We start from the raw sequence: 144,179 nt of genomic DNA, 5'->3' as shown, positions 1-144,179 counted from the left end.
AAATGAAAAGGCAGAGTCCGTGGCATCTGAGGTTTATGAAGGTTTTATTCCTTAAAAAGGAATTGGTTCGAACCAGGTAGCATGATCCATCACCACGAGGGTTCAGGATGGGAATTGCAATGGACATGTACAATGATTTATTAACAGGATATCAGATATATAGTCAATGCATACAGTAGTATTGAATGCAGAAGGCGTAACAGCTGAGAGAAACGAGATAAGAACAGGAGTACGTAACAGAAGGCGTGCACAAGGGCGTACACGGAGGTGTGTGCTAGAAACGTCACATAGAGGTGTCATAAGTAGGTGGATCCCTAGAAGGATCCTGCAGAGTCAGCAAAAACATGTGGCAGAGATGCGCGCGCAGCAGCATGACGTGTGATTGACGTGTAACTGGAGGGTGAAGGGGACTTGACATTTAGCCCTACATGTGGAGACAGAAGTCTGGGGTGTCAGAACAACCTAATCCCAAATCATATCTAATATCTTGTGTTTGAGGAACTGTATTATCTAGAAGGAAAGGTCTCTCGGGCAGAGGCTATTCTATACTGACTACTAATGCGTGCATATGCGACTGCGTGTCTACGTGTGAAGCAAGGGGGCCATGGGCCTACCATGGTAACGGAAGCTATGAATTACTTGCATGGAGACAGAGAGGCCGGGCCCTTTGCTCTGCAACTGGGAAGGATGTTTACCTATACTACTAGACAGGAATGTATTTTTGAGGAGCGGAGCAGATAACTTGAAGGCTGAATACAGTCTTGGCAGGCAAGCAGGCCGAGCCAGGCACCGCTAGCCACGCAGGGAGTAAGTAAAAGGTCATGGACACAGATGCAGGTCCAGGCTGCAGCTTCCAGCAGCGGAAGGCAGGAAAAGGCTTGAATGGCAGGAATTCAAGGCCCAGACTCGCCAGGGCCAGAAAAACGTGAAAGTGCACCATGTAAAGACGTTGGCAAGGCACACTTAGGAACTGAATATCCAACCCATTCATGGTGGATCTGAAAGAGGACATGTTAACGTTGGACGCAAATGTATTTGCGTCTTCATAGCTGGTTGTGGAGGGAACTTACATGTACTAGAAGCACGTACATGGAGCCGTTGGGGTCTACGATAGGGGACACAATTGACCATAAAAATTCATATTACCTCATTCCCTCCTTGTCCCCTACGGACCCTTCATGATATATCAATCCTCATTAATCTATCAATCTGTTCATGTAACATCATTTGCTCTTCTTTCTTCTTACGGCGTTTTGAATGAGGACTTGAATGAGGAATACATGATGTGACGCACAAGCCGCAAATTGCTGGCCCACATTGCAGACATAGGCAACAACTGAATACTATAAGAAGGGCTATACCTAGGAAGGATAGGAATTTCCATCCCCAGGCTGACAACGTGGTCCAGAACCAACCGGACCAAGTCCAGGTGCCTGGATTCTGATGTATCAGACTTGCAATCTTGTGAAGACGGGTAATGGCTTTATATACTGATGGCGCGTTTTCTGGAATGAAAACACAGCAGCTCGATCCGATGACTCTACAAGCTCCGCCCCTATCGGCCAGGATGACGTCAAGGACGAGACGATTTTGAAGAACAACAATCCGCATAGCAGACTGCTCCTCTGTTAAGTTACCTAGGGCGGAAGTAGTTTCATTCACTACTGCTTCAAGGGTTCTAGTTAATTTTCGTATCAGCTTACTATTAAAGACAGCACCTAAGTAGGGAAAGAAACCTTTATTGAAATCTGTGTATTGCTCCCATGCCGTTTCAGTGTAGTCGACAATCGGGAGATCTCTCTGCGGTCTATTGTGTACTAGATGGGTATCCTTATGATAATCAGGAGGGGCTAGGAAAACGGGTGGCAGAAGGAATGCAATGTAACAGGTGCCGTCCCAATCTAGAGGTAAGCGTATATATGCGGTATGACCACAAATGAAGTAGGAATGACGTGAAGCTTTGAAGGTTGACTTGCCCTTATCACAGAATTCGATCACAGTAGTACATTTACTATGACCCAGGTGTACTGAACCATTCTTTCTGACACATAATTCACCTTTGACTGGTAGCACGGACATGGCGGGCAATACTGGTTCTGTTTCGGATTCAACACTCAGAATCATGAGGTTAAGTGTAAAGTTACCTAATCCATATACTTCATTTTCTAGATCAGTACCTGTCCTTTTGGGAAGACCCTCCTTGTCAGGGAAACATACTTTATGCAAAACAGTGTTCAGGTTTCCCCATACCCAGTTGCCCTGGTAAACTACAGAATCTGAATTTAAGGAATTAATCAAACTAAACCATGCACCACAGGATCCATTGTGTGTGAACAGGTACGGAAAAAGGGGCAGAACTCCCTTGTATTTCTGATAGGGAGGGAGTCGGCCACATATCCAACAATTTGTAGCGTTGCTGGTCTGATGGGAATGGTGTAACATACTAATGAATGTGTTGTTGCGCAGCGCAAGTCTGTAAGACAATTCATGCGGGGGCAGTTCACTGAAAGAATGCTCGGCAGTAACATTGAAGGGAGACTGTGCACGCTTGAAAATAGGGTAATACACATGTAGCAGCACACTTGCAGCAATAATCATAAGGCTCAGAAAAAACATAATCAATAGTGTCACAATGCAGTGGCTGCGAAGAGATTTACAATATTCACGTTTCTTGAGCTGTTTCTGTCTATCTCTCTCTCTGTTGGGGTCTAGGGGATACATGTCAGAAAACACGTCTAACCGATTCACCTAGGGGAGGACTTAAACAATTAAACTGTCTGACTTGCTAGACCTCAATTTTTCTTTATACTCCTGCTGTGGAGTTTTCTCTATCAGGGGGAGTTTAGAGTCACTGGAATCTGGACAGTCCTTAGAGGGGGAGGGTGAGTCAGTCTCTGGCAGCAATGCATGAAATTTCTTCACGTGACTCGAATGAAGCCATCCCTTGCGGCCCTCCACCTTTACAGCGGTCCTTGTTGTAAGAAGTACCAACTTCGGCGCCTGCCAGCGGGGCTCCAGCGGACTTTTCCTGTCGAAGTTCCTCACGAGGACGATATCTCCCGGAACAACGTTGTGCGGTTTCACCTCGGTGTTGTCGGGAAAGGCTGCAGCGACCTGTGAACGACATGATTGTAGTGCAGACATCAAGGAGGCAAGGTAATCTGTCAACATATTACAATCGACATCGGTGATTTTGCGAGGCAGCGGCGTCCTGAGGTTCCGTGACGGTTCCGTGACGACTTGAACCCGTGTTTTCAAGTTTGTCGGAAATACATAAAATTAGTATCAGCGAACCGCAAATGATCCATTTAGTATATCCTAGTGTTTTCGCTACGCTACGAGCAAGAGCACTCCTTCCACTGACACATTTCTGATATACACACGGCATCCATCTTAGATCAGGGCCGCCATTTTGTGGTTCCTTGCCCTCACATATGCAATAGCCTCTGATCATTTCATTCACTTCACTTTGATTAAGGACACGTAGCCTTAGCCGGAGATTCACCTCTTACATGACACGTGCACCTTAAACCAGATCACGCTGAAGCTGCATGACTCGACAAAGGCTGCCTCCTCTGCCCGAGGCCAGCCCACCTGAACTGGTTTTCCTGTCCATTGTACCTGATCATGATTAGGCGGCCGAAGCCGGTAGCCTTGCCCATTTACAACCCACAAACATCTCTTATCCCGTTTTCTATCTTCTGCACCTGGCTCTGCTCCTTTTCCTTCTGGGCCTTTATTAGGGGGAGGTAACGAACTTTACGATGAGGCGGTCCGGGTCTTGAATGCAATATTGACAAGGGATTGTGATGGACTGGTGGGAACCCCTCTTCGTGATGTTTGGTATCAGATATTATCGACAGTTCCTGTGTAACGCCAAATATTTATTGTTTAGAGACACAAAGGTTTGGGAATGTACCGACATGTGAAATATTTGCCTAGAGCACAATTTTTGGTATATAAGGAGCAACCCACTTTGTACAAATCGAACAGTCTCCTAGATTCTGCCCGTGTGTAGATTCTGTGACTTCTGTGTCCCTGCAGTAATAAACCTTTGGTCTTTGACGCCACCATCGAGAAGCCCGTGTTTCTGTTCATTTGTGCACCAAGGCAGGTGGGACTCCGGGGTCTTTGGGTGTTGTACCCTGACACCTCTGGACGGAACCAAAAAAGTCCAGAACTCCAATTGGCGCCCAACGTGGGGCGACGTCATTCGGTACCGGTCCAAAAGCCTGAAGAGTTCGAGAAGCTTCGTGTGAAGATTCCTGAGGGAGGCGCCCCACTTCATCGATCCCGGCATATCGCAAAAGTGGCCCTGAAGTTCTCTTCCACGAGGGTTCCCGTTCAGGACGGCTGCAGTGGGCCGTTGCCTTGACCGTCGCCCTGTCTTGGACCCGAAGTGGTGCAGTCCTTAGTACGGCGAAACGTGACGGGTTTCTCCTTGGTGACGTCTTCAGTGCCTCAGTTAAGTATTTAGTGATAGCTAGCTGGTTACTTTTGTGAGGATTGTTAAAAATCCTTGATCGGTTCTTGGTTTGGTTTGGTTTTGTAAGATTATCACTAGTTGTTCTGGTTACGATAATCTATTTGGTTCAGTTTTGGGTATCGATACATCAGTTCGTTTTGGTAGGCCTAAGTTCTTGGTTCAAGTGCACAATTTGTTTCGTGTTTTGTTTGTTTTGTGTTCCGGACTGAGAATGGTAAGTCGGAAAATGTTGTCTTGTTTTAGTTGCAACAGTGACTCACAATTAGAGGATTCCTGTCTGGTTCCTCCGATTGGGACTCCCCTATATGACCTATATTGTAAGTATGGTGTGGGTCCTATAACTTATAATGAGATATGGGTCCGTTATTGTAAGAAGGATGGTGTCCTTAGTTGGCCACTGCATGGTAGTTTTGAACAAGAGATTCTCGACAATTTAGAAGCGAAATTGTTTAGGAAGAAAGCCCGGCCGGCAATGTTTGACTCTTTTCGTTATTGGCGGAAAGAATCCAAACAGAGAGAAATGAAAAGGTTGAAAAAAGAGCAAAAAGAACTAGAAGAGTTAACTCTAGAGCAAGCGACTAAGCAGTTGCAGGCTAACGAGTGTGAGAAAGCCATAGATGTAGCCATTAGAGAGCGTAACTTAGCGATTGACAAGTGCTATCCTGCCTTGCCATCGAAAATGGCTAAGATACTGGAGGACTCCGAAAACGATCCTCTGCTATCTTATCTGTTACGGTCGCCTCCACCGTATGCACAAGGTGCTGCGGCTCCACTCATCCCGAATGTTCAATTGCCGGTTGCTGGACAACCTGGTGTTCTTGTTCCTCAGAATCAAGTTCCTATACCTCCTGTGGTGAATGTAAATGTTCCTACAGCTCCTCCTCTTCCTGCACTGCCCGCTCCTATACCTACCACTGTACCTATTGGTCCTCAAACTATTTTCCTCGATACTCCTACTGTTTCGTCATCTATTCCTACCTCTACTGCGTTCTCTATGTCTGCGAGTGTACTAACTCCACTTTCTGTTCGTCGAAGAATTACTGATTCTGTTACTAATATGCTGTCTCCTATATATAAAACCTTGATTAAGACTCCTACTCCTGACTCTGTTCAGAGACGGAGTCAGCTTCCAAGTACTGAGGAACGGGGAGTTTTAGACTCCACGGCTCTCAGATGGATTACAAAAGTTAGAAGATATAGTACGAAAGATGTGTTAGAGACATTTATGCAATGGGGAGAGCCAACACAGCGATACGTCTTCGACGAGATGTGCTCGTTGTTGCGTGAGGAAATAGAAGAAGACGATGTCGAATCAGATTTGGAAGATTTAATTAAGATTCAAAAAGAGTTTGCTGCTGGAATGATAGTGGGCGATAATATAAAGGAAGCGATGGAACTCATTTTGAGTTTTAGGAATGATCCATCTCTTCGTTCGCCGAGAGATTTAGAGAAAGGTAGAATGAAGCCAAGTCGCCAATATCCTATGAGGGAAGTTCCTCCAATTTGGCGCGAAGCAGTACAACGTGATGATAATGCGGGTATTGCAGCTGCTCCAGCACAGTTCCAAAGAGTATGGATACATATTCCGTGGAAGCGAGCAGAAGTGTTAGCAGTGAAACAGGCCTTGCCAGATCCACGTAAGAATCCAGCCGGATATTACAAGGAATTGACACAGACAGTTGAGGCTTGTATAATGAACTTAGCCGACATTGATATGTTGTTTGGTAATGTAGTTCCACAACCAGTGTGGGCTAAAATTCGTAGAGAGGATCATCAGGCTGCTTTAGGTGGTGATTGGGCAGCTATCACTGCAGCAGATGCTCAACAAATAGGTGGTGCGAAACCCGAACCCCTAATTGCTAATCTTCCTGGTAGAATAATAGATTTAATGAAGACTCTGATGCCAGCATTGCGTGTTAATTGGGATAAATTATCCGCATGCAAGCAGAAGAAAGACGAAAGTGTCTCCGACTTCTTCACGAGGTTCGAAGAGACTTTTGTAGACCATAGTGGTCAGGATATGAGCACTGAAGGAGGACAGAGATTGTTTGTCGATAAATTTGTGCATAATTTGTTACCCGAATTATGCAATAAATTGAAAGACTCAGAAAGTGCGTGGGCTGTATCTACGACAGCGCAAATACTTGCGACTGCACAGTACTATGAAAATAGGGATAAAGAGGAAAAGGAGAAATCAGAGAAGAAAACGAAAGATTTAAAGACTAAAGTTCTTTTACAGCAGGCGTATCCGCCTCGCACGAATCAGACTAATATGCAACAGAATTCGTATCAAAAGACAGATTATAATTCGACCAGGCCTCAATACCAGTGGAATCAGTGTGCGTACTGTAAGAAAGAGGGTCACTATAAAAATGAATGTCCGATCTTAGCGCAAAATAATGCAGCAGCAGCTCAGAGAGGTCGTGGTGGTTTTGCACAGAATTCTAGAGGTCGAGGACGAGGTGCTATGCCTCCGCAAACGAATGATCGTCCCTCCAATCACTTTGATCAACGAAATGGACAATCTGTTCAGCAAAATAGATCTCAGCAATATCTTGTTGAGGATTATTGTGAAGTTGAAGAGGGATTTCAACAAAATGGGTACTAGGACAGCCATAGACAGAGAGAGGGAGTAGTATCAGTTCCAGTGGATCAGAGTGGGCCTTATGTCGCAGTAGCAACATCAGGTGTAGTCGAACCGTTTCTGTTGGATACTGGTGCCGCAAAAAGTTCTATCATGCATGCGAAACTCCCTGGCGCACCTTTGTCTGGCTCAACAAATGTTTCCGTAGGTTTTTCAGGCGCCCCTGTGTACAACCCGATATCTGGTCCTTTGTCTATTTCTGTTGGACCGTGTCAATTGAAAGCACCCTTAATTTTGACGACAGGTTGTAATGAAAATCTGCTTGGTTTAGATTTGTTAAAACGACTATATGCGACATTGTACTGTTCTCCGGAAGGAGTACAGCTTACTTTGGGTAAAAGACTCACCTCTCCGATGTACTTGTCAATGGACAAACTCCCGCCGGAGCTACGTTCACTCCCTGATTCTCTTTGGGCGACTGGTCCCAACGATGTAGGTCTCCTAGAAATTCCACCGTATGTAGTAACTTTGAAAGCGAATGTAAAATTTCCAAGAATTCCTCAATATAAAATCTCAAGTGAAGGAGAACGTGCACTTTTACTGATTGTGCAAGACTTGATTAAGAAGGGTGTAGTTGAAGAAACTAGAGGAAATGTCTGTAACAGTCCTGTATTACCGATTCTGAAGCGAACTGACCCTACAAAACCTCCAGTCTATAGGTTTGTCATAGACCTTAGAGAAGTTAATAAGATTGTAATTCCGCAGTTTCCTGTAGTGCCAGACATTACTGCTTTGTTAACATTGATTCCTGCTACAGCTACATGGTTCTCAGTCATCGACTTGAAGAATGCCTTTTTCAGCATTCCGATAGCCGAGGAAAGCAGAGATATTTTTGGCTTCTGTTTAGGAGGTCGCAGTTTCAGATTTAAACGCGCTCCACAAGGCTACTGTGAAAGTCCATCTATTTACAGTCAAGCTTTAAAAAGCCAGTTAGATTCTTTTGTCCTTCCTCCAGGTTCTGCCCTAGTACAATACGTAGATGATCTTTTGGTGGCTGCTGATGACAAGGAAACTTGCAAAGCAGCTACAATTTCACTATTGCATCATTTGTCTAATTTGAATCATAAGGTGTCACCTTCCAAAATGCAATATTGCTGCCAAGAAGTAACCTACTTAGGTCATCTCTTGTCAAAGGAGGGAAGGAAGTTGACCCCAGAAAGAATAAAAGCAATTACGCAGATGAGTGTTCCACGCACACAGAGGGAAGTACGTGCCTTTCTAGGTATTACCTCTTACTGTAGGCAATGGATCCCAAATTTTTCACTTTTAGCAAAACCGTTGGTAGCTTTGACTGGGAAAAATGTTCCGAGTCCGGTGCCATGGTCTGATGAATGTCAAGAGAGTTTTGCTGAATTACGAAAAGCTTTGTGTTCAGCTCCTGTATTGGGCACACCTGATTACAGTAAGCCATTCACGCTCTACGTTCACGAAAGAGAAGGTTGCGCGTTGAGTGTCTTGACACAGAAGTTTGGTGATAAACAACGCCCTTGTGCGTATTTCTCATCAACATTAGATCCGGTAGCTAGAGCATTGCCTAGTTGTTTGAGGGCTACAGCGGCAGCTGCAGCTTCCATTCGACAATCTGCTGGTTTGGTGATGAACAATATGCTAGTGGTCATGGTTCCTCATGCAGTGGACACACTCATGAACCGAACGAAGACACAACACCTTACTAGTGCGAGATTATCTGGTTACGAGCTGACGTTATTAGCGAGTCATATTCAGATCAAAAGATGCAATGTATTGAACCCAGCAACATTGTTGCCGACTGATCAAGAGTCGAGTGATTCTGAGCCACATGACTGTTATTTCAAAACGGAGGAAGAGACAAAAGGTCGTATCGACTTGAGAGATACTCCTCTATCCGACCCAGATGGTACGCTGTATGTGGACGGGTCATGTTTTAAATTGGAGAATGGTGATGTGACTGCTGCCTACGCGGTAACGACTTTGAAGACGATTGTGGAGACTGCAAGAGTGAGTCAGAATTCTGCCCAAGCTGCAGAGTTAATAGCTCTTACGAGAGCGTGTGTTTTAGCTGAGGGAAAGAGAGTGAATATGTTTACAGATAGTCAGTACGCATTTGGCGTGGCCCATAGTTTTGGCCGGTTGTGGAGAGAAAGGGGTTTCATTACGTCCCATGGGACTAAGATTCAACATGGTCAGCTAGTTAATGACTTGTTAGAATCTCTAACCTTACCGACTGAAGTTGCGATTGTGAAGTGCAGTGCTCATAAAGCAATCACGGATGATGTTGGTCGGGGAAATGCCTTTGCTGATGAAACCGCTAAACAGACAGCTAGAGACATGATGAGTAGAATGTATGTTGCTACGTCTGCAAGATGGATTGCTGAGTCTGGAATGTGTGAGGACACAATGGAAAGTGTGAAAGAGATTCAGAAAGAAGCGACTGAGGAAGAGAAACGCGTATGGAGAGAAAGTACGGGCAAATTGGACTCGAATGGATGTTGGATCGATTTGACAGAACAGCAGCGTTGGATGTTGCCTGATGCGTATGTGCTTGCAGTAGTGACGATGGCGCATGGAGTGGCGCACATAAGTTCTAAAGGGATATGTAAGATGTTAGCTCCGGTTTGGAAGAATGAGGGAATCAGTAAGTGTGCAGAGAGAGTGGTGAAAAATTGTATGGTGTGCTTGATGCATAATCCTGGCAAGGGAACTCCAACTCCAGCTGGTCATTTTGCTCCTCCTTCCTGTCCCTTTGAAGTAATACAGTTAGACTTCATTCACATGGAACGCTGCAACAATTTAAAATACGTCCTGGTGGTGGTTTGTGCTTTTTCCAGGTGGATAGAAGCATACCCACTAAAGGACAACACTGCTTTATCAACTGCCAAAATTCTTCTCAAAGAATTTTTCCCTAGGTTTGGAATGCCACGGATTGTATGGTCAGATAACGGAAGTGAGTTTATAGGGAAAGTTATGCGGAGTGTGTGTGCTGGTCTAGGATTGAAACAAAAATTTCATAGTGCGAACCATCCCCAGTCTGCTGGTTTAGTCGAGGGTTACAATGGCACCCTCAAGCTCAAAATAGCCAAAATTCAAGCATCCACAGGTTTGGCTTGGCCAGACGCACTTCCTTTGGCCTTGTTATCAACGAGAGCAACAGTGCATTCTAGAATAGGGCTTTCTCCATATGAGATTGTATTTGGCCGCCCGGCAAATGTCTGGGGTGTGCCAAGGCCTAAACAATTCTGCTCCATTGAATATCCTATGTTGATAGACTATCTTTACGACTTGACTGCTAAATTAAGTCTTATTCATCAACAGGTCTTTGATGCTTTGCCAAAACCTCCGGAGAGTCCAGGGCATCAGCTGAAACCCGGCGACCACGTGGTGGTCAGAAATTTTGCGAGGACAAAGAATCTTCAGCCTCGCTACATCGGCCCCTTCCAAATCCTGCTGGCGACGAGGACAGCTGTACGTGTTGCTGGTCGCAAGCACTGGATCCACGCTTCTCACGTAAAGCGTGTTCCACTGCCGCTGCCCTACGACGACTGGGTGAAGAAGGGAATTGGTGCCTCCGAATCTGAAATAACTCCAAAATTTGTCCCTTTCAGCGATGCCGATTTGATTTCTGACACTTTGAAACGTGACTATCCTCTTGAAAAGACTGCTTTGAACATTGAAAATTTGTCTCCAGCATCAGAAGAAACTTTGCCATCTGCGAACGTAAACTCTGCAACAGCTGCTAGTGATACACTATTTTCCGATCAAACAGTACCAGCGAAGAAAAGATACAACCTTAGAAGCCATAAAAAGGACTAATAAAGCAGGCAACTGCATACTGTGATTTTGATATATATATATATATTTTGAACTTTTGCCTTCAGCCAGGAAGTTTGTTATTGTTTATTGTTTTTAAAATTGCCTTGCCGTCTGGGTAGCCGTAGGGTCGTGGCTGTGTGCCTAGTTTGAATTTGCAGGGGTCTGACACAAGGTCGATCTTTCTGTTAGTACTGGGAACTCCCAGGGCTGACAGAGGCATTTTCATCTACGTACACATCATCAGTGGTCGCGAGCGGATTGTAGAAGATGGAGCTTCCTGCGCTGCAACGAAAGAATGTGATTTACGTTCGCAGAAACAGACTAAATAGAATTCTTCACAGCAAATGTTTCTTGATGCAATGTGCCATTACATTTTTGATTGTTTTAGCAACATTGGTGGGTGGAATTGTCTTTAGCATAAATTTGATTTTTGTGCCAGTATCTACAGTACCTCCCCTTGATCCTGCTATTTCTACTGTTTCTTCTATACACTCTTTTCACTCGTTTCCGGAACATGAGCAAGCTCGACGCTCAGAATTCATTAATAATACTTTTGTACAGCTCTTGCACCAACACCAACTGGTAGTTAACACGACAGACTGTTGGGTGTGTGGCTTGATACCCCACACTATGGATAAAGGTATTCCCTATCTGGTTTTGCCTTTCAGCTACAATGGATCATTTCAGGCCCTTCAAACCATCTTTGCTTATGCTCTTGAGACCTATCCTCCACGTCCACCACGTTCCACTAAATATAACTCTGCCAACAAAGCTTTAGTCCAGGGAATTATTGACATGGTCAAAGACGTCAATAATACTCCATCATACCCTAGAGACGAATTGCGAGTATATTTAAGTTGGAATACTTCAGAGTATCGCCTTAGTTTAGGAGAAAGCAAGCGTAAAAGCTCAACTCCAATCTGGGTCGTACCTCACCGAGGTCAGGTCTGTTTGCAAGGTAATGGGAGAAATCCGAGAGCTCAGCTAGGGAGGAGTGAGTGCGTAGAGACTTATGTGTTTCCGGCTAACTCTTCCCCTGCCTTTCTTACTGCTAGGGGTACCTATTTCATTTGTCGAGACAGAGCTTATACATGGTTGCCTGCCGACTTCTCAGGATCATGTTATATTGCTCGATTGTTGCCTCCGACATACACTGCTTCACCTGATTACCACAGAACAAGAGTAGCGAGAGGTGTCTTCAGCAAGGAAGATACAGCTGGTCAGGAAGCTGGAGACTTCTTCAAAGGCTTCCTTCCGTTCTGGGGGCCTATGGCCAATAGTAGAAACATACGTCAGCTAACACGGGTAGTTGAATCTACTATTACCGAAACTGCTGGTGCCCTTAGCAATCTGACAGCTGAGCTTCAGGCGGATAGGCTCATGACATTGCAGAACCGTATGGTTCTAGATGTTATACTTGCAGATCGAGGTGGGGTATGCAGAATGATCCAATCGAGCTGCTGTGTCTTTATTCCTAATAATGCTCCAACAGTTTACGAGGCGATCTCTAAGTTGCACAAGATTTCGGACTCCATACATGTAGATGAGGGAAACTGGTCCTTTATGGAGTGGGTTTGGACTCTGATCTCAGCGTGGGGATGGAAGGTTCTAATGGTCATTGGTGTCATCTTAATATTACTATTCTCATGTTGTCTGATTATCCAGTGTGGTCCTGCTCTGTGTAGTCTTTGTGCTACAACCTGTTTTAGGAAACCACCTGCATTTGGAGAAAAGACACGAGAAAGGATGATGATACAACAGCATGTCACTGACCTGATGAGCATAGAACTAGATTCAGACATAGATTGAGTAATTGCCTATGTAAGGGCAAAAGGAGGGTCTGAGGTTCCGTGACGGTTCCGTGACGACTTGAACCCGTGTTTTCAAGTTTGTCGGAAATACATAAAATTAGTATCAGCGAACCGCAAATGATCCATTTAGTATATCCTAGTGTTTTCGCTACGCTACGAGCAAGAGCACTCCTTCCACTGACACATTTCTGATATACACACGGCATCCATCTTAGATCAGGGCCGCCATTTTGTGGTTCCTTGCCCTCACATATGCAATAGCCTCTGATCATTTCATTCACTTCACTTTGATTAAGGACACGTAGCCTTAGCCGGAGATTCACCTCTTACATGACACGTGCACCTTAAACCAGATCACGCTGAAGCTGCATGACTCGACAAAGGCTGCCTCCTCTGCCCGAGGCCAGCCCACCTGAACTGGTTTTCCTGTCCATTGTACCTGATCATGATTAGGCGGCCGAAGCCGGTAGCCTTGCCCATTTACAACCCACAAACATCTCTTATCCCGTTTTCTATCTTCTGCACCTGGCTCTGCTCCTTTTCCTTCTGGGCCTTTATTAGGGGGAGGTAACGAACTTTACGATGAGGCGGTCCGGGTCTTGAATGCAATATTGACAAGGGATTGTGATGGACTGGTGGGAACCCCTCTTCGTGATGTTTGGTATCAGATATTATCGACAGTTCCTGTGTAACGCCAAATATTTATTGTTTAGAGACACAAAGGTTTGGGAATGTACCGACATGTGAAATATTTGCCTAGAGCACAATTTTTGGTATATAAGGAGCAACCCACTTTGTACAAATCGAACAGTCTCCTAGATTCTGCCCGTGTGTAGATTCTGTGACTTCTGTGTCCCTGCAGTAATAAACCTTTGGTCTTTGACGCCACCATCGAGAAGCCCGTGTTTCTGTTCATTTGTGCACCAAGGCAGGTGGGACTCCGGGGTCTTTGGGTGTTGTACCCTGACACCTCTGGACGGAACCAAAAAAGTCCAGAACTCCAGTCCCCCACATATTCGGTGGCCTACCAAAGACCACCTCGTACGGGGATAGCCCTGTTCTGGAATGTGCGACCATCCTCATGTAAAAAAGAGCAACTGGCAAAGCTACTATCCAGTCGACACCTTTCTCTCTACAGATTTTAGCAAGACACATTTTCAGAGTCTGATTATGTCTCTCTACGAGACCTGCTGCTTCGGGATGTCGGACACAGTGGAACTTCCACTGATAGCCTAGCAGGAGTGATACCTGCTTCATAAGCTCGGACGAGAATGGCTGACCGTTATCGGAGTATACGATGCGGGGCAAACCATATCTGGGGAAGAATTCACGAACCAGCTGCTTGGCAGTGGTCGGAGCAGTGTAATCTGGGACTGGATATGCTTCTGTCCAACGGGAAAGTGCACATACGACTACGAGGACATATTTGAATCCTCGACAACGTTCCATCTGGATATAATCCATCTGGAGGACTTCAAAAGGGTGATCGGGAGGATGAAATCCACCTTGCTCTACGGGAATGCTTTTACCTGGGTTGAACTGACAACAAATCATGCAAGTACGCACTTTCTGTTTGGCTGCTGCTCATAAATGTTTGTTGAACCAGAGGTGTTGAATACTGTCTAACATGGCCTTTTCACCTAAATGTGCTGGACTGTGTACTGTGTTAATGATAACTTGAACCATAGAGTCGGGGAGAAACCATGTAGATTTTCCCTTCGTCATCCATCCCTGTTCTGTCTGGATCCCTCCTAGTTCCGTCCATTTCTTGATTTCGTCTGGTGTAGCATGTGTCTGTATGTCAATTACATCTAGGGCGGGATCCTTAACTGTCATGCAATGTGTCGGTGTCGTGACTATTGTCTTTGTTGGGTCAGTGGTGTGAATCTGATTCTGAGCTGTATGTTTTGCAGTTAGGTCTGCCAGGTCATTACCCTGGGAAATGGTATCTGTAACCTTTGTCTGTGCCTTGCACTTCATGATGGATATTGCTGTAGGCAGATGTATTGCATCTAACAGAGTTTGAATGAGAGGACCGTGCTGAATTTTGGCACCGTGAGAAGTCAAAAAACCTCTCTCTCGCCAGAGGACACCGAAGTCGTGTACGACTCCGAATGCATAACGGGAATCTGTGTATATGTTAACTCGCTTGCTCTTGGCTTGAATACAGGCTTGTGTCAGAGCGATGAGCTCTGCTGCTTGGGCTGACAGGGTGTCAATACAATTCGTTTCAATGACTTCAGTTTCTGTTGTGACTGCGTAGGCGGCCACTAATTCTCCTGTACTTGTTCTCATGCATGAACCATCCACATAAAGTGTCAGGTCTGGGTCTGGTAATGCGGTGTCTGTTAAGTCTTGTCTGGGTTTCGTCGTGATGGTAATAACTTCAATACAATCATGTGCCAATGGGTCTGTTTCAGTTAATGGCAAAAGTGTAGCAGGGTTCAATGTATTACAACGTCTAATTTCTATGTGTGGCTGAAACAATGTCAATTCATAACCTGTCAGTCGTGCTATAGTCAAGTGTTGGGTCTGTGTTCCGTTTAAAAGAACTTCCACGGAGTGTGGAACCTGTACTGTCAATTGATGTCCTAACACTATGGAATCACTTTGTCTAATTGCTAGAGCTGTTGCTGCAACTGATTTCAAGCACGCAGGCAAAGCCTGGGCTACTGGATCCAATGTACTAGAAAAGTAAGCACACGGTTTGTGTGAACCTGCTTGATCCTGCGTGAGTACCGACAATGCAGTACCTTCACGTTCTGTGACAAAAAGTGTAAAAGGCTTACTGTAACATGGTGTCGCTAAAACTGGTGCTTGACATAAGGCTTTCTTTAAGTCGTCAAAAGCTTGTGTATGTTCCTGAGTCCAAGGGAGGACAGTCGAAGACGCTGCCTCCTGTGTTGTCAACTGTATGAGTGGCTTTGCTAGAAATGCATACTGAGGGATCCATTGTCTGCAGTAAGAAGTGAGGCCTATAAAAGCTCGCACCTCCTTTTGTGTCCTGGGTGGTAACATGTTTGCAATTAACTGGATGCGGTCAGGTGTTAGCTGTCTCCCCCATTTGGACAGCAAGTGCCCAAGGTACACCACTTGCTGAACACAGAATTGCAACTTCGAAGGGGACACCTTGTGCCCCTTGTCAGCCAGGAAATGTAAAACCGTCAGTGATGCTAGTTCACAGTCAGGTTCGCTTCGGGCGGTGATCAATAGATCATCGACATACTGGAGCAGGGCAGTGTTGTCAGGCATGTGAATACTGTCGAGTTGTCTTTTCAGTGCTTGGCTATAGATGCTGGGGCTTTCTGTGAATCCTTGAGGTGCGCGTGCAAATTTGAAGCTTCGTCCATTTAAACAGAATCCGAAAAGGTATTGGCTTTCCGGGTCAATTGGGACACTAAAGAAGGCGTTCTTCAGATCAATTACGGTAAAGAACGTTGCCTCGGAATCAATAGCTGTCAATAGAGATGAGATATCTGGGACCACAGGGTACTGTGGTACAATGCATTTATTCAATTCGCGCAAATCGATAACTAATCGATAGACTGGGGGTGCATTGGGATCAGTGCGTTTAAGAATTGGAATGATAGGAGAATTACATAAATTCGAGTTTGTTTCTATAACCACTCCTTGTGCAATGAGCTCGTCAATGATTTTCAGCAAAGCCACTACAGCATCTGGGGGTAACTTGTATTGTCGAATTCGTGGTAAAACAACTCCTAGTTTAAGTGTGACTCGATATGGTGTAATGTGCATACAACCTACATCAGTGGGGCCTTGTGCCCATAAGTGTGCAGGTACATTCTGTAATCGGGGATCAATATCTCTCAACACATAGTGACCTTTAAAGTCACGTAGAAACAATCTTACTCCTTCCGGAGAACAGCAAATAACAGCTCCTAGAGCTTTCAGGGTCTTGATACCTAGCAAGTTTTCTGGACATGACTTTGTGAGCAACAAATCTGTAGTACGTGTTAATGGACCAACAGCAAGGGGAAGTGGTTGCGATACTTCATTAATAATAGGCTTGCCTGAAAAACCAAGGGAAACATTCTGTGAGCCTGAGAGGGGTGCCCCTGGGACCTCGTCATGACTTATCGTTGTTCGGCTTGCCCCTGTATCAATTAAAAACTTTCTGTCTTTCCCTAATACTTGACTGTGTACATAAGGACCCTCTTGATCTACAGGAACCTCAATAAGAGGCAAGCCAACTTCCCTCTCTAGGCTGTTTCATGTGTATCGCTGATAATCGGGATAATCAGTCTGGGCATACTGGTACATCTGCTGAGATGCATGCTGTGTTGCGGCAATCGGTTGTGACTGTGGTACCGCTACTGTCTGTACTGTCTGTTGTGAGGCTTGCATAGGCTGGATATTCTGTGGTACTTGTTGTTGGACCTGGTCCTGTCTAGGAGGACACGGTCTCTCTTTAGTTTTACCAGTAAGTATATTATGTTTCAAAACTGCACAATCGTTTATATAGTGACCTGGCTGTTTACAGTAGTTGCATGTCCCTTTAACAGGAGCTGCTGAATTATTAGACTGTGTCGTGCCCTTTTTCTGACCGTCAGCTGGAACTGACTGAGCAACTAACATTTTCATTTTCGTGTCTTTCATGCGTCTCTGTTCGTGTTCTTGTTCTTCTCTAATTCTATTCTGGTGGTACTGTAACATTTGTAACATTTGTGAAGGCGTATTTGCTTGCCATGTGCTCTCGACTTTCTGTACACGATTCTTAACTTGGGGCAGGGAATTCTCGACGAACTTGGTTACAAAAAGATGTGGATATGACTCACTACTTGCTTTCAGGCCACTATTAATACCAAAGCATTTCTCAAATCGGGAATAAAAATCACTAGTATCTTCATCGGGTTTCTGTTTACAGGCTGAGATTGCATCCCAGTCCTCCTTTTTAGTAGCTAATAAACGTGGCAATACTTGCACTAACAATCCTGGTAATGCTTTAGATTTGTCCCCAAGCCCTGTTCCTGGGGTTTGAAGATTTTCTTCATTTTCTAATGCAGTCCAATCAATCTTTTGTTCTCCCACCTCCCAATCTTTTTCTTTGAGTTTCTCGTAAATACCGGCAGGCATTAATACTTTCAATATTTTCATGATGTCAGGATAGGTGTAATCCCCCATGAGTAACATGTCTTTGATTTCACGGTGGAAACCTGCAGGGTCTTTATCGTGACTGGGCACTAATTTCTTCATCTCTAATAGTTCCATTTTAGTTATGGGCGTGTACACAAACACGCGTCTAAAGGTATTATCATCATTCTGGACTGGATGCACTTCTCGCAAGGGGTTCTGTCTGTCTATGTAATACATTTTTCTTTCTACGGATGGAGCTGGAACAAACTGTGTATTCAGAAAGGTATTATACCTGTGTCGATGTTCTAGAATTACTTTAATTAAGTCGGTACCTAGACCTCTCCATTGTGGCGAGAGTAGCTCTATTAAAATATCAGGTAAGGGACCTGGATCAGAATGTTGGCCTTTGAATAATGTAATGAGATGCTGAATCATATATATTCCAGCTAATTTCTGTTCGTCAGGGGAAAGGTTTAAAAAGGTCTGCGCTAAACCGTCATCACTATATTTATCAGGATTGTCAGCCCATTGTACTGCTGACCTGGCCAATTCTTGTTCATCCATGGTATTGAGTACATGGTACCCTATTTGTTCTTGAAGTATTCTATCAGTAGCCTGAAATAGATGTTCAGGGGTCTTTGGATTTGACATGGCAGCTTGAAAAATTCTTTTACTTTCTGGGCGTATCGGTCGCATTGAATTATTAAAAGGTCTTCCCTTACCTACATATGCTATCATTTCTCTAGCCGGTAATTGTCCTGTTGTCGTTTCTGGTTGTTCCTCCTCCTCCGAGGATTCATTCTTATCTGTCTCTATTTCTGGTTCAAGCTGTCTTCTCTTGTGTATTTTTAATACTGCTTTTCGGATCCTTCGGTACATGTTTTCTATACAATTCTGTTTATCATGTTTTCCGTCTGCTATATTCTGACCCCATTTATTAAGTGCTCTCATTTCTTCCTGGTCTACACCAGGCCTGTCTTGGTCTCTTATTAGACAGTTTATGAAAAACCGTAATATCATGCCTTGAGTGTCGACTTTTTGGTAAGCCATGGCCTCGCCAATACTTTCAGAGCCTTCCCCCGTTTGAACAAAATGATATATTCTGTCTAGATGATCAACCATTCCTGGTAGTAACAATAAAAAGTTTGCGACTCGTCGTAACCGTACTGATGCAAGCATCATTCTGTCGTCTTTACCGGGTACTGGATCATATCTACAGTCTGTAAGAGGCTCTTTAAGTATGTCGTAATTAGCTGTTTGAGGTGTACGTTGTTGCGCTAAATCCCTATAAGTCAATCGGTGTGCTTGTGGTGGCGTTTGAAAACCTCCTGTCGCACCTCCCGAGGTGCCAGGTCCAAAAGGATTTTGTGGATGCATGATAGGAAGAATAGGTGCAGGAAGAGTTGGGAGTACAGGTGCAGGATGTGGAACGGGAGGAGGATGTGGAACGGGAGGAGGAGTCTGTTGTTGCGGAAGTAGGTTATTATTTCGGGGTGGGGTGCCGTCATCGGGTGGTACATGGACACGTCTATTTGCATATGCGGGAGCTACATCGTCTAAATAGGAAGAAAGGAATATGTCTTTTGTGGTCTTGTGATGTACTTTAGTCGGGAGCAATGGAGGGGGCAGATCCTTCGGTATTTCCGGAGTGGCTTTAGGTAAACCCTCGGCCAGCAGAGGATACATACCATTCATAAGAGTGTTTCGTTGTCGGTCTACTTGTTCTGATTTTACTCGTATCCCCTCCTCAACTAATACGTTTTCTTGGGCTTTGTCTGAATCCTCTCTATGTTTTTCTGCTTTTCTGAGTGCTTTCTCTGTGCGCCTGTGCGATTCTTTACGCCATAGTTCAATGGCGTCCTTCTGTGACTGTCTGGCTTTCTTTTTCCATAATGCTTCTTCTATTCTCATGATGCAATCGGCATCCCATGTCCCTGTAGCGGGCCATCTCTGACTCTCTGCTAAATCTTTGGTATAGTCTACCCACAAATCGAGATATAATATGGCATCTAGGCCATGTTTGTGGTACATAAAGTGCCCTGGAGTGTCCCTAGGAGGAACAGGCACTGCTTCTTCCAGAATCCCTTTTCTAGTTCCTATCTGTTTCAGTTTGGAAAACAGCGGCATGTTTCAGCCGTACTACGTGAGACTTGATACTTACTTGAATTTGGACACCACTAATACAGTAAACACAATAATGTAGACCGAACAATCACTCATACCACGACATTTAAAACATACTAAAACATTTCAGAACGAACAATAATGATCAGAATAAAACTAGCTAATTGCATACTGGATATACTGCTAAACAGTACAGATACACCGCTAAACAGTGCAGACCGGGTCTGTGTACCCAAACCCGTCTTGACCGGCACAAATTAATGCGCTTGTCTAGATGCGTCCCCAGCAACGGTACTCACCGGGAAGCACGGAACAGAAGGCCTCGGAAACTCGATACTGGACTGGACCGGACTCGACTCGACTCGTGACGTAAGCACTTCGGAACTTCGGAACTGGTGGGCCTCCGGATACCTCGGACTTTGCTCTCTCAGCTAGGCTCTGGTCGGGATCCTCGGCACTCCTCACCGCCTCGTCTGGGTGTCGATCGCAGCCTCAGTCACCTCCGTTGGCCTGAGGGAGATACAGGAAATCCTGCGGGTACGCGTAGTTGTCCGTCAGCGCTGTGGCAGGGGACCGGGCCTGCAACGCACCGCCGGCGCGTGGGGTGGGGGAGGGGTCCCTGTTCGGGCGCCAATTATGTGGTAAATTTTAATTACCTATACGGAATTTATGCGGTAAAGTTCAATAAGAATAACTCAGTCAAAATGAAAAGGCAGAGTCCGTGGCATCTGAGGTTTATGAAGGTTTTATTCCTTAAAAAGGAATTGGTTCGAACCAGGTAGCATGATCCATCACCACGAGGGTTCAGGATGGGAATTGCAATGGACATGTACAATGATTTATTAACAGGATATCATATATATAGTCAATGCATACAGTAGTATTGAATGCAGAAGGCGTAACAGCTGAGAGAAACGAGATAAGAACAGGAGTACGTAACAGAAGGCGTGCACAAGGGCGTACACGGAGGTGTGTGCTAGAAACGTCACATAGAGGTGTCATAAGTAGGTGGATCCCTAGAAGGATCCTGCAGAGTCAGCAAAAACATGTGGCAGAGATGAGCGCGCAGCAGCATGACGTGTGATTGACGTGTAACTGGAGGGTGAAGGGGACTTGACATTTAGCCCTACATGTGGAGACAGAAGTCTGGGGTGTCAGAACAACCTAATCCCAAATCATATCTAATATCTTGTGTTTGAGGAACTGTATTATCTAGAAGGAAAGGTCTCTCGGGCAGAGGCTATTCTATACTGACTACTAATGCGTGCATATGCGACTGCGTGTCTACGTGTGAAGCAAGGGGGCCATGGGCCTACCATGGTAACGGAAGCTATGAATTACTTGCATGGAGACAGAAAGGCCGGGCCCTTTGCTCTGCAACTGGGAAGGATGTTTACCTATAATACTAGACAGGAATGTATTTTTGAGGAGCGGAGCAGATAACTTGAAGGCTAAATACAGTCTTGGCAGGCGAGCAGGCCGAGCCAGGCACCGCTAGCCACGCAGGGAGTAAGTAAAAGGTCATGGACACAGATGCAGGTCCAGGCTGCAGCTTCCAGCAGCGGAAGGCAGGAAAAGGCTTGAATGGCAGGAATTCAAGGCCCAGACTCGCCAGGGGCAGAAAAACGTGAAAGTGCACCATGTAAAGACGTTGGCAAGGCACACTTAGGAACTGAATATCCGACCCATTCATGGTGGATCTGAAAGAGGACATGTTAACGTTGGACGCAAATGTATTTGCGTCTTCATAGCTGGTTGTGGAGGGAACTTACATGTACTAGAAGCACGTACATGGAGCCGTTGGGGTCTACGATAGGGGACACAATTGACCATAAAAATTCATATTACCTCAGTTTGTTTGACACTTAAATGTTCCTTATAAACTGCCCGGTGGGAGTTGTATTACGAAGTTTCGCCTTCGCCGATGGTGTGATTTACCTACTTATTATTTTGGGAGAGTAACCGCTTAACTGTGGCGGCAATTCCACCGCCGTGCAGCAGTTTAATGGAGAGGGCAGGGCCGCGTCGGCCAATGGATGTGTGCAGCACTACAGAGGTAGTGCTTGCGGCGGCTGTTGGCCGACGCACGCATAGAAGGAGTTAAATGGGAATTGTCTCTGAAAGTTGTAGTTGTCAGACTGTGAGTGGACAGGAGGTTGGGGCTTTAGATTGCAACGTATTTTTTGCTGTAAGTAGTTTACAGCAGACACACACAATCTAATCCGTTCATACAGAAAACAGGGCAGACTAGTCAGAAAGCACATGACTCACTCCTCCCTTGGACATGGCTGCTGTGGCGGGTAAAAATTCAGGACTGTTATCCTGGAACATCCGTGGTATAAACAATCTGTGTAAAGGAAAGGTGGTAATGACAGATATAGACCAAAATGGAATAGATGGTGCTTTTCTACAAGAAGAGCACCTTCTGCCTGGAGGGAAAGCCATGTTCGCCACCAAATGGGCATCAATTAATTTGCTATGAACAAAATACACACAGACCCTTATAGGTATTACATTCTGACTGAGGGTGTGCTTGAAAGCCAGAAGATAGTCTTTCTTATCACACCTGAATTATCCAGTCCAACTCATGATCCCTACAGTCCTTTGACGCTGCCGCAGTAACATGAGGGGAAGATTTCAATCTAGCCTCATCTTCGAAAAAGACTGCACAGGGCCTGACTCACTGGAATACCTCATTCCATTAGAACATTGGTAGAAACTATGGACTTAAATATCCTGACGGACGACTGGAGACTTAGACATTCCACTGCACATGAATATACATTTCATTCAGCCCCTCATGGAAGTCAGTAAATGCATTGACTATTGGCTTGTCACTTGATCCATCACTGCATGGATCAAAGATGTTGCACATCAGTTGCGTACATTGTCTGACCATTCCCCTGTGAAACTGGTTCTCAAGATACCTGATTTCGAGTTTCAGCCATCCCCGGGTGTTTCCTGAATGGGACAATCATGGACGAGCTCAATCAGGAAGAGTTCCATGTGGCAAAAGAATAATATTTCAGAGTTAAGGAGGGGACTGTGGTTACTCACTTCACACTCTGGGAGGCCTTTAACGTCTATATTAGAGGTGTCACTATATCTAAACATTTGGGAGTGCCTATATTGCTAAACTTAAACAAGACCTATTGTGGTGTGGCACAACCGCTGCTAACCTCCCTTCTACTGCACACCTACATGAACGACATTGTTTGCTCATGAGATATGTAGTGGGTGACAGGCCATGTAGAACACTAGCTCAACTATTGCAGGGCTTCTTGCTTAGGCCGCACATAACTCATATATGCAATGAGTCTGGAGATACAATATTCTCCATAGAAGAAATGTAAACCAAATTTACCATATTCTACAGCAATCTAGACAGGATCCAATTGGTTGAATATTCTGCGGCTATTCGAAAATACCATGCAATGATTTGGCGGAAACAGGTGCATCAACAATTCCTAAGTGCCCCCATCACTGTGAATGAAATACTGACAACTATTGAGTCCCTGCTTTGCCTTAAGGCACCTGGTCCGGATTGGCTGACTAAGGAATTTTACAAGGCATTCAAGCATATTCTATCTCCCGACCTGCTAGAGGTTTATGCTGAAGCAGTAAAGTTGGAACCCCCTCCCTCCGTAAGGCAGTATTCACACTGTTGCATAAACCTGGTAAAGATCCTGCATATTGAACCTCATACAAGCCGCTGTCATTAATGAATCTTGATAATAAAATCTTACCAAAAGTACTTGCAGCGCAACTCCCCTTGCTAATGGGACTTCTCTTCTCATCCATTCACTCTGGTTTTGTTACCCAGAGGTCAATATCTAACAAGTTGCTCCCTGTTTTTGCTGTACTTGATGAGGTCACCCTACAGATTCCTGCAGCAGCAATCATTTGAGACGTGGAAAAGGTATTTAATTTGTTGGAGTGGCCATTCATGTTCCAGGTGCTAATGAAGATGGGCGTCCCAATGGACTTTATCAATCAATCAGCATTTGTAGAGCACTGCATTATAACCCATAGGGGTATCTGGGCGCTCGGGTCCGAGTTCTCTGAAAAAGCCAGGTCTTGAGGAAACGCAGGACAAGGGAAGAAACAAGCAGAACAAGGCAAATAAGGGGCAGACAACTGCTCAGAAAAGGCAAAAAAGGAAGAAACATTCAGAGGAGGCACAAACAGAGGGCAGCAGGTAGACAAGCAGCAGAGGGTAGCAGAGTGCAGGCAAGCTGGAAAGGAGAACGGTCTCAGGGGTAGCTGGCACTAAGACCTTATTGCACTTATTAAGTTATAGTACATACATCTGACTGCCTGTATACTGGTTAATGGCTCTCAGACTGACTCTGTACCAATATATAGAGGTACCAGGCAGGTGTGTCCCCTAATGCCTTTGTTGTTTATGCTGGTTATAGATACTCTGGCCGGCCTGCTGCAGGAACTGCCCTCTGATAGGGGCCTGGTCTATTGTGCAGAGTCCCTCCTCTTGTCCATGTATGCAAACTTTTTTTAGTTGTTCGTTCGTGACCCTGCATCCAATCTTTCAGCCATTATCCGTGAGATTACATAGTTTGCCCAGCCATTAACTGGGTGAAATCTGATATTTTCCCACTTACTGACTGCACCTTACAGGTTCTTCTTGAATACTCAATTCAATGGGTAGCGCGACAATCAAATGTTTAGGGGTAATACTAAATCGAGACAAACAGGTGATCATACAACACAATTATGGTCCTGCCCTGGAATGCCTTGAGTCGCAGGTGGAGCTCCCAAGGTCAAGCTTCCTTTAGCCATGGCCGGCAGAGTTGGCATTCTTAAGATGGTGATCCTCCCCCGTCTTCTCTATTTCTTTGTCAACATCTCCATCTCACTCCTCCGCTGCACTCTAACAAAATTGAACTGAACTTGGTTTTCATGCCTGAGTTTCTGAGATTTTGAAGGGTGAATCTGTGGAAGTAAATAAAGTGATAGATCAGGTGGAAGGTTATACATCTTTTAATTGTATTCTTAGCGAAGGTAACATCTATCTTTTCGTTTGCTTGTTGGGACAGAGACGGCCTGATAGAAATCCATCGAAGAAAAAAGATCTTTAGCTTTCCTGAAGTAAAGTGGTATTAGTTCATGATTCGGCATGGAGATTGAAATGCATCTGAGGAATAATTAAGATTTGATGTGGATTTTCATTTTTAATGTAGGGCTCCTTTTGTGTGATACTACTCTGTTGACAGATACAGAATTATTTTTTAGGTTTATGGTGTTGCTCTTGTACAATATACATGCAAATTGTTTAGTGTCCATCTTGAATTTGTCTGCCCTGCCCTTCCTCGTCATCAAAAGAACACTATACAGATCAGCAAAAAAAAGCCAAATCAAGCATATTTTAGATGAGTGTTGAAGCCCATTCTTTTTTCGTAATGCTTGTCTTTTCATTTGTAGCAATATGTTTAATTGGAAATGCTCCTTATTTGATGGATTCATTTAGTCCGTAAATGTCACCCATCATGAGCAAAACCGCTGCAGATTAATATTGGCCTTATTAAGCCTTGCCATCAGGGAGAGAAAATGAATTTGTGATGAGACATAATCACATTCACTAGAGATTTGGCAATGTTAATTAATTAAAAGACTTCTCACTGCGTGAAAAAAAGGAAGAAGTCAAGTCGTAGCTAATTAACTGCAGTGCATTGTGTACAGACATGTATATCCAATACCATGCTCCAGTAACATTTAAGGAGCAAAGCAACATCTTGAAACCTGGATGCAGTCTTTTGTAAAGCTGAGAATTTGTGTGAATTATGTTTTGTATTTGCATGCAGAAAGTTTGCTTGCAGCAATTTCAAGATACTCATTACAATACATGCACATGACTATCTCCCCTGGAACGACTACATATTTTATTTTGTAAACAAGTTAACTGTCTTTGGTTTTCATAATTCCACAATTAAACCGTAACATTTGAAATTAAAAATAATTCGCCAGTTATAACTTAAGTAACTAAAACTCATGCCCCCCCCCTGCCATATACTGAGATGTCATCATTGATGTCATTTGAGCTGTCATCTGTTCATGAATGAGTCCCTGATTCTGAATTTCCTCTTCCCCAGGGACTCTGGCTGGTCATCCTGGCTGTTGGGGCGTGGGGGGTTGTTGACCTGTGCTGCTCCATCAAGTATTCCATTGTTTTTTTTTGTCTTTCATTAGAGGTGAATTTATTGGCTATTTGTGCCTCTAGAGTCTGAAAAGTGACGTTGGGCTGTCTAAAGTGAATTTATTGCCATCAATTGGCCTTTTGGCACTTTTCTCTCGCTAACGTCAAATTTTTTATCGCCTTGCCACTGGTGTTAGCTGCAGTTTTTGCAGTGGCTAGCTGACACTAGTGTCATGTAGTGATGTATCGTAAATAGTGCAATCGTTTTCGGCAATAGACAGCATTAAGAAAACTGCTGCTAACTAACGCAAAAACCTGTTAGAGGCAATTCTTGTAAATATAACCCTAAATGCCATTTTAATTTGGAGCTCCCCATAGCACCACCCTGGATACTACTATCCCACAATATAGATGGGTGGTACACTTTTCTAAGGTACATGAGTGTAGTACCGTACCAGACAACTATCCTGACATCACAGTAGCCAACTATGAATGGGGCACCCTGGAGTTGGCATCAATTACCCTATGGGAGGATAGATCTGCAATAGAAGAGAGGGCAAGGAACAAGGCCTCAGATCCGGATGGGGTGCCAATTGATCTTTTCATTGATAATGATGATCTATGGGCACCTCTAATTGTCAGTGTTTTAAGGAGCTCACTTACTGAAGGTCCACCAAAGTCATGGTCAACCTCTCTTATTGCTTTTATTTTTAAGAAGAAGACAGAGCAGATCCCCATTTTTATCAACCCATCTCCCTAATTTACTCAACTGCTTAAATACTTGGCAGGATCGTTTTGGACCGGCTAATACTCTGGATTGGGGGTAAGAGTATTTTCTCTGCAGTTCAGTATGGGTTCAGGGAGGGTCTTGGAACTGTTGATCAATGCCTGAACCTACATTTAATCATTAGTAAATATACGTTTTCAAAGTAGTGTTGCTTGTACTTAGCGGTCATGAACCTCAGCACAGTTTTTTTATTGAATTAATGGAGGGAAGCTTTGAGGGAAAATTATGGACAAGGGAATGGAGGCTCCACTGGTTTATTTTGTCGCCCAATTACATGAAGAATTCTTGGGTGTATTAGGTATGGACCTAATGGTGTATGTACACCCCCAATCAAGATTAAACATGGGGTGAGACAGGGGTGTGTAATGGACCCCTTTCTTTTCTGTTTATATATTAATGATCTTGACACATGTTTGACAATATTGGAGGCAGAGCAGCCCAGGGTGAGATCTAGAATAATTCTAGCATTGATGTATGAGCATGATTGTGTCCTTGTCTCGAGAACTGGTGTGGGTCTCTAGATGTTGCTGAATACATTTGTTTCACTTATGAGCAATCTAGGCTCAATGGCCAAAATCACTAAGTCACACACCATGGTCTGCCCAGGTAGGATCTAGAAGAATTCCTGCATTGATATATGAGGATGATTGTGTCCCAGTCTCGAGAACTGGTGTGGGTCTCCAGAGGTTGCTCAAAACATTTATTTCACTTATGAGCAATCTAGGCTTAATGGCCAAAATCGCTAAGTGACACACAATAGTCTGTGGTCACGCTCCTAACAATTTGAAATCTCGTTCTATTAATGGCAAAAAGTTCTTTCTGTTCCCAGCTTTGCATATATGGAGGTACCTTTTGACAGAAAAAGTCATGGGGTTCATGAAGATCAGGAAAACTCAATTTGAAAAAATGACAGAAGCAACCTGAAGCTTTGAGGAAAGTTAGGCTTTGAGTCCCTGGACGTGACAGTTGCCATTTATAAAGCATGATGTTTTTCTGTTGTGTCCTATAGAGCAGTAATATGGGGGTACTGCAATACTTCACACCTGTAGACCAGTGAGAATGTGTTTTTGAGGAGATCGTTATCTGTCCCTACCAATGTACCCACCGATGCCTGCCATTCTGAGCTGGGCCTATCATATTTTGAGTGCAGCATTAAAGTAGCACCACTTATGTTGTGGCACTCTATCTGATCCAAACATGAAACCCTCCTAAATAGAGAGATAATCACGGATTGTTTATGAGTATACCGGGGTTGAGGTAAAATAAAGAACAACTTACTGTGCTTGGGAGGCCTCAATGTTTTTATGGTGCACGTGATATCATTGCCTTACCTAAAAGGTATTTAAATGCGGAATTTCTCGGTAAGTGGAGACAGAGAAGGAAACTACAAGAGCTCATCAAAAAGAGTGTGACTGCCTAATATTTGTTAGTGACCACAGACCTTATGGAGGCCTACTTTTAATATTTACCTCATCATCGGAGATTTAACCTGCTTAGGTTCAGATTCAATATAGATCATCTTTAGGGGCCCGATGTAGGAGCCTTAATACCGGTCGGAAACGGCTGATTTCGGCCGTTTCCGACCGGTAAATGGCCATTTGGTATGTAGGTGCCCGTTTCCAAGGGCATATGTAGGTAACTGCACATTTACCGAATCGGTAAAATTACCTAATCGGTAAAATACTGATTTGGTAATTCTACTGATTCGGTAAATTCCTAATGTAGGTGGGACTCTTCTGAGTCCCACAGGTGTTACCGACTCGGTATTTTACCATAAAATACAACTTCATGGTAAAATACCGATTCCGGTGTGCATGCACATGTGTGCATGCACACCTATGCCATGTGGCAGGCAGACCTGCCCCTAGGGCATGTATGCCTGCCACATGGCACCCAAGCCTGTATTGGGGGTGCTAGAGGGTGTCAAAGTGACACCCCCTGCACCCTTGCAGAAATCGGTAAATACCGATTCGGTAATGCCCTTTGATTCCTATGGGCTTCAAGGTCCATAGGAATCAATGGGGGATACCGATTCGGTATTTACAGAATCGGTAAATACCGAATCTTACAGATTCGGTATTTACCGATTCTGAAATACCCACATCTCCCCCCCTCCAATTTACCACTTCTCAAATACCGAATCGGTATGATTCGGTATTTAAGAAGTGGTAAATTGGAGTTTACCTACATCGGGCCCTAAGTCTCTTATCCAATACATTCCTATTACGAATCAGGTTTTGAGCCATGCCTGTGAGACTCTCTAATGAGATTAATCTATGCCACAATTCTTAGGGGGTTCCCCATCTTCCTAGAGCTGACATTTTCTGATTTCCTGTTCTTTGGGATTTTTGTTAGGTTTCAAAGGGCCATGTTGTTTTGGGAATAATTGGAACAGCAATAGTGATGTTTGGGTGAATGTGGCATTCAAAAGCTCTAGGAGTATTTTGGGGTGTGGGAGTGTTTTTCAGTATTTTCAGGATTCGGGTAGGTGGGAGGGTTTTTGTATACAGATGTATGTAGGTGCAGTGAAGAGTTTAGAGCAGGGGTCGCCAAAAAAGGATGTATTGAGAGCTACTCATGTTCAATGATACGCATTGAGAGCTACCAATACTATTAGTGTAGTATAATCTCAATTTGTTTATATGTGTAATAATTCTACCAAGCAAAAGCTTTCTAATGTAATATGCTGGTCTACACACAGGTGAGCTACTCAGAGGTAGCTGGAGAGCAACAGTAGCTTCGAGCTACTGGTTGGAGCCCCCTGGTTTAGAGGTAAGGGTTGATGTAGGGTCAATGTACAGTTTAAGGGTATGGGAGGATTTCGGTGCAGGGGATACTTTGAAGGTATGGGTGGATATAGATACAGGGGGTTTAGGCTATAGGAGGATATATTAGCATGGGTTGGTTTGGGGGATGAGTGGATGTAGGTACAGAAAGGATTTGATCATATCAGAGATGGGATACTTTCTGGATTTTTGAGAATGTGGAGGTTGGAGTGTATGAGAGCTTCTGTGAGTATGGGAGGATTTAGGGGCTTTAGGTGTAGATGGGATAGGTAGGTGGAATGTAGATTGGAGAAGTAGGAATTTTGTGAGAAGAAGACAATGGGGGAAATGCAGAATAGGTTCACAGGTTAAGTTGTGGGCTTCTTTGGGAATATTGGAAGGGGTAAATGTGGTACAAGGAGTAATAGGAGCAGCTGTGGAGGCAGCATTGGTGCCAGAGCAGGCTCTTGGAATAAATAAACCTCTCTCCGTCTCGCTCTCAGGCAGACAGAACAGAATGCATGCACTTTTGTCACATATTAACTGACGCCTTGGATGACATTCAGCAATTCAGACTGCCCTACAGAAAAGTACTTTAACGTATCAAGGGCCCCTTCTAAGGCCAGTTCTTGGTTGATGAGGACAGGGTGATAGATACCCAGGCAAACGGAGACACCGGCCTACTTCTGGACTGGGTATTGCTGCTACCTTCCTGAAGTACATATCAGAAGTTGCTGATGGAAGGTGTGGTGGTGGCAGAAACAGGAACAGATTGAACATACTGTGTTGTTCTTGCCTCCACCACATGGGTCTGGCCCAAGTCAGAGGCATCTGAGTCTCTTGATGTTGTGGCTTTCTCATTAGGCCCCTCACTCTTAGTGCCACTGGGTCCTTCAGTGTAAGTAGCACCCAGCAGCTCTCGTGTTGCTCCCAGAAGCATGGCCAATGTCTCCTTTGCTAGCTCGAGAAGAAGCTGAAATTCCCCATGTGCACATAGTGCTAGAGTACCGAGGACAAGGGAAAAATGTAGATATATCAGGCATTCAATCCTCTTTTTTGTTTAGAAACAACAATTCTATTTAAAGGCCACATAAATAAACATTATTAGGGTCCTGAATATGATTCACAAGGGTATTCTGCTACCTACATTATAACTCTTTTTAATGCTACTGCACATATATCATTTTTGAGAGGCTATAAGTGACATTTGTGACAGAGTAACCCAGCAAAACTACATTAAGGATGCATTTACCTTTTGACGTTTTTTAACTAGTACACTTCTTTACCCCATGTAACCTGGAGCAAAGTAGATGTGGTCCTCCTTAAATATGGTTGTGTTGGCTTATTTATGATTGACACATTTGAATTGCTGATACGTCACTAGTATATGGTTCTGAAACTGCAGCTTAAGCATGCAAGTTTAAAGTCACTTGTGGATTGCAGCACCTATTGTGAAATTGTCAAAAATTGGATTACACTTTATAGTAGAGGACCACCATCTCAAGAAAGACTACCATAACATCTCTGGACTGGGAAGCTGATAATAGTGTACTGATGATCGGCTGATGGACCTTACTCTGTCATGATGGACCGAGTTCTTTAGCACCAAATTTAAATATAACTGAGTTCCTCCTTGATGAAAGATCAGCTGCCCATTCTCCAAACTCTAAATCAGTTGTAGCTTCCCTCAACAAATAAAAATAAGTTAAATTGATGTTTACCAAAACATTTTTTTTCTTTCATAAACAGTGCTTAAACAATTATAATGCTGCTTTCAAAATATTAATCAGCACCCCTAACTAGCTCACCCTTGCAAACTGATCCATGAAGTAAGAATCTGTCAATGAATAATCCCTAGTCTAAGAATATAAACATTGTAAGTGCAGTACCCTGTCAGCAAAAAGGTAAATATAGTGTCCTGCATTGCACTTATGTTTCCATGTTCTTATTAAACCTACCCCATAGTGTCATGAACAACAAATAAAGTGCATTTTAGAATACATTTATATATGCCTACAATCAGTGGTCGAAGTAGGGAAAAAAGAGTAGGGGAACTGTGGGTGGAGAATCAGGGGGCGGGAATAACCGAAGATTGGATCAGTGGGCGGAGTCAGGGGTGTGGCTAGAAATAGCAAAACATTCCAATTTTTAGGACGTTTAGCATTTCACTGACCAGTTACAGCTTATAACGTTATTTAATTCAAACAATGGATAAACATATTTATTTTAGGTTTAATTCAGGAAAAAGCAAACACTCATAGAGAATGCAGGTGTATGTAAAACGTGCAACATATGCAAATTGGTCTTGATCCTGCGCTCAATGGGAGCAGTCCAGCCCAAACTGCCAGGCCAGGTCCTCCCTGGACTGGAAACAAGCCTCTTAGGACTGGTTTTGGGCTTTCAGCCCTCATCAGCCAGGATAGCTTGATTCCAGTGGCATGGAGAGCACGAGACCCACGTCTGGGCATACCCATCTCACTTGGGGTGGCAAAAGCAAAAAGAACAACTGATAGACATAATGCAGAACAGCAATGATTCGTCTGAGCAAGAGAGGTCCTAAGGTTTTCCAGGACCCCCTGTAAGATTCCAATGGCCATGTCTCAGAGGACATGCGTGTAGCGATCTTATTAAAAAACAACATTGACTGATATCAATGCCTGGCTAGCAGAAGATAACATATGCGCAAGTTTTATGACATGTGCACTCACAGAGGCTTACACTGTAGCCCCTTCGATGTACACTGGTTTTCTTGGCACACTCACATTGGCTTGTTCTGGAGCATCTTAGATTTCCCAAACTTCCCAGCACACTCACAGGGGCTTGGGCTGGAGTACCTCTGGTGTACACGAGTCTTATGGCACACTCACATAGACTTGCAACGCAGCACTTCGGATTTACACAAATCTTATGGCATACTAGTGCTAAATTTGAGCCGGTGGGGAGCACCTGCACTTATTTTTGGGCACCAAGAGCAAGAGACTGAAAAACGAACAAATCATAAAGACAGAGTAAGAGAATGACGAAAAACCCACCATAAAGGGAGAAAGCAGGATTGTGTAAGGATGAGATAAAGGGACAGTTAGTGTCTGGCAGCAGAATAAAGAGGCCTGAGGCTGTTTCAAGACCACCCTTCCTTGTCATTCAGTACGCTGATATTTAATTGCACCGGCCATGGGGTTCAGAGCAAAGTTTTGGGCATGAGCACTTATTCTATTACAAATTAAGCACTGTGGCACACCCGGGGGCTTGAACTGGAGCTTTTAGAAATGACATAGAAGTTATGGCACACTCGCAGAGACTTGCAACAGAGCACCTCAAATGTACAGGCATTCCATGGAGAACTCACCAAGGTTTGCACTGATAAAACTCTTATTTACATGGTATTATGGCATGCTCTTGCCGACTTGCACTGTGGCGACTCAGATTTACACAGATCTCATAGCACAAACACTTATATTGGAGCATCCCAAATTTTCACGGATCGTAAGGCAGACTCACAGAGATTTACACTGGGGCATCTCTAGACTGCAGTGACTCTGTGGCAGACCCACAGAGATTTAATCCGGAGCATCCCCAGATTGCACAGATCGTATGGCCAACTCACAATTTACTATGGAGCATCCCCAGTTTCCACAGATCGTATGGCCGACTCACAGAGATTTACTATGGAGCATCCCCAGTTTGCACGGATCGTATGGCAGACTCATAGAGATTTACTATGCAGCATCCCCAGTTTTCACAGATCGTATGGCAGACTCATAGAGATTTACTATGGAGCATCCCCAGTTTGCACAGATCATATGGCAGACTCATAGAGATTTACTATGGAGCATTCCCAGTTTGCACGGATCGTATGGCAGACTCATAGAGATTTACTATGGAGCATCCTCAGTTTGCACAGATCGTATGGCAGACTCACAGAGATTCACTATGGAGCATCCCCAGTTTGCACGGATCGTATGGCAGACTCATTGAGATTTACTATGGAGCATCCCCAGTTTGCACAGATCGTATGGCAGACTCACAGAGATTTACTATGGATCATCCCCAGTTTGCATGGATCGTATGGCAGATTCATAGAGATTTAGTATGGAGCATCCCCAGTTTGCATAGATCATATGGCACACTCACAGAGATTTACACTGGGGCATCTCTAGATTGCACGGACCCTATGGCCCACTGACAGAGCCGTGCACTGTCTGCAGCACTTCATATTTACACAACTCTAATGGAGAACTCACCAGACTTGCACCTCTGAAACTCGGCTTTACACAGCTCTTATGGCACACTCACACTCGGGCATCCACTGGCACTACTCCAGAGATATCTATTGTCTCGTGGGTGCAACAATTATATGACTATGGTAAAAGCAAGCTGAGCACCTTCTTAAAGTTCGAGAATAATTTATCACAAAAGTGAACTCTATTTAAAAAATGTTGCAGTGAGAAAACAATGGGATCCCGATAAAACTCAACAAAGAGCTCAGAAGCCCTAGAGGGTAGTCCCCTCCGATAACTTCTGTGCGAAGTCCAGAGGTGCACCCCTGTATCACACTCTCTGTTACTGTGTTTGCGCAGGACTTTAACTTCAGGTTTAGACATTTGAAGTGGGATAAAACATAAAGGAGAGCTGGATTACTGTTGCGGCTGTCGATCACTTTTGGGCATTTTCACCAATGCAATTACCACCAGCAAAATTCTGGGGTAGTGGTTGACGATTGTATGCACTTTTCACCAAAGGGAGCTCAATTGGCTCACAGTGAGAGAAAGTGAAGATGTTGATACTTCTCCAAGCCATAAAGCAGCTAAAAACTATTCGGTTCCAAGAGCAGCGCTGTACGAGTACAAGTTCCTTCCACCCTTCATTATTCATTTATTGATAAGAGGGATGCGAGACGGCTGGGGGCGGAGACACACATACATAGGTCGAGTTAAATGAAGATTAAGAGGTAGCCATAGAGAAGGGCAGTGCGAGAGAGAAGCAGAAGAGAGGGAGAAAGAGAAAAGAAAAGAGAGAGGGAATAACAGGAGTTCTAAAGCTACAGGGACCAAACGGGGGACAGCGCTATGGGATAATAAAGAAACTCAAACAGAACAACAGAGATAATTAAACAATGAAAGAAAGAGACGTGGAGAGGGAAGAAGGAGACGGAGAGAGCGACCGATGGAACGAAAAAGACAAAGTCCGAAAAACGATTCAAGAAATAGGGTTTAGTTGTCTATAAACAGGGACACTTGCAATTATGTGGCTAAAGAAGACCAAACTTGGCCACCTGGCGGCATATTCTATGTCAGTATTATTTACAGCATTATCCTTTTCAAGGCAGTAATACTATGTGAGCAAAGGGTGCGCTTTATTTGTAGCAGCTCAGCACTTGTATGGAGGGATTCACAGTTGAAAGGTGAGCAGTCAACCCTACCAAGTGTTTTCATCCTTTTGAGGTAGAAACATTTTTCTTTGAAAAGTCTAATTATGCAGCATATTGTGCGTCATGTGACAAGTAGGGGGAAAAGATAATTAAGTGGAAAACACCATGCTCATGGAATCACTCATTCTAGTGGCCTTTGGTAAAAGAGACAGAGGCAGCAGCTAAAATTGCCCAATAATTGCAGAGACAGACAGGAAGTCTGCGAGAGGGAGCGTGACAGAGAGGACGAATAGCATCTTCTATAGACAGAGTGACAGACAGAGAGAGCGCAAAGGGGGAAGATGGCTTAAGCAGAAGATAATATAAACAGAGACAAGCTGACCTAGAGAGAGCTTCCGGGTCCCCGGACTGCGCCAGGGCCGGGTGGGCACAGAGCAGTCCAAGCGCCTGAACACACAGAGCCAGCCACCAACACATCTGACCACTACTCCAGCCTCCTAGGCTTGCAGACTCACCTGACCTGAGGGCTGGGCCTGGCCAGCAGCTAAGCTTCAGAGGTCGGTAGGCGCGAGCGGCTGGACCGGCAGGCAGCAGAAGCAGAAGGCAGGAGCAGGGCAGGGCAGGGCAAGGGGCGGGGGGGAGCACCCAGATACCAGAGACACCTCATACAGATCTCGCTGGCATATGCTAAAGGCAGGCAGTGGGCGGGCGCATTGTCATTGCAAAAGAGGTAATCAGCCTCAATCGGAATGACAATGGGCCTGCCTGCAGTCTGTGCTAGCTCAGGGAGGGCCTGCTGCAGGGTCTGGAGTTCACCAGAGAAGTGCGAGCAGCCCCTGGAAGCTGAAAAGTAGGACTATTCTTGCCGTCCCGGGATGCTTTTTTAAAAGAAAGAAGTAGGGGAACGGACTGAAATAATTTTTAGAAGTAGGGGCACGCCGTGCCCTTCCGTCCCCGCCCACTTCTACCGCTGCCTAGAATGCTGCTTTACATAAAAAATTGGATTGACAATAACCACTTTGTTGCAAGAAAACACATTCGAAAAATTAACACATTGTCTGTTCCCCAACAAAAACACATATTTCTCAAACATTTTCAGACATATCTTTGGCTTTTCATGATTCCATAGTTAAAAGACAAAACTGAATATGATGCTTAAATGCTCCAAGCTTGTGTTCAAAGTACTAAAATCAGTAGATCATGACATTTTAAAATAATACATTAAAATAAATTTGTGTTTAATATGGTTCTATAGAGCCATCTTGGGGTTCTGGTGACCTTTATAGAGACTTTGTCTTTGGCCTCATAATTTATAGTGTCACCAAACCCTTCCACCCAATGGCACTCCCCTCAGGACACATAAATGTTGTTTAGATATGTAGTTTATTATCACAAGGAAGATCTCATTCAACTATCTCCCAATTTCCTTTGAGCAAATGTCAACCCTTCAACTGTTTTGAAAGAGCCCTCTGTGATATAGGGCCATGACATATACGTGTCCCATCATGACTAAGTGGCTCAGGTACCACATGCCTCCCTTCCTCAAATGAACATAGCAGAGAAGCTATTTACATGGAATAAAATTATGTTAAAAACTAAAAGACAAAAGGCCTCATCGAGCATGGTCAAACATAATCTTCCAAATATCCAGGCTACTAAACAATTCTTTCAGATTTCCTTGTCATTGACTTTTCTTCATTTTCCATTGAATTATTACCACCCACCTCCATTTTGCCAGAAACATCATTTTTTAACTGCACAATCCTGTTAAAATTAAAAATGTGATGGTCTTGGGTCTTGATAGCATTGTTGAATTTCTTAATGACACGTATTGGCGCATTGAAAATGTTCCCTTCACCATTCCTTGCAGGACGTTTTATCACCACCAAATCCCGTACTGCAACCTCTGTCTTCTTTACAGCTTTCCTCTCATCAAAAAATTTTTCCTTTTCGGCTTCTCTATCCTGCCAGATGTCCTCTGGAATACCTTTCCCTAGGTCAACCTCATATCTGTTGACCCAAGGAGTTTCTACAGAGAGGTTGAGAAGCTTTCCCTGAAACAGTTCAAATGGAGCTTTTCCTGTTGTACTATGTGGTGTAACTCTATACATTTTCATTTTCTTTTGCACTTCTTTTAACCATTTTTATGAATTAGATTAAGTTAACCCAATAATTTCTTCGAGGATTTAATTCAACGTCTCAACCATACCATTCCTCTATGGGTAGTAAAGTGCACATTTCCTGTGTCATATACTTCTTTTCTCCAGTAATTGTTCAATTTCCTTAGAAAATAATTGAACCACATTGTCTGTGAGCATAGTTTTTGGATATCCTTCACTTGCCATAAGATCTTTGAAGAAGAATTGGTGCATTGCTGGGTCCAACGGGAGTACTGAAGGTATATGGGTAGGTAAAAATAAATGCAGAGAAAGCAGCCATTTGATTAGCCACCCAGGAAACAATACCCACAAAAAACAGCCCATATCCTTCAGAAACAGACTTATATGATTTTTTCTGACCACTATTACTGGAATGCTGTTTATTAGAGGCAGTTTCTGTAAATGCAATTCATGCTCATTTTGGTCTCAGACAAAAGTGCTTCTGCTGCACCACAGCAACTAAAACCTGAGAAAGTAGCAGTATGGCAGTTTTTGAAATTCCAGTTGCCAAAAAGAAAAATATAGGAGCGCAAGAGATTATGTGCACTTTGTACAACCAGGTGCTGCTTAGAGAAAAAGCTGGACAATATTCCAATGGAATCAGTGGGATCTGGAACCTGTGGGATTTGCATAGCTGATGCTGAGAAGCAGGTAACATGGCGGCGACAAGCTAGACGCTAGCTGCCACGGGCGCCATTACGGGGAGGTATTGTCGGGAGAGTGGCAGATTCGCGGCAGCACGGAAGCCGAAATTGGGCACAAATCAGGCAGAAAAAAATGAGTTTGCACTTACGGGGCTCCTGGCACCCGGGATGATCCCAGAAAGCAGCATTTCTCTGCTGGGAGGAGACCAGAGGCTGATGCTTGGGTCCCAAGGGACGTGCTGGAGCGAGGCAGCGAGGAAATCTTCAGAGAGTCCGGCAGGCTCGGATTAGAGCTGGAGGCAGTGTCAGAATAAGTCTTGCTACAGAATGTCGAGGAGGTGGGGGACGAGGAGAGGGGCCTGAGCATAGTGTCAAAACAGCAGAAGCAGCTGAAGTGTGGAGAGTTGAGTGGGAGGGGGGCGGCATCTGCATATGGGGACAGGAAACAACAAGGAAGGTTAGGCTCCCTCCAGGTACACATTGAGGACCACGAACATCGGAGGTAAGGCAAATCTCCTTCATATTTCAATCAATCAATCAATCAATCAAAGCATTTATATAGCGCACTACTCACCCAGAGGGTCTCAAGGCGCATTGCCAGAATTGCCACATGGAGTTAAAACCACCATTAAAGCAAAGCGGGGGCGACAAGGAGGGAGTTCCAAAGGTAGGGGGTTAGCAAAAAGACTCCAGTTGGACAAACTAACGAGTGGAAAGGCACAAAAAAATCTAGCGCTTTACCCTCTAGCGTTAAAATTACTCCCTCACTTAAATCCTTCTTCAGGGTGCTTCCAAGTATGCAGAAAAATGGTGAAGGGAGTTCAAGCCCCAGTTCAGAGGAACATACCTTAGATGTACCTCAGATAGGCCTGGGAGTAGGGGTAATGTATCAGATACAACCATCAATGTGGAAAAGAGTGCAAATAATACAGGTGGCTTGGTGGTATTGAGCATGTCAAGGGATGAGACTGGGGCACCCCAGGGAATCAGCATAACATTCCTCTTGAGTAACAGGTTTGCAGTACTGGCATCACCTGAAGACCAGGACGTTCTGCTCCCAGAAGTAAACAGGGACAGACAAAGTGCCTTGGATATGGGAATGCTTGAAGCAAGCAAAGATGTAAAAATCTCTCTGGCAGGCATATTATTGGATCTGATGAGCGATATATAAAAGCGAGTTGAGGTCTCAGGGGAAAATCAACTGGGTATACAAGCTTCATGTTCTGAGCTAATGCAGAAGCTGGATGAAGTAACCCTTGGTACTAAGAAGATGTAGGAAGAATTAGGCACCGTGAAACAGAATGCTGAGAAGAATGCATCTGAGATTTCCAAACTCGGAAGGCAAAATCAAGTCATAAAAGAAGATTTGGAGAGAGTGGAGAACCATTCACGCAGAAAAAACCTTCATGAAACCGAGGAAGGATCGGATATGAAGACCTTTATAATTTTGCTGTTATGGAAAATGATCCTGAAAGATAAGGATAAGATAAATCTCGAGCATGAAATCCAGAGGGCGCATAGAGAACCGTTCCGGCGCAATTTGCAAGGAACTAAACCTAGGAAGATCTTGGTAAACTTCCTCTCCTATATCATCAAGGAAGAGATAGAGTATAGCGCTAAAAAATGGTCCCTATTCGGTAAATGGATATTCTTTGCTTGTTAGGTCAGATGTGTGTAAGGCTACAGAACAGAGACAGACGCAGTGGGAGTTAGGCACCAAGATGGGAGCAAAAGTTCAGCTAAATTTCCCCGCAATGCTGCGTATCAGGTGGAAAATTAAAATGTATAACTTTCGGACAGTTGAAGATGTGGCATTATTAATTGACAGAATCAGAAAGGGAAATACTGCAAAATGACCGATAGGGCTATAGGATAGATGGCTGTCTCTAGACTTTGAAAGTTTGAATGTATTAGCGAATTCCTGCAATGGTACGCCCATAAAAAGATAGGGAGGGTTCCCCAGGATAGGTGTAGGAGGGTGGGGTGGGAAGGTGGTGGGGTAGCACAGGTGGGATAAAAAAAAGTCCTCAGAACCTTTTATGCAGGAGAATTTCAATAACATTTTAAAGAAGCAAGGAACAGAACATCTTGGGAAGCTTTATGGTTAACATTCTGAGTATCAAAATTATTACATGGAATGTGAATAGTCTTAGGTCTAAACCCAGACAGAAGAAAGTGATAGAATATTTAAAAAATAGACGAGCACAAATTATGATTTTACAGGAGACTTGCTTATTAGGTAATGAAAGTAAGGAGCTTTTTGGTGTGGGTGGGTCCAAAATTTCATCGCTTCAGATCAACCACAATGCTGCAAGGGATTGGCAATCCTAGTTAGGAGTGGATGTGGGATAGAATTTAAGGAGTCGAGTACGGACAGCTTGGGAAGATGGTCTCTAGCTCGTTTTAAGTGGGTGGATAGGGATTTCGTATGTGTGGGGTTTTACGGGCCCAATGAGGATGATCCACAGAACATTGTAGATTTAGAACTGAGGCTGACGGGACTTCCGGCTCCTGCAATTGTGGGTGGGGATCTTAATGTATTGATGGATCCTGTATTGGACCTCTCAATAAGAAGACACGGTCTGCCACCGCAACCTAGTACGGCGCCTCAGCAACGTCGGAATCCAGGACAAGGCGCTGGAATGGATCATCTCCTTCCTCGACGGGAGAACACAGAGAGTCCGCCTACCACCGTACAAGTCAGGGGCCACCGAAGTCATCTGCGGCGTCCCCCAAGGATCATCTCTGAGCCCCACCCTCTTCAACGTCTACATGAGCCCCCTCGCGGCCATCGTACGCAAACACAACCTCAGCATAATCTCCTACGCCGACGACACCCAGCTGATCCTCTCCCTGACCAACGACCCGCCGCCGCCAGAGCCAACCTGCACGAAGGGATGAAAGAGGTAGCCGAGTGGATGACGACCAGCCGCCTGAAACTGAACTCGGACAAGACGGAGGTCCTCATCCTGGGCTCCTCTCCCTCCGCCTGGGACGACTCCTGGTGGCCTCCCGCCCTGGGCACCGCACCCAAACCGACAGACCATGCACGCAACCTGGGCTTCATCCTGGACTCCTCCCTCTCCATGACCAGGCAAGTCAACAACGTCTCCTCGGCATGCTGCAACATCCTACGCATGCTACGGAAGATCTTCTGGTGGATCCCCACCGAGACCAGGAAGACCGTCACCCAGGCCCTCGTCACCAGCCGACTGGACTACGGCAACGCCCTCTACGCCGGTACCACCGCCAAGCTCCAGAAGAGACTCCAGCGGATCCAGAACGCCTCAGCCAGACTCATCCTCGACATCCCACGAACCAGCCACATCTCCGGACATCTGAGAGACCTTCACTGGCTCCCCGTCAACAAAAGAATCACCTTCCGCCTCCTCACCCACGCACACAAAGCCCTACACGACCAAGGCCCGAGCTACCTCAACAGCCGAGTCAACTTCTACGCTCCCAAACGCCACCTCCGATCAGCCAACCACGCCCTCGCCGCCGTCCCCCGCATCCGAAGAGCGACTACAGGAGGAAGGTCCTTCTCCTACCTGGCCGCCAAGACCTGGAACTCCCTCCCGACCGACCTGCGCCTGACCCAAGACCACCTCTCCTTCAGGAAGAAGCTGAAGACCTGGCTGTTCGAGCAGTAGCGGCTCCCCCCCCCAGCGCCTTGAGACCCTACGGGTATGTAGCGCGCTTTATAAGTGTCACTGATTGATTGATTGAAGTCCATATGTCCCTAGAACGAGGAACGCCCTGAAAATTATGATACAGGATCTTGATCTATTGATTGTGTGGAGATATCTGAAGGGGAGTATGAGGGGGTACACATATCACAGTAAAAAGCACTATCACTTTTCAAGATTAGATTATTTTTTTGTTGATAGATGTTTTGCAACGAACATTAAAAACATTGAACACCTCCCAGCTCACATTTTAGATCATTCAGCTGTAATAGTAACCTTACAAGCCCCTGGAGCCACCTAAGAGATGGAAGCTAAAGCATACCCTGCTTTTAGAAGAGGGGGTGGAAACAGCTTTGAAAAAAGCAGCAATAAAGTATTTTGTCAACAACAAAGATATTTCTTCCCCAGGAATTGTATGGGATGCCTTTAAGCCATATATGCGGGGGATCCTAAAAAGTCTCACCTGTCCCAAAAAATCGAGACGACTGGGAAGAACTATCGAATTTGGAAAAGGAGGTTGTGATTTTAGAGGAGGTTTTGCACACTGTAAGCATGGGATAGGAAATGGAGAAGACTGAAAGGAGGCTAGAAGAGGTCCAACTAGAATATAATATCAGGCTGGAATGAAAGTGTAAGGCAAGATGGCAAGCAGTGAATATGAAGTAATTTGAATATGGCGAGAAAGCTGGGGCCTTGCGAGCTTGGAAAGCCAGGGATGAAAGATCAAGAAATTATATAAACGAGTTGTGAAGTGATTCAGGGGTTAAGCTGGACAGCTGGGAAACTATGTAGGAACATATAGTAGATCTGTGTTCACAGCTTTATAGGGAATATATCATTCCTGATTCTCCAAAGCTAAGAAGCTGGCTTAGCTCGCTTGGCCTTCCGTGAATGAATGAAGAAGGGAAGGAAATGATGGAAGCCCCATTTACGCAAGAAGAGATCAGGGAAGCAATTAAAAGATCTAAAATGGGAAGGAGGAAGGGCTTGACGCTGTTCCATCAGAATTATATTAAATGGTAATAGAAGAAATATTACCTGTTTGGGAAAGTCTGTTTAATATGATTTACAGGGGGAAGGCGCATGTCCCAGAATCTTGGAGGGAGGTCTCTTTAGTCCTGATCTTAAAACCTGCTAAGGATCCGGAAAGACGGATTCGTATCGCCGATATCCCTGCTGAATGCGGATTATAAGATCTTTGTCAGCATTTCAGCAGGGAAGCTTTCTAGAGTTATATCTTAGCTGATATATGAAGACCAAAAGGGGTTTATCCCTGGGAGACAAATGCATGAATTGACCCAGCAATTCATAGGATGTTCAGATATAGCTACAGCGTGGGCGGCTCCTTTGGTGGTGGTCACATTGGACGCCGTCAAGGCTTTTGACCGAGTCTGCTGGGAATATTTATGGACAGTATTGGAGATTATGAGATTTGGGCCCTCTTTTTAAACTACACCAAAAGCCTTAGTTATATCATCGTTCCAGAGCTAGGATTTTTATTAATGTTGCTCTTACTAAGAGTTTTATGATCTTCAGAGGGACGAAACAGGGTTTCCCCATCTCTCCTTTGCTGTTTAATATACGTATTGAGCCATTCGCCCAGGCACTCTGTCAAGATGACCAAGTTGTGGCTTTCCATGTGGCAGCATTTGGAAAGAAAATCGATTTGTATGCGGACGACCTAATTGTTTATACAGCAGACCCTGCTATCACAATCCCAAGAGTAGAACGATTAGCAGAAGAATACGTGGCCTATTCAGGATACCTAGTAAATAAGGAAAAAAACAGGATTATGTGCTGGAATATTCCAGATTGGAGGGGGAGTGTCCAAAGAGAGATTTGGTATTTGGGAATAAGTATTGTCAATACATTGCAGGATATACCCCAACATAATCTTGAGAGGGCTGCTAAGGATATTTAGAAAGTATTAACCAGGTGGAATAATCTCCCACTAACGTTATATGAAAGGGTTAATCTTATAAAAATTGTGTTATTGCCGAAGCTTACATTTCTTTTTATTTTATACCTCTTACCTTCCAGAGAGCCCTGATAGATAAACTACAGGGCAAACTAGGCAGTTCAGTGTGGATTGATAGGGGAGCATGTATGTCTTGGAAGAAATTGCGGTACATATTGGCAGATGGCGGGCTAGCATAACCAGACCTAAGGTTATATTGCATGGCATTCCAGTTTAAGAATTGTAGAGTGTTACTATGTACACTGGGGCACAGGGTGTTGGGTGGGTTGGTAGAGGAGGTGGTTAAAGAGTGGAGTGCGAAAGGGTTTTTGTATAAATTCAGGGCAAAGAATTGTTTTTTAAAAGTATAACTGAAGACGCTAAAGGCAGCACTAATTCTGTGGGTTAGAATAAGGAACATACTAGGAATTGGATACTATTCAGGGGGGGGCGCCAATATGGGATTCACCAGGCAAGGTCAATTAAGTATTCCACTTAGGAGGACAGGAATAGAGTTTTGGGGGGATCTTATGATGATGAAAAAGGTGGTGCCATGGGAAATATTGTGGGCAAAGACAGGGGGATCCCTCCTAAGGTTTAAGTATCTGCAGTTATTGTTCTGGGGGAGGCTAATAGGAACATGACTGAAGGATATTGGGAGTTTGAAAAAAAACTACAGAATGAAACCCCAATCAAGAATGAAGTAAATGACTGGTATCAAACAATGGTGTCTTTTGAAGAGAATAAAATCAAAGCATCCTATGAGATCTGGGGTGGCACGATCCAGTTGTCGGAGCCACAGAAACTGTGGCAACTTTCCTTTAAGTTGCTTTATAAAGTAGTTAAACCATCACACTTAAAAAGGGATCTTTTTTGTTTACGGTTAACTGGCTCTATTGAACACCATATAAATTAGCAAAGTTTGTAACAGCCGTTGCCCCAAGGTGTCATAGATATAGTGCGCTAAGTGCTGATAACAGACATATGTTTTTTGAATGCCCTCTGTTAAAGGATTACTGGTCCACGGTGGAAAAGGCTATAAATGGTATTCTATGTGCCAACATAAAAATAAGCTTACCATTAATGATGTCGAGAGTAGAAGATGAACCGATTTCGCCCCTGCTCTTTAAACTGGTTCTCCTTGCTAGACGAGAAATTTGTAAAAAATGGATAGAAGCTGTTCCACCCCTCAGGAGAGACTGGTTCCAGGCGGTAAAAAGCCTTTGTAAAAAGGATACAGGCTTAGAGACTAATACGAATTCTAAGGTCTGGGAGGGTTTTCAGATTTAGAATGACATAATAAGAACTTAAGAATTTAACCGTATTAGTCCTATGATTACACCTGCGTGGAATGTGCAACCAGGATCCTGGATAGGCTCGTGCGCAGGACTATTGAGATATAGCAAAAAGCTTGGGGCGGTACAGAATGGCTGGCAGGCTGTAATTTGCATACAATGGTAGTATAAGGACAAAATATTTTTTTTAACTCATGCTGAGAAGCAGAGGACTCATGCAGCTGAAGAACAACAAACTATGCTACAGAAAGTGTTGTGTCAAGAATGAGGGGAAAGTGATAAGAAGATGCAGCATTTTGCAGTGCACTGTATACACTGCCTCAAAGTAGTGGGCTTTGGGTAAATGTATGAAAAATGTACTTTCAAAGGGCATGGAAGACCATCTCTACTCAAAACAAAAAGAGCTAAAAAAACTTTGGGGCCGATTATGATCGCGGATAATCCGCATCCTTCGGGCCGGCGGAAGCCATAGGCCGGCCCGAGGATGCGGATTAACCGCTGCGGACTGGAAAAAGACCCCCGTCAGATTAAGATGGCTGAGGAATATTTTTTCCGTCCGCAGCTTTTCCGCCGCGGTCGCCTTCTGACCGCGGCGGAAAAGCTCTAACATGGCTGGCGGTGTCTATCAGACACCGCCAGGCATATTAGGATGGCGGCGGTCCTATGCCTTTCCACGGCGGCATTTCCGCCGTGGAAAGGCATACAGTCATTAATTTGGGGGCCCATTGCGGGCCCCCAGGAATGTAGGGGGTAGGGGTTGCACATGGGGATACCTATGGTAGCCCCCTGCCTTTGCGTGAAGCGGCAGGCACCACGCGGTGCCTGCAGCTTCGTGCATGCAAATGTAAACATGCACTTTTTAACCTTGCAGCGGGTGCTGCTTGAAGCAGCATCTGCCGCAATGTTAAATGTAGGGGATGTGACCGCCAGGGTGGCGGTCACATCCTAATTTGCATGGAGGGACCGCCACTGCCCATGCAGACGGTCCCTCTTCCTTGGGGGTGGCGGACAGACGCAAGTCCGTCCGCCATCCTAATGACCCCCTAAGTTAGGAATAATGTTTTGAAGGGCTGTCTGTGCCCTGAGTGGGGTTGTCCAAAGGTCCTGGCTCCCAGGTCCCCCACAAACCAGGCCCTGCATTCAACCCACATGCACAGAGAGGGGTTGAATGAAGGACCTGGTGACCAAACCACTGCGGGTTCACATGGCTGACCTTTGACAGTATTGTATAAAGGGAGTGATTGTTAAGTAAGGTAGCCAGACCTACTGATTTTGACAAAAGGCTAGAACACCAAAATATAAAACATGCCCCTATTGGCTTTATGAAGGAATTAGCATATCAATTTATATAAAGCTGAACTATCGGCTTTGTAAAAAAATCAACAATAATAACAATCAAATGTATATTTCATTAATTCACACAGTACAATGTTTCATAAAAGTGATTATGATCACATGTCTGTAAGTCTTTTTTAAGTCGAGCTTCAGCGCATGCACTGTCAGGATGACCTGTAGTGGGGAAATTGACTTGAAAAGGACTTATGTCCTGCCTGCTGCCTTCCCATTGGTTCAATCCATCAGTCGCTCTTCTTTGCTGCCTGCTAAATGGTTCAAGCAGCAATACCTCACTTCTGTTTTTCTAAGAGTAGCACCATCGACCAACTACAGTTACCTTCCACTTTCATTCTTCCTCTCTTGTTCCGGAGTACTCTTTTACCTGTTTCTGGAGCATCCTGACCTCAGCTGTAGCCACTTTGCTTGTCGCCCGTCATGTAACGTAAGTTAAATCTTTTTTTTCCATATTTTACTACAGCAGGCAGGACGACGTGTGCAGCCAGGCCAATGGTGGCTGCTCGTTCTAAGATTGGTGCATTAATTGCTCTAAATGGGCCGACTAGGAAACTACTTAATAATGTTAAAGACTGTTTGGAAACGATTCAACTGAATAACTTAAGCTAAGGTAAAAGGGTGCACGCAGAGTTATGCACTGATATTCAGTGTTAAAATACCACACTGGTTGCAGCAAGTTTCAGGATTTGGGAAACAGACAATGCTCTAGTTATATTTATTGTCCCGCCTCCTCCATGTGCAGAGCAACTGTGCGATAAGCGCCACTTTCCCTTGGTGCAATGGGGTTACCGTTTCACGTAATGTGATGGGACAGGCACGGTCAGCTCTGCCTGGGGCTGGATTCGCAGTGCCCAGAGGTCGGCATTTGGCAGTTGCTACCTCAAGGTGAGACTTGTTTTAAAATGTAATTGATTTCACATCTACATTTTTCATTAATAACAACGGCTATGTGATGTCACTTCCTATCCTGTCAACAAATAGGAGAATCTCTTATCACTCATAAGATTTTTTTTTTTAAAGAGCGCTGCTTCATTCCAGGCACCCTTAACTTAGAGTTTACCCACTAGCCCATATTATATCTAAAAAGTGTGGTTTAAGATTCCACGACATTCGTTCGAATGACGTAAGACTGTGTGCCCATCAGATGTCCTTGCCACTATTAGCAGGTGTTCAGCTAACTTACTAGCAGACTAAACTTGTTCTGGGGTTATCATGTGTGCTTATTAACTAAAACATCCTAGCTACAGGCTCGTCCTACTGGGTGGGAATGGCGTGGCAATACCTTCTGTATCTGTAAACATAGCTCTTGCATCTTAATGCAGGTGCCTAATTTCTTCACATGCTCATTATTTGTCGCAATTTCAGTTTTTCACCATCGCGTTTGTCGTATACAAACAAAAAATTGAGATTGAAAAATGCAACACAAATTGAATGAAAACACATGGCATGTCGAATTTTCTAGGGCATTTTCCTGCGTTGACGCAAATCTTCAGTGAGGACTGTCAGTGGTAATTAGCTTGTAATTTACCCAGTTTACTTTGCTAAGAGCAGAACATACAAACATCGTTCTCTCTCTTGAGTGTTATTTCTTTGTGGATTGACCCTGTCATCAAAACAGTCTCTTATTTTATCCCTGAGCACTGCCTAACATTCGTGTTTGTTGTATCAAACTTTCTCACTCATCTAAACAAGAGAGTAAATTGGTATCCGTTAAAGTGTAGTCAGACTCCGAGCTGATAAATTGGTGAGTGTACCTGATTCTGAGATTTTCAAAATAATGTTTTGCTCACAAAACTGTTTGGTGGTCAATTTTTCATTTTCAATTTGCAAAACACTTTGCTTGCATGCAGTTACTTATGGACGTGAAGACACTTTGTGTAGGTGACCTCATCAGAAAAGTGTTGTAAATAAAGACTCTTGAAGCGGTAGAAGGTAAGAACTTGCCTTTAATCTGTCACCCAACTCTCCAGACTGTCAGGTGATTTCCAACATTCCAAAGCTGCCTCCAAGGGAACGTACCAACAGGTGGGAGTCCGGAGGGGTGGGCGGAATGTGGCAGTAATGATAACATAAAAACATACCTAGATTGCAACACATCTCCCTTTGAAACAGAAGAGAAATAGGAAGGATGGGAGAGAAAAGGAAACAAGGGAGGTAAAAAAAGGAAGCGAGGGTCTGGTAATAGTGCATGCAAACCCTGGGAATAACACAAGGATGTAAACCCTTCACAAGAAATACACCAGCTCCAGGAATGCTAGGAGCGAAAAACTCCAAGGACTAGAGGGAAAATAAGAGCAAGGGGTGTAACTGGCATCAGCACCAACACTTTATAATATAGGGGTCATAGTAACACCTGCACCCCACTGATGAGATTATGCGGAGAAAAACACAAGCTCATCTTGCGGTTCCCTAGAACTCATAGTTTTCATTTGGAAACCTCTTCGCCGTGTACCACCTTTACCTGATTCATCTCCCCTTCCTTGCAAACTCTAGCAAAATGGCCACTTCTGTTGCACTTAATGCATGTTGAATTACGTGCAGTACAATGTACACTGTTGGCTAGATGATTGCAGCTCCCACATCTGAAGCATTTCAACCCCTCTGTGATGCTTATGGGTTTCTCACCTTTAACATCCTTGGACGTGATCTTGTACACTTCTCCCTCTCTACTATCCTCCAGAACCCATCCTTTGATTTTGTTTACACTACTAATGAGTTCTTTAGGTTGGTCCATTTCCAGAATACACTTTGCGGTGTATTCGATGGATTGGCCCATGGTGACGGCTTCCCTCAAAGAGGGATTCTTTGCAAGTAACTTTTCTTTTATTCTAGGGTTGTGTGTACACCTCACCAGCTGATCCCTAATGAGGGAGTTGTTCAACTCCCCAAATTCGCACAGCTGGGTGAGACCTCGGAGTGTGGCTATATAATTGGTGATAGACTCATTCTTTGCCTGAACTCGCAAAAAAAACTTGTGTCGCTCAAGAACAACATTAACTTTGTCCCCGAAGTGGGTTTCTAGTTTTAGCATGGTCATTTTAAGCACATCTAGTCTAACTCATCATCTTCCAATGCTGGGTCTGGAAGGGTGTCATAAATTGTCTTCCCTGCACTCCTAGATTATGGAGCAACACATGTTGCTTCCGTACAGCTGAAAATTTCTCTCCCCTGATGGCTATGAGGTATGAATTAAATAAATTGATCCAGTCCTTCCAGTGTATATCTGGATCGCCGATGTCATTTAAGAAAGATGGGGGTGGGTTCATGGATGATGCCGCCATGGGAAAGGGATTACAGATAACAGCACAAATACACAAAAGCAAGGGGCTGAGAAGATATGCGATTACTATGGCTCTAATACAGCTACTCTTGCAACTGATAATAAGCCTACCCGTACCTGCAATGGTGTACGATGGCACACATAACTGTCAAATACTGTAGATAGAAAAGTACACTCAATGCAGCGTGAACCCACATTGCTGGCTGGTGGGTGTCACGGTTGTGAGGCCAGGCCATATATAAAAAAAACCACAAAAATAGGGACTGTAATATACCCCCGATGCACCTAATAGAACAATTACTATGTTTTACTGTCAGGGTACTTAAGTGCTGTCTTGAGCTTTTCACACTGTACACTTCCCTGCTGGCTGGTACATAATACTGAATTACTCGAATTTGTAATGAGGTACAAACGGACAGATACCATACTGTTTGGCATGATTACCCACAATAGGAAAAACAAAGGGCGGAGAGGAGGAAGAACAAGCTTCAACCAAGGGAACGAAATGAATAAGAATCTATGTGTGAGTGAAGAGAACAAATGGTTATTCCTGGATCGGATAATAGCAGGGAGGAAAAGGAAGGCGTCAAGAGTCATAAACCCCCCGAATAGAGCACAGATTCTAGCCGCATTTGCAAATTGCGGCAGCCTGAGAGGAATCGGCACAAAAGACCTTCAGCAGGTTGGATTTGAAGAAAATAAACAGGGAAAGGAAATAACAAAAATCACCCTATATTCCGACCTGGTAAAAAGGGCAATCCTGAATGCCTCAAATGAAATTATGCAACAGGGAATAAGGATTATCCCCGAGTGTGAGACAAAATCCGCGAAAGAATATAACTTCTTAAAACATCATGCGGGGCTCCAGAAGAGACAAGTGACCATTTATAAAAAACCAACAGGCGATCGAAGCGCGCTGAATATTGTAATCAATAACTCAGGCAATGACTCTTCATGGGGTAACTGGTCGTTATACAACACCCCCGAGGGGGAAAGCATTGAAAGAAATACCATGGATACAGAGGATGAAGGCGGTATGAGCGACGTCGAATAGGATGGAGGGGGTTCGCAAGAACTAGGTCTCTTATCTTGGAATGTAAATGGGCTAGGCAATGATCAAAAATGGGAATATATAAAGGAAACTATAATTAAGGTAGACATTGCCTGCCTACAAGAGACCTGGTTATGCGATGATACCCCAACTTTGGTTGGTTATGCCCAGATTAACCACCCCGCCATAAAGAAAAACCGCGGGAGGCCGTCTGGGGGCCTGCTGACATTGGTATCAACAAAAGTATTGAGGGAAATAAAACTGTTGAAAACAAATTGTAAATGGGTCCAAGCAAGTAGGATTGAACTTATGACGGTGGATCAAAGTTACAAAATGTTGATTTTAGTAAACGTATACATGCAGTGGGAAAATGGGGAGGAGTATGTAAGGGAAATGAGATTTTTTAAAAAGGATATAGATAGTATTTTAGAAAATTATCCAGCAGATACAGTAATGATTCTGGGGGACTTCAACCACAAACTGAACCCAAAAAAGGTTGACATTTGGAATAGGGAACAGTTAGAGGCATGCGGTATAAACCCAGCAAGGTTTCCATCTGGGGAATTAGCGAGACAAGACCACGACTTAATAAATAGCCTAGGAGGCAGGGGGTTCCACTGTGTAAACGGAAGAACTGAGTCTGATACACCAGCGGGAAAAACATTTATTCCAGGGCAACAGAAGTGCCCAATTGATTATATTTTTCTACAGGCTTGGAACTTCCACCAGATTAGGCATTTCAAGGTAGAACAGAAAGAGGTGAGTGACCACAAAACCCTATACTTAGTAATAGCGGGGGGCAAGAAATTACAGCGAGAAACAGTGTCCACCCAGGTGGTTGAGTATCATAAACGAGTGACTACACGCTTAACAGAGGAATTCGTAGAAAAATTGAAGGCCATGCAAATAAAAATGGCCCCCGAAAACTATGAGAATAAAAAACTGGTATGGTTTATGGTAAAACTAGAAGAATTAGTTCAATGCCTGGAGATAAAATTAAAAGGGGACAAGCCGATAAGGGCAAAACAATCAAATCGTGGTAAAAGGTTCTCTGTGGAGTGCCAAAATAAAAAAAGGGAGATAAGAGCCGAACAAAGGAAACAAAAAAAGAAGTTTACACAAGAGAGATATGAGTACCTAACTAAGCTGAAAAAAGAATTCAAGCAAATGGCTCTGGAAGCAAAATGGTCACACAAAGAAGAATGCTGGCAAGAACTCTTAATTGCCATAGAGAATAAAAATCTAAGGCAATTCTGGCAGCTAGTAAAGGCAGCAGCTGGATCATCAGAGGGCGAATTAAGCTGTGTGGTGAGCGAGGCAGCATGGGATTCCTATATAAGAGAATTGTACGGGGCGAGGGGTCCTAGAGAGGAGATGAAGGCCAAAACCTGGCAAGGAATCTCAGAAGATTTTCTAGCTAACTTTAATGAAGAACAAGTCGAGTATATAATAAAAGATCTAAAGTTAACCCGGGCTGCAGGCCCAGACAATTTACCTGCAATAATCCTGAAGACTGAGGTCAAATGGTGGGCAAGATTCCTCGCAAAGATGTTCCAGGTAGTGCTAAAAGAAGGAGTAATTCCCCCAACCTGGAAAGGGGCCATAATCAGGCCGATCCATAAAAAGGGGAGCAAAGATGCACCAGGAAATTATCGGCTGATTAATCTCCTAGACATTGGAGAAAAAGTATTCGCTAAGATTGTCCTAAAACAACTGATTATGTGGGTTGAGGCGTACCAAATAATCCCCATAGAACAGGGCGGTTTTAGACCGGGCCACTCGACAATAGACCACGGGTTTGCCCTATGGGCGATGGCGAGGAAGTCGACGGAACAAAATGGCAAGTTATGCTGTTGTTTCGTCGACTTTAAAGCAGCCTTTGACTCTGTGGATCGAGTTAGCCTATGGGATACATTAAAGAGGCTAAACATCCCAAAAGACCTTCTCACTATAATCATAGAACTCCATAGGGAAAATTGGGGGCAAGTAATTAAAGACACTGGGGGCTCCCTAACTCCCAAAATACCCATAGCCAACGGACTAAGACAGGGCTGTGTGCTGGCCCCCCAATTATTTTCGATTTTCCTGTCGGACCTTCCGGCACACCTTGAGGTGGAGGGTAGTGCCAGCCCCAAAATGGACGGAAACAAGATACCCTGCCTATTGTACGCGGATGACCTGGTGATAGTAGACCAGACCGAGAGAGGCCTCCAAAGGAAGCTAAATGCTTTCAATACCTACTGTGCCAACAAATTCTTAACCATCAATCTGGACAAAACAAAAACCCTATGCTTTGGGAAAAAGCCAAACAGATTTAGTTGGTTCATAGGGAACCTTAAACTTGAGACAGTAGATGAGTACCGATATTTGGGTATCTGGTTCGACAGGGCCTTGAACTGGTCTACACACATGGAAACGCAAAAAGCAAAGGCACTTTCCTCCATATGCGGCCTAAAAAGGTTCAATAAGGACTATGGCGAGAAATCACACCGACCATTACTCAGAGCCTTTGACGCAATGATCCCCCCGCAAGTTTTATATGGCGCAGAGATCCTTTATTTGAGCGGTAAGGGATCTTGGGACACGACGGAGGGTAACTGCATAAAAAGGCTCCTATCTCTTCCTCAATCTGCAATGATACAAGCCATCAGAACTGAATTAGGTACAAAGTCTTGGGTAACTTTAACCCAGTTGGCTGTGATCAGATTTTGGAAGAGACTAGACGACCCCGAAAGTAAAAAAGTAGCATATTGGTGTCGTAAAGAAATTCAGAAAAGCGAGTTAAAATGGGCAAAGTCCAGTAGGGAAAAATTGAAGGGAACCTGCAACGCACTAGAGATCGATCTAGATTTGAGCTCATATCAAATACCTATCTCCAAAGGCGATTTGAAGCAAAGGGGGAAAGAGATCTCGAAATTAACTGATATGGGTTACCTAACGAAGAAAAAATCGGTGGCACACATGCTAAATGCTTGGCCCCAGGAAAACTGGTTCCCATATCTCGATAGATTACCCAATCGTGGACTCAGGCAACAGATACTGAGGCTTCGAATAGGTATCAACCCATGGGTAACAAACAGAGACCTCAATATAAGAATGCTAGATGAGGAAGGTCACTGTAGGTGCTATTTGGGAACCAAGGGGGACCTGATGCATTTCCTGCTAGACTGTGCGGTACTCTTAGAACATAGGAAAAGGTGGCTGCGCCCAGTATTCCTAAAATATGAGGTAAAAACAAGGGTTCAGGCGGCCAGACTCCTTTCTGAAATCCCATACTTGGATATTGTAATAGCCCTCGGGAAGTTCTTAAAGGAGGCCCTGGGTGCGCTGAGGGCCAAAGAATAACCTGCATTACTGTATTTTTATCTTAGCAGAAGAGACTCTAGGAGGGATAAGAAAGTGTATAGGTTTTAACATTTGTATATAAATTATGTAGTTTTAATAATGGTGTGTATGTTATTTTAATGGACACGTTTTTAAAAATAAGTGTACAATTTTATGTCGCATACTCGAATCGGCGTTACTCACTGTACTGTTTAAAGACTAAGGTCATAATAAACATATTTTTTTTTGATTACCCACTTCACAAAGGACTGCAGAATGCACTTAAAATGCACTTAATGTCACGCACCGCACGGTACACTTTGGAATGTACCTGAACTACCTGACTATCACAACTCATCAATAAGGTACATTTGTCACAATTGCACAGTATAACGTCAAGACTGATTCGCAAAGTACCAAAAAATTAAAAAAAACACCCCTCCAAGGTAGTAAAATGTAGGCAGGAAAAAACACCCTTGGAAATACTGCCTAAAATGTACTTTAGAGGGCTCACTGATAATATATAGTTGTGTACTGATGGCACGAAACTGGGAGAACTTATGATTTTCACAAGCTTACACCTGACACAGGGAGGAAAAAAACACCAAGGAATGGATGAGGAAAAACAAATCAGGAATCAGCAGAGATTGTTACACACATTTCAAATAGCACAATTGTCAAATTGAGATCATTACTCAATGTAGATGGGCACATGTAAATGGGCAGATGAGAAGATAAGTACAAAGTTTTTGTGAAGAACTGCCCTTGGCAAGGTACTGGAAAGTACAGTTGATAGTATGATTCTACTTATAAATATAATTTGGCCGTAACGATAGAAGTCACAGTGGATAGATACCACCCTGCAAAGAAAGTCTTGCCTGAAGGTGTAGAGGCTTTTGAAGTATGTTCTCTTGAAATGGACGCACACGGTGTGGCCGAACAGAGGAAGATGGCTGGATGGAAGGCAGGACCGGTGCAGAGGCGGGAGACTGGCTACGTGTGCCCAGAATGACGAGCACAGCCGTGCTGGTAGGAACACTCGAGGATTGACGTGAAGCAGACGATGGCCGGAAGACAGGACCGGTGCTGAGGCGGCTGAGGCGCCGGGAAACATACGAGATGTGCCCTGAGGAAAATGGCGCGCAGATGCTGACAGGAACACTCGCGAACAAAGAGCTGCCCCCTAGAGGATTTGGTGGGTGCAGCCGGTGCACTTTGAAACTGTCGAGAGGCACACTGAGCAAGAGGCACACTAGGGGAAACTGATAGCAGTGCTTCGATGACAAGAACTTTGACACTCAGCTGGTGCACTAGGGAACTGACGGAGGCGGTCTGAGGGAACTAGCTTGCGGCGCTGTCTTGACGGGTTTTTTGGCTCTATTTTGGAGTGATAAAGACTTTAAACTTGCTCACATCCATTATATGTATTCTTAGCTTGTGTTGGCTCTTTTAAGCACTTTCTTCCAGACCTAGAAGAGGATAGCTGCTTTATATGATGATAGATCCCTTACTCTAATCCATCTATTGCCTATTGGCTTTGCCTTTCATTATTTTGCCTATAGTAGAGGGTGGATCCTGTGGTCCTGACTTTATATTACACATTGGTATGGTTTATGTAGGTACTCTGACAGAGCTAGGGGTTATTTCATCCTTCTCAGGCCTACAAGGCCCAGAACTAGAGAGACTCCATTTTGCTTTCTATCCCTGCAGAGCTGAGATGCTTGAAGGGGAAAGGTAATGTTTATAGTTAAGGCTGTTGTGTGCTAGGGGAAAACCAGCCAGGACTGGTTCTTATCGGAAGAATGTGTTTGTCTCTTGGGCCCAGACGTAACATGCAGATGGCCACTGCGGTTGCGCAAAGAGCTCTGGAGCTAGCACAGGAATTCGGTGGGAGGCAGCCCTCTGTTGGAAATTTCCATGAGGGGAGAGGAATCCATATCAGCGAAGTGCAGAAGAGGAGGGGTGGTCAGTTTGGTTCTTGAAGAGTGGAGAGTAGGATGTCTGCTGGAGCTGCAGAGTGCAGTGCAGTTCTATTGGTTTTCTGGAATGGAGAAAGAAGGCAGATGATTGCTGAAGCTGAAGAGAGCAGTAACTATCAGCTGGGACTGCCAGTTTGTCAGAATGCATTAAAGCAGATGGAGGAGTTGAGGCTGTCAGCTGGAGCAGTTGAGCCAGAGGCGTGAAGCTATGGTGACGGAGGGAGAGACAGAGAGCCCTCATCCCACCAGAGACAGAGAGAAATCTTCCTTCTAATAGGTGAGGTAGTCTAAACTAGTCCGCTTTACACTTACACCTTAATCTTGTCTTTATTCCCTAGGCTATTGTATGTCTAATCCTTTCCTTTCAGCGGTGTGTTAACCCCTTCCGTGCGGCCGCGATTTTCCCCGTGTGCGGCCGCCGGCAGAACACGGGCGGGCCATGACGAACCCCAGCCGTCATCAGCACACGAGCACTGTAGTGCATGACGGCTGGGGTTCGTCACCAGCATGGAAGGGGTTAAAGTTCCTGTTAGTTATAGAGACCCCGCAGATCTGTGTATGTGTATTCTATTATTCTACTGTCATTGTAATAAAGATACCCCAGTTCTTAGTGAACTAGTGTGCATGTGTTGTTCTTATGATAGAGAGCGTTTTTACTCCTGCATACAGTGTGTGTCTATTCTTCTTAAAGCACAGGTAACCTTTTCTTCTAGTCAGGTGTTACAGCCAGAACAGATGCTGCCCTGATCCGGTAAGTAGCCACTGAATAATTAGGGAGAGAGAGGAGCCCTTGAGCTAGGGAATTATTGACACTAAGTGATTCGGCCATCCCATAATAATATTGTAGTAGCGAACCCTTAGTGAATAGTGAGAGAGACTTCCCAACATAGAGAGAGAGCTGAAGGTATTCATAGGAAAGTGGTCGTCATTGGTAAATGGCGTTAGTGAGAGCACTGATTGTGGTCAGTGTGTAGATCCGCCGGATTGTGGATCATGTTGTAAGTGAGCGAGCACCGGGAGGATATGGTGTGTAGGTCCGCCGGATTGTGGACCATGTTGTAAGTGAGCGAGCACCAGGAGGATACGGTGTGTAGGTCCGCCGGATTGTGGACCGGATAAACAGAGAGCACTGGGGCTGCAGCCCAGTGTGTAGGCACGCCGGATTGCGTGTCGAGTGAGCACTGAGGAAGATCAGTGTGTAATGGTAGATAATCAGAACTGCCCCAGGGTAGATTAGTCTGGATCCATGTGGTCGTGAGACTATGAGGTATGAGTGTGGTGTAGGGCATGGATGTCCTTAGTAATCAGTGAGTATTCCTAGTAATCCCTATAGATTTAGTGGTGTTTCTGATGATATGAGCTTGTATATTGTGAGTTCCCCATCCTCAGGTAGGTACCCAGGTGCCTGGATAGATGGGTCCTGAGGAGGAAGGTGGTTACGTTTTGGCCAGGTTGGTGTTGCTCAGTGAGCTGGTTCTATCTGGTCTGAGAATCTGGTCATTACAGGTGCTCCAATGACAAAGAACCTCCAACACTTGATAGCAGCGCCCAGGAGTTGCCCCCTGAAGGAATCGACACTCTTCACTTAAACTCAGGGAGAACCATACGAGGCACACTAATGCGAAATGGCAGCTGCGCTGCAATCACAAGAATCTTGACACGCAGCTGGTGCACTTGTGAACCGACGAGAGGCGTGCTGAGGGTAACTGTTTTGCAACGCTTCTATGACAATATCCTCTGACACTGGACAGCAGCGCCCAGTGATGAGATGACGAGCAGCGCTCAGGGGCAAGGATTATAACAACCAGTGCTGGCCGCCGCTGACAAGCGTTACTTCACGGCACTACACCCAGGTCGTCACCCCTCATAAGCCTCAGGGTCCGGCACATGCAAGGAGTTACTCACGCTTCCTTTGGCTCTTGAGAGTTGAAGGTGGTATCCCACGTTTCCACCTGGATCCTCACCATAAGCTTGAAATTGTAATTTTATCACTGAAGTACTGGTCACCAGGGACTATATGGCTGAGATACCCGCCACCCCCTCTCAACACAATCCCCAAAGGAGGGAAACCGGAAACAGTTCTTGAAGTTTTTGGAAGAGGGAGGGAGTGACCCTCCCCGGCCGTATTTATTAAAACAAAATTAAACGTTAAACAGTTTCATATTAATGTACAATTTCATACCACATTGCGATGTTTGGCTAACCTTAACAGATTCTCTAATACAGAGGTTCTCCTAGCCGAACTAACAACTTACAAAACATTTTCTTGAAATAATGAAATTGTACATCCTAACGTTTAAGGGCCAACGGCAAGGTCGTAACCGGTGTCAAGATCCCTAACCAGAAATACCCCCCCCACTTGGGAGGGGCGACAGCACTGAGGCGTACCCCAAGTGCAACTACCAATTTCCCTTGACTTGACGGGGGCCCCAATAAACTCGACGCCACTTAAAGGTCGTTCGAGGACTCGTGTGAGTATCTAGAAGGTAGCGTAGACCTCCCCCCAAACCCCACACAACTTACCACATCTGCCGTCGCAGACGTCACTGGCCCCGGGAAATTCCCCAGGAGGGGGCTGTAACCCCTCCTACACAGGAAGGGGCCTTGACCGCCTTTCCTTTCCTTCCGGCGGCCTCTCCTTAGACAGGACCGCCTCCCCGTTGAGGGGCCAAAGGCCACCTCTCCCGAGCGCTCCCATCCGTGTTGGGTGACGCCCACTCATAGGGATCTTCCAATTACTGCTCACCGATCATGACCTTACCGCCCGACCAAAATAAATACGACAATGCTAACTAAACCAACAATACATTGGCCACTATGACCAGAATAAGCATGCTTATAAACGGACACTAAAAACCGAATATCTTTAATCACAAAACATACATAAAATCGACCAACTTTATTACACACTCAATATCAACATGATAATTCCACAACCTGTAAACGAAAAATAGGATTATTGATCTATTTTAAAACAACTGGCTGTCCTCAGGGGCTGGTGGGTGGGTCAAAATTGGCTCTTCGTTCCGTCTCGAGCTCACGTGCAGCGAGGAGGTGCAGCTTCAGAGCACAGGAACAAGAGGATGTCTTCCGGTCTTGCGTCCCTTTTTATCCGTCTTCAGGGCGGGCGTAAACCCGCCCCTGCCTGCCCCGAGGGCGTGGCCAGCCGCGTCAGTGTCTAGGCCAGCCCACTCTAGGGCGGGAACGAGCGCGCCCCGGCTACGCCGCTTCGGGCATACCAGCCGAGACGCGCCTCCCGCCCAAAAATGGCTTCCCGGGGGGATCGAGGTACTCTGCCATACGTTCGGGGGGACCGAGTGGTCGCCCCTTTCCATATGGCTGAGATACCCGCCACCCCCTCTCAACACAATCCCCAAAGGAGGGAAACCGGAAACAGTTCTTGAAGTTTTTGGAAGAGGGAGGGAGTGACCCTCCCCGGCCGTATTTATTAAAACAAAATTAAACGTTAAACAGTTTCATATTAATGTACAATTTCATACCACATTGCGATGTTTGGCTAACCTTAACAGATTCTCTAATACAGAGGTTCTCCTAGCCGAACTAACAACTTACAAAACATTTTCTTGAAATAATGAAATTGTACATCCTAACGTTTAAGGGCCAACGGCAAGGTCGTAACCGGTGTCAAGATCCCTAACCAGAAATACCCCCCCCACTTGGGAGGGGCGACAGCACTGAGGCGTACCCCAAGTGCAACTACCAATTTCCCTTGACTTGACGGGGGCCCCAATAAACTCGATGCCACTTAAAGGTCGTTCGAGGACTCGTGTGAGTATCTAGAAGGTAGCGTAGACCTCCCCCCAAACCCCACACAACTTACCACATCTGCCGTCGCAGACGTCACTGGCCCCGGGAAATTCCCCAGGAGGGGGCTGTAACCCCTCCTACACAGGAAGGGGCCTTGACCGCCTTTCCTTTCCTTCCGGCGGCCTCTCCTTAGACAGGACCGCCTCCCCGTTGAGGGGCCAAAGGCCACCTCTCCCGAGCGCTCCCATCCGTGTTGGGTGACGCCCACTCATAGGGATCTTCCAATTACTGCTCACCGATCATGACCTTACCGCCACAGGTCCGGATAGTTGACCGGCTATCCGGACCCCCCACAAAGCTCCTACCTAAAGGTCATGCTTTAACGTTTTTAACCATGCTAAGAAGTCTCCTATGAGTAACTCATTCCCCACTCGAGACAAATGCACACCATCCCCCGAATACATACTGTCATCATTAATACAGCCATGCGAAATAGAATGCAATGTCCCGGAACGGAACAACCTATTCACCTTGTTATTAAGCTTTCTAACAGACTGATTCAAAGCAGGAATAGAAATAGCCCCCCGCCACACCTTTCGTGGGATCATATGGGACCACGCAATTGTGCACCCCGGAACTCTCCTCGCCAACCAACTTACAGTGGAAAGCATTGCCTCCAGGAGAAGTCGTCTACCGGTGGAGACCAAATCATTGCCCCCTAAATGCACTATGACTATAGACGGCGGTGACCTCGTCCGCCCTAACAAATCCTCAAAATATGCTTGAAACTGGTCAATACAGAGACCGCCTCTTCCGTAGAAGGACACCCTGTACCCGTATTCCCCAGCTACGTGAATCATGTCACCTGCTTTGAATACGTCCGCGGCACGCCTCACGTATGAGTGGCCCACGACCCACACCTCCTTTTTCACAGCCGGTGATGTCTGACCGCTGGCCCGGTGTTGGGTCGACTGCATAGTCCGCCCCGCCTCGTAGGCTTGCGCAACTGAAAACCAAACAAAAAACAAGAGGCGTGAGTACGTCATTACAGCTTTACAACATGTGCAACCGCACATACCTCTTATAACAATTGGAGGACCAACGCCCCACTCGTTTCACTTGTTCAACATTAAGACCCCTGGCTGTAGCTTCCGTAGCAGCCCCTATCCGAAAGGAATGGGTCCCAAACTCGCCCGGGTTCAAGCCCGCAGCGGCAATTGACATCGCAAGCACCCGCTGAAACTGAAACTTCGTCAGTGGGGTGGCGTCCTCGTGTCTCAACAAGGTCCCCCCCCATAATGCCACCCTTCGTGCTAGGTAATCTTCTAAACACTTTACCGGGCATATGGAGGACCCGGGAATCCTGCGTATGATTATGCAGTCACCCATCCCGTCTTGATCGGTCTTGGACCTGACAAAGGAGACCGTCATTGCCTCTCCTCTGATCTGAACGTGTTCTTGGCACAAACCCCCTGCCACATCCTGTTTGTTCCTTGCCACCAGTTCGCTTACTCGCATCGCCCCGTGAAATGCTAGCGTAAAAGCGGCTCGGAACAACACCGCCTCAAACTGAGATGAACATGTGGCAGGGAGTGTAGCCAACAACTGGGCCAACCTATCCAAACCTATCGGGCGCCTCTCATCTACTCTGCGACCCTCAAGGCGTTGCCACCCACGCAGCGCTTTCTGTACAACGAAAGACGCTGTCGGGTCCTGGATACTATGAGCCCTGGCAACAAAGGAAATAGCAGCACGATGCCTCTGAGCCGTAGCCACAGATTTCCCAACCCTACGTAAGGACATCAGGAAATTCACTACCCATTCCTCGTGGCCCCAAAGCCTCTCTCTATCAGTCCCCAAAAAGGCTAAATAGGACCTAAACGCCCCTTCGTATGCTTTCCTCGTCCGTGGTGCTAGACTCTCTCCCACGAGGTGACGAAGTTCGGGGCACCGAGAGACCAGAGAGCTTCGGGGAAGGGTGCCGGCTCTGGGTCCGCTGAGGGAAGGAAACCCGAGAAAGCCTGCATATGAAAACGAGACAGTGCATCAGCCGCCTGATTCAGTACCCCTGGGACATGTTTTGCTCTGAACAGCACATTCAGTTGCATACACAGTAAAACAATTTCTTTGAGCAGTCTTAAAATCAGTTTACATCGTGCTGCCTGACTATTGATGCACTCGACCACAGTCATATTGTCAGACCAAAATATCACAGAGTGATCTTTGAACCCTTCTGGCCAGGTTCTCAGGGCAACCAAAATTGGAAAAAGTTCCAGGAAAGCAATATTACTTGTCAGACCATTGTCATGCCACCATGTCGGCCACCTTTGTGCCGACCATTTTGTGCCGAAGATGGCACCAAAACCTATGCTACCTGCAGAATCTGTCCATAGCCCCAGCTCCTCAGAGGATACGGCTGGTTTGTTCCATATGACTCGACCATTAAAGTCCGCCAGAAATGCTAACCAAATACGCACGTCCTGGCGGACCTCAGCCGATAGTCTCGTACGATGATGGCCCTCCTTTAGGCCGACCATAGCTTGGGCAATTGAACGAGAAAAGGGGCGGGCCATCGGTATAACTCTAAGGGCAAAATTCAACTGTCCCACCAACTGCTGTAACTGATGCAGCGTAACTTTAGATGCATTTAGACACACTTGCAGGGCTGCCCTGAACTTCCACACTTTGCCAGGTGGCAAACGAAAACAACCTTCTCTGGAGTCTAACTCGATCCCCAGAAACTCGAGGCAAGTCGCAGGACCCACCGTCTTACCTGGTGCCAATGGCACACCAAACTGTTTCATTAATACACAAAATTCGGCCAAGGCCCGTCCACATTCGAGATCCCCGGCTGCCCCAAGGAACAGAAAATCATCAAGGTAATGCATTACATGTTGGAAACCCGTCTTCTTTGTGAAGACCCATTGCAGAAAACTACTGAATTTCTCGAAATAAGCACAAGATATAGAGCACCCCATCGGTATACACTTATCCATGTAATAATAACCCTGAAAGATAAAACCTAGGAGACGCTGATCGTCCGGGTGTACCGGGAGCAACCGGAACGCTGACTCGATATCTGACTTCGCCATCAGCGCCCCGGGCCCCAGGCGATTCAAAATGGCTACGGCCTCATCGAAGGATGCGTACCGCACCGAACACACTTCTGGGTCTATTGCATCATTTACAGAAAGACCACGTGGAGCTGACAAATTATGAATCAATCGAAACTCACCTGGGTCCTTCTTGGGGACCACCCCTAAAGGAGAACAGACAAAATTCTGTACCGGGGGTACACTAAACGGGCCGGCGACACGACCTCGGATAACCTCTTTCCGGATCTTATCCTGCACTACAGTCGTATGCTGCAGGACGGAAAGTTGATTTTTGCACGTCCCGACACCCTGAAAGTCCCCTACCGGGATGCGGAAACCATATGAAAAACCGTTTCGCAGCACCCCAGCAGAAGTACGATCTGGGTATTCACTGAGCCAGGGAATCATCGCCAAGGTATCAATCGGGGTTGGTAAAGGCGCCCCTCGGACTATATTAGACCTGTTTGGCGCCTCCTCTCCCCCCATTCTCACCCGTTTTGGCTCTGCACGAGGACTCAGGATGGGACGACCCGCAACCACTACATTCGTGCTTGAACTTACACGATCCCTGGGGCCTAGTACATTTACCTTTGTTGAAATTGAAGCAGAAACCCCTTTTCCCTGTATTGCTGGCAGGTCTCGAGTAATCGTCGGTACTTGTACCTGACCGAAAGGGCGTCCCCGCATATTGGCGGGAGGACTCGCCAACATTGCTCCCCACCAACGGCATTTTCAACATTCCCGACTCTTTCATTTTATCCCATGTCAAAGAATCATAACAGTCCCAGGTTAAACTTTTGTTATGCTCCTTCGCCTTCCTGAAGAGATTATCATAACAGAACCAATGGTTACCCTGGTGAGACGTCGAGTACCCCATGATTCGCGACTGATAGATCGGTAACTCGGAAAGCAATTCGGGCCTACGTTCCCCTAGGATCGACGTAAAAATCCCCCATGCATTGCCCCAATTGCCAATATTCTCATTCACTTTAAAGGCGGCCATTTTTGCGCGCCAAACACTCGGATGCATTAGATCCTTCTGACCCTTAACATGCTCCACCTCATAATGATCAACAAGCAAGGAGAAAATGTTCACATACTCCCCCGCCCAAATCTTTTCCTTTATTGCCAAAGGAACATGTTGCCCCAATTTTTCTCTACGAGAGGGTGCTGACTCATCCCTCGCGATCGGCAATGGCCGCTTACCTGCACCGGACGCTGCTTCTGCGGTCGCAACCGCCACTTGCGGCTTGTCTATCACTGCAGCCGGCGCGGGCACCTTGGCTGCATCTCGTTTCTCGCGCAACTGTTTCATCAGTGCTTGTGCCTCGGCAGCCGTGGCGCCCTCGCTACTGTCGCCCAACCACGCTGCTAGCTGTGCCGCCAGCTCGGGGGGCATATCCTCAGTGGATGTCGGGGTGACCACGACGGGAATCGGATTCCCCTCCACCGGTACCGGGGTTGGCGCCTCGAGCGGGGTACAGGGAACCGGGACGTCTCCCCCGGCTGGTCCCCTTCTTGGCCTCTTGGCTTTCCCTCCAGGAGCTGCTCCAGCCGATGGATGCCCCGACCCCCCCTCCCCGTCTCGCTCCGCCACCCGCTTCTTCAGTTCGGACATCTCCTTCATGAGGACCCGAACCATCTGTTCAGTCGTCATTCTCTTCGCGCCTTTCTTGGGCATCTTTCCAACCAAGTATCTGGAAGACAAAAAGAAAGATCAAAACGCTCAAAATTGGCTCTTCGTTCCATCTCGAGCTCACGTGCAGCGAGGAGGTGCAGCTTCAGAGCACAGGAACAAGAGGATGTCTTCCGGTCTTGCGTCCCTTTTTATCCGTCTTCAGGGCGGGCGTAAACCCGCCCCTGCCTGCCCCGAGGGCGTGGCCAGCCGCGTCAGTGTCTAGGCCAGCCCACTCTAGGGCGGGAACGAGCGCGCCCCGGCTACGCCGCTTCGGGCATACCAGCCGAGACGCGCCTCCCGCCCAAAAATGGCTTCCCGGCGGGATCGAGGTACTCTGCCATACGTTCGGGGGGACCGAGTGGTCGCCCCTTTCCATAATTCCAATTCACCAGGAACTTGAAGCAAATAGAGGGAGTACTGAAAGGGGAGGTGACAACGTGGCCCCCTTCACCAATTCCGTTTCCCTCATCTCTAGTGTTGTAAATAAAGACTCTTGAAGTGGTAGAAGGTAAGAACTTGCCTTTAATCTTTCACCCAACTCTCCAGACTGTCAGGTGAATTCCAACATTCCAAAGCTGCCTCCAAGGGAACGTACCAACAGGTGGGAGTCCGGAGGGGTGGGCGGAATGTGCCACTAATGATAACATAAAAACATACCTAGATTGCACTAGGTCTCACATTTGTGAGAGTTTAAGCTATTAGTATTAGAATTGACATTGCATTTTATTTATGTTTTAAAAGCAAATTTACAATGCTATTAGCTTAAACTTGCGTAAATGCGAGATCTAATGCATTGCAGAATGCTTGTTTTTACCAGTTTTCAAGCTACACAGTGCAACAATAAAAACAACCACAAGGGGGTTCTGCACTGTATCTAAAGAACATGGAGCTCCAGCTAGGAGTGCTCTAAAAACAAATGGTAAGCTCTCTTGGGTTAATGGATTTATTAACCCAGGAGACTTACTGTTTTTATTTTTGAAGTTAGCGTGTGGTTGCTACACTCCCTGAATCCTCCCACAAAATTAAAGAAAATGATTGGTGGTGCCCCTGCTAGTTCTGAGACAGCACCAGACTCCCACAAATATCTTTTAAAAGCCCTGGCAAGGCATTATGGGGTGCTACTTGCCAGAGCAGTGAATGATAAATGAGCGGCTCCTAATAATCAAACTTTTTTGATTTTTTGTTTTGGGGGTCCCCGTATGCAACAGGGACACTAACATCTTTAATTGTACTTGGGGTCACTGCATAAGCTCCACACTATCCAGCCAGCTCCTGAGCTAGCATTTTTTTTAGTAAGTGGGTAACCAGGTGAATCATACTGGGTACTGGCAGGAGCTAACACCATTCCTTTGCTCCCGTTTAAGTAGGAGCAGAACTTTCCTACTGCCTCTGGGCGGTAGCAAAGTTCTGTTTTCTGCCTGGAAGATGGTAGCCAGGGTATGTCTACACTCTCCCAGGCGGAAAACAGCACTTGAGGTTTGGGGCTCATAGTTGGTTGGGAGAAGAGACATTTTGCATGTGGTATATGATAAATAAAGAGTAAAGTGGTGTTATGGTTAGCTTTGATTGTAAATTATTAACACATGTTTCAAGGAAAACTTGGAAATTCACCTAAACAACACAGTTAAAGAGAAGTTATGGGTACAAATTAGTTGATAACTCACACAATAGCTACGCAAAAATTAACTCCCACTCCAAATGCAATGCTGTTGATGTCATATTTATATCACTACATAAAGGCACCTGAATGCAAAATGTAACTAAAGGGCAGCACATAATCAACTAGATTAATAGTCACCTCTTTTAAAATAGGAAGCGTAATGCAATATGTAATTTTATCTGTATGATGATTTACCACATTTGTAATTGCAACTGTTTCAGTAATGGTGGTCATGAGCAATTCGTTTAATGTGCAAGTTATTGTTTTAATGGATTACGTGCAAGTTATAAACTGTGCTTCTGACCATAACTTTTAAATTTCAAGGATTTTTTATTTATTTTTGTTCTAATCATAACTGCACTGTTTTGTTGCGTGAATGTATACAGCATAATTGTTAATAAAGAGGATCTTTTGCGTAGTGTATCCCCAGATTTTTGCCATGACTGTTTTTACTGGCTGTAGAACTCTTTGCACTTTACCCCAGTTTATCAGTTGCAAATCCCATGTGCTCCCCTTCCCAACATAATGAAATTGGTATACCACTGATGGGAATATTTACTTGACCTATAAGTCCCTATTATGCTGTACAGAATGCAAACAGGGATGTAGGCTTTCCATTTGTATCCTGGCTGTGCAGGGTTTAATTTGCAAAATTGCACCTGTCAAAATAAACCCTTTTGACAGGTCAAACCCTTAATTTTAACTATTAATAAGTCACTTCTAAGTATTCCTTATTTCCCCTAAGGCAGTGAATATGGTGCTTAAAAGTAGGACATGTAAAGGTTTAATGTTACACATGTCCTTACAGTGAAAAAGCATTAAAATCCATTTTCACTGTAGCAAGGCTGGCTGTTTCATAGGTAAGAATTGGTATTCAATAATAATGTAATAGTGCTGTCTCCAACTAGGAAACAGCTGAAAATATCATTTGTGACTGTTTGGGATATTTATTAAAAGCCCGATCCACTGGTGAAGTCAAATTATTAATGAATATTTTGTAAAAGGTACTTTTAGAAAGCCATTTTTCCCTCTCTAGGCCTCAGGAAGCCCATTTCCATGAGCACAAACTGTCACATGGCAGTTGAATATCCCCATTGATGAGGTGCGAAAACTATTTTCAGAGCAGGATGAAGGCCGTGGGTGTGAGGAGGTGTGAGTGTTTACTCTGGTTCAGTGACCATCAGGAACTTGATTAACTTCAAATTATAATTATAATCTAGTCTTTTCCTACCCCAGGGCTGTGCTTTCCTTTTTTCCACTAGTCAGGCTGGTACCAATCCCAGGGGCAAAGGCGCTGCCCCCAGACCTATCGTAGATTGGCTACAGATAAGGGGTTGCTCATTTTCCTGCCTGCAACTCTGGGGTGGGCACAGGAGCTCTGTGCAGGCCAAGAGAAGTTCTGTCATCTTGGTTTTAGGTAGAGAGAGTACTTTGGAATTGTTTTGAGTAGGATCACAAGCAATGCGGAAAAAGTGGGTAAGTTTAACCCTTGGAGCTTTTACACCATTGTTTAGGAAGTTGCCAGGAGTTTCCTCAGCCACAAACTGGTGGCAGGTATAAATGTGGCATCCCAAGTACATTCCTCAAAACACTCTTTGGACCTGTGGGAAAAAAGAGGACTGGAACTGTTCTCTGTGACATGAGAAGAGCCTAGAAGACTGGACCTCTTCTGTCTTTAGCTCACGACAATGAAGTGGAATCCAAGGGTCACAAAGCTGAATGCCTTCTCAAGCTACAGGGACACAGCAATTTACGAGAGGCCTTTTTCGACACCTTGTCAGCAGTCCAGTTCCAGCTGGACATACCCTGGACTATGCCTATGGCCTCTCCTGAAGTGGGTCTTGGCCCACAAGTGCTGTCCCAAAGTTCCAAGACTCTTGGCAGGTGTCAAAGTGAACTCCTCCTCTCAACTCCTGAAACTTAGGACATCAAAACATTTTTATTTCAAGAACTTCAGGAGGACGGGGACCAACCTGTGAAGATGATCTGACAAAGAGGCATTGCAGCTGGGCCAAGGATGTGGGTTGCTCCCACTTACAGCTTTTACACAGCAGCAAATCTGAACCAGATGGACCTCAGCAGAGAAGGTATCTGGACTCCTGGAGTACTCTTCACCTGCAGCCTTGCCCCCATGGAAGGCAGAAATCATCAAAACCTTCTGGTTGGTAAGGGGCCTTTATTGCAAGCAGAATTTTAGTTTCTCCCGCTTGTTGCTCTCCTATCCAAAGGCAACTGCTTTACCAGGACCTCAACCAGGAACCATCCAACAAGAGCGAGCCCTCTTTGGCAATAGCCGGTAGCCTTGGCAACCTGTGCTCCATTGCGGTCAGGCTTCAGAATTAGTTTGGTATTTTTCTTGTGTTGTGTTTTGATTTTATTACTGTTTTGGTACTGCACACAAACATTACACATTGCCTGGAAGATACGCCTGTCTGCTCTGTGTGAGTAGTTACCAAGGGGTTGAGCTCAGGATAATTTAATGACTTTATTGATTCTCCCTGAAAAGTATTGTGGTTATTACTTGAGGTGGGTAGTGAAATCCCTCAACTAATACCCCAATTCTTTACAATAACATGATTTTAAGTAATAGCATAAATAACGTATTAGGCAAATGATTACCATTGCAGATAGTGGGTAGGTAAGAGCTATACAAGAGAGGTGTATTCTTTTGTGGGTCATGCTGTCCCTTTCCTCCCTCAACAATGTTAATAAATCACATATTGCACTCAGTTGATCTGAATGTCTGTCTGTGACATGTCGTTTTATCATGTGCAGTAGTTTTAAGCAACAGTGTTTCACCATAACCAGAATACATGGGTTAAATGTGTGCAGGGCAATTACATCAAAATACATGGCCTTTGGAATATGGCTAGAGGTTCTTCTTTCCATAATATGCCATAATATGATTCCTGAATGGAGTCTATGAGGTGACATACAACATTTTCTCAAGTCGGTTAAGCTCTTCTGTGGTAATAATTCATTTTGCACTGTATTAATGCACCCCTGCATTTATTACTGCACATGTTCAAAATAACATGTATTATGCACCAAGGTTACCAAAATTGCACGGAAATTGCACCTATCTTGTGGCGCATTCTCTGCCAGTATTAACATTGCAATTAGGGACATTGGGCCCGATGTAGGTGGCCCAATACCGATCGGTAACGGCCGAAAATACCGATTTTCGGCCCTTACCGATCGGTATCCAGCCATCGGGATGTAGGACGCAGAAATCCGTCCGATTCGGTATTTAGACCGAATCGGTATAGGTACCGAATCGGTAATAAACCGATTTGGAAATACACCGAATCGGTAAAAGAACAAATCGCTAACATACCGAATCAGTAAATATACCGAATCGGACCATGTACCGAATCGGTAGATATACCGAATCGGTAAATAGTCCGATTCGGACTATCTACCGAATCGGTAGAGTTACCGATTCGGTAAATTACCGAATCGGACAGGCCAAAACTCTGATAGAGATGTAGGGAAGCACAGAAATACCGATTTTGCCTCAAAGAGGAGGTGGGAATGGCAAAGAGAGGAACAGGTCTACAGACAGAGGATCACCCTGTTCATGCTCACAGAGGCAGAGATCCTACAGAGGTACAGGCTGGACTCAGACACCATTCTGGAGCTCATCAGGGACCTTAAACCACTGTTGGACCACCCCACCCCAAGGGCATACGCCATCCCAACGCACGTGCAGGTGCTATGCAGCCTACACCTGCTTGCGTCTGACAGCTATCAAAGTGGAGTCGCTGCAGTAGGAGGGGTCACCCAGAGCAGCCTGTCAAGGTTTTTCAACAAATTCCTTGACGCCATGATACAGAGGATGGACCAATACATTTCTTTCCCTGCAACCCATGCGGAACTGGTACAAACAAAAGCAGACTTTTACCAGATGGCACGATTCCCCCACATCATCGGCTGCATTGATGGCACGCACATTCCGATTTGCCCCCCTGCTGACACAGATACATATACCTATGTACCGCAATAGGAAGTCTACGCACACCATCAATGTGCAGGTGATCTGCAATGCTAAGTACACCATCACAGACCTGGTAGCAAAATTCCCAGGGAGTACCCGCGACTCGTACATTTTCCAAACCAGCGGCATCTATGCACCGCTGACGGCTGGGGAATTTGGTGAAGGATACCTCCTAGGTGAGACACATCATCAGACCCCCATAACAAAAAGTAGCACTGTAAAGTACATGTATGCATATGAGTAATGTTACCCCTTTTCCTTCTAGGCGACAGTGCATATGCCCTACGCTCATTCATACTCACCCCCTACCTCAACCCCTCTACACCCAGCCAAAGGAGGTATAACCGGGCCCACAAAAGCACAAGGAATGTAGTAGAACCGACCTTTGGCATCTGGAAAAGCAGGTTCAGATGCTTGCACAAGAGTGGAGGTGCAAGGCAGTATACCCCCATCACCTGCTGCAAGATCATAGCTGCGGTGACAAAGCTGAATGCCTGCTCTAGCTATAGGGACACAGCAATTTACGAGAGGCCTTTTTCTGCACCTTCCCAGCTGTCCAGTTCCATCTGGACATACCTTTAAAGGTGGGATTTAAGTGGTTGAATATGCATCAATGAGAGTGGAAGTTGTGAGAGGCCGTAGCCAGAATGGTGTTCATTTCACACTTGTACTTTGGCTTAAATTAGAACCTTTATATGACTAAAGTACAGCACAAGTGATGTCATTCATCATGGAGTTTATGTTGCCTGTATGAAAATGTTCCCCTTCTCTCTTCTGTGGATGCACTCAACCAATGAAATCCCATGCACCCGCCGTCGAGAAACACTGCAAGCTCGCAAGCCGTTCAATATGGTATTGTAATGTGAAGTGTTACGCAGCGGGCGAGTGTGAGGTGTTCAGAACCCAAAGAGAAAGAAAATATGTCAGCCTCTCTACAGCTGCCACTTAGGTTTGGAAAAATAAAGCAACATCACTTTCTCCGAAACTGAAAAGAATTGACAAAAGTAGGAGTGGAAACACGGTGAAGGTAATTACGTTGTGATTATCCATAATGCTGCAGACTTCTGCAGTTCTTGTCTTTTTACCTTTTTCGGATTTCTTTACAACATGATACATTTTGAGTTTTAGAAACAGAGGTTTTCGGAATACCTTCCAGTTTTGGAGCAAATACACAAGTAAATATAGGTTTTATAGATCCTAAAAGAGTAAGCTGTACAGAACACATCTAAGGATAGAAAAGGTAATTGCTCTCCCTGTTGAAACAGGTGTGTATTTTCTATCTGTGTCATATTATTGCCTTTGATTGGTGTGTAGAATTCCATGCTCCTTTTTGCTAAATGCAGTAGTATTTTGTCAGTGTGTTTGCTAAATGCAATAGTAATTTTTCAGTTTTTGTGTTTTTCTGAATTATTTCGGTGCAGCTTCATCTATTTTCTTTCTTTTTTGATTAGGCTCAAAATGCATACATATAAAAGCACTCCAGCCAGAAACTCTGGGGCATATTATCAAGGGGGTTTATCTCCGCTTTTTTGGCTTAAAAAGCCAAGAAAGCGGAGATAAAATTATCTCCCCATTACCTAGCTGTCGCTAACACCAGTTAGCGACAGCTAGTAGGAGATAGCGACCATCTTGGGCCCCACTTTGCATGTCAGTAATATTTACCACTAATGACATGCAAAGTGGGCGTGCCAAGATGTTAGAGACTGGAAACAGTCGCTAACATCGCTATCTCCTATTACCAACTTTTGGAGATATTCGCGCTAAGTGCGAATATCTCCAAAAGCTAACACCTGCCCTGAGCAGTTCTTAGCCATGTTATCCAATGGTAGATGGATACATGGCTGAGATCATTAGCTCGGTAATGCATGAATATCGCTGACTTTTCAGCGACATTCATGCATTGCGGCCGATTTTTATCGCATTTGTGATAAACCTTGGTAATACCAAGGTTTATTTGCGATAAAAATCACCGCAGCTCAGCGGTAAATTTTTATCTCTAACCAAGCAATAACGATAATTATCGCTATTGCTTGGTAATATGCCCCTCTGTCTTACCATATATGTACACTCACTCGCCTCTGAATGTGGAAGTGGTGTCCTTAATTCTTTTCTTGCAAAATGTAAATTTAAATATGTAAATCTAAGGGTAATGGGGAAGGAGCCCTAGCCAGGGAAGGCAACGCCGGACCCAATGGGGGCCCGGACCAAACACCAAACGAAGGCAGGAATCCCCTCCGCCCGGGGCGCAAGCCCGGAAAAAGGGGCGATTGGTAGCCACGAAGGCTACCCCCCCTCCCGAATCAGGGAGCAGGCCGCAAGCCATGAAGGGCGATAAGAAGAAGGCAAGTAGCCCCCTCAATCACTCAATCCACTCTGACGGCAGAAGAAGAAATGGACCATTGGACCCGCTGCTAGAGAGGAAGATGGAATTTACCTGCAGCATCGTCCCTGGTTTTCATGATCCTGAGGAGAAGCTTCCTGCCTCTGCTTCCTGCGTCGGGAGTGTTTTTTCCAGGTTTGGCCTTCCTTGATCCTAGCCTGCCTGCATTACCTCCTGCTTTTCCCGCTTTGCCCGCTATCCCCATGTCGCTGTGAAAGGCAGGGGTGGCTCAAGGACAGCGGGAGCTACCAGGACCGGAACTTCTGCATTGCCAACCACAACCCTGGTTTTGCCCTTCCTTGATCCAGGCCTGCCTGCAATGCCTCTCACTGTTCCCGCTTCTCTGTCAGCAGCTTACAGACAGCAGGGAGCTCCCAGGACCGGGGTAAATGCCTCCCACTTATCGGCAGCAGGCGGGAACCTGAAAAGAGTGATCCCGGGTATCCCACCATCACAGCTAAAGGCAAGGAGCAGCTCAGGGACACCGGAAGCAGATGGGGACAGCCGGGCCAAGCCTCCAAATGCGAGGCATTAAAGACAAAAGTTAGTTGATGGTTTTACACAAAGGTTTAGAAGACCTTACAGTGAGGGAAAATACAGGCATAGTGCGAGACAAGGTAGGCAAGGAAATCCAACTGAGGCGGGTGGCCGGCCCTTTCAACTTCGCCCTCTGGAGAATTTGGTGGTCTCCCCACTAGGAATAGTACCCAAGAAGGAGGAAGAGAAATTCAGGCTGATACACCATCTTTCCCACCAACAGGAGCAGTCCGTCAACAACTGGCTGGAGCAGGATGATTGCTCAGTAGCCTAAGCCTCAGTAGATGATGCGGTCAACCTGATCCACCAGGAAGAAAGGGGGACCCTACTAGCCAAGACAGAGATTGAGTTAGCTTTCCGACTACTGCCAGTACACCCAGACAGCTACCATTTTCTAGGTTTCCAGCTAGACGGGAAGTACTACTACGACAAATGCTTGCCAATGAGGTGCTCAATATCATGTTAAGCATTTAGCAGTTTTCTGGAGTGGGAATTGGGGAAACGGGGCACACAAGGTGGCCGGGTCGATTACTTAGACGATTTCCTGTTTGTCTGCAAGACAGGCACAGGCGATTGCGCCCCCTTCTGCAGAGTTTCCCCACATTGGCACAGGAATTAGGGATACCACTAGCACAAGACAAGACAGAGGGCCCCACCAGAAGCTGTCCTTCCGAGGGATAGAGTTAGACAACGTTGCAGGAACATGCAGATTCCCACATAGCAAGTTAGTGCAGATCAAGGGGATCATGAGTAGGCTGTGGCTACAGAAGAAGGCCACGCTAGGCGAGGTGCTACAGCTGCTGGTGAAACTGAACTTTGCCACAAGGGTGATCCCAGCAGGGAGAGAATTTGCAAGAAGGCTGGCTGGTTTGACCAGGGTCTTGACGAAGAAAGACCACATGGTCCACCTAATGCACGAGGTGAAGGCAGACCTGGAATAGTGGGAATCCTTCCTGGCCAATTTCAATGGTATCTTAATGTGGCACAAGTCATGGGTACCAGCGAATCAGCTTGAACTGTACACGAATGAGGCAGGAGGCCTCGGTTTCAGGGCCACACTGGGGACAGCATGAACAGCGTGGCCAGGCACCTGGAAACAAGCAGGGGCCACAGCAAACATTTTGCTGCTGGAGCTATTCCCCATAGTATAGGCGTTTCACGTCTGGGCAGAGCAGCTAGCAAACAGGCAGATAACTCTTTGGTCTGACAATCATCTGGTAGTTCAGGGTATTAAGTTAACACAGGTATGGATAAATGCACATCCGTAGCCAGCCTATTCTGATGGTTGGTCCAATGCCAACTGAGGGTTAATGTAGCGCTTAGGGCACGACACATTCCAGGAGTAGACAACTCAGTTGCGGATATCATTTCTCGTTTTTAGTGCGCAAGATTCCGAGACCTCACTCCACATGCATACCAAGGGATGACCCCTGTGCCAGAGGAAGTATGGGTATGGGTAGAGCTGGTGAAGAAACAATGCTGGAAAATGTACTGGCCCCAAAGACAATGCACTGATACTGTAAGTGCTGTGCGAAATTTACTGTAGCTACGGTGGCTCACTAATGGCCAACCTGCAGGGCAGAGTGAGGTCCTGGGTTTCATTGATTGGGCGTTTAGAGTGATGAGGAAGGCACTGGGGTGGCGGGGCTCCCGCCCAGGGCATATGGATCCCTTTCATTTAGAATAAAGCCGCAACTACGGTGGCGGGTCTGGGCATGAATAGCGACTAAATTAAGGTGATTGGGCGTTGGACATCATGTGCTTTCAAATGGTACATACACCGCACCTCACACTAAGCCCAGATTTTCTCCCCCGGAAAGGTCCAACTATGCGTCACAGGACGGTGTGGTTCGTGGGACATACCTATGTCACATGGGCACAACAGTGGGCAATGGCAAGACGCAACTTCGGTGGGATCTGGCTGCAGGACACCAAGGTGGTCTGGATGGGCTGGTCTGGAATGAAATGGGACCAACTGCTACTCGCAGTGCAAGAAGCGCTAGGGAGAGGTGGCAAACCGGAGCGGTAATAGTCCACCTGGGAGGTAACGACCTGGCCGCACTGGCAGGAGGGCACTACTAATGACAATGCAGGCAGATTTAGCTGCCTTGGCAAAACTGGTGCGCACCGCTGAAATAATCTTCTCAGAGATAATAGAGCAGAAGTCCTGGAGGGGGCGATAGACCTGGGGGTGGTAGAAAGATCCAGATGCAAGCTAAATATTATGATGCCAAAGACATTTGGGGCCACCACGATTGGTCGTCCCTAAGGCAACACAACCTCCCCGATCAGGGGAGCAGGCAGCAAGCCGTGGAGGGGAATAAGAAGTGGGCAAGCAGCCCCCTCGAACACTCGATCCCCGCCAACGGCAGGATAAGAAGAAATCCCACCCACCCACTCCAGAGAAAGGCAGAACGTGGGCATCACAGCCGCAGGGTGTTCAGGGGAGGCGGAAGACAACCTAGAAGGATAGGAAAGGAAGAGAAATTGATAGAAGTAGATGGAAGTCTCACGCAGTGTCCTTAGGATGCCTCATGGCAGGGACACTGAGGGAGCAAACAGTGGCCAGTAGCTCCAGGGATTGTAGATAGAAGGCTCCTGCAGGACCCTTGGGATGCCTCACAGCAGGGGTACCAAAGGAGAAAGAGGTAGAACACCGCCTCAGGCTGGATAGATGAGATGCTCACATGGAGTCCTTGGGATGCCACATGGCAGGGACCCGGATGAGCGGGAAAAGGCCAAGTTGACACTAAAGGGAAGTGGGACGGCGCATGCGGCCTGGGCAAGTCTGGATGGAAACCCACCAAGTCGGTAGCAAGTTGAAGCCTAACCCCTGTGCAACGTTGTCCATGGTATCGGGGCCGCCTGTAGAAAGTGATCTGCCCGAAAAGCAGATATCAACTGAATGGACTGAAAGAGCCACCATGGCAAATCAATAAGACAAGGCAATAAATGTTATGTATCACCATGAGAAACAAAATGTATAAATGCCTTTCACAAGTTCTAATAATCTGCAACCTGTTTTGCCACCAGGCAAGTTGTCCATGATATGTTTAAAGGTTAAGTGGCGTAGTTTGGAAAAGGACTAGGGGAGGGGGAGGCAACTCGCCATCCGGGAGGGGTTTGGGAGTGGTGCCATTCCAAAAAGTTCTAGTGGGATAACCACAGATCATACACCACATAGCTTAGTGCCTTGATGCAACTGTTCTTAAAAAACATCCTCCGGAGCAAAAAGAAAGCCACTGTGGACAATGCCACAGCACTGTTAGTTGTAGTATAAAGGTACCCTTGACATGTACAAATACAGCGGGGTCAGGATTATAACTATAGAATCCGCTGGTAATTCCCCATTTTTCCATTGGTTTTCAACCGAAGTGTCAGAGTGAAACAAACGGCATTGACAGACTTAGGGTGGATCACGTACTCTCATTGTGAGCCTAAAAACTCCTGTTATCAGCCCCATCAGAATCAGCACAGGTCATGTAGTACGGCTCTTACTGGGGGTTTTCTGTAAAGGTTATTCAGGGAGATTCCATCCTCTCAACTAATAGGGTTAATTTAGACAGGGCATACCGGCCCTCAGTGGTAGTTGCTTGGTTCCCTATGAGATGATCATTGCACATGAACCCATCGAGACTGTTTTGGTTTTAGGTGTGATATTTGTCACCTATTGCACGTCCAAAAACTGTTTAATTTATTTTATAAATGCTATTTATATCAATAGGACATGTTTCCCTGGTAAACTTTGATATGTTTGCCTTGGCTAAATTCATTAGTGCATGGAAGCCAATTTTATGGCACTCGGTGTTACTAGGCACAATAAATAAACACAAGTCATAAAAGCGTTAGTCTGGTAATAGTCAGTAGTCTTAATGAGATCCTGATAACCAACCCAAACTATCAGGTAGATTCTCATTTGAGTGATAAAATGTGAAACTCTTGTAAGTACATGTTGGGAAGACATATCTTACTTACCCTGTGCCAGAGCCGATAAAGTCTTCCAGAATCTCAGAATCTGTGAAACTGCCCTTTGATATCTTCCCAAGTCTAGGGATAAAGGCACATGTCTGTGGGAGTAGTGGATCCCTCTGATGTTGATGCCAACCTAACAGTGCAAGTCTATATGCTTTTCTGCCAAGCATTAACACTCTATGATTGATGGGTATTCCTGCTTTAAATTCAAAATACTAAAGCCATAGGATGGAAAATCTGGATAGAACGGAAGTGGGAAGCCTAGAGGCAAGAATAAAAGCTAAAAGGCCTGGCCTGCCTTTACCTTTCAAAGAAGTTCCAGGGAGTCACAGCCCTCAAAGGAGTCAAGATTCTTACATCAGCAGCAATCCCATTTACTGCATGTAGTAAGATAGTGGAAAATGCTTTACATATTTTTAGGTTCCAGCATAAATTGATCAAATGTAAATGTATGTATACTTGTAAAGCGCACTATCACCTTTCAGGCATCCTGGCGCTGTATACCGCTGTGGAACCCTTCCTGGCTTTCCCTGTGGGATGCCCTCCACTGGGCACCCCCAAGGTGAAGCCAGGCATCCCAGCGCTTTCAGGGCCGTTGTGGAGATTAAGCAAGCTATTGCCTGGAGTTGCAGAGTGGGACTCATGATTAGAGTAGGCACTGAGGCGAGAATTATCGAGTCTGAGGACACTGAGCCCCAGACCCTGCCATGTCAGGAATTGAACCCTGGTCCCGGGTCAGACCTCTGCATCAGGGTCTGCCACTTCTAACCAGTGAGCCACACTAACTACTTTAGATATTTGCCTACATACTCATTCACATGGAGCAGCATGTGTTTACAAGGTAAACGTGCAACTACTGTTAAAATTAGGACCAACAACTATCTGATATGCCCAATGTTATTCTACGTTTATTGTGGAACTCGAAATATGTAATTGAAGGAAATAATTCTCTTTCCTTTCCTAATACACATTGTTCAGATGGGCCTTCTTGGAGTGATAATTATTCTGCTTTTTATGGTGCTGTGTCTGGTAATCGGAGGCTGAGAACTTGACCATTGAAGAACTGTTCCAGTTCCATTACCTTGGTCACAAAAGGAGATGGGATTTCTTGAGTTTTCTTCTCCAGCAGACTTATCCTGTAGACTAGCCTGTGAGTGGAGAATTCACTACACTCTGTCCTGACTACTTTCTTTCATTATTCTCACATCCTATTCAGCACTACCTTTCTCATTTAGTGTAAACCTCCTCATCAACTAAAATGGATCTGGATGTCCCCCAACTGCTGGACTCGTGACTTTTCTACAACCCACTCCTGTACGGGGCTTACGTTTCCTCCCATCTTCAGTGCTAGTACTGGTATGTTTTATCAATATCTAGAATGCTGCATTTTGTATATAAAGCAACCAGCTCTGTGCACTTACAAGGCATACTACAGGGGTGACTTAGTTAATGTATTAAAGTTAGTTTTCCAATGCAGCAAAGTCATATTTTCTTGCTAGGTGTCACTGCAGCACTTGTAAACGGCAGCCAAGCCATTATACAATGCTTCCCAATTGAGACCTGCATTTTTGTCATATATGCAGGTGGTGTAAATGCACATTCAAGCCCTCATATAACATTTAACTTGTAAGCTAATGTATTTTCTATTGGCACGTGCCACATTTGCATGATTTGCGTTGTTGAAATGAAGCTAAATGGCAAAAAAAGTGTAAAAGTATGCTTTATTGTCATGTAGTTTCCACTAATCAGTAGGAACTGCGTAATTTGTAGATGAAATAAACTTAGGATGGTGACAGACGGATTCCATGCACCCCTGCAGGATATGTTGTTCCTTGGACCAGCTAGCTCACAGGGCCACCGTTAGTCCCCCTACGCTAAGGCAGGAAGTAAACAGTTCTGTCAACATCTGAACATGACAACCCTGTTCCCTCAGGAATCATGGTGACAGACCTAGGCACTGTTCTCTCAGTCACTTGTGCTCTCTTTTGCTGAGAGAAATATACAAAACTTACACAAAGGGAAATTTTTCAATATTTATTGAATCAGTGATTCTTGTATAGAGAATATGTGCTGAAATGATTAACAGAGAAAATCAGACAAAAGGGATAATGTGTGTCAAAACAGTGAACAAAATGTAGAGTTCCACCATCTTGTTTAGACATCTTATACATGTACACATATGCAGTATTCATAACAATCTAGTGCATTCCTACAATGCAAATCCCAACCGACATGTCTAGGGTGTGAATGTATGGCCTGCCAACAAACCCCCTTCTTGATCAACTAACCTCTTTACCTGGTGGGTAAGAGTGTAGGGCCCCGTCTTGGTCATAAACTGGACCTTCCTCACAGAGATGTCAGTTAGCTGATAGGCCAAAGCCTAGGCATGCAGGCACCCCTAAAAAGTCAGCACAAGCTTCTCCTCTGATTGTATTTTGGAAACAAATGGATATATATAGAAAAGACCATCCTTGGCGTGATTGTGATCAGGCTGCCTATGTTTTGTATTCCACAGATCGCTTCAACGTCATACGGATATAATAACAGACACATTTGTACCCGTATGTGAGGGACTTGCCCATAATGCCAAGGCAGTGTGACAGTGTTCTCACAAAGTTATTTTCTGACAACAAGGTTGGTGTTTCTTATAAACTAACTCAAATGTTGCAAATGTGTGTCAAAAGTCAATGTAACACAGGGAATCAATCAATCAATCAATAAATCATAACACTTGTAAAGCGCACTACACACCTGTGAGGGTTGCAAGGCACTGAGGGTGCGGGGGTCCTGCTAGTGATTGAAGAGCCAGGTCTTGAGGAGTCTCCTGAAGGCCAGTAGGTCCTGGGTCTGTCGTAGGTTGGTGTTGAGGGTGTTCCAGATCTTGGCGGTGAGGTGGGAGAAGGATCTGTCACCGGTGGCCATTCCTTGGTTGCAGGGGACTGTGGCGAGGGCGAGGCTGGCGGAACAGAGCTGGCGGGTGGGGGTGTAGAAATTGAGTCGAGTGTTGAGGTATGCTGGGCCGGTCTTGTGGTTGCAAAGTTATCCTTCTGAACAATCATTCATCTTCTTTACAGACAGGCAGAGCAATAGGGAGAAAAAGGTGTCAAGGTAGGTGAAAGGTCATTTATAACTCCTTGTTTTAATGGACGGGTAAATGCTCCTTATATAGACTGTGTTCGTTATATTTGGCGTTTCATGGAACAACTGTAATGTAAAATGGCCAAAATTACTCGGTTTATGCCAGTGTAAATAACATTTAGGAAAGAATTGTGTACATGTAAATTGCCACTATTTCCTACCAGGCCTAACTCTGGCATGTGCCTAACTCTGGCAGATGATGATTGGGTTGTGAAGTGCACTCCTTTGTGGTCCGTTTTGACTTTTAGAATGGATTATCCTCTGTTTTCGCGTGGGTGTGCTGGGAGGGGAGGAGGAGCCACCCTCCACGTAGATTGAATCAATAGAAACTAGTGACTAGCGTCATTAGACCCTTTCTGCACTACCTATGGCAGAAATCCATCTGCCTATGTAATCTAATGATTTAGAGACTTTGATTTCCATTTTCAAGATTTTTAATTGAAACAAAAAAAATTCTTTTTTTTCTTTTTTTCAGGTTTAGTGCTTTCTATCTTTACATGCGACAGAACAAATACATATTGGTCCAACTTTTTTTCTTAACATTCAATTCGCTGACTCAATAAACAGAAAAGTTGTAACTGAAGAAAGAAGGTAAATCTGTCACAATGCATTTCGGTATTATATCCCTTCGTCAGGGGCAATGAAAAACACAATATAATTGATATGCTTGAAAAACGGCTCACAGCACACATGATAGTTTTAGAAATAAGTTAACATGCTATCATACATTGTGTAGCATAAATAGAAAATTAGACATATGTTTTTCAAAAAACGGTTTCCAATGAACATATTAATTTCACAAATTGAGAAAGACAACTAATACTTTGACAGAAATTATATAACAGTTGATTTGTCACAAGACACATGAATTTCAAAAAAAATAAAAAATAAGCTGGCATTGTTAAAAAAAAGAGCTACATTCAGCCTCAAATTTGAGCATGAACATGTTGGTTATTATTCAAAGTGTTGGTAAATGAACCCTAATGGGAGTGATAAAATCTATTAAAACACTGTTGAAAGTGGGGGACTCACCAGTTAGACATGAAGACACTGATTAGCATGGACTGCGTGCTAGAACAGAAACTGACGTTAGTTTAGGAGGTGACCTACAGAATAAAAATTGAGCTCCCTTTATAAAGTATCCTATTTTATTAAGTAAAAGGTGATCTGCAAACATGTGAAATGTTATACCAAGATTCCTGGGTGGTTAAATTCAAGTCACCGATTCCTGTTTGTCTGTATAACAAAAATAATGTCCCGGCGTTTTCTTTGGATTGGGCTGCGAGAAGAAAAGACAGAATTTTAAATGCTAATCCTAACATGACAAAGTCGGCACAAATGCGACCTCACTTGAAGAAAAATAGGTTCATACCTAAGGTAGCAAGATTAAGAAAACGTTGGCTCGGTGCGCATGGATATATTTAAAATGTTGGGTTTCATTCAACGAAGTCGGTGGCTAGAAAATAGAGACGAATTGATGGTAAATGGCAAGATCTGTATTTAAACAGGATCAGAATCTTTTTTAAAAAACACGTAGGTTTGGTATAACTTTTTTGTATATTTATGCTGCAACTTCAAAGGTGGTTATACAGATTAAATGTCGACTCGGTGTGCAGCTCCTTATTGAATCCCAACTCCTAAAACAAGATTAGAGGTTTGTTTACTAACGGTCGGGCTAACATTTGCTTGACTAATCTACTGAATAAGGTTAATACTTGTATAACGATGAACGGCTGCGAGGGTAAACGTCTGGGTCGCTGGTTCACACTGCTCTCGTTCGAAAACCCGCAAATGGATGCGGACCGAAGATAAAAGACGGACTGCGGAAATGGATTAAATAGTCCCTGATGACGGTCCGGTTGAAGAAAGAGAAAAAATACTAAGAAAGATAGTGTCGTTTTTTAGGGACGCTTGAATACCTAATTGTGGAACTTGCTTGAATAATAAAGAGTTATCATTGTATTTACTAATATGTGAGAAAAGGGAGGGGATGAAAGAATCTGTTTGAAGTTTTAAGGTTCTAGTGAATGTCATAAATTACGGACTGTGTTTCACTGTAGGGTGGTGTGCCAAAAATGAGAAAAATGCTGTGTGACAATTTTGTTGGGTATAATTATTCACTGAGAAAATGCTAGAGGCTTGGTGTGCTGAAATCTGAGAATAAAGGATATGAGAAACTGTATGTTCATTGCTCATTCAGAGACTTAGGCCAGAGATTAAGGCAACATATTTCTATAAAAATTATGAATAAGTGTAAGTAAACTGTTGGCGAACAATTTTAGCATTCATTCGTTGGAAACAATGACAATGTTATCTACATTAGAAACTATGCATTTTTGACATTGATAATTATTCTATTAGCTGTATAAACGCCAACTGGTATTTGAAGAATTGGAGTACAATTTGGTTTAATATCCTATACATTAGTGTATCGAAAGATTTTAGTGCCCTGGTTATATAAATTTGTGTGGAGATTTTTAATCTAGAGGTTGAGGGCCCTGCCCTTTTTAGATCTGAAGAAGAGAAAAATGTATAACTTAAAGGAATGTCTATAACCACATTGGTTTTCCGTTGGTATTGAGTAGTTAGTTGCTGGTCTAGTCTTATTTGGGAGTTTTACAGGAAACACGACATGTCTATTTTATCATTGAGACCTTTTGGTACATGAGTTTGTAGAAAATCTATCCACCAGATTTCTCTTTGCGATAACCATTTTTCCTTATTTCGATTCTTCTTGGTTTTAATCTGTTCTAAGACTTGAAATCTTAGTTGCGGTATCGTATGTTTCATTTCTGTCCAGTGTGAAACTAGACTGGATGTTAAAGTCTTATTTCGTATTCTGCTCTTGTGTTCTGTGATCCTGACTTTTATTTTTCGCTCAGTTTTCCCTACATATAGTTTTCCGCACGGGCATTTTATGCTGTAGATGACATACGATGAATTACAATTTGTTTGTTGCCTGAGTTTAATTTTTTTACCGCCCTGGGGATGCTGTATGAAGGGTCCTTTCATCACATTATTGCAGTGGGTGCAATTGTAACATTTTTTCATGCCTTTGTTGGGATGAATAGATTCTGTGTCCTTTTTCGTGCGGGTAACCAATTCATGCAGATTGGAATTTCTAGTATGAGCGAACAGAGGTTTGTTGGCGAAGATCCCTTGGAAATCTTCCTCTTTTTTTCCACTGTCCGTCGTTTATCTTCGGCCCGCATCCATACGCAGGTTTTCGAACGTGAGCAGTGTGAACCAGCGACCCAGACGTTTACCCTCGCAGCCGTTCATCGTTATACAGGTATTAACCCTATTCAGTAGATTAGTCAAGCAAATGTTAGCCCGACCGTTAGTTAACGAACCCCTAATCTTGTCTTAGGAGTTGGGATTCAATAAGGAGCTGCACACCGAGTCGACATTTAATCTGTATAACCACCTTCGAAGTTGCAGCATTCGTATACAAAAAAGGTATACCACACCTACGTGTTTTTAAAAAAAGATTCTGATCCTGTTTAAATACAGATCTTGCCATTTACCATCAATTCGTCTCTATTTTCTAGCCACCGACTTCGTTGAATGAAACCCAACATTTTAAATATATCCACGCGCACCGAGCCACGTTTTCCTAATCTTGCTACCTTAGGTATGAACCTATTTTTCTTCAAGTGAGGTCGCATTTGTGCCTACTTTGTCATGTTAGGATTAGCATTTAAAATTCTGTCTTTTCTTCTCGCTGCCCAATCCAAAGAAAACGCCGCGACATTATTTTTGTTATACAGACAAACAAGAATCGGTGACTTGAATTTAACCACCCAGGAATCTTGGTATAACATTTCACATGTTTGCAGATCACCTTTTACTTAATAAAATAAGATACTTTATAATGGAAGCTCAATTTTATATTCTGTAGGTCACCTCCTAAACTAATGTCAGTTTCCATTCTAGCACGCAGTCCGTGCTAATCAGCGTCTTCGTGTCTAACTGGTGAGTCCCCCACGTTCAACGTTTTTCAAGCATATCAATTATATTGTGTTTTTCAGTGCCCCTGACGAAGGGATATAATCCGGAAATGCATTGGGACAGAATTACCTTCTTTCTTCAGTTACAACTTTTCTGTATATTGAGTCAGCGAATTGAATGTTAAGAAAAAATGTTTGACCAATATGTATTTGTTCTGTCGCATGTAAAGATAGAAAGCACTAAACCTGAAAAAAAGAAAAAAAAAATGTTGTTTCAATTAAAAATCTTGAAAATCGAAATCAAAGTCTCTAAATCATTAGATTACATAGGCAGATGGATGTCTGCCGTAGGTAGTGCGGAAAGGGTCTAATGATGCCAGTCACTAGTTTCTATTGAATAACTCTGGCGCATGACATTATTAGGTGAAATCTGCATTTTGCCCTACTTTTAGCAGAAAATGCATCCTGACATCCATACTGCTCAAGAAATAGTGCAAATCGCACATGACTGTAGCATGCTTCTGTTCATTCAGAATTTTGCCGTGCTCACACAATAGGAACAGGGTCCGTTCCTTTATAGGAGATTGGTAGCGTTGACGCCGTGCTGGGAACCCCCACATGCCGAGAGATTTATTATTAAAGTTGAACTTACCCCTTCTGTGACTTGTTTTTCCCCTAGGGAAAGGGCTACAGCACTCTATTTGTTGGACAACTAGGAGGAGCTGAGGTTACGGAAACTGGACTGCGCATGTCAGATTGGTCAGTGTTTTCACCATGGCCAGCCTAACATGTGCAGCTCAGGCTTCTAGAACCAATGCCATGAGTAAGGTGGAACAGCAGAGACATAGCCCCATCGTTCTCCAACTGAGCTTTGTGCTTGCCTGACCCAGCCAATACTGGCACTGCTCTTATGCTGCTAATTATTATAGGCAGCATGAGAGCAATGCTTAGATTGGCTGCAAAGTTTTCCTTTTAAACAAGAATTCAACTTCTTTACAGACAGGCAGAGCAACGGGGAGAAAAAGGTGTCAATGTAGGTGAAAGTTAATTTATAACTCCTTGGTTTTAATGGTTGGGTAAATGCTCCTTATATAGACTGTACTTGTTAAATTTGGCGTTTCATTGAACAACCGTAATGTAAAATGCCCAAAATTACTTGGTTTATGCCAGTGTCAACAACATTTTGCCCGCTCCTGACTTGCAAAATGTACCATGGCTTCAGTGGACTTTAAAATAAGCCAAAGTGGGTGAAACAAATTTGGCTGTACAGTTTTAGGAGTGGGGCATTAGTGCTGTAGCACTGAATGGCATATTACCAGCAAAACTTGGTGGCCTATTTACAAGAATGTTGCTCAGTGTAGCGCATCAAGTCATCTAACTGTGCTGCACTGCTTGACAGGGAAAGGGTTGGAACACACTCTATTTAAGGCATTTCTTCCTGTTACACCTCACATGAGAAGGCATATCTTGTTGGCGTATTCCCAGATCTACCATTTGTGGTAAATCTGGGAATGCATCAAAAACCATGGGAGTTGCATGGGAACACCCACACAATGCCCATGGAACACCTTCAGAGGGCAAAGTAAGGCAACGTAACAATTTGCTTTGAATTGCCTTACTCCAGATTTATGGAGCCACTCGGGCCATGCAAAGTGGCCTTGTGTGTCTTCATGAATCACATGTAAAGTATGTCTTGCTCTTGCACCACGTGGCTATGACCAGCTAGAAACAATATGTTTACTAATCAAATTCACCTCAAAGTTTTTTCCCTCCCACGTGAAGTACCACAGGGTTCATCACTGAGCGCAACCCTGATTAATGTCTTTGTTTCCAAATTAGCTACCTTCATTAGAGAGTTTTTGTTCTTATTGACCTCCTTCGCAGGTGAGACACAAATTGTAGTCTTGCTAACTGAGAATGATCTCGACATAGACTCTAGCTTTAGAGAATGCAGGCTGGCAGTCAACACATGAATGGCAACTAACTTACTAAGGGCATTGTTTTTGGGAAATCACACTCCGTCTAGTCCCACTCTTGGTGGCCCCCAGAGTTAGGTACTCCTCCTATTCTAGTCAAATTAACCTGAAATTTTGGAGTGATTCTTAATGGGAGACTCACCTATAAGGAACAGGTCAATGTGGTCTCCTCCTCATTCTTTTAAACCATCAAAACTATTTAAAAAATCCTACATTTTCTGTCTCCCTCCTTGCAAAAAAACACAGAAGTCACTTTGATGGTGCTTTTGAAATATGACTACTGTAATGGGCGTTTTTCTAACATACAACAGAAATATCTGAATATTCTTCAGATTATACAAAATGCAGCAGCTCTGCTGTTACTAAGCATTTCCATTGTAAATCCTTTGCAAGTGCCGTAAAAAAGCTTCACTGGTTACCAATAAGACAAATATTGGTATTCAAGTCTGCCTGCACGGGATCACTGTGCCACTTTATGCAAGCTAACCTGGCTGATGAGGGGTGATGCCCCGAAAACGGTTTCAGGATACTTGTTTCTAGCCCTGGAAGGACCTGGTTTGCAGTTCGGTCTGGACTGTTCTCATGAGGCACAGGGTCAAGACTTATTTGCATATGGCTGTGTCTAAACTGGGGTGGCATGGTGAGCAAAAGAAAGATGGACTTAACCCAGATCTATTGACTGGGGGAGAATGTTTGATGTGTTCTGCATTCCGTCCATTATCTGTGTGTCTTTTGCTTTCTCATCCTAAGTCCGTCTGGTATGCCCAGTGCCACTGGATTCAAGCTAGCCTGGCTGATGAGGGATGATACTCAGAAACCAGTCCCAGAATGCTTGTTTCCAGTCCAGGGGGGACCTGGCTTGGCAGTACAGTCTGGACTGTTCTTATGAGGCATGGGGTCACACCTGAATTTCCTATGGCTGGGTCTAAACTAGGGTGGCATGGTGAGCAAAAGAAAGATGAATTTAAAACATATATATTGACTGAGGAGAATGTTTGATTTGCTCTGCATTCTGTCCATCATCGGTGGGTCTTTTGCACAGTTTTAAGCGCTTCATGGGATGGGACCTGACTGCCTGAAGAAAGAATTCAAGTGTTACAAGCCATCAAGAACCCTGAGGTCTTCCACAGCACATAAAATCCTGATTCGCATATATAAGCCCACCTCTTGAAGGAGGGGGAAGCTTCATCTACTGTGCATTACATTCCTGGAATACCCCTACCTATTCATTTAAAAACAATGAAAAATCTCTTGGCTTTTAGGACAACCTTAAATACTTGGCTGTTTAACTCTACATAAAGTATATCTATTAATGCTGACATAGTTAGGTAGGACTGTTACGAGCTCGCACCAAGACACCTTGGGGTAATAGCTGCACTATGCAAATCAATTACCATGCCATAACAAGAGCAATGCAACCGGATGGCAAATAGACCCCCTGGTCTGTAAAAAAAGTGGAAAATATAGAAAGACCATCTAGAAAAAGTGGATTTTTTGTAATATATGTAACAAACTTATTTTTTAAACTGATGAAATCACTCTAGATAATGTGTTTTTAATTGTTTTACTTAAAGAGTCAGAGACACACAAAAACTGAATATTTAAATGTTAATGAGAAGGTCCTACAATTTATGAAATAGCCCTCCATGCGATATCACCCTTCTAGCAGAAATAAAGATACAACACTGCTCATGTGGCAACTTGCCTTACCTCACATTCATTATTTTTTCTGGCATTTAACTTCGCTTTACTTCTGAATTTCTCATCATAAATCTCCTACATCTTCCTTCAAGATTTAAACTTCGTTCTGGCCTTGGACCATAAATGCCTAAATACATTGGCTCACTTTTCCTGCCTCAACAAAGCCTTCAACTTCAACTTTGATTTAGGGCATCCCATATATGGTTTGCTCAGATCTTCACCTTTAGACTTCTTTAATATCTTTATAATCAGCCTTGGTTAGATTGTCACAACCAATCTTGTTTTCGGATTTCAACTTTAGCCTATTCTAGAGGATCACAAGATGGAGCAGTGCTTTAATAGTGTTTGTAGCTTCTTCCCAATGGCTTCATCTATGTTCGAGCCCTCTCAACCTGCCATCCCAGACCCTAGCCATGACCACTTAAAACCAGCTGACTGGTTTGTGGGGCCTGCTCGAACCATTCCGTCCTCATCTTGCTACTTTCCTGTACCATGTTATCCTTGGAGGAGATCTGCCGCTGACTGGTAAAACCTTGTTGTGTGGCTTTGACCTGGCCCATCGGGATACAGATAGCTATCCATTGTCTACCCCTGATGCATCACTGAATTGTGGTAGCACATTTGGAAACAGCTTGACTCCAGAAGTTGCTAAGACATCTCAAGTTCATGAACTATCACGGAATATTGCGATTGGTTTGCAGGTAGCTGACCTGGGCAAAGTGGATGAATGTCTCACTGATCCCTGTGAAGGGAGCAATGGCTGACACACACCCCTCCCATCCTGAGTCACTGAACAACCATATAATCTGCCAAGGTCAGCGCTGGCTCGGTGGCCTTGAAAGGTTATTTTGTGACACCACCACTGTAGGCATGCTGTGAGCGATATACCTGGTGATCCCAGCAAGTTGCTAGATGAAGTTTAGACATCTGTGAGAGTGTTTGGATTCTGCCTCTTTTGCCATGGAAATTCCTATCTTTCCTTACACCACCTAATCAGCTAGCTAAGAATTTGATCAGCACACTCGTTTTAGCACATATATGGGCTTGATGTTTAATGTGCATACATTTATTGGCCTATACAGCTAAAAAAAAACTGCCCACTCCTCAGTATGGGTCCAGACAGGTTAGTGGGTGTGGCCAACAACCATCACGTCATAAATGAATTAACTGAAATACCAGACCATATCATGCTTATTAAATTATCACTGTAAATAGCATCTAATTGCACTAATTATCAGAAAGACCATAGACCCAATTCATCACACTTGCCATTCATAAGCTGAAATATTTGAATGTAATAAGCTGGATCTAACCTCCTGGGTTCCATAATACTAACATAAGTATCCTCCTTCCTGTAGGTTGTGGTCACACTTCATGGAAGACACAAAAACCCTGGAGATCTAATCTCACTGCATTTGGAACTTCAAGTTACAAAATCCTCTACCGATCTATTGAGTGTCAAAACAGAACAAAAGAAAAGTTAAATGCAAATGGCTCACTGTACTTTCTGAGATACTTTAACAAACTCCTACTCAATTCTTTTGAAGTCGGTACCAACATCCACTTCATTTTACAGTTCAAACGGACCTACCTGGGAGCATACATTCACAAAAAACTTCCACTTCGCCTAGAAAACCAGTATTCTCCAGTCAAGCATCAATTCCTTAGACAAGAGTTTCACTAAACTAAAATCTCGCACACAAGGCCATCTGTCTCTATTCCCCTAAATGTAACTTCATATTCAAAATCAAAGAATTAGGAAGTAGTGGAGGGTTGTCTTGGTCTTTCATAACTCACTCTCTGTCAAATTGACCAAGGACCCAATGTTGTTACTGGATCAATCACCTAATGTTTATGCTCTATAGCGTAGGATCTCCCAAGAAATATACTGTTTCCTTCCACTCAATGTACTTGATTTTGTCAAGCATATTGTCAAGCTCTCATAGCTTGAACATCAGGGCTGCAGATGAAAAAGAATGTTACAGCTTCGAAGGGACCAGATCCATGTTACTCACTTGTTATTTGGTCTTTATAGGCAAGATGACATTATACTAGCCAAAAAAGCCTCCATTGGCTCACAGTAAAAAGGCATTAAACAACCATGCACCAAACTATCTCACAAAACTGTTAACCCCAGACCTTCCACTTAGGAACCTAAAATCTAATCAAGGATTCGTGTTGATAAGCAGGCTAGATACTAGAAATGTGATGTTCATCCCTTACAGGTGAAGTTATCTGCCATTTGGAAGTCCCTATTTTTTGTTCTACAACTAGAAGATAACCACATAAAGTTAAGAAAACATCTAAAAATCCACTTTTTTGACAACATTTGGTTAAGGACTGTTTCCCATTCCAAAGCTCACAGTTACAGAAGTTGGATTCCTAAAACTGACACAACTTCCATCTGGCCTGTACGTTTCACCTTTGAGGATTTACCATCTTCAAATTCTTACTTTGGAAATTGTAGGTGCATTTTTTTAAAGAAAATGCAAAATAATATGGCTAAATTAAATGTGTAGAATTAACATGCAAGCTTTAATGACATTGAAACACATTTAAATGTAGAAAATGCACTTAGCAGATATATTTACTCATACTAGGCCTCAAATGGCTGAAGCAACATTGGTTGACAACCTTATTGACCAGAAACAATAAAGCACACATAAAATGTTTAATTCTTGACCTTCCCGTAAACATTTTTTTTTAATCAATAACAAGTTGCATAAACATTTTCATCTAAACTCTGCAAAATGTTTCTTCTTAAACAAAGACTACTGTTGACATATGAACAGAAATTGTCGCCTAACTAAGTAATGATGAAAACCTCACATCAAAATGCAGCATTTAAACGTGAAATTGACTTTTTTTTAACTTGTTCTTTTCAGTGAATGACGTTCTACCCTATATTTTATTTTTCTTTAATATAGATGTTTTGAGTTCTACACATATCATTGTTAGCAAAACAGCATTTTGGTCATGTAGATTTGTGCATGGGAAAGAAGTCTTAAATAAGAAAACATCGAATGATACATTTAATTTCCAAAACTAACATTGCTGTTTGTGGACTCTTGTATTCATGTGAGAAGAAGAGAAGTGATCCTGTTCTCAGGAGAGGACCGAAAACTGATTGGAAAACGAGGAGGATAAGAGGCAAAGGGCCAGATGTAGGTAAATCTCATTTACCGATTCTTAAATACCGAATTTTACCGATTCGGTATTCATGAATCGGTAAATGAGATGTAGGTAAAAAAATCGGTATTTTTTACCAAATCGGTAAAATTCGGAATTGGACGTTCGGAATTTACAGAATCGGTATTTACCGAATCGGTTTTTACCGAATCTGTATTTCCCATTCATTCCTATGTGCCAAAAGGCCCATAGGAATAAATGGGAAATACCGAATCGGTAAATACCGAATCGGTAAATACCGATTCGGTAAATTCCGAATCGGAAAGCAAGCAAAAGTGAAACATAAGAAAACAGCCAATCAGGTGCTACCACCCTCCCCCTCCCTACCAGGAAGTGGCTACGCAGGCAGCTGCAACTATTTGAAGCTTCTGGAGAGGCAGTTGGAGCAGAGAGATTTGGAGCAGCAGCAGAAAGAGTTTGTGCAGTTTAAAACCTGTAAAATGGCAACTAGCAAACACACAGAGCAGACAGAGAGGAAGAGAAAGCTGAAATTCAGCAGCATGGAGCTACAGGTCCTTGTGGAGGAGGTGGTGAGGGTGCACCACAAACTGTTTGGCAGGCAGTCCCTCACTGTGGCTGAATCTGCCAAAAGGAAGATTTGGCTGGATATACTAGACAAAGTAAAAGCTGTGGGAGTGACCACCAGAGACATAGAGGACTTGAAAATGAGGTCTATGACCTGAGGAGCCTGACAAAAAAAGAATTGGCAGACCACCACAAGTAGCCATTGCAAACTGGTGGAGGAAAGAACACAGCACCCCCCACCCCCTCACTGACCTGGAGGAGATGGTGGCCTCAACCTTAGAGCCTGAAAGCGTCTGCGGACTGGCAGAAGTGGACAGCTCAGCCAAAAGCAGAAAAGGTAAGATGCATGCTCAGCAATCCCCCTCACACCCTCATCCCTCCCTCACCCCTTGAAGCTAAGTGACCCCAGTCCAGGTGTGCCAACACTATACAGTACCAATGCATCATGGTACATGTAGTCAGTTAATGAAAGACCATGTCATACAGCACAGCAACCCCAAAGTTAGGCAAATGATTTCAGACATAATGAAGGGCAGGCAACATGTACATTGTGAAATTTCGAAAGATGTAATTGTAGTGGCTGTGAGACATTGGCGCTTAGCTGATATACGCTCATTTGACCACAGGTCACACATCCAGAAGGCAGTCACAGGAGACAGAAGGCACGGCACCCCTGAGGGATGAAAGTCAGGAGCCAGGTCCCAGTGCATCACAGGACACAGGTGTACAGAGTAGCCAGCCACCTTTCCAAGACCCTGAAATCACTCAAGAGTTGCAGGCATCCCCACGACGTTCACAGTCCCCTCTGTTAATGTCTTCACCAGAAATGCCAGCATCACTGCATGTTGAAACACCTGCAGCACAACCAAGCAGGAGGCATGTTGTTGCCCCACTGATAGAAATAGACACATCTGCCGGTGAAATGGAGGTGGAAGACACACACACCTTGCCTGGAGATAATATCTCTGCCACACTGCAATCCAGTGCAGAGGTTGTCGGTAGTAGCACAAGACGCCGCAGAGTCCAACAAAGGAGTGTAGGTGCACGTGAGGAGGGTTCCAGTGTGTTGCAAGGCCTGGAGGGGAGCATGGTGAAGATCCAGAGGATGCAGGGAAAGGCCATCATGTCCTGTCAATGCCAAATGCGCAACCTTAATAGCAATATGGAAGAAATAGGAAAGGGCATCAGGGAACTGGTGGAAGTGAACAAGGACATGGCTACAGGGATACATGAAATGACACAATCGGTGCAGCTATTGTGCACCAAACTGGACACGGAGATAGCATCAAGGTGCTGGGAAAAGCAGCGTGCACATCAACAAAACAAAGCTATTCACCGCCTGGCCACAGCCACATCCCTGCTATGCAGGCAAAGCATAAACAGTCAGGAGTGTTTGACACAAAACAGCAATGAGGTGACAACAGGCATAGCCAGGATGACCAGTGCCCTTGAGGCGCTAATAAATGCTCAAACTGCACAAACTGCTGATATTGATGTGCCAGAGAGTGAAGGGAGCACAAGTAGGAGCAGCATGGCAAGCCCCCTTGTTGTAGAGACAAGGAGGAGCAGCAGGCGACAAGGTGAGGCTACAGCCCAAACGCCCAGCGAACACAGTGAGCCACATACACCTGCCATTACTAAGCGTGGACTCAAATGAACAGTTGATATTATGGGGAAGTGACCCAGGACATACAAATTGGAAAGTTCAAAGTTTGTGTTGCACATTTGTGCCTTAGATACCTGCGTAGTGACAAAATTAAACAACGTTGGGTGCATACTCCACCTGTCTGTGTCTCTTTACTTACTTAAAAAAAGTTGCGTGTGATCTCTTCCCGTCTGTGTCTGCCATCTGTTGGTGTTGCATGTCCAGCTGTGTGTGGATCAGGCAGAGCTTGGTCATCATCATGATCCTTGAAATCTGACAATTCCACTTCAGTGCCCTTCTTAACTGCAAGGTTGTGCAACATTGCACAGGCTGCAATCATTTTGCAGCAGGTCATTGGTGTGTACTGTCGTGCCCCTCCACTCTTATGCAGGCACTGAAACCTGCTATTCCACAGTCCAAAGGTGCGCTCCACAATGTTCCGGGTGGATTTGTGTGCCCTGTTGTACCTCCTCTGGCTGGGTGTTGAAGGGTTGAGGTAGGGTGTGAGGATGAAGGACCGAAGGGCATGTGCACTGTCTCCTATTTGTAAGAATAGAAATACATTACTCACATGCACATATCCACATACAGCTGCAATATTTATCAAGGGAGATTCAGACAGTGTATTACCTAGCAAGTAGCCTTCACCAAATTCCCCCGCTGTCAGCCGTGAGTAGATGCCACTGTTCTGAAAGATGTAGGAGTCGTGGGTACTCCCGGGAAACTTGGCAACTATGTCCGTGATGATAAATTTGGAATCACAGATTACCTGGACATTTATTGTGTGTGTGGATTTCCTGTTTCTATAAATGTACTCTGTGGCAGCAGGTGGGCATATTGGGATGTGGGTCCCATCTATGCAGCCAATGACATTGGGAAAATGCGCCATCTGATAAAAGTCAGTCTTGGTCCTGACCAGATCAGCGTGCGTTGCAGGGAAGTTGATGTACACATGCATTCTCTGCAACATGGCGTCAAAAAATGTTCAGAAAAACCGGGACAGGCAGCTCTGGGACACCCCACCTATTGATGCAATGACACTCTGGTAGCTCTCAGAGGCAAGCAGGTGTAGGCTACAGAGCACCGGCACATGGGCTGGGATGGCCTGGGCCCTGGGCGTTGGGTGCTCCAACAGTGGGTGGAGGTCCCTGATTAGCTCCAGGATGGTTTGGGGGTCTAGCCTGTACATTTGAAGGATTTCAGCCTCAGTCTGTTGGAATGTGATGATCCTCTGCCTGAAAACCTGCTCCTCTCTTCTCCATTCCCTCTCTCCTTCTGCTTGGATCCGTAGCCGCCTTGCAATCACATAGAATGCCGCCATTCTGGTCAAACTGTTGCATTTTGGGCCCTTTTTATGGCCTGCACCTGGTTACCACCTGATATCAATCCATGGTAAATACCGACTCTTAAATACCGAATTTCATGCAAATTCAGTATTTTTGAGGTTACCTACATCTCAAACTTAATTTTTACCATTTCTTATTTACCGAATCGGTAAATTTACTGATTCGGTATATTTACCGATTCAGTAACTTTACCGATTCAGTAACTATTCCGAATCGGTATATTTACTGATTCGGTATATTTACTGATTCAGTAACTTTACCGAATCAGTAAATTTACCAATTCATTCGATTTTCAGTCCCCTACATCTCAAATACCAAATACCGGTCGGTAACGGCCGAAATTCGGTATTTTCGTCCGTTACCGACCGGTATTTGGTTACCTACATCTGGCTCAAAATGAGCTGCAACACCATTTTTGACTGTTTATAATGGTGTGTTTTCCTAGAGTAGGTCAACCACACTTCTTAGACCCATTATTCTATACAACTTGTCTTTATGACTTTCCCAGACCCACTTTCCAGACTTTTTCTACCCTGCCTTCTTCCATGCAGCTCTGAGACTCTACTGAGTTTTTTTAACCTCTTTTTATGAGAAGTTCCTGCTTGATTGATTTTTTAATTATTGTTCTGCTCTATATGCAAAAGCTTCATGATTATGTTATCTCACACTCTTGTACTATGATTCTTCATGGGTTCTTACTGACAACTATTTTCTTTCCTGATTCTTAGAATAGGGATAATTTCCTTTATGGAACGTTATCAATGCTTCATTGCAATATATTTCATTGTTTATTTGATTGATCATTGATTTCTGATTTTCTAATAAGATTCTAATGACAAAAAAATTATGAATTTACTTATGATCCAATAAAGATGACTTACTAAAAGATTTAGAATAAAATACTTTACCTCATACTAAACTCTCATTTTTGACTGTACTTAGTGTAGAAATTGTGATGATAATGTATGTGATGCATTGCTCTTAAACATCTCTGAATCAATGGGAAAATGTTATCGACCTTGAGACAGAAAACAGCTGGGATTAGCCAATGTGATGTGAAACTGAGTTTTCGCTTAAACTGATGCACGTGAAAGATTAGCACCTTTAACTATAAAGACTCTTGGCAGCTTTTACCTGTCTTGGACTCCCTGGCATGCCCTTGTTGTTCCTGCTGACTCGTGGGGGCGATCCCTGGGCCCCAGTTGCCCCCACCATTCCCTGGTGGGACTCGCAGTCCCAGGGTTCATTGAAGCGCTATGGACACCATTAGCTGCCGCTGGGGGGAGGCGTGGTGATAGCGCTATAAAGCGCTGCCTCGACCCCCGTGGTGTGGGTCGCGACCGGGCGAAGCCCGGATCAAGGGCGGGCCCGTGTGTGCCCATCATGGGCCAGATAAGGCCAGGTTCCCGCTCTTGGTTTTTCATCTTCATAATAGTGGAGAAATTCGATGCTAAGGATCCTGTGGACTGAGTAATTGTATCTATTGAGCTGTCTGCCTGCAGAAGCGTATTGGTATAGCCCAATTTCATGGGAATAGTATCACATCTAAGGGTTTATTTACCTGTTTTAAATATTCTGCGGTGTTCTATTCAAACCAGGGTATTAGGTACCATGCTGGTATTTGTGCTGATATTTCATTGTGGGTGTAAAGGGTTTATCCTGGGCGTATGCCATGGGGGGGAAGGAAGACTTAAGCTTGTCAAGAGGGGGCGAGGGTTGCTACTAGGGCTAATGTCACAACTTTGGATGCCTTTCTAACAAGAGCTGCCTTAGTCATCAAGAAGGAAATCGAACTAATGAATAGGCTTCTTTCTAGATCCCCCTCAAAAGACATATTCTCTCTCAAGGGGGCCCAACCATCCACCAAGTGAAGTCATTACTGAATCACTGTGTATTCTCTCATCCCCTGGGTCGGGTGACACTTCTCAGTCTACTGAAGCTCTATCGCCCATGCAGGGTTCTTCTCGTGTGGCACCCCATAGAGTACTCTCTCCCGCTGTGATTATTGTGAATAGGGAGAGTGGTGCCTCCGCTCCCATGTTAGGGATTGATGGGCCTGGTAGTACCTTGGACCATCTGCCCCTGGAAGCGCCCCGCAATGCTGGCCTCTTAAAAAATCTTATGGGGGCCCCTAGGTCTAGTGGGAGTGCAAAAAGGAAATCTAAGCCTATAGGAAGTCAAGGCATAAAAATTAGACCAAATGTACTCCCAAACCTGTCTCCAATATCAAGGCAGCTGCTCCTCCAGCGGTAAATTCAGTCAACCGAGACATGATGGAAGCTTTTAAATCAACCATGAGTTGCATGCTGGAAGATAGGTTGAGTCCCATTTTAGAGAAGTTAAATGGAATAGAGAAAATTTTAGTAGAACAAAATAAAATCCTGGAACCATACCACACTTCCCAAAAGGTGTCTTCGAAGTCGGATATAGCTAATATGGTGCCAAGTTCTATACCTCTAGCTGGGAAAGCAGCAGAATCTTGGCCTCCCAGTAATGTCCAACATTGTAGTGTAAATATGGTTGCCAATGACATAGGTGGGCTGGTTGGTGGTATAAGTGTAAGACCGGCATCCAATGGGGATCCACCCACAATTCCACAGGGACAGGCTTCCCAGAGATCAGGAAGAACTTTGGTTGATCCTCAGGGATCCCCCATTTCTGACCCCTAGAATTTACCAGTTTTCGATCTGCCGCCTTAATCTACGCCCCTAGTAGTAATCTTGGTAAACATTCCTCCACTTTCCCAAGGGTCCCAGGAGAAAGTTCCTCAACTTAAAAATAAGGTAACTCATTTGTTATCAAGTATTACCTCCGTGGACCCAATGGAGGAATGCAATATCATCATGGGGCGCCGTGTGAGGTGGATAGGGAGCTCGAGGAAACCTGCAGGGGGTGACTGTATCATTGTGAATTTCAATAGTAGCTTTCTTGTGGCTAGAATCCTCCGGGAAGTTTATCTTAATTCCACCGACAGTGATTTTGGTATAAGGCTCTCCGCCTGTTTTTTTTCTATAAGACCGACCCCAGAAGTCGATTAAAACAAAACTTGTTGTACAACAGGTAGATTGGAAGACCCTCCGAGGTGTTGGTGGTGGGTCACTCCCAATCCCTCGGGGCGTTGTTGCGACCAGTTGGGCACCAGTCCGGTCCCAGGTTAGAGCTTTCGAATACATTTTTAGCTCTTTCAAGGCTGGGTGAGTGTGAGTGACTTCATATGAATCCTGAGGCAGTAGGATACCTATCCCAACAGCAGGAGTTTCCCCGCCCAACCTCCCGAGATGTTGTGTCCTACGGTATGGAGCAACTTAGAACGCCTAACCCCCAGCAGCAGGTGACCTCACCAGTTGCTCACCAAGGAATGCAGCTTAGTCTAAATACTTACAATGTCCTGTCGTGGAACATTGCAGGTTTGGCGGGGATCCTCTGTGGGTGCAGTTCATCAGGCAGTTTTCTGTGATTAGTTTCCAGGAGACTTGGCTGGTAGACTGTAACCTTTCTCTGGAGGGATATAAAGCCTTTTTTGTTCCGGAGTCGCTGTCAGTGCATGGAAGAGCTAGTGGTGTTCTGGCCATTTTTATACTGTTGGCTGTGACACTGTTAAGTGCCCCTTCTCATAGAACACTGCCTTCAGAACCCAGATGGTTTGATGCTTCCTGTTCAAAAGCTGCTAGACGCTTAAAATAAGCCTTAAAAACTATTCAGAGTGATCAATCTTTGATCAGTGCCCACCGTCTTATATATACGCGGGCATTGAAGGAGGAAACCTGGAGAGAACTATTAGACCCAAGTACCCTAGGAATTAGCTTTAGGTTTTGGGGCATTATTAATCGTCTCCTTATTGAGAAGGTTAGGGTCGGAGAAATAGGCACAAATATAACTGAGGATGAATGGGTGGCACATTTTACATCTATTTCAAAAGTGAGACGGTACCCCAACAACCCAAGCTAGGACTAATACCTATGTCCCAATAATTTTTGAGCAGAAGGAGGTGGAGAGGGGCATCTTAGGGCTGTCGTGCAATAAGGTTCCAGGCCCGGATGGTATCTTTCCGGACATTTTTAAATCAAACCCACTTTTTTGGGACCCGGTTCTGGTGGCCATGCTCAATGCGGTGGCCAGGGTCAGTTGCCTGGAGTCCTGGGGCACCTCGACAATTGTACCGGTTTTCAAGAAGGGTGATCATAATAGCACTTTGTGCTATAGACTGATCTCCCTTCTTGATTTCGTGGTCAAGGTTGAGGTGGGGTAATTCTGAAAAGATTAGCCTTCTGGGCGGAAGAGAATGCGATTATTACTGACATTCAATATGGGTTTCGTCCAGGGCATTCCACCATAGCCCACCCAATGCCTTAATTTTTACTTGATCCTGGGGATCTACACAGTTACCAGCCAAGGTACGATCTACATGGCCTTCATGGATCTTTTCTCCGCTTTTGACGGTGTCAATCGGGGAGAAACTGTAGCAATCCATGTGGGTCATGGGGGTAGGGGACAACTTGGTTGGCTTCCTAGAGGATATGCATAGAGACACTAATGCTAACATCAGATATGCCGAGGATCTCCGTGTTTCAAGGGAGTTTGTTAGTGAAAGGGGTGTACGGCAGGGATGCATCTTGGCCCCATTTCTATTGAATTTATATATTAACGACCTACACAAGACACTGGTAAAAATAGGAGCCGATATTCCTTATCTGGGTCGTCGAGGTTTGCCTGTCCTGCTATATGCGGATGATGCGGTCCTCATTGCTAGGACAGCAAAACACATAAGATGATGGACGGAATGTTGCACAATGGCAAAACATTCACCCCCAGTCACAGATCTGGGTTTAATCTATCATTATTTTGCTCACCAAGCCACCCCAGTTCAGACATGGCAATATGCAAATCAGTCTTGACCCTGTGCCTTATGGGAACATTCCAGACAAAACTGACAAGCCATGTCTTCCCTGGACCGGAATCAAGCATCCTAGGACTGGTTTCTGGCTATCAGCAGTCTTCAGCCAGGATAGCTTGACTCCAGTGGCATAGTGAGCACCGGACCCACGTCTGGGCATCCCTTCCCACAGAGGGTGAACGGCAAAATACACAAGATGATGGACGGAATGTTGCACAATGGCAAAACATTCACCCCCAGTCACAGATCTGGATTTAATCCATTGTTATTTTGCTCACCAAGCCACCCCAGTTCAGACATAGCCATATGCAAATCAGTCTTGACCCTGTGCCTCATCGGAACAGTCCAGACCGAACTTCCAAGCCATGTCTTCCCTGGACTGGAATCAAGCATCCTAGGACTGGTTTCTGGCTATCAGCCGTCTTCAGCCTGGATAGCTTGACTCCAGTGGCGTAGTGAGCACGGGACCCACGTCTGGGCATACCCTTCCCACATAGGGTGAACAGCAAAACACACAAGATGATAGACGGAATGTTGCACAATGGCAAAACATTCACCCCCAGTCACAGATCTGGGTTTAATCCATCAATCAATCAATCAATCAGGGTACTTGTAAAGCGCGCTACATACCAGTGAGGGTCTCAAGGCGCTGAGGGGTGGGGGGCGGGTGCCGCTACTGCTCGAAGATCCAGGTCTTGAGGAGTCTTCTGAAGGCGAGTAGGTCTTGGGTTTGTCGTAAGTGAGTTGGGAGGGTGTTCCAGGTTTTTGCAGCAAGGTAAGAGAAGGATCTGCCGCCAGCGGTTGTACGTTGGATGCGGGGGACCTCTGTGAGGGCGAGGCTGGTAGAGCGGAACTGGCGGGTGGGGGTGTAGAAGCGGAGTCTGCTGTTCAGGTAGGCTGGTAAGGCGTTGTGGAGTGCTTTGTGTGCGTGGGTTAGGAGCTTGAAGGTGATCCTCTTGTTAATGGGGAGCCAGAGCAGGTCTCTCAGGAGGGGGGTGATGTGGCTGCGGCGGGGGGAGTTGACGATCAGTCGGGCGGAGGCGTTTTGGATGCGTTGTAGCCGCCGTTGGTGTTTGGCTGGGATTCCCGCGTATAGTGCGGTGCTGGAGTCCAGTCTGCTGCTGACGAGGGCCTGTTTCACTGTTCTTCTTGTTTCGATCGGGATCCATTTATAGATCCGTCGGAGCAAGCGTAGGGCGTTGTAGCAGGAGGAGGAGATGGCGTTGACTTGCTTGGACATGGAGAGGGAGGAGTCGAGGATGTATCCTAGGTTGCGTGCGTGGTCGGTTAGTGTCGGTGCTGTCCCTAGAGTGGTCGGACATCAGGAGTTGTCCCAGGCTGAGGGACAACTGCAAACATATGCAAAACAGTCTTGACCCTGTGCCTCATGGGAACAGTCTAGACTGAACTGCCAAGCCATGTCTTCCCTGGACCGGAATCAAGCATCCTAGGACTGGTTTCTGGCTATCAGCCGTCTTCAACCAGGATAGCTTGTCTCCAGTGGCGTAGTGAGCACGGGACCCACGTCTGGGCATACCCTTCCCACATAGGGTGTACAGCAAAACACACAAGATGATGGACCGAATGTTGCACAATGGCAAAACATTCACCCCCAGTCACAGATCTGGGTTTAATTCATCTTTATTTTGCTCATCAAGCCACCCCAGTTCAAACATGGCCATATGCAAATCAGTCTTGACTTTGTGCCTCATGGGAACAGTGCAAACCGAACTGCCAAGCCATATCTTCCCAGGACCGGAATCTAGCATCCTAGGACCAGTTTCTGGCTTTCAGGCATCTTCAGCCAGGATAGCTTAACTCCAGAGGCGTAGTGAGCACAGGACCCACGTCTGGGCATACCCTTCCCACATAGGGTGAACAACGAAACACACAAGATGATGGATGGAATGTTGCGCAATGGCAAAACATTCACCCCCAGTCACAGATCAGGGTTTAATCCATTGTTATTTTGCTCACCAAGCCACCCCAGTTCAGACATGGCCATATGCAAATCAGTCTTGACCCTGTGCCTCATAAGAACAGTCCAGACCGAACTGCCAAGCCAATTCTTGTTTTTGCATTTGTCACCCTGAGTAGGACCGGTATGCTCAGACGTGAGTCCCGTGCTCTCCACACCACTGTAGTCAAGCTATCCTGGCTGAGGATGCCTGATAGCCAGAAACCGGCCCTAGGATGCTTGATTCCAGTCCTGGGAAGACATGGCTTGGCAGTTCGGGCTGGACTGTTCCCATGAGGCCCAGGGTCAAGGCTGATTTGCATATGGCAATGTCTGAACTGGTTGGTGTGGTGAGCTAAAAAACGATGGATGTAGGCCCATATCTCTGTACTGGGGTGAATATATAACATTGTTCTGCATTATTTCCATCAACTGTGTTTTTTGCATTTGTCACCCGAGTGGGACGGGTATGCTCAGATGTGAGTCCTGTGCTCCCCACACCACTGGAGTCAAGCTATTCTGGCTGAAGACGGCTGATAGCCAGAAACCGGTCCTAGGATGCTTGATTCCGGTCCAGGGAAGACATGGTTTGGCAGTTCGGGCTGGACTGTTCCCATGAGGCACAGGGCCAAGGCTGATTTGCAGATGACCATCTGGTTTGTGTGGTGAGCAAAAAAACGATGGATTTAGGCCCAGATCTCTGTACTGGGGTGAATGTATGACATTGTTCTGCATTCTGTCCATCAACTGTTGTTTTCTCATTGCTAAGAGAGCAAGGGACCTGCACACCCTGCTTGACATCTTTCGGAGCATCATGGAAGACTGTGACCTAGCAAGTAATCATTTGAAAGCCTACATTGTGCAGGTCGGGACTCGCCCGAAGAAGCAGTATCCCTTTAAAGTGGGCAATGAAAAGGTGCCCCTGACCGCGTCATTTTCTTATCTGGGTGTTTTACTATATGACAACCTGAACTGGGGGTCCCTTATTAAGAAGAGAAAGGGGGAGGTTATAAGGGCGAACACAGCAATTTTCAACTTTACCACTAAGATGGTTAAGCGCTCTATTGCGGCAATGTTGAACATTTACCAGTCAAAAAGTGTCGCCATCGCAAGATATGGGAGTGAAATATGGGGTTATGCAGCAATTGACACCCTACAGGTGGTGGAGAACACTTTTTTAAAATGCCTCCTTGGAGTGCCCATAGGCACCTCTAATTTGGTGGTTCACGAAAAAGTGGGGCTGCCTTTCATTTGCGATATCTTGGCTTTGCACCCTTGCTGTTTTGGCTCAATTGCTGGCTGAACAAAGATTTAGGGCCTGATTACGATTGCGGTTTTCCCGCATCCTCCGGGCCGGCGGAAGCCACCGCCGGCCCGGAGGATGCGGGAAAACCGCTGCGGACTGAAAAAGACCCCCGCCAGATTAGGATGGCTGGGGGATCGTTTTTCAGTCCGCAGCTTTTCCGCCGCGGTCGCCTTCCGACCGCGGCAGAAAAGCTTTAACATGGCTGGCGGTGTCTATCAGACACCGCCAGCCATATTATGATGTCTGCGGAAAGATGCCTTTACACGGCGGCATTTCCGCCATGTAAAGGCATACGGATTCGTGTTTGGGGGCCCGTTGCGGGCCCCCAGGGGTGAAGGGGGGGTGGGGGGTGCACATGGGGGGTACCTATGGTACCCCCCTGCATTTGCCTGCACAAAGCGGCAGGCACCGCGAGGTGCCTGCCGCTTTGTGCATGCAAATGCACAACTCACATTTTTATCATTGCGGCGGGTGCTGCTTCAAGCAGCACCCGCCGCAATGATAAAAATACAGGATGTGACCGCCAGGGTGGCGGTCACATCCTAATTTGCACGGAGGGACCGCCGCTGCCCCTGCGGACGGTCCCTCCTACTCTATGGTGGCGGACGGACTCAGGTCCGTCCGCCATCATAATCGACCCCTTAGTTCTTAAACATCTGATTTTAAGAGAAATTTTAAGTCTTGATCATATGCTGCGCATTCCATGGAATAAAATAGATCAAGGGTTGTTTTGAAAAGCTGGGGCGGCCGTACCTTTTTTTAAAACCGGATCTTATTACTGTAGAGGATGTGGATTTTGTTAAGAAGACCTTTAAGACATTAAAAAAGCTGTCTAGAGATTATGTTGAACTGGGAAAACATAGCCTCTGTAAATTAGTGATGCTCAAAACTACTCCCTCTACGGAACCGTTTTTTCTGTGGCCTTTGTCGTCCCATGTGCGTTTTTTGTTGGTCAAGTTTTATATGGATTTTATTCACTTGCTATTGGCCGTACCAAAGGGGAGCTGTAGAGGAAAGGTGTTAGCATCCTGTGGCTGCAACGGAGTGTCTCCTCAGGACTTGCTGCACTTTATGTTTTTTTGTAACTTTTACAAAGTTCCTCGCAGTTATTTTTTAATACCACTTTTAAAGAAGCTGAATTATACCCAGGTCCGCCCTGCCCTATTCTACTTTCAACTGTTGAAACCAGAATGTATACCATTTGTAGTAGGTTTTCTGAAGTCTGCATTCATATCTAGAATTTGTATGGAAAACTAATAGTCGCCTACTGGCACAACATCCCTCATTTCCTCCCTTGTCAATGTACCTACGGATAATGCTTGCCTGTTTCCCCTTCCTCCCCCTTAGCTTGTTAATGCACCTTGGACACTGCTTGCTTGTTTCTCCTTTCTCCGCCTTAACTTGTTTCAGATATAAATATATATATACCACTGTATTTTATTGGATTAACTATTACTTTTTATTGACACGAATTGTACTTTTGAAACTGTCCTATGGTTCTGTGCACATTTTATGGTTTTACCTGTAAAGCCGAATAAAGTATTTTGAATTGAATTGATTCCCACTCTAGCACAGGCATGCTATTGAAGGTTAGGGCTGTGTTCATTACCTGGTAATCTGGTGCACTATGCCCTAAATAAATAAATAAAATGTATGTATATTGTATTTTTGTAGGAAAATCCTCGCCAAAAGGCAGTGAGCACTGGATGGGGGCAATGACATTGATACATTAAACAAACACTTGAAGTTGAACCTGGATTATGAGAGTGCTAGTGTATCATTCCTAAATTGTGATGTAGTATGTTTTAAAAGTCAAGTCAAGTCAAGTCAATAGATTTATATAGCGCGCTACATACCCAGAGGGTCTCAAGGCGCTTGAAGAAGGGTGGGGAGTTACTTGTCGAATATCCACGTTTTAAGTTGCTTTCTGAATGCTAGGTGGTTCTGAGTGAGGCGAAGGTGAGTGGGAAGTGAGTTCCAGGTTTTAGCTGCCAGGTAGGAGAAGGATCTACCTCCCATGGTGGTTTTGTTGATACGAGGTACAGTGGCAAGGGCTTGGTTGGAGGATCGTAGCTGGCGGGAGGGGGTGTAGAAGGACAGTCGTGTGTTGAGGCATTCGGGTCCGATTTCGTAGAGTGCTTTGTGTGCGTGGGTTAGGAGCCGGAAAGTAATCCTCTTATTGACGGGGATCCAGTGGAGGTTTTTCAGGTGACCAGAGATGTGTTCTTTACGCGGGATGTCTAATACGAGCCTTGCTGAAGCGTTCTGGATGCGTTGGAGTTTTTTCTGGAGTTTTGCGGTGGTACCGGCGAAAAGGGTGTTTCCGTAGTCCAGTCGGCTCGTGACCAGAGCGTGGGTGACCGTTTTTCTAGTTTCGGTGGGGATCCAGTGAAATGTTTTTTTGAGCATGCGAAGAATGTTGAAGCAAGATGAAGAAACGGCGTTGACTTGCCTGTTCATCGAGAGCGAGGAATCCAGGATGACGCCCAGGTTCCGTGCGTGGTCCGTCGGGATGGGTGCTTTTCCAAGGGCCTCTGGACACCAAGAGTCGTCCCAGGCGGAGGGGGAGTTGCCTAGGATGAGGACTTCTGTTTTGTCTGAGTTCAGTTTCAGACGGCTGTGCTTCATCCATTCGGCTACTTCTTTCATTCCTTCATGCAGGTTGGTTTTGGCAGTGTTCGGGTCTTTGGTGAGTGAGAGGATCAGTTGAGTGTCGTAGGCGTAGGAGATGATGTTGAGGTTGTGTTGGTGTGCGATAACCGCGAGGGGGCTCATGTATATGTTGAAGAGGGTGGGGCTGAGTGAAGATCCTTGTGGTACGCCGCAGATGACCTCAGTGGCCTCTGACTTGAATGGTGGAAGGCGGACTCTCTGGGTTCTTCCGGTGAGGAACGAGGTGATCCAATCCAGTGCTTTTCCTTGGATTCCGACGTTTATGAGGCGTTGTAAAAGGGTGCTATGACAGACCGTGTCGAAGGCTGCGGAGAGGTCGAGGAGGATGAGGGCGACTGTGTCTCCATTGTCCAGTAGAGTTCTAATGTCGTCTGTTGCTGCGTTGAGGGAGGTTTCAGTGCTGTGCTTGGCTCGGAAGCCGGACTGTGAGGAGTCGAGGGATTTGTTGGTTTCGAGGAATGCGGCGAGCTGGTTGTTGACCGCTTTCTCGATGACTTTGGCCGGGAATGGAAGGAGTGAGATAGGGCGGTAGTTTTTGAGTTCGGTGGGGTCAGCTGTGGGTTTCTTCAGGAGGGCGCTGAGTTCGGCATGTTTCCAGCTTTCCGGGAAGGTTGCGGAGTTGAGGGAGCAGTTGATGACGTCTCGGAGGTGCAGTGCTATAATGGAGTCTGCTTTGTTAAAGATGTGGTGAGGGCATGGGTCTGTGGGGGATCCTGAGTGGATAGAGTTCATCAAACGGATGGTGTCCTCAGTGGAGATTGGCTTCCAGTCATTGAGGATGTTCAGGGGGGTGGGGGTCCTGCAGGGGGTTGGGTGGGTTGGTCTTCGGGTCGGTTGTCGAAGCTGTTGTGGATGTCTGCAATTTTGTTGTGGAAAAATGAGGCTAGGGAGTCGCAGAGGGCTTGAGAGGGGGTGATGTCGTTGGAGTTGGCTGAGGGGTTGGTAAATTCCTTGACGATGTTGAATAGTTCCTTGCTGTTGTGGGCATTGTTATCTAGTCGGTCCTTGAAAGCGGCTTATTTTTTAGACTGCCTTAGGTATGTCATCCAACCAGTGCCTAATTTGTAAAACAAAATATGCGCTGGGGCCCTCATCAGGAGGCCACAACAATTTGTGCCACACATTGCCACTGTACTAATACAACTACTAACATCTCACTGCTATAGGGTGTGACAAATCAGACTGTTTGAGGCTCACAAAGCTTTAAGAATAGCTTGGGCGGCAGGTATTAGTTGTTTTTAATTACATACTGAATTGACAAACAACTGTGGGCAGCCCGACACCCATCGACCACGCACGTAACCTGGTACTCATCCTCGACTCAACACTCTCAATGATCAAGCGAGTCAACACCGTCTCCTCCTCCTGCTTCAACACCCTCTGCATGCTCCGCAAGATCTACAGATGGAACCCAACAGATTGAAGAAAGACAGTCACCTAGGCCCTCGTCAGCAGCAGACTCGACTACTACGGAAATGCCCTCTACGAAGAAGCCCTGACCAAGCTCATCAAACGACTACAACGCATCCAAAACGCCTCGGCACCACTGATCCTTGACCTACCACGCCACGGCTACATCACCCCCCACCTGAGAAACCTGCACTGGCTCCCCGTCAACAAGAGTATATCCTTCAAGCTCCTCACCCACGCACACAAGGCACTCCACAAGACCGGCCCAGCCTACCTCAACAGACAGCTCTGCTACATCCCCAAACGCCAACTACGCTCCGCAGACCTCTCACTCGCCAGCCACCGTCCCGGCATCCGAAGAACAACCACCGGTGGGAGATCCTTCTCCCACATCGCCGCCAAGACATGGAACACCCTCCCACTGAGCCTACAACAGACCCAAGACCTGTTGACCTTCAGGAGGATAATCAAGACCCAGCTGTTCAATCAGTAGCGCCCTTCCCCCCCCACCCAGTGCCTTGAGACCCTCGCGGGTTTGTATTGCGCTTTACAAATGATTGATTGATTGATTGACAACTGTTTTTTTCTGATCATCTTTGAATTGCACAAGCAGCTTCACCATGTGGCAGCTGTCATAAGTGCAGGTTCTGGCAATAAACTGCTGGGGTTGAGCACCGGAGACCACCTGCTCAAATTAAGCACTTCCTCAAACACAACTCCAAGGGCGGTTGCCATGTAACCTTGTGTAACAACATGATGGTGTGCAACAGACACACTCAATGCTCCTGCTATCAATCTTTAATTTTTGGCTTAGTACTTTTATTTCTTTTCATTTGTATTGTATACAAGTAATACTGCAACTAGCTACAGTTTACCTAAATAGATTGTTGATTTCAGTGTGTGTGACATTGGAATGGCCCTGCAGAAAGTAAACTAAATATTAAACTCGTAGCTTGCCCAGTGAACATATTCGTCACGTCTGCCTCAGACACTGGGAAAAAAGTATTACTTTTATGGGTACTCAATTGTATTTAGTTAATGCACTTATTCGAGGAAAGTAATAATTATTACGAGTTTACTCCATGGATCTGCAGTTAATGGTTCTTAGAGACATTTTCTGAAGGCGTATCTAGCTAGAGGTGCATTCTCTTCCTGTTTCCACTTAAATGTTGTACCTCTAAATGGTTTTTATGGTGGCTACGAATTTCTCCCATTGTACGGTGAGGTGTTATGATTCTTCTTTGTTGATTTTTTTTGTAATTGTCCTTGCCGATATCTTTGTGAAGATGCTAATGTTGCTATTTGTGAGTAATGTTCTTATCTTAATTTTGCACTGAGATTCGTGTATCAAAATATGACTGTTTGCAGTTCCATGGTTTAAACAATACTTTTTTTTATTTATGCTTTTGCCACTTCTTACCTTGAAATGTTGAACTGAACTGCAATAAATACGACTTTTTTCGGCATGTTATAGCAGTATGCTTTATTTAGGTAACGCAGGAACCTGGGGGCATATTAGCAAGAACCTTGTAAAAATTATCGCTGTTTTAGCGGCAGGAAACTGCTGCTAAAACGGCGATAATTGGATTGCTAATATGTGTTATAGAATTCCAATAGAACCCCAGGTTAGATGTGCAGGACATCTAACCTGGGCTTCTATTGGAATTCTATAACGGATATTAGCAAGGCTATTATCGCAGTTTTAGCTGCAGTTTCCTGCCGCAAAAACGGCAATAATTTTAACGAGGTTCTTGCTAATATGCCCCCTGTTTCTTAACGTCGCAATGCCCACTCTGGAATGTTATGGCTACTTGTGTCACATGACTGAAAATTCAGTGCAGAAATCCGTTTTATTGCAAGTCAGATACTCTTCCAGGGAATAACCGAACGATCTGCCCTGCTGTTCATTTTCCTAAATCGGAGGCCATTCATTTATTAGCAAATATCAGTGTGCATGCTTGTTTTATAAAGGGGTTAGCTGGATTAACTATATATAAGTGTTTGGAATTCTTAATTTGCCAAGTAATGTATTAGCCAAGCGTGGTAATTTGTCGAAAGACAAACATTGAGCTGATGGCCTCATTAAGTTGACAAGATTCTTATTTATTTGTCATCCTTCATGCAAATTGTTCTCATTTGTCAGGCAAGAATGAAGCAATGAAACAAGTGAAGAAAACATTTACCTTGATTTTATCTCTGGATAAAGTGATTTGTGTGGAAAATAGCTTTTCACATCTTCTCTGCTATGTTACATAAAAAGTGTTTGCAGATTTCAGGAGGACAAAATGAAGAGTAATTTCATATTTTCCTGGCCTCTGATCATATTAACCTCTTCAACGGCAGAGATTTTTCCATGCCAGTGCAGGGCCCTCTTTGGCTATCTGAGGTACTTTGCATTTATGCCTCCATACCATAATTCCACATAAGAAATCCATACCAGATTTGTGTCTTCCTTTTCCAACATTATAGAGATTCCAAGAGTGCCCAGTGTATGTGGATTGCCATGTAGGGGATCGAGGCAATAGCGAATCTACACCTAAAATGTAGGGTTTGGGGGAAGAATATGGCGGCATATTAGCAAGGGCCATATCGCCGCTTTAGCAGCACTTTTTGCCGCAAAAACAACGATATTTCTATCGCCCTATCAGCAAGCTGTCGCTAACAGCAGTTAGTGCCAGCTTTTAGGCGATAGCGACCAGTTTGGGTCCCGCTTTGCATGTCAGCGATATTTATCGCTAATGACATGCAAAGTGGACGTACCCAAACTGTTAGCGACTGAAAGCTGTCGATAACCCAGCTATCGCCTATTAGCAAGGCAGGCAAAGCGCTAAAAAAAATTGCGCTAAGCGCGATTATCGCTATAATCTAACGCCTGCTAAAAACCTGACTTACCTGTTTATCCAATGGGAGGTGGATTGTCAGGTTAAGTTCCCATTGGCGTTAATGTTTGAATATCGCTGGATTTCCAGCGATATTCACGCATTTCGCCGCTGTCGCTGGATATTTTAGCACAATGGAGAAAATCATTGCTAACAGCATGTTTTCTCCGCTAACATATCCAGGGTTAGGCAGCGATAAAAAAAATGTGCTAAGCGCATTTTGCGATAAATATTGCTATTACTTGCTAATATACCCCATGATTTTTTCCTAAAAATTGCATCACTGAAAGGATTGCTGTGCTAAAAGCACTTTTTCTAACAGCTTGCCTGGCCATTTTTCCTAATTTTGGTGCTTCTAGTTTGTGGTGGGAATAGGAGTGAAACCAAAGGGTGATCTTGAAAAGTTATACATTTCTGAAACATAGACATTTTGAATTCAGCATGAAGTCATTTGTGTGGACCCATTAGGGTTTTCTCAAAGAAACTAACTCTTGAAATAGAAACAAATTTTGAAAATGAGTACGAAAAATAACAGCAGTTTGTGACAAGGTTTGTATCTGTAATTCCTTTGATGGCCAATTTAGAGAAGCAGTACAGTATTGCACTTGCTAGTCTCTTCTGATTGTGGAGATACTTAGGGTTTATAGGTTCTTCAAGACCCCAGCGTACAGAGAGCCAATTACTGAACTTCACCTTACAATGTTTTTAGATTTTGTACTGAGGATAAAGCAATTCATACAGTAACATATAAAGAGTGAAAATGGATATGAAGGAAACCAATATTGTTTTCTGAAATGTAAACCAGATACCAGGTATAAGAGCAGTGGCTATTTGTACACATCTGATGTTTTGGTAACCGTATCAGCATGTGATTCAGAAAGCATTGTGCAAAATATCTTCTTTCTTGCACAATAGCTTACATTTGGAAGGCACAATGTAGAAAAATCCAATTCATAATAAAAATCATTCTACTACTCTGTGTCCCAAATGCCTGCTGATAAAATGAGTACCCCACTTGTAGCTGGAGCTTAGCACCTAAGACAAAAAATACACTTAAATGAGACAGGGAGGAATCACATTTCACCCATCACAATTCATGCTTATTTTACAATATGGGCAGCTGTGGATTTTGGGCTCTAACTCAGCCCTCACTTAGGAAAACCTACCATACCCAGACATTTCTAAAAAAGAGTTATTTGTGGGTGTTGTGACTTGTGCATAAACACAAATTCACAGACATTTTCCTCACATTTCTGTGCGGAAAAGTTCTGTAATCTGTGGGGAAACACAGATTTCCTTCCACCCAATATTCCACCAAATCTCTTTGTAAAATGGTACCTCACTTGTGTGGGTGGACCTAGCTCCTGCAACAGGAAAGGGTACAAGACGCAATAAAGACAGGTCATATCTTTCCACTCAACACCAACCTTTTTTTGCAATTGGCTAGTTGTGGATTTTGGGCCCAAGCTCAGTTAGCACCCAGAAAAGCCTACCAAACACACGCATTCCTAAATACAAATACAACCGGGGGAGTACACAGTGAAGTGCCTCTTTTCAATCTCAGGGGACTCTTCCAAGCAAGACAAAGCTCGTCACATACTGAAATTGAAAGACATCTAACAAAGACCACACATCGCTGGATACTTGTGGAGGGTGGCAATTAATATGAAGTCCCCCTCTGGACCTGATTTTCTTTATCTCCATTGTTTGAACCAGGCTGTGAATCATTAAACTAAGATCACAACCTTCAAGGTGTTCTCTTCCCCAAGTGTGAGCATGGCAAGTCCCTGCGCCATCCTTTCCAAGCCCCAGGCTAATTAACCCCACCACTGGAGACACTCTGAAAAACACTGCATGTTGGAATCAAACCACTTCCCTGAATTGGGTGTTTCGTTTGAAAGTGGCTGTCTCCACTGTTGTCTCACTGTCCTGGAGAAGACCTGCCATGACGCTTACCTAATTGCGCATACTTCAGGGTCAAAACATCAACGTACTTTCTGGTCCATATCCATTAAGTCTTTTGGTTTCAAGACTTATTTAGCCTTCCTTGCTTGTACTAGAATTGGTCGGACCCCATCATTACCCCTTGTATATTTTGTATACATTTATGTATTGTCGGATCACATCTGTATAAATGAAATGTATTCACTCATGCCACTGTGTCACATTATCCACTCTATTTTATGTCACCTATGTCATTTGATGTTTTTCTGAACTCTGACAGCCATATAAAAATATATGATCAATAGAGAAAAAGTAAAAAACTGACTTCTCTGACAAAATTGTTTGTCTTTTGTGTTTCATTTCAATCTGTAAATAATTTTATAACATTCATTTCAATTGTTTTCAATGATAAAGGCTTCATGACCTAAAAAGCTATTATCTTAACCAACAGAACCATTTGTAGCTCATCGTTTGAATCCCACAACATTCTCTTACCCATAACGCCTTCAAAATATGGCTAAAAACATGTTTTCCTCACATCTCTGTGAGAAAAAGTTCTAGACTCTGCAGGAAGCCACATATTTCCTACCACCTAGCATTCCCCAAAGTGTCTTGATGAAAATGGTACTTCACTTATGAGAACTGTCCTAACTTCTGCAATAGAAAGGGGTCAAAAATGCAACATAGTCAATCAAAAGTTTCACTCAAAATCAACATATTTTTGCAACTTTTCTAGTTGTGGCTTTGTCCCCTAGCCCAGCTGGTACCTATGGAAATCTATACATCTCTGGAAACTAGAAATACAGGGGAGTCCATGGTGGTGTGCCTCATGTGAACTTCACAACCTTTTTTGTCACTACAATGCTCTGCAAACTTCAAACTTAGGTTTAAAACACACATTCACTATTCTGTTATGAAAAGTTCTCAAATCTGCAGTGAGTCACAAATTCCTTTCACCCAATTGTAACACACATCTTCCCATAAACATAGTATTCCACTTAAATGGGTGAGCCACCAGCTGCAACAGGATTAGGCAAAATAACACAACACATTTTTTCATCAAACCATCCCTGTTATTGCCAGGTGAATATTTGTGATTTTTGGGCTTAGGCTCCCCCACCACCCAGGGAAACTCACCAAACCCACACATTTCTAAACAATAGACACCTGGGGGAGTTTGGGGTTGTGTGACTAGTGTGGACCTCTGAACGTTTTCTTTCCCTGAAGAAGCCCTTGCACTCCTCACACTTTAGCTAGAAATGCACCTTTTCTTCACATTCCTGTGAGGGACTTTTCTGTAATATGTTGGCAGCCACTAACTTCCTACGACTCGGCCCCACGTCTCGAGATAAAAATGGTTCCTAATTTTTGTCGCTGGGCCTAGGGTTTGTGACAGGAAAGGGCCCAAAATGCAAGGTGGAGACATCAACTTTTCAAAAAAATTGCTGATTTGGAAACGGGGGCCTGGGTATGGCAGTCACCCAGGGAAATCTACCAAACCCAGACATTTCTGAAAACTAGACTCTGAAGGTGCTTCAGGGTGTCTAAAGTGGCACAATTTCCTAGCATTTTTTTAATGTAAACTTGAAGAATCTGCAGGGATCTACAAAATCCCTGCCACCCAGTGTTCCTCCAGTTTAAGCTGCTTAGTTATCTCTTCCCCAGCAGTCTTACCTAAATTGAAAAGTGTAAACTCTCTGGTGTGAACACCAGTGGGTGCTTTGTAGTGCTCCCCAGCATTGGCCAATGGCCAATGGCAAAAAGTTGTACTGGGGAGGGAGTGCTAGCATCAGCTGTTGACAACTATTTTGTTGTCTCTGACATTGCAGAGGGAGTCCTATTGTGCTATAGTCTTTATCATTCATTCAATCGATCAAGGCATATGTAGAACGTGCTACTCACCTTTAAGGGTCTCAAGGTGCTGGGGGGTGCTGCTATTGCTTGAATAGCCAGGTTTTGAGTAGCCTCCTGAAGGTTAGTCGGTCTTCGGTCTCCACATCCTCCTTCGGCAGGTCTTCGGTCTGCCATGGGAGGATGGGGAGGGTGTTCTAGGTCTTGGCGGTAAGGAAGGAGAACGATCTTCCACCGGAGGTTGCTCTTCGGAAGCGAGGGACGGTAGCCAGGGCGCGGTCGGCAGAGCGGAGCTGGCAGTTTGGGGTGAAGAAGTTGAGTCGTCTGTTGAAGTATGCTGGTCCGGTGTCGTGGAGTGCCTTGTGAGTATGGGTGAGGAGCTTGAAGGTGATCCTCTTGTTGACGGGAGCCAGTGCAGGTCTCTCAGGTGGGGTGTGATGTGGTTGTGGTGAGGGATGTCTAGGATCAGGCGTGCAGAGGCATTCTGTATGCGTTGCAGTCGTTTCAGCAGTTTAGTCCGAGCTCCTCGGTAGAGGGCATTTCCGTAGTCCATCCTGCTGCTGACGAAGGCCTGGGTGACTGTTCTTCTTGTGTTGGTTGGGATCCACCTGTAGATCCTGCGGAGCATGCAGAGGGTGTGGAAACAGGAGGATGAGATGGCGTTGACTTGCTTGGTCATGGAAAGTGTTGAATCGAGGACTGAACCCCAGGTTGCGTGCATAGTCGGTGCAAGTCAGTGCTGCTTCCAGAGCGGTCGCGCACCAGGAGTCGTCCCAGGCTGAGGGGGTGAAGCTGAGGATGAGGACCTCCATCTTGTCTGTTGTTTGTTTTCTTTATGCTTCAGCGCCAAGAAACCGCCAGGTGTTAGTTGCGTTTTATAAGTTCTTTTTACATTACATTACATTACATTACATTGTCTGAGTTCAGCTTCAGACGGCTGCTCTTCATCCATTTGGTGACGGCGTTCATTCCTTCTTGGAGGTTGGTTTTGGCGGTGAGAGGGTCCTTGGTGAGGGAGAGGATCAGCTGTGTGTCATCGGCGTAGGAGATGATGTTGAGGTCATGCAGTCTGGCGACGTGGACGAGCGGGGTCATGTAGATGTTGAACAATGTCGGACTGAGGGATGATCCTTGGGATACGCCGCAGACGATCTTGGAGGCTTTGGATCGGAAGGGGGAAGGAGGACTCCCCGTATTCTAACAGAGAGGAAGGAGGTGGTCCAGTCCAGTGCTTTGCCATGGATTCCTGCGTCATGCAGGCGATTGCGCAGGGTGTGGTGGATGGCATATCGTGTCGAAGGCGGCTGATAGATCCAAGAGGATGAGGGCCGCGGTCTCGCAGTTGTCCAGCAGGACCCTGATGTCATCGGAGGTGGCAATGAGGGCTGTTTCGGTGCTGTAGTTGCTGCGGAACCCGGACTGGGACGGTTTTCTCCATGACCTTCGCCAGGAACGGGAGCAGAAAGATTGGCAGGAGGTTCTTGAGGTCCCTCGGATCTGCCTTGGGTTTCTTGAGCAAGGAGTTGATCTCGGTGTGCTTCCAGCAAGTTTTTTTGGAGGTCCGGAGGTCCACGGTGAACCAGCTGGCTTCTTGTTGGTGCGACTGTTGGAGGGATTCTTGATCGGGGAGAGGGTTGGCACAGTCATCAATCCAGCGTCTGAATTTGCTGGCGGTGGCATCGGGGTCAGTGGGGTCTGTGGGTGGGCTTCGGGCGAGAGCAGTGCTTAGTTGGTCTTTGGTGATTTTGCTCCAGCTGCAGCGTGGGATCTGTGGGGTACGGTGGTGCGTGGTAGGTTTCTGGAAGGTGAAGTGGATGCATCGATGGTTGGTCCCGTGGAGTTCGGTGGTGTGGCTGAAGGAGTCGTAAGGAGCATGTGGAGAAGATGGGGTCAATCGTGTGGCCGGTGCAGTGGTTGGGCATTGTGACGAGCTGTCTGAGTTCTAGGTTGGCAAGGCTGTCGATCAGGGTGGTGGAGTTTGCATTGTTGTTGTTCTCGAGGTGGAAGTTCAGGTCTCCAAAGAGGATGTATTCCTTGGAGGAGAGGGCGTGCATGCTGAAAAAGTCTACAATGGAGTCTCTGAACTGTGACTGGAGTCCGGGGGGTCTGTTGATCAGAATTCCTCTGAGGGTGATGTTGGGATCAGTGTGGATCTGGAAGTTCAGGTGTTCAGCGGTGTTGAGGGTGTAGTTGGAGTTGGTCAAGACCCTGAGGGTGGACTTGTGGACGATGGCGCATCCACCTCCCACTTCGTTGGTGCCGTCTCTGTGGCTGATCTTGTAGCTATCTGGGATGGCTATGGCGATATCGGGTGCTGAGGAGTCGTTCATCCAGGTCTCTGTCAGGAAGACGACGTCCACGGAGGATGTGTTGAGCAGGTCCCAGAGTTTGATGGCGTATTTGTGCGCGGAGCGGGTGTTCAGGAGTATGGATCAGAGGTGGGTGAGTCCTGTTCTGGTTGGTGGGTCGGATGCTGGTGAAGCTGCAATTCCAGCAGGAGAAGGATCCTTGGGTGCGCTTTGGGTGGCCAGGGAGCATGTGTGTGATCGTCCGTTGTTAAGTGCGTGGAGGGTGACGGCATCATAGCAGAGACAGGCGTGGTGGTGTTCGCGGGGCCCAGGGTTGTTGTGCTGGGTGCGGAACGGCAAAGAGAACAGAAGGGAAAAGGGCACAGGCAAAAAATACAAGGACAATGAAGGAAGAAAAAAAACAATAAAACAATTACAAAGCAAAATACAGTGCAAAAACAGCAAGCAAACCTATGGTCTACCACTGGCCACCAGGGATGAGGCGCAGGTGGTATTCTACGGGTGGAGGAGGGCCTCAAATGCGGGACAGCAGTGGCAGCTGGGCCTTAAGGGCGCGACACACAGGTGGTGCTGTGTGGCGTGGGGAGCGACCTGCCTAAGAAGGGTCAAGGGTTGCTCTCTTCACCAAGAAGCGGGCGCCATAGGAAGGGCAGGAGGGAGGAGCAGTGGGAGGTGGGAGCGGACAAATAGGAGCGGGGGGCAGGGCAGAGCTGTAGGGGACGCAGCTGCAGGAGAACGGGAACGGCGAAGGTAATAGAAGGGATAAGGGCACAGGCAAAAAATACATGGGAAATGAAGGAAGGAAAAAAAAACAGAACACAATAAAAATGTTACAAAGCTAAATGCAGTGCAAAAACAGCAAGCAAACCTACAGCCTACTACTGACCAACAGGGATGAGGTGCAGGTGGTTGCCTGCGGGGGAGGAAGGCATCGAACGCAGGACAGCAGCAGCAGGCTCAAGGGCGTGACACGCATGTGGTGCTGTGCAGCATGGGGAGCGACCTGCCTAAGAAAGGTCAAGGGTGCTCCTCTATCCTGTATTTATTCTTCCACCATGACCATGCCAGTTCAGTTACTGGTCACATGCCAGGCCAGGACAGTTGCTGAAATACAGTGACAATAAATGTGTCACTGCATTCCAGCAACAAACTTAAAGTTTACTTTTAGGACTGGGTCTATTAAAAATATTCATATATTTGCTGCCTTTTTCATGAAAAAACCCAATCTGGAATGATTCGTACAAAACACAGCACAATACAATAATATCACATGTCTGAATAGGATTACATTCTACACATATTTGTGATAATACAGATCTAGGGACAGTGTCGGAGCACAAGCGATGCTGACCAGAATAACAGCATGCTTACTCTGCAATTTCATTTTATGAATTAAAGCATGTTTACAAACACTGTAACTATGGGAGAGATGAAAATATAAAGAGTAAAAGGGTAGAAGAAAAAGATAAAGGAAACCTAGAACCCATCCCCATCCCCCTAACCCCTGGAGACTAACCAAGATTCTATTTTCGAGCAAGGAAACCAAGGTTACCAATATATAAGTTCAGGTCCATAGCATTGGGGTTGGGAAGATGAGACATCACAAAGAAATGGGAAGGGCATGCCTGTAGGAAGCGAGGCTGGGGCAGCAGGATTTAGGAGAGATTAAGACCAGGTTCACACCGAGAGAGCTAGGGTGGCAAGGTATCATCTTTGGCTTGCGACTGTTGGATCGCCTAGCAACTTACTTGGGATGTGTTTGCAGCCTTAGCTGATCCTCTTTGCAGAGGGCTGTGTGTCCGCCTGCGCCCATTTAACCCTTTCGATGCTGATGACGAGCTCAGCTCGTCATCACCAAAAGGTGTCGTGTGCTGATGACGAGCTGAGCTCGTCATGGTGCCACTAAAATGGCATTTTCCAGCACAGGGGGGGAAAACGCCCAGCAGCCATGTGGTTAATGACCTCTGCATGCTAACACAGGGGGGTGCAGCTTATTGCCACTTCATTGCCCCCGCTTGAATGACCAGGAGAAGTGCAAGGTCAGTTAAGGATGCTGTGGCCTTTCCAGTTCAGGGGGGTGGAACAGGCCCAGCAGGCACTGACTTGTCATTTCATGCCTCTTCCAGGCCGTGGCTTGGGAAATTACCATCAGAATTGCATCCCAATAGGGCCATAGGGGTCCGCAGGTCCAGAATATATGGGGCATATACCCCGGACATACCCCGCATTGGGGGCATTCATCTGCGACCAAGGGATCTATCCGGTGTAGGCCACAGGGGGGGTCAAGTAGGGCAATGTATGCTGAAGGATTGTATGTATTTGAATAGGGGGTTACTGAGATTCGAGCTAGGGTATTCCAGAGTTTTTAGACACACCAAGTCAAAGAATGGTTGTCCCAAGGAGTCTCCCAATCCAGGCCTCAGGTCTGTCAATGCAACAAGTGGGTAATGGTCCAAGAGTCAACATATCCATGTCACTAGGGGGCATATTTATGAAGGCCTTTGCATTTTTCTTGCATAACGTAATGTCGAGCAAGAGTGACGCAAATTAAAAAACAGATTTATGAATCAACACAAGGCCACCTTGTGCGACCCTGAGCAGCTTCATCAATCATCATCAACAAACTTTATTCGGTTTTATGAGTAAAACCATAAAAGTCAAACAAACACGATTAAAGGTGTATTCCAGAATACATTAATCTCCAGTAATGCAATGCAGCACAAAATCCTGAAGCTGGACTTGGCTCTTTTTGGCTAAAGTTCCCAAAAGTTTTTGTGTTCCCCCTAGACCTTTCTTCTGACATGGTGTTGCCAACTTAGATGCTTTGGGCACTTTGCCACTGCCGATCAGTGTCAAAGTGCAAGTGCTATCTGTGTAAAGTGTAATGGTAATTGGTTATCCATGATTGGTATTTTGCCTTACTTGTAAACTCCCTAGTAAAGTGCACTATGTGTGCCAAGGCTGGTAAAGCAAATGCTACTAGTGGGCCTGCAAAACTAATTAAGCCATCCAAACCAGTAGCCTTAAAGAGAGATCACAGGCCTGCACTGAAGTGCCTGTGCCCATTTTGTTAAACTGCTTTGTTGTCCTGACAAGTGCACCCACTGGCAAGGCCTTACCCTTCCCTTTTTATGCACATCTATGGGTGGGCCAGGTTACCCCCCGGGTAGGGTGCAGAGTATGAAAAAGGTAGGACAAGTACTGAGGTGTGTACCATGTCCTGACAGTGAAATACTCTCCATTTCGTTTTTCACTGATGAAAGGCCATCTTACCCAAAGGACAGAATGGGGAGGCTGTGTAAAATATTTCCAGCCTATCTTCCCATAGGCTTTACACAGAGAGGTGAAGTTTAGTATACCTTAACTCACAATTTAATAACACATCTTTTTGTGAAGGTGGTTTTTGCATTGTGCGTTTAGAAATCACACTTTCAGAAGTGGCTGTTTTTTTGTGTTCTAACATTTCTGTGTGTTTCTGCCTGGTTGTAGGAGGTTTCCAGAGGTGTCTCAGAGATGCTGTGTACATGTGCTTTTTGCTGCCTGAGACTTCGCAAGAACTGCCCCATGATCGTGTGCACCCGAAATCCAAGTGAGTCTCAGCGACGCTGTGTGTGTGTGCTTCGTGCAGCCTGACACCTATGTTAGGATTGCCCAGTGATCGTGTGTACCCGGAAACCTATGAGTCTCAGCGACACTGTGTGCGTATGCTTCGTGCTGATTGAGACTTTGGTGAGGATTGCCCTGCGATTGCGGGCACCTGGAGTCCAAGTGAGTCTCAGCAATGCTGTGTGCATGTGCTTCTTGCAGCCTGGGACCTTTGTGAGGATTGTCCTGTGATCGTGTACACCCCTAGTACAAGTGAGTCTCAGCGACGCTCTGTGCATGTGCTTTGTGCATTCTAGGGCTTTTGTGAGGATTGCTCTGTGAGCATGTACACCCAAAGCTCAAATGAGTCTCAGCGACGCTGTGTGCGTATGCTTTGTGCAGCCTGAGACCGTCGTAAAGATTGTCCTGTCTGATCCAAGCCTGTCTTTGCTTAGGAGGGACCTTGAACCAACGTTGGGGAGGCTGGGTCTGGGTTACAGTGCCCAAGATCAACAAAGTCGCATCGGAGACCCAAGTCCCTCAGCGAGGAGAGAAGGGTGAGCTCGCACCCCCAGGTAACGCTCAGAGAGCATGCGTGTGTCATGCCTGGGGCGGGGTGCGGGTTGCGGGCTACGAGAGAAATGCTCTCGGTCTTTTTTACCTTTGCAGCTCAGGCTTCCGCTGAAGTCCGTTTTGTGGACCGTACTTGCCGGGGAATGTAGTACCGGGGCCAGAGTGTGGAGCTACACTTTGTTTTACCCCATACCCATGTTGAGGGGCATATTTTGGCAGCAGGTGACCGCGAGTGACGGGAGTGGCATAAACTCACTCGTAGCACGGTGACCAGTGCGGGAGTGCATTATTTTGGTATTACAAACTGCCTGATTGTTGCATTATGCATTACATTATTTTGGTATTACGAACTGCCTGATTGTGCATTACGTATTGCATTATTTCTGCATAACAAACTGCCTGATTGTTGCATTACGCATTGCATTATTTCTGCAAAATGAAGTACCTGATTGTTGCATTACGCATTGCATTATTTTACATAACGAACTTCCTGATTGTTGCATTATGCATTGCATTATTTTTGCATAACGTTCTGCCTGATTTTTGCATTACAAACTGCAATATTTTTACATTGCAAAGTGCCTGATTCTTGCATTAGAAACTGCATAGCATTGCATTCTGACTGCATTGGATCATCTAGAATTGCTCATTAATACTGCAAGAACCTGCAAGAACCTACAAGGTTCTTCCAGTATTATATTTATGCAGGAAATCTTTATATAGGAAATATTTATATTTATATAAAGAACCAAAATCTCAGCACTGGTAGAAGTTAAAAGAATCCAGTCACGCTGCTGTGAGGGCCTCATAACCCTGTCAATTGGGTGAGTACCATGTTTTAAATAATTAACTAGAAACAGATCACATTAGGTTCTTTATATAAAGATTTCCTTGTGTTTTTGATGTGCAGGTAATACCTGTAATAATATCTGAATTATGATCTGCCTGATGGTAGTTTGTATGTAACCACACTGTGGATAGTATCAACTAATGCACACCATATCCTAATGTGTATACATATGCTTCCTTATAGTGACACACTCTTTAAAATACAGTGCCTCCCCCTCCGGCTTTATCCTCACCACTGAGTTCCTGAAATTTACAGGTAATATTATATGACAGAGTCATTGATAAGTTGCGGGCCATTTTGTAACAAATTGATAAATCACAAGTGACCACCCAATTAATAGTCGCTTTTTGTCATTTTATGCCCTTCCCCGAAAGGAATTTTATATTTGACTCTTTAGACCAGAGCGTCTTTCCCATGATCTACAAATGAACAGACAAACCTCCAATTCAAACGAGAGGCATAATTTACATTTGCAGGTATGCACAATGGTTTATCCTTTTAAAGCTACCTAACAGTGACTTGAAGTCACATAGTCAGGAACCTGAATGTATAGCCCACTGTAACTCAAATGCCATATTATTAAACAATAGGAAAGTATATTTGTGTAGAAAACCATGTATACGACTCTTTGAAAACACGACTGTGCCTTGAAAAATGAAATATAAATATGCTTTCTTAACAAGATCTAAGGATGTATCTAATTGCACGCTTTCTTTGTATAGAATTGTTTGTCCTGATGAAGGTGATATCATAATACACCGAAACGCTGCATCGACAACCTTGACGACTCTGAATTTTGTGGTTTTGACAATTTTGACAACTCTGAATTTTATGGTTTTTATTTGTTATATATATATGTGTATAGGCACCTCTTTTAAAAATAACATGAACATTTTTTTTAATGTATGGCACTGCATTGATGTTATCCATTATCGTTTTCATTGATTTGTAATAAATTGTGCAATTTTTTTAACAAACAAACAATGTTTTATTAATTTGGTGTAAATCTCTTGTTTTCATTGTATGTCTAATATTGTACACGTTTCTATGCAGTTGGCACTTTGAGTTATGAGGGCAATATACAAAAGGGTTTTTCAAGAGTTGATTACTGGGACTTGTTAAGTTCTTCACTCCTATTCTCCTTGTCCCGCACTGGATTACTAAGGAGGCCTCCCTTTCTTTTACTTCATTCTGTTTTTCAGGCACAAAATAGAGAACAAGTGCAGCAGTTGTTTTTCTTCATAACCAAGGAGCTCAGGGCCTTATTACGAGTTTGGAGGCCCATAGGACACCGAAACCTGCTTTGGCAGTCAGGGACTGCTGCACCAGTGGTCTGACCACTGTATCTTAAGAATGGCAGTAGGAACCCATGGGACCACCACTAGAGATCCATGATCCTTGGAATTGGCGAGGCGGTCTTGAGTACGCAATATACTGGTGGTACAGCTGCTGCAATGGCAAGTTTATTACGAGTTTCCTCTCCACCAACAATCACATGGCGGTTCGCATGCCATAAAAGTGATGGCGGTGAGGCAACAAAGGGGGTCATACAGAGCCTCCTCTTGCCCCTGTGCATAGTGGTGCATGCAGGGGGGCACCTGTTGTGCCCCCTGTGTGCATGCACCCCTGTGTCTGCACAGCATAGACTGCACTGTACATGCATTGACGGTCCAGTGGCAGTACAGTTCTAAGGCTCACGTATGAGCCTTTGTAATGCATCACTTTGGTACACCACATCGCCCACCGGCCGGACCACAAAATAACTAATAATCTGACAAGTGAGCGGCTGTCAACTTTGGTGGTCTTGCAGAGGGGCACTGGCATGGCGACATGTTCCAAGACCGACAAAAGTCATAATTAGGCCATATGTCTTTTTTATCATGGGCCTGTAGTACCTTCGAGTTGGATTCCTGGTTTTACAAGATGAATGCATGACATGGAAGCCCAATTACTGGAGGTAAAGCCAAGTACAAATGCTTTATTCATCTTGCTTATCAAATGAGCTGCAGTTAAAATGTTCATTGTTTAATGTAGCATGTACATGCTCATATTTTTTAATATTATTTGCCGAGCTGTGGGAAGCGACAACTAGCGCTGTCAGAAAATTTGGTCAGGTCAGGATTGTTTTGATGACTAGTATTTATGAACCAGAGAAGAGGAGGTTTTGTTATGTTAAAAGCACTTATTAAGCGCACGTACACCGACGGTTTCATGGCGCTGGTAACATACAATGGCAAACATTTGTTTACAGTCTTTGTTCAAATAAACCATGCTTTTAAATGAAGCAAAAAATGCAAATAGATGTATGGCTATATGATTCTGAGATTAAAGCTATTCTTAAAATGTAAATATAATGTGGAAAGTGTCAAACCACCTATGGCCAATGAGAGTTTACTCTGTATACCTGTCAAAAAAATGCAGACCCTTAAAGATTCCAAAACGATATGTAGTAGAGTACCCCTTTGACCTCACCCTCTAAGACATTCATCAGTAGAGGTCTTAACCATGGCAAATTACCACATCCTAGTGAAATAAGGTTATGTATCAGCTCTAGATGGATCAATCAATAAGTAGCTTGAATTGCAACCTCACTGGGATGCTCGCAGGCTGCCGCCAATCAATATCACCCAGTTTGCCTAATTACAGTTCTCATTTCTCACTCAAATCACTGAGATGGGGCTGATTGTTGTCTCCAGTAGTTTTGTACTCTGCTATATCTAGAGTGGTGCCAATAAAGCAAGACAAGAGAGATCTAATCTTTAAGTTTCATAAGAATTGGCTTCCTGACAATTTGCATTGCTCCATCAGTTCCTGGAAGGTCATCAACCACTTCATGGTCCATATGTCCCCAAGTTTGGAGATGTCCAGCGGGCCACATTTTCGATAGCCTTCTGCTTTTAACAAATCTGGCAAGGCCTTCAAATCCCATAGCTGTGTTTCTAGGGTCACTTTAATTTTCAGTCCAATACATGCAGGGCCTTCCCCAGGTCCAAATCACCATCTCCGTAGGGAACGGGACGTTCACAAATTTTCCTGCTACCACATAATTGCCATACATAACCCCCGGATCCATAGCCCATCTATCTGCCATCAAAGATGCCTCTCTCTGAGCGGCAAATGACCAGTCATTGACTAACAGCATTTGTGTGGCCCAGTAACAGAGACCTAGGTCTAGGAGGGTGTTACCATCCTTGGAAAGTTTCCTGGCCAGGAAGGATCAGGCTATTCTTGATCACACAACATTATTTAGTACCAAGCAGCTCTCCACATTTACTAGTGTTAGAAATAGGACTTGGACATCAAAAAGCTAATTCTGCAGTATGTAGAGGAATTTCTGAAGAAATATCACTTTAGAGAGCTCCGATCCCCATATTAGCAATAGTGGAAGCCTGTAAAAGTGTCCCACTGCCCTTTTATATTGCAACAATATATGTCCCAGTTTGTGGTAAATTTTGGATCCAGGGGCACACAGATCCCTAAGTACGTAAAACCCCTCTCCTGGCAGGTCAGGGGGTAAGACAATCCCTTGTCTGGTTGCAATCTCTAAGAGGATATGTGATGAATTTCATTCAGTTTATGTGGATACCCGTGTAGTTCCCGAAAGCCCTAAATATCTCAAGGGTTCTCTGGATAGATTTCTCTGGGTCTGCGAGTTATAAAAGGATGTGTTGGACTTGGCCTTCTCCCCCGAAATTTTTCGCTTTTGGCCCCCTTGACTAGGATGTCTCCCCCATGGTAGTAAACCTGTATAGGCCATGTGTGGTAAGAGTTCCCCTGTTTTAAAATTGTAATGTCACGAAATGGTGTGCAGGAAATGTTCCCCCATTTTAGAAATGCACCTGACTGAAATGTTCTGTATTTAAAATGGATGCCATGGCCATGGGTTTTGCCAACTGACTGCCATAGGTCAGCGGTCTAGATATTATTACCCAGTCACCCCTAGCTTTTGGAGGGAAAGCCTGGCATCCAGGGTGCTCAACCCCTCCCCTTGAGCCAGTTTAGGCCAGCTTTGCCAACATTCTAGAAGGTTCTGGCACTGCCTGGGAGGAGGGTATAAGTAAGGGGGATGTGCCACCAGAGACACACACAGAGCTGGGACAGGAACGTGAGGGGACCTGCTGCGAGGTGTTACCGCCACAGGGGCCTGTGAGCTGGGCCCTGCACCCCTCAAACCCCCCCTCTACTGTCCCCCGGGCCCCTGACGAAGGAGGGCCCCTACCCAGGTCGCTGACGCTGTTTGGACCTGGAACCGTGCCAGCGCTGCGTGGAAAAAGCACCCAGGAGGTGAGGAGTGGGACTGTCTACCCCCTCTTGTGAAGCGGTGGCCCTTTGGAAGTGCTGGGTCGTGAGGACCTGCCCTCGGAGGATTGTGCCCCCGAGGGACTGTGGCGTGTTAAAGCACTGTGCCCTATGTCTGTTGTGGCTGAAGTGCTGTGAGGCCCCGAAGCGCTGCGAAGCCCTGAGCACCGCGAGTTGCGAGGTGCTAACCTGCCACCCGAAGCGCTGTGCCTGGAAGAACTGAGAGCTGTGTGAGCAGAGGGAGAGGAGCGGTGCGCTGTGAATAGCGCCGTTTGCTAAGGAGAAGAGCGCCGTGTGGCCTGAAGGGACTGTGAGGGGAATAGCGCCGGGGAGCCTACCCCTCATTTTGGTGCATTTTCCGAAATATAAGTAATTAGGGAAAGGGAGCCTACCCCTTATTGTTGCCGTCATCACTGCCGCGGCCCGGCGCTGCCAAGGAGAACCCCACTGTGTTGGGCATCGTCGCGGCGGCCCCCGGTGCTAGGAGAGGGCCACCGATGTGAAGAGAGGGCCGCGCAAGGCCCCCGAAGCCGGCCTGGCCCGCATCACGTGGCTGGGGCGCCAGTGATGTCTTCCGCCACGCCCCCAGCCACGCCGCGCATGGATTGGCCTGCATGGCCGTGCCCCCGGAAGGCCACGCAGGGATTGGCTGCCGGCCGGGCAGCCAGCGGAAAAAAGGCCGACTCCAAGCCCCGGGTCCCTGTGTGGGAGGGGGACCCGGGTGAAGCACCGGTGCGGGACCCCCATGGTCAAGAGGGAGCCCCATAACGAACGGCCGGAGCAGGAGCCCACCCCGCCGGTCTGTGGCCCGGATCGAGGAGGCCACCGTAAGTGAGGGGGGCCCGAGGCACGCTGTCGGTGCCTGCCCCGCTGGGGAGCAGAGAGAGCCAGGAGGGAGCCTACTGGGGCGCTGGCCCGGCAGCATCCGAGGACGTCGGCAGCCTTGTGGAGGCTGCATCAAAACCCCGGGCCCCAGAAGCGGGTCCCGGGTACAGGCCGGAAACGTGGTGTTGGATGCGGGGCTCTCGTTGAGTGAGGGAGAGCCCCGGCATGTTCCCGTGCCAGAGCAAGCCCACCGGTGACGGCAAGAGAGGCCCTGGACTGCCAGTGAGTGGGGGCCCTGACGGGACTTGGTGGGGCTGCACCGGGGCTGTTGAGAGCTGTTGCGTCCCTGCACCGTGGGGACAGTATTATTTCTTTTTTGGTTAGAGTCCCAGAAGAGGGCTCCACTGCGCCTGTGCCCCTGCTGTGTTGTAACGTTTGGGGGCATTCGGGATCTCGAGGTCGCCAGGCCGCCCCCGAGGACTGGGTTATCTCATCAGGTGCCCCGTCTGGCAGAGGGCACCTGCAGATTGGGTTCCAAAGGTATTGAACTGCTCTGATGTTCCGACACTTGACTGCCCCACCAGACAACTCAGGAGCAAGCAGGTTGCCCTGACTGAATTTCTTTTTAAGGTGGAGAGCCTCATCCCCTGTCGCAGAGATAGATCCCAGAGCCTGGTCATCGGGCCCACCTGAGCAAGTGGGCCTAAGGGCACGCCCCCATAGAGGTTGGCTTGAGTGGGCCGGCAGGGAACAGATGCCTAGGGAGCCTTCATTAAATGATGCGCCAGTGTGGAGGATTAGGCTCATGCTCATGGTGTAATGCCTAACATCGCTCTATAATGTGTATGTCTAATGTTCATGCGGAGGGTTGGCTGTTGTTTACACCCTGATGGTTCATGCTAATAGTGATGCCAGTGTTCTGCCTGATGCTTGGAGAAGGTTCCAGGCCATTGGTTATACCCCCTGCCAAAGAGGAAACCTTGATGTGCCTTTTATTGCAGGTGTCCTACCCCATGATTTAGGCCTATGCCTGCCGTCATGTAAGATGGGTAATGTTCTTTCAACAAGAGACTCTGATGCAGGCCATACTGGGTGTTCTGCCTAATGTTGGTCTATAGGCGGGCCTGACGTGTCATACCAGGCCCCTGGTTGCATCCCATGTTAAGGAGCAAGCCTTGCTAATTTACTACAGGTGCTCCTGTCTGTTCATATATGCTGTGATGCCATGAAGTTCTTCCTTTACAGGGGTCGGGTTGGAATTTTAGTGCACGGTGTGTACTTATGCTAATATTGAATTTTGCGATTAGAGCCTACTACTAAGGATTAGAGCCTGAGTTGGCCCCGCCATTTTGGCCCCAGGTTTAATGTTAATTTAATCACATTCTTTCCCTTTCAGCCATGGAATTACGGACTGGACCTCTTTCCCATGGTCCCCCTTGTAAATATTCCCCCCTGATACACTTGGCTCTGGTGCCAGTTGGAGCCGTGTTGTGATACCACTGTTTATGCATTTTTGCCTTGCAGGTTGGAGATATACTAAACTACTTACTAATTTTCCAACTCAAGCTGCTGTCCTGCCTCTTTTGTGGTGTGCCTGGTGTGTCGTCTGAGGGTACTGCATGAGTGCTTCACATGTCCTCTGAAGTTTGGCCTGCCTGCTTGGTTCCGTGCTACCCCCCTTGGAGATTTGGTAACCCCATTTCCTACGGGATATCATCCACATACAGAGAAAGAATGTCCTCCCATTCATAATTCCACCACAGTGTCTGGATCAGGCCATCACAGTGAAACCAATTAGCCATTTGTTTCACTAAATTTGCAAAACGCAGAGGGTATAGGGGACATCCCTGTCTGGTGCCCCTGCCCGATACAAACTCCCCTGAGAGAGCACCGTTCACCTAGACCCAGGCAGCCGGACTCCTCTATCAAAGGTGTATCACGGCCAAAAAAAGATGGACTGGAGGCCATCCACTGGAGCTGTACCATTAGATAGACCCATTCTAAGGAACTGAATACCCTCTCTGCGTCCAGAGCAAAGAGCACTGCAGCCCCCCTCGCAACTCCATGCAGCCGTACAATCACCAGCGATTGTGACTTGGAAGCCTATATGTCTTGAATCCAAATTGCTCCAGGGTGAGTAAATTGTCAATCACCTGCATCAGGGATTTAGCCAGGACCTTGGCTAAAATGTTTGTTTCACTTTTCAGTAGTGATATTGGCCTATAGGTCACACAGTCATCTGGGGCTTTCCTGGTTTTTGAATGAGGACTACAGTCAAGTGCTATAGGTTTAGTGGGAGTTTCTGATTGGCACTTGGTTTATACATCATATACCTAATTGGCTGTATCACTTTTTCTCATGCATTAAATGTTTTAGAGGTAAAGCAATGAGACTCATGGACTTCCAGTCTTGAGTTGAGTTAGGGCCTCTATGATCTATCCCTCTTGATTGTCAACTTCCAGGTACTTCTTGACATCCCTTCCCATGGAGGAGACTGAAATTTATTAAGTCACGCAGGTCTCTCTGCGCTCCTCCAACATTACAGGACGTGTATAATTTTCCCAGGAACTACAGAAATGCCTGAGCGATATTCCCGACTGAGTCCACCAAAGTGCTATTTTTAGCATGCACTCTGTGCACTTACCGCTGACTCACTACCTTCTTGGCCATTTTCCCAGTCTAGTTCGCTACTTTATTTACCCTGCTCTGGTTTGCTCTATAGAGTGTTTTAGCCTCTTTATGCAGAAGGCTCCTGTATTCCTCCCTGAACAGTGTTATTCGTGTGGCTTGTTTGAGGTCTGGCCAAGATGCGTACCTTACTTTATAATTTTGGAATTCCATAACTATCACCCCCTTTTCTCTCCTTTTCCCTGTTACATGAGAGATACTTTGGGATCTCAGTACTGCCTCCCAGAGGACCTCCCCAGTAGTCAACGATCCCTTGCTTCTGTGGAATAAGCCTCAATCACTTCCTGAACCTGTTTCCGTGTAGCCCAATTTGTTGATTCCCACAGGACTGATCTCCGCCCGAACTAGAGCGGGACAATGGTAGTCATAAAGTTGTAATCAGTGTGGTCCAAATATCTTGAGTCAGGTATTCTGTGTTCCGAAGTCTGCCATGTTGGATCACTGATACCAAAATGTAATCTAGTATAGAGAGGGAGTAGGATGTGTTTGACGTGTCAGATTAATGGTGAGTCTGGTGGTGGGCTGCCTGCGGTAAAGTCACCAGCCCCAGTGCCTCAGTGAAGGACTTCAGTCAGGCATTCTCTTGTGGAAACCTTCCACTTTTGACTATTGCATCCATCTCCTTCTGCAGGTTCAGATTGAGATCACCTCCTACAATCAGGAGCCCATTGAGGATCTTGGCTATCAAGTCACCCAAAACTCAGCCTTTCTCCCTGAACCCCTGGCAGAGGGTACCAGGATGCCACAACCAACTCTTCTCCATTTCGGAAATTATTATATCAGTGATGTTTAATTTGTTGATTTATCAAGTTTTGTACATGTTTATTTCGTTACTGTATAGCTACTTTGAAAAATATCATAATAACTATTTAATTTCTTAATTGGTTAATTGAATAACTGAGTGTGTAATGATTTGTTTTAAGTAAATTGGATAATAATTATATTATGTTTATGTTATGTATAATTATTAATTCCTTAATTTTACTATTTTTTTATAATGTCATTTGGGTTATTAATTTAATTAGATTTTGTAATTGTTGGAATGTTAGGGTAATATGATGGAAGGGAGTTTAAAACATTTTTAACTGTTTTTTATTGTAACTAGGTTTTAATATAATTTTATGTATCATTGCTTATCTTAATTTTGTGATTTTAGTTTAAGACTGTGTATACATTAGCTGACAGAAATGTTTCAAATGTTTTATGAAATATATGTTTTTAATTATTTATTTTATTTTTGCTTTTATAAATATAAAATGTATTTTGTATTAACTTAGGATAGGGAAAATTAAAGCTGAGAATTTCAAAATGGAAAATATTCTGTACTGTTGCTCACGGTGGAGTGTGAATAGTAAGTAGTTTTGACCCCTCCAGAATCCAACACTAGCCCTACTCGTTCTTATGCCATAGTGGAATAGCTATTCTGAAAGCTTTAAAGTCCAGCACTTTTCCCACTGTTTCTCAGGATGGGGGGGGGAAGAGTAAACTTGACCCCTCCAAAGTCCAACACTTTCCCTTCAGATGGATAGGTTGAAGTGAGAGTAATGAATTTGATCTTCAAATTATTTTAATAGTTAGTTCAATGTAAACTATTTTTCTTTTTTTTTGTACTACATTTTTTATTCATGAAATCGAATACATAATATTTTGTTTATAAGTATAATTATCATTAATACTTTTCTAATATTTATGTTTAATCATTTAAAAAACCATTTAATTATTCTAAATATTATTTGTATTTGATTATGTTAAATATATATGTTTGCATTGTAAGTACATACTTTTTAAATGTAATATTATTTTTAAAGTTAATATGTGTTTAGAAGGTAATGGTGTTTAATAGTAAAAATTCGATTAATGTATCTATTTTATGACCACATCATGGTCTTCTATATTTTTGGTGTTGATGTTTTTAAGTTACATACAAGATATGTAAAGTCAATGTTAGTGTGCTCAGTATATTTTTGCCAATATTTTTGTTGGTGATAATTTTTGTTATTCTTGTAATCTTCTTGTTTATCTAATATTCACTTTATCTCTTTCTATTATCCTATGTATCTCCCTTCAACTGGAAGTGTCATCCCCAAATGATGACAATGGCCATCTCTGAAATTTTTTAAAGTTTGAAAGAGTCTCACATTTAGATAATTTTGTTGACAGAGTTATAGTTTTGCACACTGTAGGCGGGGTAGATGGGACCAAGAACACTAATCCTAGAGGATTCCGTGGGTTCTAACAAAGCAACCAATGAGACAAGGCCCTATAAATAAAAATAAAAAAGCCAGACGAGAGGATACTGGCAATGAAACAGAGTAAGGACTAAAGGGAGAGAGTGTTGCTAGGAATAAAAAAGAGACTCCTGTATTTTTCCGCTTCTCTCAACTGAAGGGATGGGGAAGACACACTCAAGAAGGGAACAGAAAAAAAGAAGCCTGCACAGCCACAGAGAATGCTGTAGAGGACTTGCAATGCAGAGAAAAGAGCTGGGAGAAGAAATAACCCAGGAAGCAGATGCCAGTAACTGCGTGGAAGAGCAGGGGTGAGAGGATGACCTCAAACTGCCAGCCACAGAAGACTCCTTTACTTACCAGTGGCCTGCAAGAGTGGCGGCTAGCCAGATGCATTTTGAGAAAAAGAATGGGAAGATCATGGACACACCTATAAGGGTGGCATGAAGGGCAACGAGTGGCTTGAAAAAGACACCAGATATCTAGCTGCACAACTACATTTTCAAAATCACAAGTGTAATTACTAAACATTGGTAAATGAACAAGTGGTCTACCTTTCTTTATCTCCTTCAACAATCTCGGCCTATGAATACCTCATTCTTAGTCCCACCCACTCTTTGGATTTCAGTCTTTGTTTTGAATTCCATTGTCATTGTTATCTCCTGTTGTCTACAGACATCAATTTCTCATCATTACTCACCTCTGGTTTTCCTTTCTTTGTTATCAATTTAATTTTAATTACATTCTCTCACTCACCTTCTATCCTTCTTTCTCTTGCCTCATGTTCTTCCTTGATCTCTCATTTTGACTCTTTCATCTCTCATTGAGCTCTCTGTTATCAACATTCAGATGATTCCAGCTTTGTCAGCCTCTTCCATTTTCCTTTGTTGCTCAATCTTCTTCTTCTCTGTCCCCATTTTACCTTTTCTGGTTTATTTTGCCACATTTTAACTTTCTGTATGCTACTACTTGCAACTGTTCACATTCCAACCGATCACTGCCATTTTGTATTTCCAAACGTTCTCCATCTTTCTCTAAATTTCACTTTCTTCCATTCTGTACTTCCATTATTGTATGCTGATACCTTCTTTTTCTTTTCTGTGTATCTTTCTTTCTCTGTGTCTCTCTCTCTCTCTCGCTAACTCTCATTCTCCATCTCTGCTGCATTACCTCTCACTATCCCTCCCAATATCTATGATAACCTATTGGAGAACCATAGCAACTACTGGGTGTGAAAATGTTCTCACTCTTCATTAAATTTCAGCAGAAGTTTAACAGCAAAAATGGGGCATGGCCTGCAGCCCGACTAAGATGGCTGTGTAAACAGGGAGCTCCTCTTCCCATCCACCTAATCCGCCTGCATCCATGTGGCATCCAGGCTTGCTCCATGGTTTTGTTTCTCCATATAGACACCCAGGGAGCAGGCCTGCACCCTTGAAGCTGCTGGGCTGTCAATGCTACTTCCGTCCTGGCTGGTGCCACCTATGGGCCTTGTGGTGGGCAGCCAAGACTAGGCCTTGTGGTGCGAAGGATCTGACTGAGCGGCCATGTGTGGCAATATAGGTTCACTCATCCAACAGGGGTGCCACCCAGCCCTTCAGGCATGTTCCAGAGAGAGTGTGAGCAGGAGCAATAGTAGCATGGCTGAAGTGCACCATCTATCCCATTGGAGTGATGTGACACCTTACACCATTTCCTGGTGCAGAACTGCAAGTATCTAAATATTAAAACGTGGATTCAATCCTATATTTGGAACTGACTCATCTATTTTATGTAAGTTCTAATGCCAGTGCTTCCCAAAGAAGTGACAATGTGTGGGTTCTAAATCCATGCACGTCTGTGTTCTTTCTAAAAAGAAAGGAATGCGTTGCACACTTTAAAAAATAGGCTCACCAAATCCGAATAGGGAAAATCCTAAAACCATGTATATGGTTGCTAAATGACCACCATGGTGCCAGAAGCCAGATGTGACCATCAATACTAATTCACGAGGGATGAAAGACACACACTGTAGTAATTACATACATTTATCTTATGAGCTACATTATACTAGTATAATGTCCATGTATTAAAACCTAACAGAGCCTCCATGCCCTCTTGTTTCATCCAGGTCTTTCGTTTATTATACTGTCCCAGTTCAGGAATCAACCTGGAAATAAATATGCGTGCACTCACACATTTAATGTGGGAACCGTTTCACTCTGCATTACTACATATGCCAAGAGGTTTTCATGTAAGTAAATCAATACATCCGGGCTCGGACTTCCGGTTTATAGCTGTGAATAATGGGAAGTGAGGTCTGCATTACTCCATCTATTGGCGCTGGGTCATGTTAAAGATTAAATACTTTTGGATTTAAGCTTCTGGGTTAAAATAATGAAAAGTTGTGAAATGTAGTCAAAGAAATGTTTTAAAGAACATGAGGTGGCCCGATTTCCAAGTTCCCGCAATACGAGTACTGGGAAAAGTTATTTAAAATGAGTTGGAACATCACTTTTGGAAAGGGGCGACCACTCGGTCCCCCCGAACGTATGGTGGAGTACCCCGATCCCCCCGGGAAACTATTTTTGGCGGGAGGCGCGTCTCGGCTGGTATGCCCAAAGCGGTGTAGCCAGGGCGCGCTTTTTCCCGCCCAAGAGTGGGTTGTCCTAGACACTGAAGCCGTCAGCCACGCCCCCGGAGGCGGGAGGAGGCGGGTTTACGCCCGCCCAAAGAAGAATAAAAGGAGCGATAGTCCTCGGAAGCATCCTCTTGTTCCTGGGCTCTGAAGCTGCACCTCCTCGCTGCACGTGAGCTCGAGACGGAACGAAGAGCCAATTTTGACCCACCCACCAGCCCCTGAAGACAGCAAGTTGTTGGGAATAAAAGTCATTTGACGTAGTAATTGTTTTCTTACAGGTCGTTTTTGAATAAAGTCGTCGTAATTGCTTTCTTACAGGTTGTTTTGAATAAAGTTTGTGATTCGGTCGCAATAAAGTGGATTATTCTTCACGGTATGCTTTATTAAAGACTTGCATCAGTATGATCAGTAATGTTTTAGAGAATTTAGACTTGATCTGCTTAAAGTTTAAATGTCCTTTTCTTTCTTTAGTAATTAATCTTGTCGTATTTATTATTTGGTCGGGCGGTAAGGTCATGATCGGTGAGCAGTCATTGGAAGATCCCTAGGGGGGGGCGTCACCCATTATGGATGGGAGCGCCCGGGGGGAGGTGGCCATTGGCCCCTCAACGGGGAGGCGGTCCCTTCTAAAGGACGGGATGCCTAAAGGAAAGGGAAGGCGGTCAAGGCCCCTCCCTGGATAGGAGGGGCTACGGGCCCCTCCTGGGAATTTCCCGGGGCCAGGACATCTGCGACGGCAGATGTGGTAAGTTGTGTGGGGTGGGCAGGGGGGTCTACGCTACCTTCTAGACACCTCACACGAGTCCTCGGACGACCACGTAGATGGCGTCGAGTTAACAGGGGCCCCCGTCAAGACAAGGGAAATTGGTATGGCACATGAGGTGCAGTCCTCTGTGCGGCCGCCCCTCACAAGTGAGGGGGGAGTTCTGGTTTAGGGATCTGACACCGGTTACGACCTTGCCGTTGGCCCTTAACGTTAGGATGTACAATTTCAAATTGGAATGCATTTGTCAGGATGTTAGTATCGGCTAGGAGAACCTTTGTATTAGAAATATGTTAAGGTTAGCCAAACATCGTAATGTGGATATGAAATTGTACATGATATGAAACTGTTATTTTAATGTTTTAATTTTGTTTCATATTTTAATAAATACGGCCGGGAGGGTAACTCCCTCCCGCCTTCCAAAAGTTCAGAACTGTTTCCGGTTTCCCAATTCTTGGGGATTGTGTTGAGAGGGGGTGGCGGGTATCTCTGCCATAATACCATCGCCACAAAGTCACTTACTGCAAATGCTTTATTTCTCTTATCAAAAAAGTATATACGACTAAATCAAAAGGGCACTAACTTAGCGTACACTCACTACTAAAAGCGATTACAGTTTGTTTTTTCCAAAACATTAGCAAACTTCAGATAATTGATTCAAACCAGTTTTAACTGTACATAACTTCATTATTGTAAGTGCCTCATGTCATGAAAAATACGGGGAAACCCCCCCCCCCCCCCCATATTTCAGGTGCACCTGTCTCAATACAGTCCATTTCAAATCAAACAATGTATGGTTATCCTCAAGGAAATGTTGCACCAGTGGCGCCAACATAGTGCAGCATCTTACACATGATTTATTTCGGCTAATTTAATGTTGAACTGCTTGATTGGTTTTGCCAACATATGCTTTTCCACATGGACAAAGTATATCAATAAATCTACTTTGTTGATTTACAGTTTATAAATTCACTGTGCTGAATAGAATATTATTGTATACAAAGGTGGTCCCTTCTATTGTGGATGCACATGCCATACATGTGCCACATTTATGATGGCCAGGTACTGTAGGTAATCCGAAAGTAGTCCTCAAATTACACTGAGGTTGTTCAAGCTCCGTATTAGAGTAAACAAGTTTACCTCCTAGGTTTTTATATCTCTTTAAAGGAAATGTGGGCATCTTCCTGAATGGATTTAGAAAAGAAACAGATCAGCAGTCTTTCTGTATTATCTTTTTTACATCTGATGTTACAGTATTAAAAGTTGTTACACACACTAGACAGTCTCTAGGTTATTTTTTTCTAGGTTCTAGGAGCGACTTCCTAGGTGTGTATCACACTCTCTTCATTGCATGTTTTAGTAATCACGATTCATTTATTTACATTAACAAAGTAATGCTCTTTTTTAGTGCAATTCCTGCAGAGGCATAGAAATTGACTAAATGGTAAGTCATCTTTTAAATCACGTTGATGGTAGCTTGTATAGTGGAGGAAAGTATTTCTGTTAGTCTCTTTTGTATATATAGTCATACATATAATTCATTCTTCATGTTTGATTGTCAAGTCAGGGAAATAAATAGCCTCCTTCCTACAATGAGCTGTGTGTTAAATGTTGCATGTACAATTGTTTAACCAATCAACAAACTGATGGAGAAGATCATCCTTACAGCTCAATATCAAAAGGTTATTGTCAATAAAATGCTTCCACAATGTCATATTACTTTTGAAAGGGTTATCTCAATTTACCCATTATTTCTCGTATTGAGCCATAAACCTTACTGCCATTTCCGGGGCGAAGGGGCACCCCATTGCAGTCCCTTTAACCTGCATATAGTAAACTCTATAGAAGTAGAAAAAGTTATGTTTAAGGCAAATATATGCAACTCTAAGATAAACTGTGTAGGTACACCATGTGGCCTTGGCCGTATTTCCAAATAATATTCCATGGCTTCAAAGCCTGCATCTTGGGGAATATTGGTATTGAGATGTGTAATGTCAAGAGTCGCAAAAACATCTACTTCAGAGTTGAATGTCATCTGATCTAGTTTACTGATCACATCAGTTGTATCTTTTGGATAAGTTGGAATGTCTGGGATCAAAGGCTTAAGGAAAACATCAATATACTTAGCCAGTGGTTCAAAAATAGAATTCACTCTGGCAATGATTGGTCAACTGTCAGGATTCTGTGAATGTTTATGGATCTTTAGGAGTATGTATATCCCTGTAGTCATTGGATTTTTATTTCTCCTGAACAGCTTTTCTTTTTCTGTAAGACATCTGCCATCAAACCCTTTTTATCTACAAATGTCACCCCTAATTGCTGGTGTGGGATCCCCATCTAGTTTTCTGTATGTGTACGTATTTTGTAATTGCTGTAGGACTTCTCTTTCATAATTATCCCTGTCCATCACAATAATGGCCCCTCCTTTTTGTGCAAGTTTAATCATTATTTCTGAGCCTTTCTGTAGTTGATTGATGACCTCACATTCTTTATTTAGAAGGTTATCCTTAACATTCTTCCCTTTTGATTCAATAAGATCTAATTCACATTCACCAGGCCATGTCTTAACTTCAGATGGTTAAAGGCCTCTGAGTCCGCCATATAAAATTCCTCCTGGAGGTCTTCCATGGTTTTGGTCCATCCTCTCCCCACACATCTCCCAGCTGGCTGAGACCTATCAAATCCCATTTCCTGAATCCTGCAGGTTGCCTTCCTTGCAAATCAGGTCACTGTCCCACATAGGTCCTTGTCAGGATCCCCTCCAATTTCAGAAACGTCAGTGTTCTGTCCCAGGCCTGGCGATCCAACTGCATGTTCTGTGGAAGTTTGGTCTGGCCTCCCCGCTTATATTTCATCACCAGGTACCCCCAGGGCTCATTACATGTCCGTCAATCCTCAAAGTCAGCTCATCCAGTGGGGCAAATGGCCATTCATTGATGACCTCAAAGTGTGAGACCCAATAGTATGCTTGTAAGTCAGGAAGTAGCAATCTCCCCCTCATATATTCCTTTGGTTGACTTCTGCAGTGCAATTCGGGCAGGCTTTCCATCCCATAGCAGAAGCCACATCTCCATTTCCACTTGCTGGAAGAATTCTACCTGTGCCCAGTAGGGATTTTTCTGGAGAGCATATGTAACCTTTAGAGATGATTTTGTGCATTGTCACACTGCCTAAGAGTGATAGTGGGAGGGTATGCCAATGTTTCCCCAAGATTGTATATGAGGATTTTTTTGTATTCCTCCCTGTGAGTGGTAACATACATGCCCAGGTATTTGAAGGCCCTGGGGACTATGGGCATCCGGCGTCTAGGGGTCGCAAACTTCGAGTATCCCAAGAGAGGGTATAGATTTAATTTTCCCCAGTTGAGGAAGAAGCTGGAGTACCTCCCAAATAATTCCAGCATTTGCAGAAGATGGTTCAGAATTAGTTCTGGGTCCACCAGTTACAGAAGGATATCATCTGTGTACAAGGGTATACAGTCCTCTCATGTGGCGTCCCTCTAGAGTCCGTGTACCAGAGCATCACTTCGAATCCTGCACACAAGGGGCTTGAGCACGAAACCAAAAATCATCAGTGACAGCGGGAATCTGGTCTCCCTCCCTTGTGGGAATGGCTGAGGCAGGAACCCATTCACTTGAATTGTGGGCAGTCGGGTGTTACACAGCAAGCTCACCCAGGCCATAAAAGTGGGTCCAAAGTCCCTATGGGTCAGGATCTCTCGCATATACAGACACTGCAGCATATAATACATCTTTGCTGCCCCTAATAGTAACACTGCTGTCTGCGCTGATATTTTTCTGGTGCACTTCAGACAGCTAAACAGTCCTTGGCGATTCCAGTGGGTACTCCGGTCGGACATAGTAAATCACTTTTGAGATTAAAAGAATGAATAATGGAACATTTTTATGCTTTTAATTACTGCAAAGATCAATTTTGAATAGCATGTCAAATCAGAGGATACTTACTAGAATATTTTTAATTTGTTTAATAAAGTGCAAAATGTAAGGTAATCAATGAAAGGATTCGGGCCGCATGAGACAAAGTAACTACTGCAGGTGCTAACTTAAGACATGTGTCTGTCAAAATGTTTGGCTGACAGGTGCTCTAAATAGTTGAGAGCTGAAGCAGTGCTCTTTTATCACCTTAGACAGTGGTAAATGGTTGGCTGTCAGAAGAACATCAAAGGCATGTGCTGCCTTTGGCCAGAAATATATTAGCATTTATGATGCACCTAAATTAAACATCGAAACATAGTACAATATATACAAAAAAGTAACATAATTAAAACACAACCAAGTACAACACAACTAAACAGTGGATTCAGAATTCAACACAACAAGGTTACATATTAATAATGGGGCGCAAAAACACAGCCGCGTAAAAAAACAACAGAATACCTCAGCACAACAACAAGATGCATGTACAAACATTCTTGTCACACATTACCACCTCCACAGAAACCTGCTTTTATAATATGGTGTTCACATGTGTTTAAATCAGACATTGCTTTTACATACCACCAAGGACATGAAGTAACATCAGTCAAAAAATGTTTCTTCATCTGGCCACATGAGACATTGAAAGGTAACGAGATTTAAAGCTGGGCGGATGGGTTAGCCTGTCACAACTATGATGGATCTCCCATTCACATTACTACTAGTGCATTATGCCTTATGGCACTTGCAATAAAGAGTGCAGGATATCAGTCATGTTTGTGACTGAGTAACCCATCCATCAACCTCTAATCAGTCCCTAAGTAAAATTCAACCCAGATGTGAAATGTTTAGCCCTATCCAGTTTGCCTTGCTTGCTGGCCTTCGTCTTTGTTGTTATACGTTCCACTGACTCTACCAATTCACAAAGGAATCGAGGGAATCGGTTTACGTTTGCACAGCCTGTTTTATCTAGGAAAAGCATTCTTCCATTGGGATAACAAAAATTAACCAAGGGCATAGTGAAATACTAATAGTAACGAGTGATATGTCACGTTGTTCTCTACCCATCAAAAGGATGTTGCATTGTTGTAATTACTAATGAGGCCCCAAGGAATGCTTTCTGCAAAACCGTCAATGGTGTCACAAAGATTGCATGGAAGTGTAACCAATTAAGGAAGTCATTGATCTATATGTTCATAGGTGGGCACTAATAAGGAGCCTGGATTGAGACCACTGATCTCCACCGGAGGAGGTCACATTATGCTCAATTAATATAGTGTATAAATCATCAGCTGCAGTGGAGGTGTCACAATTAGGTGTCTTGCTTCCTTGTCAGTGATCACTTGAGATCATTTACTTTACAGAGTGAATATCAATATATTGCTTAAATAAACTGCTATCTCCCCAGCCAGTTAGACACAATACTACGTGTTTAAACACTAATTACCACAACGCTCAATGCAAATTAAATACATTGGTTCATCCAGGTCAAACTAAAATAAAGGTCCTATTTAATTACATATCACACTGAAAGTGAAATGTGAAAATCAGTAATAATAAAAATATTACTATTATATAAATATATTCTTCTCGGCCATGTTATAATTATTATAAATATTTCTAATAATAATAATAATAATAATAACATATTCATCATTATCATCATCATCATCATAATATATATGAGAGACCGCACTCCGTGAATAAAAGCCCGCCTATAATTTCCATAGTACTGGTACGTTGTGTTGTCTACTGTGATAAAAAAAAAAGACGAAAAAAATGAGTTCGAGACTGAGGAAGCAGAGATTGGGACGCAGGTAAATTGAAGCAGAAAAAGGGTTAACTTTCAAAGTCCCCTCTGTTGCTTGTGGAAGTGGAACTTCATCAATAAGTCGTTCAATATGGAAATAGAAAATTGCAAAACGTCACACTGTTAGCTCCACAAGCACATGACAAAATCACTTGCATTGTTTTGACCTTTATTGATTTTTCTTGGAAAAATTTGATACTATATGCATTTAAGAAAAATGAAATGCTGCTGAGATTTTGCCCAGTCTTGTTTTTTTTTTATCTTTCACGTTGAATTAGTAAGCAGGACATGTGTCCTCTGGTAAGATTAACTGCCTGTGCCAAGAACCAATTGAGACATCACTTCTGCTAAGGGATAGTGAGTGAAGCTTGCCCTCACGAGTAAGTGAGGCTTGTATCCCTCTCCGATAGGGAATTCATCCCTCTCTAAATGAGAGTTAATGAGCAGCACGTTTTTTGTTTGAATGTTTGCATTGCGATTAAGTGTTTGTATTTTCTCTAAGCAGTCAGAGGGTGTCGCATATCCTTCATTCAAAGTTGTCGAAGTACCTGTCAATAATATACTGCATGTTTTTTTTGTCTTTTACTGAGGGGATTTTCAAGTCTGCCCTCTGATGCTGTGTCTGATTTCTACAGGCAGGGGTGACTCGTTTCATTACGTTATTTACTAAAATCAGATGGCCCCCAAACGATTGTGGCACTAAGAAACAGTACCACATCTGGTGCTGCAACTTCTTAGGCATGCGTGGTGCTGTGGATAGAGGGCCCATGCGGTACTTCAGTGAGTAATGTAGACATTTAGGTCGGAGGAGTATTTATTTATTTATTTATTTATTTTAAGAATTTGTAAAGCGCGGCTGTCACCATTGCAGGCATCCTGGTGCTAGCAGAACCCAAATAGAGGCAGAACAGCAAAAATTCCGGGGCAAAAGGCTAGCCAGGGAAAAGCCAGGTTTTCACCTTTTTTCTAAACTGCAGAAGTTCGTTGGTAGCCCTGATCTCGATGGGGAGAGAGTTCCAGAGTCTGGCGGCAGTCACCTGGAAGGATCTACCACCAGCTCTGACCTTCCTAAATCTGGGAACGACTACCAGTTTAGCATCAGATGAGCGACGCTGTCTGGTAGGGGCATACCAACAAACTGAGATCTTAGAGGGGCTGGGCCGCACCCGTGGAGAGCCCTAAAAACTATACAGAGGGCCTTAAATTGGATCCTCTGTCTAAGAGGAAGCCAGTTTAGTTTTGCCAGGGCAGCAGGTCCATGAAATCTCCTAGGCAGCCCCAAAGCCAATTTAGCCGCCGCAGATTGGACCCTTTGGAGTCTGTCCAATAGATACTCAGGGGACCTGAGCAGGAGGGCGTTATAATAGACCAACCTGCTCAGGATAGTACATCTAACCACTTGGGCACAAGCATGGGAGGGTAAAAGGGGCAGAACCTTCCTAAGAGAACGAAAGATGGCAAAACAACAGGCCGATGTTTTCTGTACATGGGTGTCCATACTGAGCCTGTGACTGTGTGATGCTGCAGTGAGAGGAGGTAGAGTGAATAAGGGCCATGTGTAATGGAGCGCTGATCTAGGACCTTGTGATGCTGAGGTTGACAATGTCTTGTGGAGCTTTATATGTTTTGATTTTTTTCAGCTCTATATAGCAGAAGCTCGACTAGAAGGTATTTCGATGGCAATTTTATTTACAGCCATCATGAGCGGGCTGTTAATTAGCAATGGATCGTACAGCTACATAGCTTGGTTTCTGCACCCTGCGATTATGAGCCCTGGCCCTTATTATTATTATAATTTTTAAAGCACTAGTGAGGCACTGACTATGGCAATGGACTGTGCCACTGGAAGGACGGATATGACCATTGGTAAAATTAAGTAAATGGTGGAAGGTCAAGGGAAGAGTGTCAGGTCAGAGGTTGTACTCCTTGGTGTCTCTTCATTACTCTGAGTCATAGTCCTCCTCGTCACAGTCCTGACCTTTGAGTACTATGTGTTCGGGGCACAGCATTCACCCATAGAAAAGTAATCTCCAACCAAAATGATGGTCTGACAGAAACTTCCTGTCACCTGACCTATAAGAGTGGGCAAAGCCAAAAGCACACCCTATATTTCCCAACAAATCTTAAAGACATAAAAATAAACTTACATGAGAAAATTCAAATGAGACCCATTGCCTCGTATGAGTCCCATTGTTTTCTCTTTTGTTCATCCTCCAACTCCCAATGGTAGGTGCAAGGGATACAGGACTGTGATGAGGAAGACTGTGACTCAGAGTAATGAAGATTACAGATAAGTAACCAAGTTGTTACCTTCGTCCTCCATCTTGCTTGTCACAGTCCTGACCTATAAGTATATACCCAAGCACTTGACGGACACAAAAAAGAAAACCCACACCAATAAAGATGTCAAGAAAATATTATTTTCAGTTAAATGCAAATCAGTGAAACTGCAGTAAGAACAGCTGAAACAAAATCTTCAGAAGAAATCTCCCCCACCCTCAATTTATAATGGGAGGTTAAGGAATTAGAGAAAGACGATATAGCCGCTGGACAAATGCCCCTATCACCATTAGGAAACCCACCTTAAGGGTCAAAACTCTAGAAATACCGTAGAAAGTGGCTCAAATAGGGACCTCTGTAAAGTATTAAGGACCAGTGGGAGATCCCCCAGGGGAAACACAAGGAGATGATGGCCGGAGCACTGAACTTTTCAGACACCCACCCCCAGTCACAGATCTGGGTTGAATCCATCAACGTTCTTTAGCTCTTTTCGCCACCCCAGTTCAGACACAGCTATATGCAAACCAGTCTTGGAACAGTCCAGCCTGAACTGTCAAGCCGTTTCTTCCCTGGACTGGAAACAAGCATCCTGGGACCAGTTTCGGGTTAACAGCCCTCATCAGCCATGCTAGCTTGAATCCAGTGGCAAAGTGAGCAAGGGACCCACATCTTGGCATACCCTGCCAACTTTGGGCGAACAAAGCAGACACAAGGAGATGATGGACTGAGCACTGAAACTTTTCAGACACTCACCCCCAGTCACAGATCTGGGTTGAATCCATCATTGTTCTTTAGCTCACTTTGCCACCCCAGTTCCGACACAGCTATATTCAAATCAGTCTTGACCCTGTTACTCATGGGAACAGTCTAGCTCGAACTGCCAAGCCATGTCTTCCCTGGACTGGACACCAGCATCCTGGGACCGGTTTCGGGCTAACAGCCCTCATCAGCCAGGCTAGCTTGAATTCAGTGGCAGACAGGAGAAAAAACTACTGGTCTCTTGAGGTAAAAACTGCGAGGAAGGTGAGAAGCCGAAAATCTTGAGGGGAGGAGAGAGGTACCCCTGAAATCCTTTGCAGAGGCCCACTAGCTACGGACAGTACAAACTGATTGACCCATCAAGAACCCATCACTCAAGAACTCCAAAATAGAGCCACCCTCACTGGAGTCTGGGAGAAACCCCCTTGATAAACACCAGATAAAAAAAAATCTTCCACTGCTTCTCATAAATACGAGTAAAGCTGACCTTCCTAGAATCCTGAATTGAAAAAGCCACTTCTGAGGAGCAACCCAAATTGACTAACCTTCTCCTTTCAACTTCCAAACCCCCAATACAAGCTTACCCGATTGAATTGTGAGACAGATTTGGAAACCTGGGCACAGAAGGGGACATTGAAAACTTCCATGGAGGAGCAATGGTCAAACTGTGCAGTAGGGGGGTACCACAGTTACCCACTCCAAAACGGGAGTACCAACAGCACCATCACTCTTTCCTTTCTGATATTTGCTAAAACCCTGGTGAGAACGGAATGGGGAGAAGGCAAAATTAAGACCTCAACACCAGGAGAAACTCATGGTGTCCACCTTCCAAGACTTCTGGCAAGGGAGAAGGGTGCAAAACCTCTGTAAAAGGGCATCCTTTGGGGAAGCAAAAACAATCAGCCACAATCTCCTGAACCTCCCCACAATCTCCTAGAAAATCAGTGGAGACATTGAGGAAAGGAGTTGACGACTCATCTGATCCACATGTCCATTCTCTCTCACCGGAAGATAAATTGCAATCAGACCCACCAGGAGGTCTTCTGCCCAGGCCCGTATCTGATCTGCCAAAAGAGGACAACAATTCCGCCCTCCAAATTTTTAAAATAGGCTCGGGCCACTTGATTGTGATGGAGCAGAAATGTTACTTTACATCTATTTACGACAATTTTACATTAAAGTTAGTTATGACAGAAAATATGAAAAAGATAAACTGTATATTAGGCTTCACCTTTCGAAACCTCATGCAATGAACTTCTGATTTAGATACTGCATCGTAAAAGCAGTCAATAAATAGATGTGAAAACTGACATTTTAGTGGAATGTGTACTTATGCTTCGGTAAATGTGATAAATAAAGGATAACACGGAAAACTTCTATGTGAGAATAACATACTTCATGTGTTAGAAAATGGATGACAATATTAGAATGTATACA

Source organism: Lissotriton vulgaris, chromosome 5 (assembly GCF_964263255.1).
Source record: "Lissotriton vulgaris chromosome 5, aLisVul1.2, whole genome shotgun sequence".
NCBI lineage: Eukaryota > Metazoa > Chordata > Amphibia > Caudata > Salamandridae > Lissotriton > Lissotriton vulgaris.
Note: the sequence above shows the minus strand (reverse complement) of the source record.